General features: G+C 51.4%; 37 protein-coding genes and 1 non-coding gene across 38 annotated transcripts; 16 read left to right on the top strand and 22 right to left on the bottom strand.

Annotated features, from left to right (window-relative positions):
* Positions 1-184: 184 nt before the first annotated feature.
* On the bottom strand, positions 185-2,357 carry BCR38DRAFT_357463 (SacI homology domain-containing protein; the record flags this gene model as incomplete). Its single annotated transcript, XM_040857107.1, has 2 exons — positions 185-355; positions 420-2,357. The coding sequence occupies 2 exons, from the start codon at positions 2,355-2,357 to the stop codon at positions 185-187; spliced, it is 2,109 nt and encodes a 702-aa protein (XP_040709363.1).
* A 3,942-nt stretch (positions 2,358-6,299) lies between these two features.
* BCR38DRAFT_462168 (putative sorbitol dehydrogenase) lies at positions 6,300-8,934 on the top strand (the record flags this gene model as incomplete). Its single annotated transcript, XM_040862609.1, has 6 exons — positions 6,300-6,469; positions 6,523-7,442; positions 8,006-8,425; positions 8,525-8,609; positions 8,664-8,705; positions 8,766-8,934. The coding sequence occupies 6 exons, from the start codon at positions 6,300-6,302 to the stop codon at positions 8,932-8,934; spliced, it is 1,806 nt and encodes a 601-aa protein (XP_040709362.1).
* A 2,479-nt stretch (positions 8,935-11,413) lies between these two features.
* BCR38DRAFT_146224 (uncharacterized protein) lies at positions 11,414-12,164 on the bottom strand. Its single transcript, XM_040853672.1, has one exon. It carries the CDS (start codon positions 11,987-11,989, stop codon positions 11,501-11,503), a length of 489 nt encoding a protein of 162 aa, XP_040709361.1. The 5' UTR covers positions 11,990-12,164; the 3' UTR covers positions 11,414-11,500.
* A 365-nt stretch (positions 12,165-12,529) lies between these two features.
* BCR38DRAFT_146222 (methyltransferase LaeA) lies at positions 12,530-14,233 on the bottom strand. The gene is made up of 7 exons (XM_040853671.1): positions 13,865-14,233; positions 13,676-13,793; positions 13,454-13,614; positions 13,340-13,402; positions 13,147-13,290; positions 12,668-13,090; positions 12,530-12,605 (listed from the first exon to the last, which is right to left on the bottom strand). Exons 1-7 carry the CDS (start codon positions 13,891-13,893, stop codon positions 12,563-12,565), a joined length of 981 nt encoding a protein of 326 aa, XP_040709360.1. The 5' UTR covers positions 13,894-14,233; the 3' UTR covers positions 12,530-12,562.
* A 6,660-nt stretch (positions 14,234-20,893) lies between these two features.
* On the bottom strand, positions 20,894-22,392 carry BCR38DRAFT_146191 (transcription factor IIA, alpha/beta subunit). Its single transcript, XM_040853670.1, has 2 exons — positions 21,186-22,392; positions 20,894-21,120 (listed from the first exon to the last, which is right to left on the bottom strand). The coding sequence occupies exons 1-2, from the start codon at positions 22,124-22,126 to the stop codon at positions 21,036-21,038; spliced, it is 1,026 nt and encodes a 341-aa protein (XP_040709359.1). The 5' UTR covers positions 22,127-22,392; the 3' UTR covers positions 20,894-21,035.
* Positions 22,393-24,124: 1,732 nt separating this feature from the next.
* Positions 24,125-25,985, bottom strand: BCR38DRAFT_357551 (WD40-repeat-containing domain protein; the record flags this gene model as incomplete). Its single annotated transcript, XM_040857117.1, has 2 exons — positions 24,125-24,246; positions 24,308-25,985. The coding sequence occupies 2 exons, from the start codon at positions 25,983-25,985 to the stop codon at positions 24,125-24,127; spliced, it is 1,800 nt and encodes a 599-aa protein (XP_040709358.1).
* Positions 25,986-26,905: 920 nt separating this feature from the next.
* BCR38DRAFT_491364 (uncharacterized protein) lies at positions 26,906-29,231 on the top strand (the record flags this gene model as incomplete). The annotated part of the gene is made up of 2 exons (XM_040864649.1): positions 26,906-27,341; positions 27,394-29,231. 2 exons carry the CDS (start codon positions 26,906-26,908, stop codon positions 29,229-29,231), a joined length of 2,274 nt encoding a protein of 757 aa, XP_040709357.1.
* A 2,495-nt stretch (positions 29,232-31,726) lies between these two features.
* Positions 31,727-34,009, bottom strand: BCR38DRAFT_415168 (uncharacterized protein; the record flags this gene model as incomplete). Its single annotated transcript, XM_040859006.1, has 4 exons — positions 31,727-31,867; positions 31,919-32,099; positions 32,164-33,333; positions 33,375-34,009. 4 exons carry the CDS (start codon positions 34,007-34,009, stop codon positions 31,727-31,729), a joined length of 2,127 nt encoding a protein of 708 aa, XP_040709356.1.
* A 6,713-nt stretch (positions 34,010-40,722) lies between these two features.
* On the top strand, positions 40,723-41,412 carry BCR38DRAFT_357511 (mitochondrial hypoxia responsive domain-containing protein; the record flags this gene model as incomplete). The annotated part of the gene is made up of 1 exon (XM_040857113.1): positions 40,723-41,412. The coding sequence occupies one exon, from the start codon at positions 40,723-40,725 to the stop codon at positions 41,410-41,412; it is 690 nt and encodes a 229-aa protein (XP_040709355.1).
* A 392-nt stretch (positions 41,413-41,804) lies between these two features.
* Positions 41,805-43,947, bottom strand: BCR38DRAFT_453188 (uncharacterized protein). Its single transcript, XM_040861575.1, has one exon. It carries the CDS (start codon positions 43,542-43,544, stop codon positions 41,964-41,966), a length of 1,581 nt encoding a protein of 526 aa, XP_040709354.1. The 5' UTR covers positions 43,545-43,947; the 3' UTR covers positions 41,805-41,963.
* Positions 43,948-44,686: 739 nt separating this feature from the next.
* Positions 44,687-47,516, top strand: BCR38DRAFT_453186 (uncharacterized protein). Its single transcript, XM_040861574.1, has 4 exons — positions 44,687-45,124; positions 45,175-47,076; positions 47,130-47,279; positions 47,331-47,516. Exons 1-3 carry the CDS (start codon positions 44,901-44,903, stop codon positions 47,215-47,217), a joined length of 2,214 nt encoding a protein of 737 aa, XP_040709353.1. The 5' UTR covers positions 44,687-44,900; the 3' UTR covers positions 47,218-47,279; positions 47,331-47,516.
* Positions 47,325-47,667, bottom strand: BCR38DRAFT_146052 (uncharacterized protein). Its single transcript, XM_040853669.1, has one exon. The coding sequence runs from the start codon at positions 47,620-47,622 to the stop codon at positions 47,431-47,433; it is 192 nt and encodes a 63-aa protein (XP_040709352.1). The 5' UTR covers positions 47,623-47,667; the 3' UTR covers positions 47,325-47,430.
* An 812-nt stretch (positions 47,668-48,479) lies between these two features.
* BCR38DRAFT_491359 (uncharacterized protein) lies at positions 48,480-49,380 on the top strand (the record flags this gene model as incomplete). The annotated part of the gene is made up of 4 exons (XM_040864648.1): positions 48,480-48,733; positions 49,030-49,107; positions 49,163-49,242; positions 49,298-49,380. 4 exons carry the CDS (start codon positions 48,480-48,482, stop codon positions 49,378-49,380), a joined length of 495 nt encoding a protein of 164 aa, XP_040709351.1.
* Positions 49,381-49,803: 423 nt separating this feature from the next.
* On the bottom strand, positions 49,804-51,679 carry BCR38DRAFT_453185 (uncharacterized protein). The gene has a single exon (XM_040861573.1). The coding sequence runs from the start codon at positions 51,521-51,523 to the stop codon at positions 49,958-49,960; it is 1,566 nt and encodes a 521-aa protein (XP_040709350.1). The 5' UTR covers positions 51,524-51,679; the 3' UTR covers positions 49,804-49,957.
* Positions 51,680-52,252: 573 nt separating this feature from the next.
* Positions 52,253-53,550, top strand: BCR38DRAFT_357514 (mitochondrial carrier domain-containing protein; the record flags this gene model as incomplete). Its single annotated transcript, XM_040857115.1, has 2 exons — positions 52,253-52,319; positions 52,403-53,550. 2 exons carry the CDS (start codon positions 52,253-52,255, stop codon positions 53,548-53,550), a joined length of 1,215 nt encoding a protein of 404 aa, XP_040709349.1.
* Positions 53,551-54,333: 783 nt separating this feature from the next.
* Positions 54,334-55,672, top strand: BCR38DRAFT_357562 (uracil-DNA glycosylase-like protein; the record flags this gene model as incomplete). Its single annotated transcript, XM_040857118.1, has 2 exons — positions 54,334-54,719; positions 54,853-55,672. 2 exons carry the CDS (start codon positions 54,334-54,336, stop codon positions 55,670-55,672), a joined length of 1,206 nt encoding a protein of 401 aa, XP_040709348.1.
* Positions 55,673-60,988: 5,316 nt separating this feature from the next.
* On the top strand, positions 60,989-64,383 carry BCR38DRAFT_462156 (uncharacterized protein; the record flags this gene model as incomplete). Its single annotated transcript, XM_040862608.1, has 6 exons — positions 60,989-61,184; positions 61,273-61,418; positions 61,499-61,821; positions 61,898-63,755; positions 63,786-64,221; positions 64,271-64,383. 6 exons carry the CDS (start codon positions 60,989-60,991, stop codon positions 64,381-64,383), a joined length of 3,072 nt encoding a protein of 1,023 aa, XP_040709347.1.
* Positions 64,384-66,692: 2,309 nt separating this feature from the next.
* On the bottom strand, positions 66,693-69,204 carry BCR38DRAFT_145925 (uncharacterized protein). The gene is made up of 3 exons (XM_040853667.1): positions 68,881-69,204; positions 68,660-68,816; positions 66,693-68,592 (listed from the first exon to the last, which is right to left on the bottom strand). Exons 1-3 carry the CDS (start codon positions 68,934-68,936, stop codon positions 66,841-66,843), a joined length of 1,965 nt encoding a protein of 654 aa, XP_040709346.1. The 5' UTR covers positions 68,937-69,204; the 3' UTR covers positions 66,693-66,840.
* A 3,247-nt stretch (positions 69,205-72,451) lies between these two features.
* On the top strand, positions 72,452-73,184 carry BCR38DRAFT_145929 (uncharacterized protein). The gene has a single exon (XM_040853668.1). It carries the CDS (start codon positions 72,504-72,506, stop codon positions 73,035-73,037), a length of 534 nt encoding a protein of 177 aa, XP_040709345.1. The 5' UTR covers positions 72,452-72,503; the 3' UTR covers positions 73,038-73,184.
* Positions 73,185-73,841: 657 nt separating this feature from the next.
* BCR38DRAFT_453158 (uncharacterized protein) lies at positions 73,842-77,417 on the bottom strand. The gene has a single exon (XM_040861572.1). It carries the CDS (start codon positions 77,143-77,145, stop codon positions 74,050-74,052), a length of 3,096 nt encoding a protein of 1,031 aa, XP_040709344.1. The 5' UTR covers positions 77,146-77,417; the 3' UTR covers positions 73,842-74,049.
* Positions 77,418-78,694: 1,277 nt separating this feature from the next.
* Positions 78,695-80,235, top strand: BCR38DRAFT_357569 (putative serine dehydratase domain-containing protein; the record flags this gene model as incomplete). The annotated part of the gene is made up of 3 exons (XM_040857119.1): positions 78,695-78,874; positions 78,953-79,087; positions 79,141-80,235. The coding sequence occupies 3 exons, from the start codon at positions 78,695-78,697 to the stop codon at positions 80,233-80,235; spliced, it is 1,410 nt and encodes a 469-aa protein (XP_040709343.1).
* Positions 80,236-80,359: 124 nt separating this feature from the next.
* BCR38DRAFT_380704 (actin family) lies at positions 80,360-82,319 on the bottom strand. Its single transcript, XM_040857403.1, has 2 exons — positions 82,142-82,319; positions 80,360-82,073 (listed from the first exon to the last, which is right to left on the bottom strand). Exons 1-2 carry the CDS (start codon positions 82,194-82,196, stop codon positions 80,710-80,712), a joined length of 1,419 nt encoding a protein of 472 aa, XP_040709342.1. The 5' UTR covers positions 82,197-82,319; the 3' UTR covers positions 80,360-80,709.
* A 155-nt stretch (positions 82,320-82,474) lies between these two features.
* On the top strand, positions 82,475-83,979 carry BCR38DRAFT_453154 (PIG-P-domain-containing protein). Its single transcript, XM_040861571.1, has one exon. It carries the CDS (start codon positions 82,918-82,920, stop codon positions 83,665-83,667), a length of 750 nt encoding a protein of 249 aa, XP_040709341.1. The 5' UTR covers positions 82,475-82,917; the 3' UTR covers positions 83,668-83,979.
* An 836-nt stretch (positions 83,980-84,815) lies between these two features.
* On the bottom strand, positions 84,816-86,212 carry BCR38DRAFT_508917 (uncharacterized protein; the record flags this gene model as incomplete). The annotated part of the gene is made up of 3 exons (XM_040864983.1): positions 85,675-86,212; positions 85,055-85,645; positions 84,816-84,941 (listed from the first exon to the last, which is right to left on the bottom strand). The coding sequence occupies exons 1-3, from the start codon at positions 85,921-85,923 to the stop codon at positions 84,816-84,818; spliced, it is 966 nt and encodes a 321-aa protein (XP_040709340.1). The 5' UTR covers positions 85,924-86,212.
* BCR38DRAFT_453153 (DUF339 domain-containing protein) lies at positions 85,862-88,550 on the bottom strand. Its single transcript, XM_040861570.1, has 3 exons — positions 88,333-88,550; positions 86,410-88,269; positions 85,862-86,342 (listed from the first exon to the last, which is right to left on the bottom strand). Exons 1-3 carry the CDS (start codon positions 88,432-88,434, stop codon positions 86,298-86,300), a joined length of 2,007 nt encoding a protein of 668 aa, XP_040709339.1. The 5' UTR covers positions 88,435-88,550; the 3' UTR covers positions 85,862-86,297.
* Positions 88,551-88,888: 338 nt separating this feature from the next.
* Positions 88,889-90,600, bottom strand: BCR38DRAFT_453151 (rab5-like GTPase). Its single transcript, XM_040861569.1, has 4 exons — positions 90,052-90,600; positions 89,963-89,982; positions 89,685-89,903; positions 88,889-89,628 (listed from the first exon to the last, which is right to left on the bottom strand). Exons 1-4 carry the CDS (start codon positions 90,125-90,127, stop codon positions 89,275-89,277), a joined length of 669 nt encoding a protein of 222 aa, XP_040709338.1. The 5' UTR covers positions 90,128-90,600; the 3' UTR covers positions 88,889-89,274.
* Positions 90,601-90,941: 341 nt separating this feature from the next.
* On the bottom strand, positions 90,942-92,401 carry BCR38DRAFT_479302 (uncharacterized protein; the record flags this gene model as incomplete). Its single annotated transcript, XM_040863143.1, has 4 exons — positions 92,298-92,401; positions 92,115-92,233; positions 91,848-91,966; positions 90,942-91,218 (listed from the first exon to the last, which is right to left on the bottom strand). Exons 1-4 carry the CDS (start codon positions 92,320-92,322, stop codon positions 90,942-90,944), a joined length of 540 nt encoding a protein of 179 aa, XP_040709337.1. The 5' UTR covers positions 92,323-92,401.
* Positions 92,402-93,048: 647 nt separating this feature from the next.
* On the top strand, positions 93,049-93,151 carry BCR38DRAFT_t382. Its single transcript has one exon. It is a non-coding gene; the product is annotated as a tRNA-Thr (tRNA).
* Positions 93,152-97,086: 3,935 nt separating this feature from the next.
* On the bottom strand, positions 97,087-98,520 carry BCR38DRAFT_403736 (B-cell receptor-associated protein 31-like-domain-containing protein). Its single transcript, XM_040857801.1, has 3 exons — positions 98,300-98,520; positions 98,138-98,223; positions 97,087-98,060 (listed from the first exon to the last, which is right to left on the bottom strand). The coding sequence occupies exons 1-3, from the start codon at positions 98,318-98,320 to the stop codon at positions 97,532-97,534; spliced, it is 636 nt and encodes a 211-aa protein (XP_040709336.1). The 5' UTR covers positions 98,321-98,520; the 3' UTR covers positions 97,087-97,531.
* Positions 98,521-100,194: 1,674 nt separating this feature from the next.
* On the top strand, positions 100,195-101,125 carry BCR38DRAFT_453145 (uncharacterized protein). Its single transcript, XM_040861568.1, has one exon. The coding sequence runs from the start codon at positions 100,271-100,273 to the stop codon at positions 100,685-100,687; it is 417 nt and encodes a 138-aa protein (XP_040709335.1). The 5' UTR covers positions 100,195-100,270; the 3' UTR covers positions 100,688-101,125.
* A 648-nt stretch (positions 101,126-101,773) lies between these two features.
* BCR38DRAFT_453144 (putative glycerol: H+ symporter) lies at positions 101,774-104,173 on the top strand. The gene is made up of 5 exons (XM_040861567.1): positions 101,774-102,199; positions 102,257-102,324; positions 102,387-102,968; positions 103,026-103,884; positions 103,988-104,173. The coding sequence occupies exons 1-5, from the start codon at positions 101,944-101,946 to the stop codon at positions 104,092-104,094; spliced, it is 1,872 nt and encodes a 623-aa protein (XP_040709334.1). The 5' UTR covers positions 101,774-101,943; the 3' UTR covers positions 104,095-104,173.
* Positions 104,174-104,406: 233 nt separating this feature from the next.
* On the bottom strand, positions 104,407-105,331 carry BCR38DRAFT_357541 (uncharacterized protein; the record flags this gene model as incomplete). The annotated part of the gene is made up of 2 exons (XM_040857116.1): positions 104,407-105,147; positions 105,224-105,331. The coding sequence occupies 2 exons, from the start codon at positions 105,329-105,331 to the stop codon at positions 104,407-104,409; spliced, it is 849 nt and encodes a 282-aa protein (XP_040709333.1).
* A 5,773-nt stretch (positions 105,332-111,104) lies between these two features.
* On the top strand, positions 111,105-113,402 carry BCR38DRAFT_357486 (uncharacterized protein; the record flags this gene model as incomplete). Its single annotated transcript, XM_040857110.1, has 2 exons — positions 111,105-112,498; positions 112,727-113,402. 2 exons carry the CDS (start codon positions 111,105-111,107, stop codon positions 113,400-113,402), a joined length of 2,070 nt encoding a protein of 689 aa, XP_040709332.1.
* A 3,761-nt stretch (positions 113,403-117,163) lies between these two features.
* On the bottom strand, positions 117,164-117,862 carry BCR38DRAFT_317349 (uncharacterized protein; the record flags this gene model as incomplete). Its single annotated transcript, XM_040854723.1, has 1 exon — positions 117,164-117,862. A coding segment is annotated over one exon (699 nt), but the record flags the coding sequence as incomplete, so codon positions are not given.
* A 4,545-nt stretch (positions 117,863-122,407) lies between these two features.
* On the bottom strand, positions 122,408-125,434 carry BCR38DRAFT_415140 (uncharacterized protein; the record flags this gene model as incomplete). The annotated part of the gene is made up of 3 exons (XM_040859005.1): positions 122,408-124,650; positions 124,709-124,948; positions 124,996-125,434. 3 exons carry the CDS (start codon positions 125,432-125,434, stop codon positions 122,408-122,410), a joined length of 2,922 nt encoding a protein of 973 aa, XP_040709330.1.
* Positions 125,435-125,556: 122 nt separating this feature from the next.
* Positions 125,557-126,122, bottom strand: BCR38DRAFT_145710 (uncharacterized protein). The gene has a single exon (XM_040853665.1). It carries the CDS (start codon positions 125,965-125,967, stop codon positions 125,680-125,682), a length of 288 nt encoding a protein of 95 aa, XP_040709329.1. The 5' UTR covers positions 125,968-126,122; the 3' UTR covers positions 125,557-125,679.
* Positions 126,071-129,053, bottom strand: BCR38DRAFT_145735 (uncharacterized protein). The gene is made up of 2 exons (XM_040853666.1): positions 127,963-129,053; positions 126,071-127,766 (listed from the first exon to the last, which is right to left on the bottom strand). Exons 1-2 carry the CDS (start codon positions 128,935-128,937, stop codon positions 126,279-126,281), a joined length of 2,463 nt encoding a protein of 820 aa, XP_040709328.1. The 5' UTR covers positions 128,938-129,053; the 3' UTR covers positions 126,071-126,278.
* A 702-nt stretch (positions 129,054-129,755) lies between these two features.
* On the top strand, positions 129,756-130,335 carry BCR38DRAFT_462143 (dynein light chain type 1; the record flags this gene model as incomplete). The annotated part of the gene is made up of 6 exons (XM_040862607.1): positions 129,756-129,807; positions 129,868-129,890; positions 129,942-129,975; positions 130,028-130,089; positions 130,145-130,214; positions 130,271-130,335. 6 exons carry the CDS (start codon positions 129,756-129,758, stop codon positions 130,333-130,335), a joined length of 306 nt encoding a protein of 101 aa, XP_040709327.1.
* Between the last annotated feature and the right edge of the window lie 2,531 nt (positions 130,336-132,866).

The following is a 132,866-nucleotide window of genomic DNA, read 5'->3' as shown; positions in this document are numbered from 1 at the left end:
GCGTTTTCTCTGCATGCCACTGATGGTTTGAACGACCAAGTCGTCTTGCAAGTTTTATTCTACCGCAGGATTAAAATAGTATACAAGGGGCGTAGGACGTTCCACATCTGGATTGTTCTAAAATAACGCAATCGAATATTAAAAGCGGCAAGTCTTGCACAGCAGCTCTTCCCAACAGCACGGTCTACTCGATTCTCTTCTTCCCCTCCTCAGCATTGAGGTACCTCGCCGTGCTGAGCCCACGCTCGTGCTTAACCACAAATGGGCCGAGCAGCTTATCTTTCCTAACCTTGCTGATCGTTTCCTGGTAGCCCTCTATGGCCCACGGTCGTGGGTTAAGCTTCGGCCAATTGACCTGTGGTTTTTCATTAGATTCTGTAGCTTGTAGAAAGGGCGCTCGAGGGCGTGGGCAGACTTACGAAGAGCATCCCGTTCTTGAGGACGAATTGCAAGCACCATGCCGCAACAATTGTCCAAAACAGGATGAATAATCGCACGGGCAGTAGCGATGCCGTATCCGGCATGCGAGGCGTGAAGAGACCGACGAGGACGAAGAACACGCTTAGAGCGAGGGTATACGGAATGCTCTGAATGAGGACGGGTCTCCGATCCGCAAAGACGAGCGATGAGCCAAGGCTTCCGGAGCTTGGCTCATATGCGCCGAGGAAGAGATCGAAGGCGTCCTGCCGCGGCCCATCGCGGAAGTTGTTGAGATAGAATCTCGTGATAGCCACGTTCAAATCCCGCAGCTTTCCTGCGTTGGTGCGTGTGCCCATACGTGTGATGTCTGTCTTCATTGCACCGGTTCCGGCGTAGGCGCGCGATACTGTGTCAGCATTATCGGCCCACAGGTTGCGGAAGAGGTAGTAGAAGTCGTGGTCAACAGCAGCGAACGTCTCGCCACGCTGAAGAAGGCCTAGGTCCACGAACATGCGATCCAAGGTCCAGCGCGCCAGCATGCTTTGCACAACATTTGTACGGTCGAGCGAGTCCATGCAATTGGTACGCACAACGCTAGTTTGGAAGTTGCGTGTTTCCAGGCCGCCTTGAGCGGGCATATCCACGCCGCGGAAGTATTGTTGTGCTAAGAGAGCATCTTGGAGCTGGTCCACCAGCATCATGGCGCGATGCATCTGCATGCCCCTGGTCTCGTGGTGGTAGTCGAAATAGACATAGTGCAGACGGTCGTATTCATGTTTCGAAGAACTCGGCTCAATGACATGAAACTTTTCACTTGTGTTCGCGTCACCACTGACACCCTCCTTTGGCGATGATACCAGCTTTTGCACCATTTGCTCATAGGTTTCTTTCATGCGCTGCTCACGGCCCTTCTGATTGACAAGATTCACCAAATAGTTGTCTCCGTAAATACGGATTTGTTCGTCGAAGTGCTTCTTCGCGGCAGGCAAACCTGCCTCAATGGTCTTCACTTGAAGGGTCGGGGTGTACTTGAGCGCGTTAACCTCAGCCCAGTAGGCAGGTATGCTGCCTCGAGTTTGGACGTAAGACAATATCTGCATCTCCCGTCCCTCAGAACCGCCCAGTTTCCCGCTCTGCATATCAGTGCTTCCTGCGAAGCCGCCCAAACCACTACCCGTATCGTTGAGCATCACGATCTGTTCCGTCTCATTGTAGTTGGCTGCATGTCCATTCTCGTCGAGGCCTCTTGTGAAGTATCTGGTGCCGGCTCGATACCTGGATTTCCTTGTGATGAGGGCAATTGTCAGCGGCTGACCCTTCAGCGTGGTCGGTCGGATCTCGAGAGTCCCCCACATGATGGGCAGGATATAGGGGTCAGCGGCTGGCTGGGGGCCGTGTTGCGATCGATTGCCCATCTTGCGAAAGTCGATGAGGTCTGACTGAACGAATCTGTTCCAGAAGAAGCGGTCGTCAGCGCGCATCCACAGCGGGCTCGACGAGTCCATGGAGGCCTGTCGCTGAAAGCTGTTGGTGAGGTCGATCGAGTACGAGAAGTACATGGGACCTTTCATGACAAAGGTCTTGAGGAGATACAGGAACTGGTCCTCGTCTGGGTCTCGGATCTGCCGCTCGCGCATAGGAAGGAAATCAGTGGATATGACCTTGTAGACCATATGGCCCTTGAGGCGGCCCATCGGTTGGGCTTTGGTGACAACGATGACATATTTGTCGAGTCTCAAGCTGATGATGCCCAGGATGCCGGCGATGCTAGAAACACGCGAGACGCGCTTGTTGGGGTAGGCACTGCCCTCACTCAGTCGCAAGTCCCCGCTGGGACGGTCAAGGACGAGAGTCGGAGCATCTGGAGACGAAGGCGAGGTGAAGGTGTAGGTGTCGGGCGCCACCTGGACGTTGATATCGCGAAAAGGGAGACTCATGACGGGCAGATTCCAATATCAGGACACAGCAATACGGGCCAGGTCAGATTTGGGTGTCCGTTGACAATATAAATCGCCAGACAAAAAGGCCAGGAGAAATCTCAGGGAGGCCGAGTAGAAGTTAACAAAACAAACAAGAATGTGCAAAAGAGGGGACAGCTTGGTGATGCCAATAATTAGTAGAGACTGAACTGTTTAAAGATGCATTCCAGAGGAATCCTTGTAGGGGTCCGCAGTATCCGTACGAAGAACCTTGATCGTGGTATCAGCAGAGCTCAATAGCAATGCTGATGTAGAAGAGGACTGCGAAAGGCTGACGCTTCTGAGTCTCGCATTGCTGTCACCGACTAGTTGGAACTGTGGCCACTTGCGCATTGAATTTCAGGGTACAGTTGGGGGAACGTGAGAACCTGCCCAAAGAACGAATCAGGAGTCCGTTGGGTCTTCATTGTCTCTCTACTGGGATTCTGTCCTCTCTGAGGTCCGAGCAGTCCCTCCAGCAGCTTGAAGCGAGATCCCAAAGCCGCTGTGGCTACCCTGTGGCGTACACATGACTAACTCCTGCGAGCCGTTTTCCCACAATGTGTTTTAAGGATACATACCTGAGCAAGCCGCTTTGAACCCGAGCCTGGCCAGAAGTGTCCTTTGGTCGGCTTTGCATAATGGCTTGTAGGACTCGTTCATAACGTTTGCAGCCATAAAACACGAATACATACGGACTGAGTTACAACGGTTTCCTTAAATCTTCAAAAAGATGCTCCACTAACTTACTTCGTGCACTAGACTCGAGGAATCAGGCAGCACTGTGCAAAGACTGTTCGAAGTAAGTTCTACACTGTCCATTAGCACTGTAGTACTCATGTACTGTTTCACTATTATTCAATCCCATTGGTCTGGACTCGTACTAGTACAGATACGTACCGGTTCGAGTGTCTTGGTCTTGCTGGTCTGAGTGCTGCTCTAGTCAGCAGCTTATCTCGTACCGCTACGCTTTCATACTGGTCTAAAGCCTTACTAGTAAGTATACCGTACTGGTTAGTAATCTCCATCCGTAGCGGTATGAAGAGTACTAGTCTAACCTTAGGTTGTACCAATTTAGGCTGTGCTAGCTCGTGCCTATACTGGTGTGACACTCATAATTAACTATACTGGTAAGTGTCTGATTCCAATCACCGGGGCTGTACTGGTACTACAAAGATGCGTGAGGCTCCGATCCTAAGTCAGCTCCGAGGGGTTCCTAAGTACTACAATCCGTGCCTGCCTGCCTCGTACCCCTCCATACTGACGACGGGCAGTAAATGCCCACAGGTTTAAGGTGAAGATGATGGAGACGGACAACCAAATCCTCAACAAGATCTGCCGTCCGGGAGGGTTACAGAGAGGAAGATCGAGAGCCTTGTCGCTCTGATCGGATCACAAAAAAAAAGTACCTCAGCACGTACGAACAATCGATTGAGCCTCAACAGGTCCTCGAACAGAATCATCCCAACAGGTGGACAACAAATAAAGCCTCAACAGGCAAAGGGACCTAACTTTGAATTCTTCTCTACTTGTCGCTTCTGCTTGCGGGCCCAGAGAATTTCAACCTAGATTATCCAGGTCCTTTTATATCCTTGAGAAGGTACTCATTGCATGAATCACCCGAAAACCGAAAACAAAGGCCCAACAACCCTGTCCCTAAGTCAATACCCTCGGCCACAGCTTCCCACAACCCCTCTTGGCCAAGGTTCTGTAGCCTTTTATCACTCTAGATATCCTGCTTCCGCTATTTCCGGTCTCTTTCCCATTGATCCATGTGTATTATTGATATTGTGGCCGCTTTTGCGCTCGAGGAATCCGTTGACCGCTAGCCCTCCTTGCCGGAGACGCCCTGGCCCAATTGTAAGCAATTCTTCTATAGATCTAATATTACAAAAGGTCGGGGCGTAGCCTTAGGACACCTATCATACGATATATAAGGCTAGGGTGGTCTTATCATAATTTGATAGTCGCTAGCTAGCAGGCCTCACTTCGTAGTAGGGGATATGCTTGTTATTTATACGCGCACAGGATGGATAGTAAGATTCTATACTTCTCAAGAGTCTTATGTATGGCCATGCTATTATCTGTAGCTTGGAGTTAAGCATATTCTCTCCCTTGTCGTCGTTAACCGGTGCCATCTTAAAGCGCTGATAGTAGAATAGAAGGAAGAAGGGAAGTTACAGCCTTCAGGGGCTGCCTGCCAAGGTATCATTTTTCGGGAGCAGTTTTCTGCTGCGCAGAGTAGCCGGAACCGTGTAGAAATCGGAGAAAGAGAATTCCTAGAATTTTCTATGTGACTATACAATTTGTTTGTAAATAGCTCTAAAAATGGTGACGATTTGCGTAAGTGAAGTTGAGGTTTTGGTGGGGTCCCAAGCTAATTGCTGTGCAGAATTGGGGTGGCCTCTGGTACTTTCTGCTTTTGTCTGCTTCCGTAGGCCCAAATATGCGACAGAAGACAATTAGAAGAATGTTTTTCTCACACCGGAACTGAAGACGCCATCGAACAAACCCTCTTCTTTTACCTATGGGTATAAAATTCTATCAAGACAACTCCAGCAGGCCTTATAAGAGTTTCTTCAACCCGACGACTGCCCCTTCCGGCCAGCCCTACCCGCGCGGGATTGAGGTCTTCCAGAATGATTCAACTCATGCAGATAAGAAGGTCAGTGTTTATCTTGCACAAAACTACCATACCTTATTGAACTTTAAGTGGAATCGCCAACTCGCACCCGTTACGAATGCGAAACTTCCGTATTCATGCAAAGACTCGTGGCCATCTAAGGCTGAACTCGATGAATGGAGTCACTACCACCATTTCGACTTCATTTTCGCAGCGCGCACCAATTTCGTCTACAATGCGCCCACGCCGTTCTACTGCGGGAAAAAGTGCTCTAGATGATGTGACTTACGACCAGTGCTGAAATTGGGAAGTCACACTGCCTTCTCAGCACCCAACCAAACTGTTTATGTTGCATAACTCTTATGTGCGCTTGCATACGTACGATCTCAGTCTCCTGACTGTTAGCGGGATGAGGCGAGCCTGAGGACTCGAAATGGGATACCTAGAACCTAGAACCCCATGTCGTACTAAGTAGAGAGACTTTTAATGTGAACAAGTTCAACTGCCACCCATGTCAATTTCGCCTGAAGCGGAAAGGTTAAGCACGTCGCAGTATCCGCTTTCAAGTCACAATAACTTCAAATAGTATGCTAGCTTGAGCACTGCTGGAGTGAAGAATCTCACGGCCAAAGGCTTCACAGGCCATGCATCAAGCATAGCAAGTGAAGGGCCACGTTATGTCTCTGGCGCCTTTTCATGAGAATTGAGTCAATTTTGGACGAGTAGCACTATTCTCACAATTGATATGCTCCAGCGCAAACCTATAATGCGGTAAATCTCTCTCAAAAGGACATCTTAGCTCCCGACTCCGGGGTTTAATTCAGGTGGTTTGATTGGTGCGCAAAATATTCAACTTTGAATCGGGCGGAGAGCCACCGAACGTCATCCCCCCAAACTGACAGGAAACAATACCCCACATGACCATCACCAACCAGTTTCGGCACAACGGACGACGTTGCTGGCCAGTGGCGCTACTCGGTAGCACACAACGCGCAGAGCCATGGCCCCGTTGGACAACGATACTTGGCTGTTCTACGCTCGTGATATCCCTAGGCGGCCACGAAAACCCGAAAGCCGCCCGAAGTCGCGTTGGAGGGTCCTTCAGAATTGGAGAAATAATGGTGAAAATTCTGGGCCCCCATTTGATAAGGGAGACAGCTCATAGCATAATGCCAGAGCCCCTCATTTAAGCTACATCTTCTGATGGGGGAGCAGATCCCTTTCTCTGATCGCTCTGTTCTTCTGACTCTTCTGTTTGAGCACAATTTACAACGAAAAGTGCCGTTGTTGTCTTCAAGATGAGTCCACTCGAAGTCGAGCCTACCAAGGCCAACATTGGCGTCTTTACGAACCCAGCCCATGACCTTTGGATCCGCGAAACCGAGCCGACGGTAGAAAGCGTCAAGAAGGCCGAGGGCTTGAATAAAGGGGAGGTCACGATTGCCATCAAGAGCACTGGTATCTGCGGGTAGGTGCCCTCTGGCAGCATGTCAGCTTATAAGCAATTGCTCACCAATGTAGATCCGACGTTCACTTCTGGCACCATGGCTGTATTGGACCTATGATTGTGGAAGGCGAACACGTCCTGGGACACGAATCTGCCGGCCAAGTCGTCGCAGTACATCCATCTGTGACACACCTTCAGGTTGGGGATCGCGTCGCAATCGAGCCCAACGTCATTTGCAACGAATGTGAACCGTGCTTGACCGGTCGATACAATGGTTGCGAGAAGGTCCAATTTCTGTCCACACCACCTGTGCCCGGACTGCTGAGGCGCTATGTGAACCACCCAGCCATATGGTGTCACAAGATCGGGAACATGACGTATGAGAACGGGTCAATGCTGGAGCCACTGAGCGTTGCCTTAGCTGGCTTGCAAAGAGCCAAAGTCGAGCTCGGAGACCCGGTTTTGGTGTGCGGTGCAGGTCCCATTGGACTAATCACCCTGCTCTGCGCCAAAGCTGCTGGCGCCTGTCCCTTGGTCATTACCGACATCGATGAAGGACGACTGAAATTTGCAAAGGATATCTGCCCGTCAGTGATAACACACAAGGTGGAGCGCATAAGCGCAGAAGACTCAGCCAAGGCGCTCGTGGCTTCTTTCGGCGGCATAGAGCCAACCGTGGCTATCGAGTGCACTGGGGTCGAGAGCAGTATAGCGGCTGCCATTTGGGCCGTCAAATTCGGCGGAAAGGTGTTTGTGGTCGGAGTAGGAAAGAATGAGATGAACTTCCCCTTCATGCGGTGCAGCACGCGAGAGGTTGATCTGCAATTCCAATACCGATACTGCAATACCTGGCCCCGAGCCATTCGCCTTGTGGAGAATGGTGTAATCGATCTTACGAAGCTTGTTACCCATCGCTTCAAGCTAGAAGACGCATTGGACGCATTCAAAACCGCGGCCGACCCAAAGACAGGAGCAATCAAGGTGCAAATCCAGAGTTTTGATTAGGTGGGTGATTCAGCCTGGATCAGCCTAAACAGCGAAAGAATTTGGTGTAGTTTCGAGGCGAACAGTCATCTGAGAACCATTTGCGAAAGCCGTACAGAAATATACGAGTCGTGAAGGCGAGACGGTTGCAGTGCGAAGTGTTGTCCCAATACGGTAGCAGGTAGAACTAGAGCGATCTTCAATGCATGACGAGGGTATATCGTATGAACAACTGCTAAGCTAGTTGCTTCATCTATTCAGAAGCATTTGCAGTTTAAGCTGGATGAGTGTGACGAAACTGATAAGTCTGCTTTCTAGGCTGAATTCCGAGTTCAAGCTCTGCACGACTTCTTCAAGGCATCTATTTGCCCGACGCTTGTGACTGGTCAATGCTCGGCAGTAAGTCTCCACTAGTAAAAGAGCACAGGCCATCACCACCGGGATTGCAGCTGTCAGCATTTGGCTTGAAGCGAGAATTTCCGGTCCAACTGTAGTTTTTTCACTCAATCTCAAATCCACGCCCAAGCCGACGACGTCCGATTTCGCGCCCCTGATTCCCTAATTGCTCGGCAGACACCTCCTCACGACTGCCTGTGAGCTCCTTCATCCACCATACTCAGCCCAATATGTCCTTGATGGCAGTCACCCGCCCGGTGCTCCGGCAGTCTGGAGCTCTGAGCCGCATGGCCGCCCGCAGGTTCGAATCGAGTGTCACGGCAAAGGGTGCCGAAGCCGCGAAGGAGACTGCTTCAAAGGCTGCCTCCAAGACCTCGTCAACGGCTTCGAATGCTACGGCAAAGGCTACTGAGGCCGCAAAAGAGACTATCACCAAGACCTCGTCGACCGCTGCCGAATACACAGCCAAGGCATCCCAAGGTCTGTCTCGAGTCACCTCAGCTGCGGGACCGGCCATCTCGGGCGCCGCCAAGGGTCTTGCGAACTCCCTGGGCAAGGTCGGTGGCCGCACAGGAAGACTGGTTGGCTTCGTTGAGAGTACGTGGAAACTGTTCGAAAGAAACAACGCTACGTGCAGAATTGCATGCGGGTGGTATCATTGTGTATTGGAGCAGTGACTAACTTGAGGCCGCGCAGGACAAGTTCCCCACGTTATCTACTACTCCAAGGTCGGAGCAGAAATGTCCAAGATTGTTTTCCACGGCCAAAAGATGTCCCCGCCGTAAGCACTGGGATTTGGGGTTGAAGGAGGCAAAGTGCTGACCTGTCTTTACAGATCCGTTCAGACTGTTCAGAGCTACTGGCAACGTGCCCTGAAGTCGGCGCAGAATCCCAGCTCCCTTATCCAGGCCGCATCCGAGACTGCTTCCAAGGCGAGCCAACAGCCGGCTTCCATCATCCAACAAGCCAGGAACGTGAGCCGCGCCCAGCTGATTGCGGGTGGTGTTGTCGTTGCCGAGTGCCTGGGCTTCTTCACTGTTGGTGAAATGCTCGGTCGATTCAAGATCATTGGATACCACGGCGAGGGCACCGCCGCTCATCACTAAATGGCGAGACTCAGAATATTTGCAGCGAGCGAAACACCCGAGCTAGACGTCTCTTTGTGCCGCATATCTCGACATGGACATGGATGATGAGAACGGCACATTGGCGTGGACAGTGGACAGTGGACGACACCAGAGACTTGCTTTTGGTGGCTGTTAGATAAGCAAAGTTGCTATCGAATCATCAAACACTGGTAGCGTGCGCCAGGGGTGGATGGGGGAAGTGCAGGGATGGGCCACGTTGCACCATTCCCTACCTTGTATAGTAGTCATTTGCCCTCATGGACTCGCACACCAGTCTCCTTTGTTAAGCTTGTACAATAACATGAGTAGCATGAGGCGGGCAAGGTATAGAGTAATCGCGAAAGTCATTACTTTCCATAAGGCCGGTTCCGGTACGCCAGTTCCGGTGCGCCACAGTGGTTTCTGCCATGCTCTCTGCATTGCCTGTCTTTGCTCTGTCCAAGATTGGTCGTATTACACATTGCTTAACAAATCACACAATCGAGTCAGGTTTTCCTGAAATGGTTTTGCTTCGATAGAATTCTTGAATCCCCATTCGTGGACTCCAAGTAAGGAGGGGCCACGGTTAAGCAGGCCAGTGGCACAGTCCTGAAAGGAGAAATGAGGCTTCAACGCAAGGGCAGCCCTACAGGTAATGTGAAATGGCACTTTCAGGTTTGTGTAACACACGCCTTAGTGGCTAATAATAGACCGTCTCCATGGCTAATTCGTCTCCTAACGTTCTACCAGGCCCGATATCTGTAATGTTGGCGGAGAGGATAGCGAGGTATACATGCCCTAAGCCGGGTTTTTCTGTGGCAATTATTCATCGTCTTTCGTTTTCCGTGGTATGACGAAACATATATCTCTCCCCCGGGAATGGAAAATACCGGTCCCCGGGTGGCCACCAAAGCCAGTCACTCGGGTGCTGTGCTCAGTATGTAGGTTCATGGTTAGATGCATTTCCAGGTGCGGCAAACCAAGCCGTGTGGAATTTTTGAGAAGCCGTACCGTCCTGCATCTGCATCTGCATCTGAATGGCAGTAAGAGTAGTACCAATGTACTGGTCCTATCTTGCTTCTTGATTTTGTGTGTATCTGCTACCCCAGCAAGCAACGCACCCAACTGAGGTATGTGGAGCGAGCAATATACCATCCCTTGACCGGTCGGCACGCCCGAACACCAGTTTCTCATTGAAAATGAAATGGAGGTGTGGTAGGGATGGAATTCCATCTCGCCCTTGTTCTGCGACAAGGCCGATACGAATATGCTGCCTCCCATTAACGCATGTCATCTCGATGGCTGACTCGACGTGGAGACAAGGGAAGCCAAGTCAACGCGAAGACTCAAGTTTGTAAGGAGGCAACATCGTCTAATGCAGCAGCCTCCTTCTAGCCCAGCCGGCTAGTCAGTCAGTCAGGCCGCCCACCCTCCTCCTTCGCGAACTATCTACCTACTTACCTACCTCCTCTGCACGCAGCAGCAGGCCACCGCTCGCTTTCGACAGGTCACCGGCTGCAAGACGAGATAGGACGAGACGAGACACACGTGCATGCATGTATGGCCATATGACCAGCTCATTCATTCATTTATTGCACAGCACGGCATAGCCCAACACTATCACGCGCACACACATAGACACATGGAAACACACGCAGAGAGTCCGACCCTTCCGTTCTATCGTGCCCAGCAAGGACAAACAGGGCCAGTGTTGATATATGTATGACAGTTGTTCTTGCAGCTCGCATGCAGAAAATCCAAACGACTTGCAGCAACATTACATCCACCAACCTGCCTAAGTGGCCAACCCCCGGGCCGGATGAGACCCAGGACTCTGGGTAGGATGCGGGTGGAGTATCTATGGTTGGTTGGAGGAAGGTACCCAACCCAGCATTGGGTTCTTTGCTGGGAAAATGAAAAGGGGAGAGGGAGGAGGAGGATGGGCAGCGTAGGTTGCACTGGATTAAAACATCTACTTTACTCGGGTCTGTATCGGGATTTGGGGGAATGTTTTGATTGCTTGTTCGATTCCATGTTCATTATGGCGATGGGATGGATGATGATGGTCTAGGTTGACAATACCTAGGGAATTGGCATTCGGGATTTGCCAAAAATGCAAGGACCTTGTACTGAGAATGGATGCCTCAGATAAGTGGCATGATAACTACCTAATACATGTTATAGCGAGGTGCAGTAGCCGGAGAAAACAACGTGGACAGACACGACTACGGCATGAGGGGTGTTTTTTTCCCTTAATTTCTTATCTTTTTTGTTTTTGTTTTTCTTTTGTTTTTTTCTTTTCAATTTTACGTCTTTCACCCATCTGACCTCGGAGGATCCGACCCGGCCAAGTTGCATCAGGCCAAGTCGTATTCTACTAGGTCTAGTAGCATCCTCACCTGGATTAAGTGACCACAACAGGAAAACTTATCGAGAATCTTTCATGAGCCACCACACAGTGAATATTAGTTCAGCAAAGGGGAGAGTTTATTCATGTAAAGATTATCCTCACATTAGATCCAAACACACTTTCGTGACCATAACGTTAGGTCGTGTTCCATGGCCTTTATATAGGCCGATGACTGGCCTGCCATCCAGCAACCCTCTTAAGACTCACATATAGCCGGCCTACACTATGCATGCAGCAGATAAAACGCCGCAACCAAAAAAAGAAAAGAAAAAAAATCCAACGTAAACGCCCCAGATCTATGCAACCGAGCAATAAAACTGGAGACAGCCGTCTATGTCCCGTTTTTGGGTCCAGAATACCCGCCTTTGCGCCAAAGACAGGCCGATAAAACAATAACCCAACGTTGATGACTGCGCAGGCCGAGGTTATAAGGAGAATGATAAGGTGCGGAGATGCAGCGTCCAGGGTTACCAATAAATACCCCCCACAAAGAATCATCTCGTCAATGGCTGACGCCAACCACACTGTCACTACTTTGAGCAACGTGCAGCCCACAACTGTAGTGAGGACCAAGTACTGTATATGGTCGTCTTTCCAAGCTAGCCAAGCCTGGGCAACCATTGAATGTCCGGGAAAAGAAAACATCTACCCATTGTGTGCTTCCATGTATTCGGGTCAGGTGTGCATCTGCTCCGGATTGATAGATAAACCTTCCCTGGCAGATTGGGAACGTCTCCAGGTGAACCAGATTCAGCCTTTGGCGCAACAGTCGCAAGAACTCCGTCAAGGGCAACTTTGACAACTCGTAAGCGCAAAGCAATGACGATGAGGCGAGTTCTGGGCCGTATGGCTAGTGGGATGGGGGATATGAATAATGGAGTAGTCGGAAGGCTATAGGCAGATGGATCTAATCCGTGATGGTGCACTGCGTGTGCAAGGATTGACCACGCCACAAAGTTCAGATTGCTGTTTCCACTGCGGAAGGTGGAACTGGAAATGGGCACTCCCGCTGTTACGTGCAGACGGGTGGGTAAAGTCGAGTGTTTGGCGACATCGATGTCTTACGTCATGTCACATTGTACTGTGTGCTGTCGATTAGGCGGTCGCCCGCAGGGCCAACAGATGAGTTGGCGCAACCTCGCATTGGCCTAAAAATGGACTGTTTCGAAGCGAGAGCAGGTCGCCACTAAGGGCCTCAGGGGTGTCGTGGTTTTGGCGCTAGTACCTGGTGGGAAGTGGTCTTTTTGCAGTCCAAATATGCCTGATTTGATTTTGCGATTAGCATTCATGACGGCATGTTGCAGGCGCTTGCCAGACACTCACATTGTACACGAGACCCTGAAAGACCTTGTGCCAATCTCCTTCCGCACATCCTGTGCGAGGGTCAGGACTTGCTCCCTGGTGAACCCTCTCATCCTCGTTAGTGGTGCCATGGTCAGGGCCTCGATTCCCTGCGTCATGCCAAGGTTGAACCACCGTCCTATATCTTTCTTGTGCTCATCCTCGGGCCATGGGTGAAATGGCACATCTTTGATTAAGTGTTCCACGTCCACAAAGCCGGCCTGCTTCAATAAGTGCTCCGGATCGGGGGTCACCAGGAGGGGTTTCCCGAACCGGTCGAAAGCTGCGTGTAGCTCTCTGGCCCATTGAGCAAGTCTGGAATTTTGAGGGGCGCTACCATCAACATTGTGGGGACGAAAGTCGATCTCGACATGCTCAAAGACGCCTGACCCAGGTTTTAGACGGCTTCATCGTTCCGTTAGCTGAAGTCCTTCCGAAAGAGCTGCATGCTTCTTGCTGACCTGAAAACATTACGATACAGTGTTTGCCAGTCCTTGACGCTGCCTGCCAGCATGCGCATGAAGACAAGGTCAAACGAGTCGGGCTCGACATCCCAGTTGGGATCTGTCATATCCCGCTGAAAGAATTGAGTGTTGGGAGGGATCCTTGACGGGTGTTAACGGTGCACTAGAAATGAGCAGAATATATACTGACGCGGATGGTTGCGATAGGGACAGGTCCCATCCGATGACGTGGGGCTCTTGGTTGTAGTACTTCCTAGGTAGGCTAGTCAGCGAGCAATCTAAATGGTTCGGAGGTTTGCCATACTCTGCCATGTCAATGGCCCAGATCCCCGTGCCACAACCAAGATCAAGGATTCGAGGCTTCACTCCAGGTGGCAGTGGCCGCTGATGAAGACCAGCGACGGAGTCGTATTGACGACTGACTAGAAAGAACTTGTGGAATATATCCATCCTGTCTAATTCTTCCTACATACAGGCGTATACGTTTAGCGGCCAGTTCATGGGCCTTGAGCTGGGATGTGCATACCTCGTCACAAGGGAATAGATAATGGCCTGCCTTGAACGTGCCATAGAACCTGCCGTTCTCCTGGAAATGGGGATGTCCATTTGTTGCAGGTTCCGGTTGAGAGACGGGCGGTGGCCCGCTGGAAAACGTGTTAGCCTGATATGTGTCTGTCCACAGCGCAGATTGGCCGATGGGATTCCAACCACGAACCCATTGTAGCTGTACCCGTTGAAAGCCATCGTGGCAACAGCCCAGTACGCGCTGGCGGTTGACGACAGGTGAAAATGGATGGTATTACAAAATGGAACCGACTCGACGTTCAGTCGGGAGGGGGGTGGAGAACAGAAGAGCAGTTGGAGGCACGATGACAATGGCTCCTGCTGCGTGTAGTGCTGGGCAGGCAGTCTCGAGCTGAGAGGAGCGCGAACAAAGAGGTTGAGGATGCGAAACGAAGCGCGTCCTGAAAGGAGACGGAGGGGTCGTAGGTTGGATTGGGGATCAAGGTTTAGGATGTAGTGGGGGGGTCGGCGCCAATTTGAAGGTGGGAAGGGCAAAACTTTCCGGCATTCAGATGATTTAAGTACATGCGTGTAAAAGACATGGATGTAGAGCAGAGGACTGAAGGACCTTCGAAAAGATCCCCTTGATAGATCGATAATTAGGGTTCAAGGATTAAGATCTCTGGGGTGGGACCTCTGCGTCCAGAAGGTCATCATGGCACGACTTGTGTTTTGGCGGCACCACGCTGTGCTCCAATACCGTTTTTTTTTGGCCCTCGTCGTTGTTGGGTACTTCGCGGCCGACTTAATAGGCCAACCGTTATAGCCAGCTCAACCCAGGCTAGGAGGTATTTAGTCTCGTTTCTCTTGTGGATTTGCTGTGGAGTACGGAGCAGAGGGAGGGTGTTATTACCTAGGTACCAGGTAGCACCCGTCATCAACAGGGCTAAAAGTAAGGGGGCTTCTCTAATCCCTGAAGACGCAAAACGTGGATTATGGAACCGGGAGGTACATGCCTTTACATGGAAGGAAACGCTGCAAGTGCCGTAGGGCACGGTGTGGAGCAATAAACAAGTTAAAGCGTGAGTTAAGTATGGTACACAAGTACTTTCCAGTAGTCGAGCCGTTGCTTACTAGGTACCCATCCATGTAGTGCTGTTGCCCAGCTGGAGGTGTCGCTGGCACCAACATCACGCTTCGTCATTGAGGCCAAGACTCGATTGTCCTTTCAAGGTCGCGTCGCGCCAACACCTAGGTTAGGACCTACCTACCTGGACTCTCTCGCGTACGATGGAGCGAGTCTGTGGGCGCTTGACGTTGACGTTGAACATCAGTCGGGCGGTTACACATCTGAATACCCAAAGATACCTTTGTTCAGCACATGTAGGTACTTATGTTTTCTTGCAGGCTGAAGGGCTCAATTCCCGCTCACTGCTGCTGCCAGTTGTGCTCTTCCGCCATTGGAGCTGGGGGTGGATGTTCCCTTGAGCCCCGCTAACTGCTGGACCCAGCAGGCTGGCAAGGTGGGATGGAGACCCTGGAAGCAGCCAATTCAGCCCGCGCCTACCCGCAAATGTTATTCAAAAGACCTGACAAACCCTTGATGAATCATGAGGAGGAGCGGAATCGCAAAACACCCTGTTCAAGCAATATTCTGGCACCGCATGACTGACCGGGCAATCCATATCTGCCATTTCTCAGCAGGATGTTCGGAAGAACGCAGGCATCGTCGTCTCGGGTGATGCAAGCAGCACTTCGTACGCCTGCAGCACTGATGACACTGACAGGTGCTGCCGCCGCGGGCTAGTGGTTTTCTCCCAGACGCAGGTTTTGTGTGTTAATCGTCAACCTCGACTGCCTGGATGCACACTCCAACTTGACGAGAGAGACCCACTGTGTCATGCCAGATCGGCGACGGTCGATACGATCATCGTCCAACAGTGGTTTACTCTGTCGACAAGAGGTTCGCGCGTTGGCAAGTTCGTTGCCCAAGGTCCCGCAAAAAGAGGACGCCCAAGTACGGAGTACCTGCTTCTCAATTTCTTCAGCATTAGCGGGGCTTGCGACCTCATTGCCCAATGGCCGTCGGTACCATGCCGTCTTTCACTGGCCTCTGTATCTGTTTGGAATTCGTCATTGGGCAGCACAGCACCGAACTTGCGGCACAGGCGAGCCGCGTCCCTGTCGCCTGGGTCGGTCCAATGTCCGACTTTGCCTGCCGGGATTTGGCTCCAGTGATCTGTTTTGACCGGCAATCATTTACAAGGACCACACAACCAGCCATACGGCAAGCTCGAGAACTAGATTTGGCCCATACAATTGCACCGCGACTCATGAAGGGCTCCAGAAGAACTGCAAGGAGAGTCGGAGAGTCGGAGAGTCCCATACATAATCCTTGTTGTCGTCTGGTTCGCTGCGCTGCCGTGCCGTGCTGCAGCAAGTAATCGAGCCTATCCCTTTGACCCAGTGAGCCGGAACACCAGTAGCCAGTCACGGCTAACCCCAAGGCGGCTTGTAGCGTTTTTGGTCCCGAGTTGTTTGGCATATCCCCGAGGTCGGTGCTTACAAGACCCTGGTCCTACCGAAATCCCTGTCGCGCGAACTACATGAACCAAGTACGGATACAGCCAGGAGCCTGAGGCAAGTATCCGAAATTGGTACTTTTGACGCCACAATCTATCCTTTGCCAAGTTCACCAGAGGTGGGTTGAAAATGTACCGAGATTTTGAAGCTAACAACTTGCTCAGCACCTTCGGTCAGTAAGCCAATGCCAAGTTATGCAGCCAATACTCCTCTTCTGTTGCGACCATGTGCCAGGATGAGGCGCTAGAATTCCCCGAAGCAAATGCTGCATCATATCTCTCGGTAGGCTCGATCCGACCCCTTTGTTGGTCTTATGTCAAGATGGGTTGCCAAGTTGTCAAGGTTGCCTTTGGTCAAGCGCTGAGTTGTTACCGCCTTTGCAAATGGCATTGTTTCAAATATTCATGCTTTCTTGCTCCCCAACAGAACCCGCCAGTTTGGTTTCTGACCCAAGTTTTCGGGTCGACAAATCTTCGTCTGGTACGTACTATTTCCATGTCTGCCCGGACCCCCTGATGTACTGTACCTTAGCTGTTCTGCAGTGTATTGAGACATCTCGGGTTGTACACTTCAGCACGGCCGTTCATGCACCATAGACATGACGGGCCAAGCAGACATGGCACGGTGGGAATGCCGTTATCGAGTTGTGGAAAGGCATTGGATGAAGACTTCCGCCCTGGGAATGCGTCCTGGTGTGCGGACTTCAGGCATGTCTCCCATTTGGGTGTACAACAGTCGGAACAAACAATCATCCAACCCCAAGCTTATGAGGGAACGGCATTGCTTTTCAACAATCATCATGGCGTGCAACAATGGTTCTTTCGATACCGTGCGAGCATTTGGCCGGCCTAAGGGAAGAATTTGTGAACCGATTTGGGATTAGTTCGGACCCGACTGTCTGGCACTCGGTGGAGAAGCTTTTAATTGAACACCCAATCAAGCACAGCTACGTTTCGTCCAATTCGCTTGGCAAGCTCGAAACTCCGACCCGCATCTTGGACAACTTGAGACAAAAAGTCATATGCTCAACACGCTGGTCCATTTTCTATGGGCATGCAAAAGTTGCTGATAGGAAATAATCCGCATTCAATGGGTAATTAGGCACTGTCACCAAGTTCTATGGAATCTGCAGTTCTCAGGGCCACAGCTACGGTCAGTCACCAACCAGGGTCGTCCGGCAGTTTGTTCTTGCAAGCCAAAGCTGGGGTTCTTTGGATCAACCAGCAGTTCTTTGACCAATTCTCAGTGTCACCCAAGGCCAATTACCGATGTCATCAGCCGGTCTGTCCTTGGTTTCATTGTCGACTATGGAATGTCGAGCTTCTTTTATCAGCAACCACGAAGCGAACTTGCGGTGTACAACAAGCTAGTTCGACCTACTGTTCGCTTGTGCGCTCTCGCGTTTCCAGCCGTGTCCAGATCGCTAGGCGTTTGTCGCTGCCGGCAACCGCGAATCTCCATCAGACTCGGCCATTTACAACTTACAACGGCTTATCGCAGAATCGTACAAGATCTTGTTTGTGTCTTGGCTCGGATCTAGCGATTCCTGCATACAGGAAAACATGTCCAAATGTGAAGTTATGCTAATCCTTCAAAAGGCCAAAAGGCGATCCCGGTTCCACAGCTCAGCGTCCTGCTCGGTGCGCCTTCGTTCATAACAGATCCAGGTGTTTCTCGTTTCCACCGCTGGAGGAACACGGCGCAAAGTATATGTTTCCATTGTTCGATGCTGTGAACGGCATACCCCGTCCACTATACATGTCAAGTCTCAAATTATGACTTATCAAGTCGCTTTTGCGGCATGACCTGTCATTTGTTCCCCAGCGCTGTCCTTCACATACCGACTCGTGACGGTACTGGTCATGTCCGGACTTTTGAACACAGTCTCTCCAGGTAATTGTCTCCGCCGAGTCCCGGGGTCCTGCTCCATATTCCAAGCGGTGATGCTGATCAATTGGCAACCTGTCAAGCCCTGCATACGAATCCGTCTACCTGTCGGTTACTGGTTAATTCCTTGGCTGACTAGTGAAGAAGCATGTCATACAGGAGCAACTAATATAACTGTGTGGAGCGCCCACTCGCGATTCATGATTTGCCTCCGGCTTCCGTAACAGGCAGTTGAACCGAGAATAGCCTGAGGTGCAACTTATTGTTGAACCTCGCTGAACCACAACGTCGGGTCCGACCCGGAAGTTAGCAAGCCCATCATCCGCGAGCGTTCATATACCCAGTACCAAATTACTTTGTAGGGCGAGTCTTTATGCCTGGCACACCCACGCTGGTTTTTCTACGGGAAAAGGTGACGATTCGTATTTACTGACATTTCTCCGAGCCTGTTCAAAATAAGGGGGGAGGGGGACGGGGCTACGCAGTGGTACAGTATACCCAGAAAGCTGGGAGCTGAATGAACTTTGGGTTGCATGAAAGCAGCTTGTAGCGAATCCCAATTGCGGCCTGGCAGACGTTGTAACAAGGGTAATCCGTCTCTATTACGCATCACGCTTCTCGTGAGTGCCTAATGGAATAATTCCAACGATTTCAGCTTGCCAGTAGGTGCAATGGTGATATTACGACGCTAGCCTCCAGGGTAGACATTCCCACCACCATCACGCCCACCACCAACCAACGCCAAGATTAAATAATTGACAGTCAGCCATCACAACGCCACAGCCCTACCGTTGGGCTACGGATGTCCTCTTGATATCCTTACGTGGCGTCCACAATGACTTCCCGTCCAAATACGAATAGACGCCACCAGTACCGAACTGCGTAGCTCCCTCCCCTCCATTCCGTGTCTTGGGAGAACGCACAAATCTGACTAACCGTAAGCGGTCTTCGGACTCGCACTGAGATGCTCGGAGTCCATCATCTACATCATCTCGTCGGAAGTTGACAGCAGTTTCAGGAGCCGTAAAAGGCGGTGGGACAGCCATGAGACAGAACTCAGTCCGCACTTCATGGGGAGGGGCTGGCATTACTAAGCCAGAGATATGTGACGGATTATTTTGATGCAGCCCAGCGCCATTGCTACCTTATCATCATTGCAACTATTGATTCATCTCTACGCGAGACACAAATTCACCAGTGAATATCTTCCCTGCTCGGTTGGCACATGCGCACATGCCCCAGCCAACATGAAAGTACTTTGGCCCCAGAGTGTCGGTAATGCTTGTCTATCGGGTATGCAGCGCCCTTTTCCTAGCTTGCGCTACCGGCCCCTCGCCCCGGTTTCTCGTCTGGGCGCCCTTGTGGTCGAAAATAGAGACATTGGTTTCATGGGTAAGTAGTTCAAAAGGTTGAAGTATTTTGCTCCCTTTTCTGTCGCCAAGTCCAGTCCCGGTGGATCACCTGCTTCCTTTACCTAATTAGCCCAGCACACTCCGCTGCGTCCCAGATTCTTGGGAATTACAGTTCAAGCAGCATCCCCCCAACCCATTGATCCTCAGGAGTGTCAATTTGAGGCCAAATTTTCCAAAGCGAGGCGCCTGGTTAGGGTTGGTTCATGTTGGTGATGCCAATCCGAATAGTGGTTGGTGAGAGAGGGCCTCGGTGCCGGTTCGGATGTCGAGTTCCTGCGCGGAATGGTTTCCTTCACGCTTCCCAACGAAACAGACACGGCAGCATTTGCAGCATTGGGCAGAAACCTGTCCGTCTGCCATTAAAATTACCATTGCTGTGCATGTTCATTCCTTGACGCAAAAACTCTCAGCTCCCGGCACTGCGGCCGTCGCCTCGTCCAGGAGCCAACTGCTTCTCCTCCACCTTGCCCCACCTCTCCGGAGCATCTTGTCGCTCTCACAAGGCCAATAAATGATGTCAACAGTATGAACGTATGATATATGATCTCGTCTCGCCCCTGCCCTTTCCTCGCCGTTCCCTTCCTTTGCTGCTTGCATGGACCTGATACCTCGGGTTTCCAGGGATATTTTGATAATCGAGCCCGGCCTGCCCAGCCTGCTCATATCCATCCCTTCGCTTGGACACACCAATTCCCAACAAGCCGGTTCGTGGTAACGCCAGGGCAGACATGCATTGAAACTCAAACTAAACCAACTCTCCTGCCGCCGAAATTCGGTTCCGTTGCCTTGGATCCATCTAACACTGCGACGGCGCACGCGTCGCATGTGCTGGTGCCAAACTGAGACAAAAGCAGAACCATTCATAAACGCAAGGGCGACTCAAGTGTTTCTCCCCGAGACCCAACGTGATGTTCTAATATGACGGTTTCACTAGACGATATTGACTGTCTGACATCATGAGAGGAGAAGCCGCATGTGCTCCATCATTATCAGACCGATGAGAAGTCAGGCGCGAGTCAGTTTATTGATACAAGCTATGCTCTGTTTGCCCAACTACCTGTACCCTTGGGGCTGTCATCGCAAAAATGAGCTCCAGTTCCAGTTCCCTACTAATCTAGCCCCTGGACAGATTAGGCTACGACATGCGGGATACCAACGCAAATATCCATGGACCAGGGTAGGTCTGCAGACAACGCGCCGAGGCCACCCGTCATGAACGTAGGTTGAAAACACCATCAAACGCATCACCCTTGGCCTCAATCTGCTACCATCTTGGGCGAAACCACAAAAGGTCTTATGTGTGACCTAGTATCTATGGAGACAACTGTCCCCAACCAATGCTCATTTTGTTACACTTTTTCCACTCCTATGGGAGTGCGTTGTGACCCCACCAATCAGACATCACGTATTCGTCCTGTTTTGGCCGAAACACAGAGGCGTTGCAACTCCTACTTGCCAATCTTCGCGACAGAGGCCTCTCGCGGTTTCGTGAGGTAACGCCTACCACTCGTACTCTCCTGTTGCCTTGTGGAAGACGTAGTCTTTGCCATTAACGCTAAGCACGCCATCCTTCAGGACACACTTCCTGCAACAGTGTCAGTGCTGAAGATTGCATTACAAACGGGAAACCATCATAAATCGAAAACTCACCACTTGTTCTTGACGCGCTGCACCTTGTCGTACATGCACAGCATGATCTGGCCGCCGTCCTCATCTTCATCGTCATCTTCAAGGTTGTCGTCCGAGTCATCAAGATCTGAGTTGATAGCTTCGTCATCCACCTCGGATTTGACATCGTCATCACCTCCATCAAAGCGAGCGGGACCGGCATCGTCGGCAGGTGTTCGATAACACGAGATGGGGTTCGCGCGATCACGCTTCGTAATACGCTTCAGAGGTAGCATCATTCCACCCCCCTCCATGCTCCTGGCTCTGGCCTCTATGTGAGCACGCAGCATGCCATCAATCTCCACGCGTCCCAACTCGGTGGTCTGACCAACCGCATTTTTTTGCAGCAGGACACCCGTAGGACCATCATCACCGGCACCATCCATCTGCGATGGATTCGGTCTTTGGCTATTTTGCATACCCTGCATTTGGGCTTGTGCGTGGTGTGCCTGTGCCTGAGCCTGGGCATGCACACGCTGTGCTTGGCTTGCTTGACCAGCCGTCATTTGTTGGCGGTACTGCTGCTGCGCATTGCCTGGATACTGACCAGGATGAACTTGCGGCACAGACTGACCAGCGGGCCTCTGTTGGCCATTATACTGGGGATGAGAACCGTTGGGTACCTGTCCCATGCCGCTTTGCAGCTTGCTGATGGACGCAGTGGCTCTCTCGCCATACACGTTCTGCAAGTTACTGATGACACGCTGTTGCACGTCTGTGCTTCCAGGGTGAGCATTTGGTATCTGGTTCTCCAGACCAGGTTCGACTTTCACTCCTGGCTCAGTCTTGATGCGACCATCGCCAGCGGGCTGACCTGGGAACGACAAACCAATTTGGGCATGCTGGGGCGGCGCCTGTGGGTGCTGTTGCACGTATCCTGATCCATTGGAGGGAGCAGAGCTAGTGGGAGGCGGTCCTTGCATCGGCTGTGACACAGGAACTGGAGCCGGAGCAGCGGCCGGAGCGGGCGGGTCCGGCTTGGGATCCCATGGGAAGACAGCAAGCTGCTGCTGAGAAAGCTTCTTCTGCCAACCCTATTTATCGGGTTAGTTGTCACATTGATTGGTTGCAATGGTTTCTCATGGAAAGCAATGTTAGAAGAAGAAAAGCGACGTCGTGTAGTAGAATGTACCTCCAATCCCCAGTTGAGGTCTGACTTCGCAAATGCAAGTGTGACTCTGAATAAGTTACACGCAGCGGGAAATGGGGATGAGACGAGGGAAGGCACGTGATGTTATGTAAAGGCACCAATCGGAAGAATGTCATGCAAGAAAGGAACAACTTTTAGCGGGGAGGCAGCAAGGGGCATAAAAGCCCCAAATAGCGCCAGATCGCCCCCTCTCCGGACTGGTTGCTCTCAACCACCCCAGGTTAACACCGAGCCAAAGAGATACTGCCGCAAACGACGCAGCCGCCTCCAAACCCAGACAAGCGAAGACGCCATACCAGCTAGGATCAAAACCATAGGAATACATAGAGAGTGAAATGGGAAAGAGATGGATTGTGAGATTTGCGGGCGAGTAGCGATGACGAAATGCATGGTGGCCGATGCGAGGCAGACGTAGGAAAACACGAGGCACTCACCTGCTTCAGTTGTTCCAAAATGCTCTCATCCACGCCATTCTCCTCGAGGTCGACTCTCGATGACTCGATGACCTCTTGGATGATCTGCTGATAAACAGCGCCGACTGCCGCGTTTGACATGATGAAGAGTACACGGTCAGCGGAGTGTTTCGCAACTGATGGCTTGCTGGAGCAATGGACAAGAGAAAGCTGCGCGCTGGCACCACGATGCAGGACTTCAGATGATCCTGTCCCCAACACGGCTGCAAGGCGCAACGATCTCGTCTATCAAAATGATGCGACTTGAGTGATTACGGTAGGTGAAGGGACTCGTAGATGCGATGAGGCGATGGCGGAGGGTGAAGGTTGTGGAGCAGCCTGGAGCTGTTCTTGCGTCGATTCCGCTCGCACGCAGACCGTCGCCTCCTCAAAAACCGGTACCTTCGATGCGTAATTATTGTCTCTTTCTACGTCCCAAGTTCCACGCTTCGTGATTGCGTTGCGACGTGGTCGTTTTGCTGAGTTCCTAATACTGCATTCGGATCTAGATGTTGTAGAATGCTAAGTTCGCTTGGTCATCCTGGTTCTGATCTACTTGATTCCGGCGGATCATGTGATACGTTCTGATTAGATAAGGACAGTACAACCCTCAATTACGCACTGTATATCGCTAGATAGTAGCTGGGAGTAGTAAGTAACTATACTTTGGGAAACATATAACAGCAATGTTGAAGTTTTAAAAGACCAATGGGGATATACAACCAACTCAGGCAGTTTTCTTCTTTAAAATCATAGTTTTTCCGTGTCGAGTCGGAGTCTTTCCCGAAGCAGCAGGATACCGTGCTGTTCTTCAGCCGGTATCCAGCTCTGGAAGTTGTCGCAATACCTAAACCTGATGACACAATCCTCCATCCTACACCGTGCGTCGGATACATCCTCATAACGAACTTAGAATAGCGAAACCAGACCAATATGGTAGTCACGACTTCTTGGAGTAGCAAAGCACAAATCTTGCCCGCCTAACATCAATCTGTGTTGACTATCTACTGGTTCTTGTTTTCTCTGCAACGACATCGAGGTTCGATGCGTGTATGCAATGACTGCGGTCTCCAATATTATATACAGGTAATCTCACAAACTCCTTCTTGGTATCCTCCAAGACGTGCACCGTACCTCATGACCAAGTCAAAACCGGGTGAGGCCGTTTCGGGGGGCGGGGCAAGGTAGCATAGACACCCAAACTCCTCGCTAAAGCGCAAGACCTCGAACCGCAGAACCGTGGATGCCAGAATGAAACCGTAAATACCTACTTGTTGTTGTCGATAATGATTCTGACATTCACCATTCAGACTGTCCATTTATCGGATCGTCATCTGCTTGGCCATTTCCGCCTTGCCTGAGGAACCACTGGCACCAACACCGGCAGCAGAACCTGCCTTCTTCTCGAAGACCTTCCAAAACTTCAAGCTTTCGTCGGCAGCTAATGGTCCACATTAGTTATATGTCCCGAAGAGACGTCGCTGTATCAAGAAGTAACTTACCAGCAGTTGCAAGCATTTGTCCGTCGGGGCTGAGGCAGCTGTGCAGCACTCTGCTCTCGTGCGCCGGAATCTCCACATTGCGAACCAGGGTGGGATAGCTCCAGATGCTGAGAGAGTTATCAGGGAAGCCGCTGGAGCTGACAATCTCCTTGTATGCGGTGCTCCAGCGCAAGCTGGTGACCTGCGAACCAGTGTCGATGCTATTGACACGAGCACCCGAGGTGGTGTTCCAGAAGTGGATATGACGATCGTATGAGCCTCCACCGGTAGCAAGCAGGTTGGCGTTCCACGGACACCAAGCTAGAGCCTTGACGGCAGCCTTGTGGTTGGTCTTGGTGAACTTGGGCACGGCCAGGGACCGAGCATCCCAGATGGAGACCAAGTTGTCATTGCCACCAGTGGCAAGCTGAGCGCCGTCCGAACGCCACTCGAGGCCGCAAACCTCGGAAGTGTGGGAGACCAGCTCAGCGACCTTGTGCTCGGCAATGCGAACATCGTGGTTGTACACGAGGCCACTGCGGGCACCAGTGGACAGGAGATGCTTGTTCCAGCCCATGACACCGACGCGCGTATCATGGCCGAACATGCTGCGGACCTTCTGGCCCTCGGCAACATCCCAGATCTGGACCTCGCCCGTGCCAAGGCCGACACCAACATATGCACCGTCGCCAGACCACTTAACGCTGCTGACGTACGTGTCTGGGCTCGTCTCCAACAAGCAGCTGACAGAGCCCTCGTCGGCAGACCAGACATAGACGTTTCTCTCGAGACCAATGGCGACTTGGTTGCCGGAACTCCAGTCAAGAAGGTTCAGGTAATAGTCATCAATGAGGCCGGGCGCGTCCAGGACGCGCTCGGGAGCAGTCGCTACACGACGTCTGAACTGGGCCGAACTAGTGTTGGCAGATTTCAGAGGACGGTTGTACTGCTGTCGGAGATCAATAGGCTTAGAAGACTCCGGGGGCGCGGGCTTGAACTGGAGGATGCGGGTGTTCAGGTTGACTCCGCAGGCATTGGCCAGCGAGTCTTGGTATGCGATAGTATTGGGGGATGGGCGAGAGTATGTGGCACCTTCCTCGTCGTTGATGTTGAGGCCCTCCAGGGCCGCAATGGCATCATCCGTGGCAGAAGACAAGACGGCGGAGCCTTCAGTGTTGCTGGTCTTGGCACGTTGCTTGTCCGTGACATCGAGCTTGCCGGATCCGGCGTTAGAAATGGCGGAGCTGTTGCTGCGGTTGGGGATGAAGCGATCAGCGCCGTAGGTAACAGTCGTCTTGCTTGTCTTCTGTCTCAGGGACGTCTTCTTGGATGATGAGCTCTTGGTATTTCCGGTGCCAACGAGTGTGAAGTCGGAGACGCCGAGCTCGAGGGCCTTGCGGGGAGTGCAGACACCGCGGGCGATATTAGACTTGGGAGAGTCACGGTGTGATGATCTGGAGCTGGCCTTGGCGAAGTGCGAAGACAGGTTTCCTCCGTAGACTGACTTGCTGGACGGACGGCTTATGTCGGCTGACTTTCTCTCGGGTGTGAATGGAGACGAATCCAGGTTCTGGGACACCGGCGCTGTGGCTTGGCGTTGGCGTGGAGAAGGGGTCAAGGGCATGCGACCGCCAGCGGTTCGGGAGGAGAATAGTCCCGCATGGGACTTGAGGGGGGTAGATACAGCAGCTGAAGCCATGTCGTCTAATGTATGACAGCCGACGGTATCTGTGGGTGAGTGAACTCTAGCGAGTTGCAATCCAATGCCTCGAAAGAGATATGAAGCTTCGAAAATCGAGCGAGCTCCAAGAGACTCAAGCTAATGGTTCCTGGATGGTTTGTGTTGGTTAGTTTTCCTGTCGTTGTGTTCGATAGATCGAAGTGTGCCTTCACGAAGGACGGAAGTCGGAAGCGATCAAATAGCTGGTATCCCGTGGAATATGCAGCAATGAGATCTAGTAGACTCGAGTGTGCTTGTGCAAGGCGTATATAGCGTAAAGCTAGGTAGCAGTGAGAGAAGTGGGAGGGTTTCGGTTTGATAGAGAACCAAAAGGACTTCTCGAAATCCAGCCGCAATGGACTTCAAGATATACGCCTTTGTTTGTATGGGGCGCTGTCAAGGGCAACGGTGGGGGAGCAACGAGCTGCCTCAACGTGGGGTCGGGCACTTCGGGCACTCAGAATTTCCGATGCGACTGACCAAGACTTGGCGGCTCCTTCCGGGAACAAACGTCCGTGCTTCGGGGGATGCAGACGCCACGCAAAAGGTCGGGCGCCAGCCGACGCTCGCCATCGCTTCGTTACCTCGAAGAACTTCGCAACCTCGCCCGTGTTGTTCAAAGTCAAATTCGACAACAACTTCCCCACGTTGACTGATGACACGTCGAGTCGAGCGAGTCCTGCGTTTTGCAGACTTGATGTCAAGTGCGACTACGTTCAACGGCTCTTTGTTCCATGATCCTTGATCTTTTGCACCCTGACTGAGCCGGCACTGTACCTTTCCTCCCCAGTACGAGGTTTCTCCCTCTCAAGACGGACTCCATTGGACGGTCTTGGGGGATTCCGATATAAGAATCGCCATAATCAACTGCAAGTCTACAACAACGCGACCATTTCAAAATGGCTCAGCCTTCGACCCCGTCATCATTTAGCCAGTCCCTCTTCGGTGGCCCGTCAGCGCCGTCCTCTGTCGCCCTCCTTGCGCAAGCACCTCAGCCGCCTCAAGCAGACTCATACACCCCGACAGTTTCGAATGCACTGACGCCCGCCTCCACTGCGTCCTCCAACAACACCTTCGTCATGCCGAACTCGCCAATGAAGAACAGAGCTACGATAGACGGCAGCTACCGCCCCAAAGTTACGAGAACACTAGGCCAACGACCAGCATGTCTGGTCAATGCCTCGGTGACCTACTGCGGGAACAACCACATCTATGCCTTTGGGGGGTTTGACCAATATACGGACGAAGTGTACAACCATGTGCTCAAGTTGGATCTGATAAGCCATCAGTGGAGTCTGGTCGACAACTATGGGGATATTCCGGGCGTGAGAATGGGTAAGTAAGTTCGGGAGAGTGGGATATATTGTGTAACTGACACCTGCTTCAGGTCACACTGCGACCTTGTATCAAGGCGACAAACTTCTAGTGTTTGGCGGTGAAAACGAGCACAGGACATATCTGTCAGATCTCATCGTCTTCAACCTCAAGACGGCACATTGGACCCAACCGCAAGTTAGTGGGCCGGTTCCCAAAGGCCGTGCAAGGCATGCCGCCGTGCTCCACGAGGACAAGCTTTTTATCGTTGGCGGCATTACGGGACATGATAACTATGTCCTGGATGATATTTGCTACCTGGATCTCAAGACTTATACATGGTCCAAGTCTTGGCGGTTTGTAGGCAGGTTTGACCATTCTGCGTATATCTGGGGTGATCGAGTATGGGTGTTCGGAGGCCTCAGTGAGGACATGGACAAAATTGGCGATCTGTGGTGGCTCGACTTAAAGGGAAGTCCGGCCTTTGAATCCCCGCCTCATATGGGCACATCAGACCGTCACCCTACCACGAACCGTGCCAGCGATTCTCCACGTCAGCCGTATTCGATGGGCGGAACAGGGGTAATTGGGGCATCGGGGTATGCCGCAAACTCACGTACAGCGCAGGTCAACACCCCCTCTTTCCAGTTGAAGACATACGCGCCAATGGCACCGGGGGCCATATCAGCACTCAAGTTCGTTTCAGGCCCCAATGTTCCTTCGCAAGGCTCGGGCTACCATTTCCACTTGTACTCGTCGGGAACTCTTCTCGATTTTGTGACACCAGCGGCTACCATCACCTCGAAAGAATGCTCATTATCGGCGCTGGACCTCGCAAATTTGCGATGGCAAAAGCTTGCGGAAGGACGCGAGATCTTCAAGCATGGATATCGTTGGCATTATTGCACTATGAACGAGGATGGCACCAAAGCCTGGCTGCTAGGTTGCCCAAAAGAGGGAAACGAGGGGCCCAATGACTACGAAGAGTACTTGAGTGACATTATGGAGGTTGATCTTCGTCGTTTCGGATTCCTTGGAAACAACGCTGTGGAAGCTCGACCTGAGTCTTCAAGGCCGTCGTTCCACCGAATTCAAGAGCAGCCGTCCAAAGGGTTGGGACTTGACCTTGCCAAGTTATTTAACCAGCCTCCGGAATCGGGCAGCGGAACAGACTTTGTCATCACCGCGCTTGTCGGTGATTACGAAGACGAGGATATGATGAGCTCTGGTGTCATTCGTGCGGGCGGCGAACTTGCCCCAGATCAAAACTGGCTTGCCCCTGATGCGCCCACTTCTTCGCCCATCCACGTCCACAAGCTCATTTTGCAGGCTCGATGGCCGCATTTCGCTCGACTATACAATGCCCAGATGGCGGAGTTCCATACCAAGAAGATGCACATACCAGAGCCATACAGCGTCGTAAAGGCGTTTCTCTATTACCTCTACACAGACAGTATACACGCAGACGACGGGGTGACGGATCTGTCGGACGTTGCGGGCCTGCTCGTTATGTCCAACATCTACAACATCCCTCACCTGCGTCTCCTCTGCGTAAATCGGCTTTCAAAAGAGCTCGATGTCGTCCATGCATGCATCATCTGGTACTGTGCCGGACTTGCGAACGAGGAATGGCTAAGGAAGCGGGCAGCTTCTTTCTGCCTCACTAACTGGGGTCGCATTGTGCGCACTCCTGGCTTCCTACGATTACCAAGAAGTGCGCTCGTGGAGTTATCCCAAGAGATTGATACAGAAGGTCGCGTGATTGGTGGAGAGGAACTTGAATACGTCGATGGCATGCATGGCAACCGCTATGATAACTGCAGCATATCTCGAAAGGATAGCATCAGTAGTGACCGCACACAAGCGCTTCCATCAGACATGGACGACTCCGAAGGCATGGACCTTGCTTGAACCAGATGGACCAGAAAACTAGATGTGGGGGATAAGGCACGGCGTATGTGATGAATTTGAGCGATGAGACCCAACCTTGCAGGATTCCCAAGATGAGGGATGGGGTTATTCTGCGTAATGGCATTCTGGTGGCGTTGGATTGGCACACAGGAAAACGGAGCATGGCACCTGGATGTGTGGGCGGTACCGGGGGGCAGGCTGCATTCATCTTGCTTACAATTTCAGAGCTTGCAGTCATCTAACGAAAGGGAGAGCTTGGAGAAAGGGACCATGGCTGTGGGGTTTTGGAGAAAAGAGACTCTTTCTCACGGCCGAACTATTTGACAATCCAGCCGAGAGATAACTTGGCGGGGCTTGTTCACATCCGACTGTATGCCATAGACGTAGCTCGTAACACTATTACCTGAAACTCCTCGATGGCGAAAAGACGCGCAGCACGAGGCAGCTAGCGGTCAGAAAGAAGAGGAGGCTCATTTCAGGCACCAATGCAGGCAGGACGCACCAGTTCCGTACATTTTAAGCAGCCCTGGCGGTTCCTCGGCGCGAGAAACGTAATAGACTGGGAGCGGCGGGTGGACAACGCCCCTTGCCTCGGGCGGGTCTCCAAACGCAGCCGGGTGCGGGCTCGGAGAGGGGGTCCCCACCTGGCCACGTGCCAGTATAGATGCGTTTTGGTCCAAGATGTCTCCGCGATCTTCGGCAAGGTGAAAAAGAAGGTGAGGAGCCGAAAAGGAGAAAAAGAGACTGGAAGGAGGGGTAGGAGAGAGTCAGAAGAACCCTGCCCCGGCCGCCACGCAATGATACAATCCTTCCCCACAGGAGTTTTGGCCAAGGTACTTTTTCCATTATTATTTTTATTTTTACAGTAATGGTGGTTTTGTGGCCAACCCATCCATCCGGCCGCGCCGAAGGTCATAGAGTATGGGTGGTGCGGGTTGTGCGGTAAGACTGTTCGTCTTATTTGTCGTGGGCTAATTAAATGCGAGAAGGCACAAAAATAACAGAATGATGGGATGGATATTCGGGACTCCGGATGAGGGGCGAGTTGAGGCGAATTCGAGGTTCGGGAGCTGAACAACCCATCCGACGATAGTGAGTTAATTGGGGCTGGGCTCTATGCGTGGCAATGCTCTGGTCCAGTGGCTTTTTTCCAACGGTGGAAGGCTCATCGTTGCAGACTATTTCCTGGCTTAGCGTGCGTTCGAATTAGTTACCTTATTAGTGAGGCAGTCGCTGGGAAGCTCCCAGACACGTCGTCACCGTCGGCCGTCTACTGTATATGGGGCGGGGCGCTGGATATACTCACACTACCCTGTAACGTGTAGTTTAAGAGGCAGCTTTAGATGTGTGTATGGCATGTAGGTTTAACTACAGTCACAGAAATTTTATATAAGATTGCTCGAGTAAAAATGTATCATCCTTCATTGTTGCAATTCATTGCTGATGCTGCAAGTCTACTTAGGATAGTCGAATAATCAATCCATGCATGTACCGCAGAAATAAAATCAAAGCAATACTTTTGTGTTCCGACCTTGAACTCCATAAATTCAGACATTCAGCCTGTCCAGCAGCAAAAACGCCCATGTTAGGAGTAGGAGATAACCTCCCGGTGAAAGCCACCTCGGCAACCATAAAACATACGTGGAATGTGTTTTTTGTGAACCCAAACAATGTTGACCTCCATGGAAATAGAGATAGGAAGCAGATGAAGCGGAGGGGAGTGATTCGGAGCAGGCTGAGCGAACGTCAATACAAAACCGAAGCAAGTCCTTCGCAGAAAGATAGAAAGAGGGGAGACTCCGTCGCATCTACCAATATCTATATCCACCACCGCTTGGCACGTCTGTTGCCATGAAGTATCGTTAGCAGTGAGGCATTACATTAAGAGAAGGGTATCCGCAGGTGTCGGAGGAGTCAGTGGATTCATCTATTCGTCCATCCAGCTCCAACCTCATTCGCTTGTCGTCTTCCAACTGCGGTGTTGTCTAAAGGTATTTCGGCCTCTATTCGGTAACAGAGGGAGAAACCCGGATGCAGACAAGAATCGAAACGCTTTGGTCCGAGTCGAATGGTCGCCAGGCACGTGGTCGTCCGTTCGAAATCGCCCTGGAGATGAGTATATACGAATACGCTGCAAAGTCTATCGGGGTATAAGCGGCGGGAGCCTATTAGAAAGGAGAACGCCGACCCAATGCAGAAAAATGACAAGTTTTCCGGGCCGTGTCGAAACACCGAGGCTATATGCAACTGTGGCAAAAGCCGCGAGTATCCAGTCTATGTGTGATGTGTCTATGTCGAAAGTCGTAATGCGTAAAGCGGTACTCAAACAACTGATCAGGGGAGGGGAGGATCCAGACAAACAAGAGCTGCGTCGATGGCGCTTCGGCAGGTGTGGCTTTCTGGCCCACGTATACTCGTGCCCAAGCCTGCCGGATCGTCCGTGGGCCTTGCTCGAGCTGGCACTTTGGGGTTCATGTGTGCTTCGACGGGACACACTACATCTGCATGTCTTCGCCGATGCCGGGCAGTCCATTGGCCATGTTCATTGACATTGGGTTGTTAGCGGCGTTGGCAAAGGCACTTCGGAGCCCGGCAGCCTGAGCTGCAAGTTCGCAGGCCGGCGAGTGAGACTTGTGCTTTGAGTTTGTTAGCCTCAGCCCCAGTACACAAGAAGCCGCAGGACTTACGTATTTGAGACCGTTCAGATTCTTATATCGCTTGTTGCAGTATTCGCACTTGTGGGGTTTCTCTTTTTCCATACCTAGTTCACCAGGATACGGCGCAGACGTTTCCGGGTTGACAATGGAGAAGGTGCCGTCCTTATTCTCATGCAACTGCTGGTTCTGGTGTCCGTGCTGTTTGTGGTACCTGGGTGGTTGCTGATTAGCAGGCGAACTCGGGGGGCGGGGGAAACCGCAACGCGACAACTCACTTCAGACCGTTTTGGTTCTTGTAGGCCTTCTCGCATCCAATGACGGGGCACTTGAAGGGTTTGTCCTCCTCTCTGGGTATCATTAGACCGGCTGGGTTTGCGCTGATGGCACGTTGGAGGACGGCAAGTTGGTGGGGATCCGTAATGTCTCCGAATTGAGACTGGTCCAGGCCGAATTGAGCCATCTGCTGTTGAAGATTGCGCTGCTGCGCAGACGCGCCACTCGGATCGTACAGATGCTTGGCGGGATTGTCGATGAAGAACTGCAGATCTTGGCCGAATCCTGAGAAGTCATTGAGGTTCATGTTGGCACTGAGATCGGTGGAGAGGTCATCATCCAGGCCGTGAGCACCAGCACCGGCCCGCCCGCCCAGTGCTTGCTGTGTTGTTAATGTTGGGGTGTTGACAGAGGAGACAGTGGGGTTGTTGGGGAAGCCGAAACCGGTGGCACCGGGTGTTGATGGTTGCGAGGTTCGCAATGCCTGCTGGGACATGCTGGTGCTGTTCATATTCAGCTGGAGTTGCGGGCGCTGCTGTTGACCGAACATTTGGCGCGTCTGTTGGATGGTTCTCTGGTTGTTGTCGTCCATCTCCATGGTGCCAATGGTGTCGTCCATCTCCATGTCCGCAATAGCGTCCAGCTCGTCGTTGGTTTGCACATTAAGCAAATGGGACTGCTTGTGCGCCGAGTGGTTCATGCCCGACTGACCTCCCAATTGCATACCTCCAAATCCCATGCCGGCCATACCGTTATTTATTGCGCCGCCATTTTGTTGGCCCAGACTGAAATGAGCCTGGGTGTGGAACCCTTGCGAACCCTGGCGCCCATTGTCCATTGAAGTATTTGCGATGGAGGGTCTACTGGTAGGTATTCTTTGGCTCATCTGGTTGCCGGCTCTGCTCGGCTGAATTACGCCAGTGTGTTCCGTTTCATAATGACGCAATAGGTCGTGCATCGTTTCCAGCTCTTGGTCGCAGCACGTAAAGTGTCGCAAGAACTCAGCCTCCATCTTAGGGATGTAAGAGGAAGAGTGGAACGAGGGCGACTGATACGCGCCCGCGAATGGCGACGTTCCGGTCATGAGAAGGCTGCAGCGGGAGCCGAAAGCGTCAGTCAAGGCACAACAGATTCGGATTACAGTGAATGATTCACACGTGAGGCCAGAATGTCTCAAGCGTAGTTGGCGGTGGATTAGACGGAGGCAACTTACTCGTCCTTAATGTAACTGCCCACCGAGATGCCCCCCCAGCTCATACCGTTCATCAAACTACCAGCAAGGCTCTCCCGGCGCGCGCGCCCGTGGTCGCGATTGGGATTCATGGAGATGGGTTTGGGGCCAGCGCTCACGAAGGAGTCCTGGCGACTGCGGCCAAAGGCCGAGTCGAGCGCCGGTCCTGTCGTCATTTCTGTATCGTAGTCGTCAATGGTGATTGTGAGATCGAAGTTCAAATCGCGGTCGGGGCCGAGTTCAAAGGCCGAGTCGCAGGCTTGATCGATTCCAGATATGCGGTTCGGCTGTTTGCTTTTGCCAATGTCCAAGTGGGCGGCGACGGGCGATGCAGAATTGGAGGTGCGGATCTTGGGGATGGCGATGTTGATGGGCTTGGTGCGTGTTGGGCTGAGGCCGAGATAATTAATGTGTGACGACGAGTCGACCGGCGTCGCGGGTTGTGGTGAAGGGGAAGGCGACTCAAAAGAATGGGAAGAGGAGGGCGTTGGAGCAACAGCGGAATCGACGGTAGGGGAAGATGCACCGGCGGTTGTGCGGCTGACAGGGCGCTCGGTATTACTAGTCATTGTCCCCGTCCTGCCATTGCCTGTCAACCAACGGTTTAGGCCCTTCATGGCGGCGATGTGGGGGGTTCAGGTCCGGACAGAAACGTGTATCCAAATCAAATAAAACCTGCAGCGGATGGGTAATCGGTAAACGATACTGTCTCAGCGAAATCAAGACAAATAATAAGACCCTTGCAATGAGTTACTGGAGCCTCCGTTTGATTTGCCTGGGGAGGTGTGTGAGAGAAGTGGAATGGGATGATTCATGGGACGTGGTTGGGATAGAGGGATACGGATGCTCAAGTGTATTAGATGTAGACGATCTAATAATGGGAACTTGACGTCTTGCGCCGCCGCCTCTTTTGCAACTGTCAGAAGCCTGGGACGTACTCGAGGTAACGACGGCTTGTGCGACCAAGTTGGTTCAAGGGTCCAGGTTCAGGGAAGGCGCTAAGGGGATAAACGGTATGCAAGCGGGACTTGGGACTGGGTGGTAGATATGTAGTAGCGGTGGGAAAGAACGACCGTCCTTGTTGCCTCTCTTGTGACTGTGGCACCCCAACCAAGCACAGAGGCAGTTGACAAGCTTTTGGTAACGACGTGCGCTTGTTTCCATGTAGATTTGGCGGCTGCAGATGCCACATGCAGTGTGAACTCAAAAACGATACGTCCTTCCCGTCACTTCTGAGTTTGGTGGTCGGCGGCGTGAGGGTATCGTGTAAGTGCACCAGTGTCTTTCCGGCCGGACCGCAACCCAGCACGCGACAGCATGAAAAAGCGCCCGGGGTGATCCCAGACACACCGGGAGAGTCTGGAATCTCGAGGTGGCTCGTCGGCGCTTTCAGCGACTTTCAGTGGAGAATTGCACCGCGCGTTCGAGGATGTCCTGCGAAAGAAGTTCAACCTGGAGACATTCGGACGACGAGGAGGGCTAGCAGCACCGTCACGGCAAATATGTTCCGAAAGTGGAATAGGTGCGGTAGGTAGAAATATACATCAATGCCCGTGATTAATGCCCCCCAAGCCCCATATTACCTTCATCGTGGGACCGGGGTTGAGAAAGCCAAATGCCAACTAGATTTCCAGTCTGCTGGGAATGGGCTGTTGATGGGTTGGTGTTCATTATGGGAAAAGCCAAACCAAGGTACCTCGAACGGCAAATAGGCTAACAGCAAATGGGCTTAAAGCAAGCAACCAAGCCCTTGGTGAGTAACAACTTATGACAACTCGAGCTCGAGGTGACATTTCTACGTATCCGCTTCAGGGTCCGGAAGCAGCCATTACCAGCTGGCGAATTCTCAACTAGTCGTGTGACCGACTGCGGCTGCCGACAGCATCAGTTGCGGTGAGCATTGCATCAGAAATAAGTGAGGAAGAATGATGGTGTGAAGTGCACACGATACACATCCGTCCTGGCCTCGAGGTTAGACCCCACGCTTACAACCCAGCAACTCGATTCAGTACCGATCAGGCAATGCAACGGTGCTGGGATTCGCTGCAGGCAATCTCTCTGGCGGCGGAAACGCTTGCATACTTGACGTACAATATGCCCGTGAGAACTGACATCATTTTTACTCCTTCATGACATTGCACTTATTAGGTTGGTCGATCGCCTACCTCAAGTTTTGACTCCTAGCTTTCTCGTTCAGTCGCTTCTGGGGAACTCCAACCAGCCAGCGTTGCATACCGAGGGAAAATAACCATCCTGGGTAATAGACATACATACTATGATGTTGTCAGAAATCCCACTTGCACCCCGGGCAGAGGCATGCAAGGCTGGCCTTGGGTCACATGTGCCACGTCCTGGGCACGGCCTGACGAAACCCTGCGAGGCTCGTGGGAAAATGTGGGTGGTCCCACCAATGAGGATAGCGAAGCGACAGGCCGAGCAACATAACTCGACGGCCTTGCCCCTGGTTGCCACACCTCGTCAACTCCATACCGGGCCCTATTGGATCCAAACGTCATAAAGGCTACGCTGAGTGGTGACTCTTACATGTTTCCCTTGATGATAATACAGGCACAGAGGTGTATGTATGGTGCTGAGTCTCCGGTGATTGCCCAGTCGTCTGGGCAAAGTCTAAAAGTGCTCGTCATCTTTTCGAAATCGAGGGCCCGAGATGGGCATTGGGAGAGCAGACGACTGGCAAGAGGAGCGTTTTGCTTGACTCATGCCGCCGCCGCCGCCTCGAAGCTAGCCGGCCATGCCCATGTGCGTCTCCCACGCTTATTGGACGGGCTCGCCCAATGCGGCCACCCTCCGCGCAGACCAGCCTTAGCGGGGATTCATCTTGGCATGGGTTGGGACCCATACACGAACCTAACCATATTGACCCGGTTGTGCAACGGACCACAATCTGCAACGAAATACCATGGGTTTTCAAATCGCCATATAGTACTAACGAATAGTAGTCCGAAGTTATAACTTCATATACTAACAGAACTTATTTTCAACAGTACTATAGTAGCAATAAAATAGCTAAAACTAATTAATTAATATAACGCGATCACAAACCAATTAATTATCGAAGCTACTTGTACACTTCTAATATTACCTTTCTCTTCCCGTAACCTTGAATTATTAGCTATATTAAGTACCCCTCTGGCCTACAGTTACTTCTTTTTGGTTAGATAACGCTTACTAAGTAGGTAGTTAGTCTCCTTAAGGTACTCGCTATTTTAGTATAAAAGAGTATTCTCATATATTATTACGGTATATAAATAGTCATTACCTTGTCGCTTTTATATCAATGTTTAAGACTTGTTACGAACCATTAAACCTGGACCAACAAAGAAGGCCTGTTGGCAGGCCAGAGTGGACACGCTCGCTAGGATCACGGGACCCCGCATCGGAAGAACGACGGAACGAAAGGTCACGTGACTAAGTACCTCGGTACCTGGATATATTGGATCGAGATAGATCCAGTTCGAGCCAGGCTCGAGAGGATCATGGATCGATCCAAATGATCCAACAGGATCAGTGAAGGAGAGATGGATATATAATGGACAGGACTCCCAGGCATTTCATAGATAGACAGTCTCTACTTCAGTCATCAATCTAAGCATCAATATAACCCATTGGTGAGGCAAACTGCCTTGACGACTCTATTCCCAGTTACCCTACTTGAATACTTCAGTTACCCAGAGCCCTATACTCCATACGTCAGACCCCGATATTATTGCTAAGGACTCCGCAGCAGGACTTACTTACTAGCACAAACCCTTACAGACTCTTTAGTGGTTTACGCAGCTAGACTATTATAGGTTTCGTTACAAGGGTCTGAACACGTTATCGGTCCTTCGTACGGAGTTGCTGTGTACACTTTTCCTTTGGATGAGGCATCGTTGTAATAGTTCCCGTAGTTCTGTGCAAATAATTGAGATCAAGCTAGGCAGGAAAATGTTGGCTCTTGCTGTCTTTAGAGTAGTAGCGTGCACGGGCCGGCCCCGTCGGTACTTGGCATGGGGGTGGTATTTCGGCCTGACACCATAGTTACACCTGCAAGGAATCAACCATCACAGATGCAAGTGGAGTTTCTTTCGCCAAACATCCAACGACTATTCTGCTTTTTTACTAGTCTATTCGTGGTAATTACCAGTGACCTCAAGCGCTCCACTATGATTATGGTCGCCGGTTTTTTCAATGGGCGAAGGCACAAAAACTTGAATATTGGCTTCCGCGACAATCAACCAGTTGCCACCTAGACTAGCATTCGACCATATTAACTAACCTTGACTTGACATATGTCTCAAATGATTTGGTTTGCATGCTGTGGTACGGTATGTCCAACCAGTGCATGCGCTCCAATAGCGTCGGCCTGATTGAGACGGCCGCAGTTGGTCCACACGCTCGCTCTTGCATAGAATTAGTATGCGAGGAGTGAATTCTCCAAACACTGGTCTTCTACCATGGTCAATTACACCCCACTCGAATCAACATGGCCAATCTCACTCATGTCGTTTCTACTGTATTTATTCACTCATTTGCTCAATTACTGCAACGGTGGACTCGTTCATGCTCAGCTTGTTCATGCATTGATATAAACGAAGCAACACACCCACAGCTGATTATTCGCTAAGAATGGTTGAAGGGTTCTGCGTCTATGAAGATAGATAAGCATAGCTACGACCACCCAACAACCGACACGTCAATCAAATTTGATTCCGTTGCCAGATCTATAGCCTCGTAAACAATCAACCGGAGATCCTGCCCCCCACACTCCCCCCCTCTCTACCGTGCTCTGACCGATGATTTGATATTATTCCTAGGTATCCCGGACTTTCATAGTCTGTCAAGTCGCAACTACTTGCCCAGAATGGACCAACAGCATCGCTCACCGCCTGCACAGTAGGTATATTCAGGAGGACGGCAGACTCTTCTGTTTCACACAGCAGCATCGTGCTGGAGACTAATGTGGTACTCTACTGCATACGCATAAGGTATATTCACGAGTCGCGCCAACGGCGGCTTATTGGACCAGCCGGTTCAGCTGCGTGTTCTAGAAGCCAGATGGATGCATTTTAGACGGGTTCCAAGGGGCTACACTAGAGCCTAAGAATGCCATCTGACGTAGCACCTGGTCTTACCGCAACACGCCGCCCCCCAGAAGTATGCAGCAGGATTGCATTTCTCCGTCGTTGGTTTTGTTTGAACTCCTGGAGAAGGACCGCATCGCGACTTCTGCAACTAGCTTAAAATGTGTTCGATCCAAAGGCAATTATCCCCTCAAATAATGGGACCCAGATCGCCAAGAATTTGAAACACCGCCGGCGGCTGTCGTTACCACATTCAAACAATGGAGATTGTCTTCGATTCCTTTCCCCTCCGAATTGCCCCTTCCAGCCTTCTAGGACGCTACATAACCCGGTACACAACCCGGTACAGTGGGTACCAACTCCCCAACGTTGGAGTTGCGACTTGTTACGCAAGCTCTTCATTTCTTAGCCAGCCACCATAGAACCGTGGCAAACGTAGGAACCCGATGCTCGGTCTGAGCGAATTTCGCCGTTTAACTCGGCACCGATAATCGAGAATTTAAGTAAGCAAGGTAAGGGAACGGAAGCGCTTCCATGGAAACTGCCAAACTGCTGGTAGCGATCTCACGTCGAACTTGAGTCCGCCGCCAATCTTATTGGTTTGTTGTGGTAGGGATGGCATTCCCGCCTTATACTACGAGTGCGCCATAACGGAATAAGAGCCGTGCGCCGAAACCAAATGTATGAAGGCCATTGATGTGGCGCCAGCCTAGGTCGTATCTCCGATCTTCTTTTCTTCGAAGCCCGGTTTATTTGGAATGAATCGGACATCCCGCATCTGAAAGCCCACAAGGTTAGGGTGAGTTTAATATATGAATATATCATGAAAGTTTCCCAAGCTCAAGGGGTTGTTTACCCGTGGTGAGCATCCTCCGGCTCCGGAATGACTTAGCCGAGATTAACCGAGATCCAGGGATTCGGAACTTTTTTCTACAAGGTTACACAACTGCCACTAACAACCATTACCAATAGCGAGAGAGATAATCTCTGCAGAGCTCATCGCCTTTTCCAACCAGACACGAATTCTCAAATCTCCCATTTCGTATCAACACGCGCCTTAGATTACAGGTTAGAGAACGAAACTTTCCAGCTGCATCTGGATGCACAAAGCCGTTCCGGCGCTCCCGGTGCTCCCGTTATCATGGTTGGCGGCACACTTGCAAGGGTTATATCGTCCTATTTGTACTCTGAGTCTACGTATATGTCGTTACGGAAGAGCGAACAAGATGTGAAATTGACGAACTGCTAAAGACGGGTGCACGACGGGGTGAGCCGTGCGGAGGAGCATCCCCAGTAGCTGCAGGACGAAAACTTTCGACTGACATGAAGCCCAACTTTATTTGATTAAAGTAGACGAGTTTTGGTTTCCTTGGTATAACCTCTAAGGTGGATGCGAATGCGAGGGAAAGAGTGAAACTATCTGACATTTGCCGTTCTTTTGCTAATAACTCTAGAATGCTGGAGAAGTTACCAATTCAGCGGGACGCGCTACAGGTCGAAGTCGCCGAGCTTCAACCTCGCCTGCATGGTTGCACTTGATGAGAAGAGGACGCCGACAAATCCCGAACCAGTAGGGTTGTTGAGACGTTGCAGCATGGGAACACCAGCTGGACGCCAACCAAACGGTTAGGATAGGACATTGTGGCGGGAGAGCATAATCGTGCAACACTTACCACATTGCGGCAACGAATAACGGCCGTCAGTGGGATAATTTCGTGGCTTGAAGGGATTCAGCAAACCTGGCAGTCGGGATTCGCTCGGGGTCTGGAAATGGGTCAATTCGGCCTTCGAAAATCATCATCGTCCCATACACGCATGATATCATGGATAGTTTTCGGAGCTTTCCTGGCAAATTGGCTGGAAAGTGATGTTTCTTTTAACCGCCTGCTTACGTCCATTTTTCGTTTGTAAACACGATGTTTTTCATATAAGACCAATATAGGCACTCACACGGTCAAATCGTGCGTTTTGTTTCGACAATCAGATCACAGCGGAGCAATTCGGATATCTTGCACCGAGCTCCCCCGCCTCCCCACCCATTCTAATCCGTACAACATACAACCTTATACGCCAAGTCCCTCTTGAAGACAACATCACACGCACGTCATCATTCCAGAATAGAGACTGCGATTTTCTCAACGCCACAAAAGCAATTGAATTCACGGCATCACCTATCATCCGATTAACCAGATCAATTTTGCCCTTCGGCCGCTGTACTACCTCCCACATCTGATCAAGCCGCCAACATGAAGGTCGTGTCGAAAGAAGAAGAGAAGGCACACTACAATGTCGTGCTCAAGGGTGGCTTCATCGGCGGCTCCCTAGGCGTTGGCCTGGGTGTGTTGGGCGTCATCGGCGCTTCGAAACGGTATCCAGCCTTCCGGGGCCTAACTTTACCCTTCCGATCGTTCTTGGTGACGTCCACAGCGACATTCGGCGCCATCGTCAACGCAGAGCGCTGGAGCAATGATTTTCAAAAGCGTAATAATCCGATGAGCTTCTACAAAGACGAAGCGACGCGGGTCATGGAGCTAGCACGCGAGCAAGAGACCACTATGGAGCGCCTCCAGCAATGGGGCAAGACGAACCGGTACAGCATCGTCTTCGTGTCGTGGCTGGCGGCCATGGGCTTATCCCTGGGTCTCGTCGGCCGCAACAAGTACCTGTCGACGTCGCAGAAGCTCGTGCAGGCCCGTGTGTACGCCCAGGGCCTGACGCTCGCGGTGCTGGTGGCCACGGCCGCCTTCGAGACGCACGACGCGCGCAGCGGGCAGGGCCGCTGGGAGACGGTCAAGGTTCTCGACCCGAACGACCCCGAGCACAAGCACCTCATTGAGAAGCGCATCCATAAGGAAGAGTACGAGGGACAGGATCTGTGGAAGGACATGGTTGCTGCTGAGGAGAAGAGGATAGCCGAGCGCAAGAGCCAGCAGTAGCAGACGCCCGAATTCGAAGCTGCCCAATCCCAATAACGAGCGAATGGTGGTGGAAATTCATGTTGTTTCCTGATTTGAGCAAGACAGCCGAGCAGCGAGCCGCTGGCTTGGTGGGTGGGGGTGGCTTTGCATCTCGACTTGTAGAGGCCGGAGTTTGGCGTCATTTCCTGGCGTTTCAATTGGGTAGTGTTCATCACTATCCTGTAGAGGATACCCATCGAATAAACTGGGAGGCATTGGTCCATAAAATGGGTGAGGTCCTGAAAAGTATTCGGGTTGACGGAAAGCATGCTGGGCCCTACGTGTACACTGACGGTCGATAATGGATAAGGCGTCAAACCGATACAGATACAGATACAAATACAAACAGACCTGGTGTATCTTCAAAGCAAACTGCGCTCCCATTGTGAATCATAGCTCAAAACAATCCCCTTTCCAAGTACCGGGGTGTTCCCACGTACGCCTATTCATTGGATAGATATCCGGGGCTGCCACCCAGGCCTCGATATCCCGCAGCAGATGGCGCTAGCTTACATAGCTTTCTCGTTTACTCAGACTTCGATCGTGAAGTGGCTGATTTGCGAATAGTACGCATGGACGGCTAGCTCCAATATCCACACGTCACTGAACACTTCCCCTCCGTCAAACCCCCCTATTACCACGAGCCGGCTATCATATAGTATCGAGCCGTGATAACCCCGGCCACTCGGTGGCAGACCGTACACTTTCCTCTTATCCCAGGTCATCGTCACTAGGTTGAGCAGGAGCACATCATTCGAGTACTCATTTCCATCGTGGCCGCCCACGACGAACAAATAAGACCCTACTATCGTCGCTGTATGAGATAACCGCCGAAACGTAATAGGTATACTCACGGCCTTCCAGATGTGCGCATCGACGTCGTACACCCATACGTCGTTGAAGCACTCTCCACCATCTGACCCACCGTAGATGATGAGCTTGCTTCCGACCATGTTTGCCGTATGATACCCCCTCGCCTTGGGTTTGTTGTCAGTCGAAGGCATGCCGCCGCTCGGGGACCCAGACGTCGGCCCCGATACCAACTTCCAGCTCATCTTGTGTATATCGGATACATCCAGCCTCCAGATGTCATTGAGTGCCCTGACGCCGTCACCGCCGCCAAAGACGTAGATTCCGTTCTTGTATAAGCAAGCCGTATGTGCCCGCCGCGCGCTGGGGGCCCGATCGCCCACGATCCGCGGCCGATGCCAGCGGAAGTTGACAGTGTCCAGCACATAGACATCATTGTAGTATGCCGGGCCGTCGCCGCCGCCGAAAATGATAAGTTTCTTCCCCACGGCGGTGCATGTCATGGCCCGAAGTGGAACAGGCATGTCACCGACTACGTGTGGACTGCTCCAGTGGAACGAGTCCGCATCCAGCACGTACAGCTCGTTGAAGCAGGCGCGCGAGTCGCAGCCCCCGAAGACGAAGACGTTGCTACCAACCAGCGTCGTCGTATGTGCGCGGAGGGGCGTGTGAGAGACGCCCGACACGGGGGCGCGCGACCAGTACATGCCCGACGACGGGGCAGCGGGCACGTCGAGAGCCATCTTCGAGTCTTGGAGTGGGGGGAAGGCAGTGTACGGGCCTCTCAACCGCGTCGAGGCGGTGGTTTTGCGAGGGGCGGCGGCTGTCGTCGTCGTCGAAGTGCCGCCTACGCTGGTCTGTTGTTGCTTGCTGGCGATGGCGGACGTTGACCGCAGGCCCATCGGCCGTTTCGAGTCGCTATCTATACCGTCGGTGGACGTGTCTATTGGGGGCACTGGGGAATTAGCAGCAGAGGCGGAGGCGCCATTGCCATTGGGTTTGAGGGCGGGCGTCGGTGTCGGGTGTGGCGGCGGGGGCGAGGCGATAGGAGCTTTGGCTGTGAACGATTGCGAGCGCTGCCGGATCGACGTCTCTGAGGCCTTGCGGCGGCCGTGACTCTGGCTCTTGGACGATAGGTGACCCGGCGTATGACTGCGTACCGGTAGGTTGGGTGCGCGGTCGAGAGCCTCCTCGTGCTCCTGTTGGGACTCCCAGTCGGAGCCGGGAGCCGTCAGTTGGATCTTCTGTGACCTCACCGTCCGGTGTTTGTTGGACGATGGCGGGCGGGGATTATCGGCCATGGCAGCGGTTGTCGTGATTGACTGTCATTGCCCCTCCTGCCCTTATGTTGCTGTATTTTGCAGTATCTCGAAAAGTCGATCGGCAGTCGTGGCAAAGGCAACAATCTGGGGCGGTGGACTTGGCTGGCACGCAGCTTATGTTGATGTTGGTCGGTAACTTGTTTGGAGTAATTTGGTTGCAAGTCTCAGCATTGCAGGTGCAAATGCAGATGCGGCTTTCGGTATCGCAATGAGTGCCCAGGTGATACTGCAGGAGGTAGGCCAACACACAAAACATAAGGTACGGAAGATCGCGTCGGATTAAGTTGCAGGATGATAGACGATAATTAATACGTCGCATGTTATGATTATTATGCGTTCACAGCCGCATCGTGTTTGGCCGGGGATCCCCCTTCAATCTTCTTTTTAGTACATAGTAAAGCTACTTTACTTCGCAGTATCCAATGTATCTGCGCAGACGGCAGAAGACAGACCTGAAAGCCAGCAGGCTGGCAGGCTGTAATAAGGCCCCTGCATTAGGAAGCTGCAGCTGGCCATCATCAATCAAGAGCGAGCTGAGCGCCGCCGCCTGTGGCCTGGCCTAGCTCTATGCCGTTCCGGAGAGTTCCAATTCGGCTATCATGACCTAGACAAGGTTGCATTGCAGTGCAGAGACACCACGAAGCCTGTGATGATCCACTGTCTGCAATTGGCCCGTTTGGAAGTTTCAGAAAAATCTTGTTGGTTGTCAACATTTGACCCCTTGTGCTGCCTTGTCACCTGATTGATAATTATTAGGATATCTGGTCTATCTGGTGCATGACGATGATGCACTGCTGCGTTCATCTATTTGGAGCACATACCTGACACAACGCGTTCAGTCACAGCGAACGCAGGTGAAGTCCAATAGCACCCAGTAGTCTGTAGAGACTGGCACTCTTGGATCCATGCGGCATGCCATGTCAATGCAAATTGTATGGCATTCTTAATTTTATTTGTTGTTCTACCGTTGGGTTTAGCTGATCACGAGCAGCAGCTACCACCTAACCTTACTTGGGACACTAAAGAGCCCGAACAAGCGGGTAGTTTACAAGACTTTCCATACTCGTTCAGTTCTTGACCTCCAAAAACATGTTTAAGAGAATATTCAAAGTGCCACCTTGTTGTTGACGTTGACCAATGGTCGAGGCACTCTGGACCCACTATACTCAATACACAATTGGTGGGGCAAGCCGCTCGTCTAGATCGAGGTCTGAAAATTCCATGTCCAATTGATACTGTACGGCCAATAAAATTCATGCATCGACATCTCATCTCAAGAGGCCAACTAGTCGCTTAACGGTCGAGGTTGGGTGATTGATTCATCAAGAATTCGAAATGACTGCGAACGGGCCTGCCGAGGCGGCGGCTGTTTCAGCTACTGCCTCTGGGTCTGATGGAGCTGTCAAGCGGCTAAGCGACAGCGATGGATTAAGTGGCCGACCCATCGATACGGTCGATGGCCCAGCATTGAAAAGACTCAAGACAGAACATACAGATGAAGACAGCATTCAACCGCCGTCGACAGATAGAAGAAAGGGAACCGCGCCTGTCAAGGCGGAGTGAGTTTCTTCATTGAGAACCCACGGGGCATCTGCTTACAGCTCTCCAGGTATCTCATCCCTACCTCCGACTTGAACGCTCAGGTCCAGGTAGACGACGATGCAGCCGAAGCCTCTTCGCATAGAGATGACCCCGCCAATGGCAACCCAGATGCACGGGGAGACCGCAAGGGCAAAGACAAGAAGGGGAAAGGTCGTGCCAAACAGAACGGCCAGAACAAGGAGCGGACGTACGGCCACTTCTCGGATGAAATCAAAATCTGCAACAGCATCAACTTCTCCAACGAGTTCTCGCCGCGCGAGTGCAAGTTTGCGGGGCGGTGCAACATGTGCCACGATCTACGCAAGTACTTGAGCGAAGGCCGACGGGGCGACGTTGAGAGCTTTGGTGGTAAATGCCCCGTCTTCGAGAAACATGGCCGGTGTCCAGCTGGATGGAGATGTCGTTTTATCAAAAGTCATTCCAAAGAGCTTGAGAGAGAGGATGGCCGCAAAGAGATGGTTCTCGAAGGGGCTGCCGATGACGACGATCAGAGACCTGGGGTCGTCAATGTCGCAACCAACGATCAGAAGTGGACTTTGGCCAAAAAGAAGGCTAAGCTTGAGAAATCGGATGAGTACATCAAGTGGCTCAATGCCGATATGGACCTCACCCGAGAGTTCTACAACCGCAAGAAAGCATCCGGCAACGACAACCCGTCCGAAGCTGAACAGACTGCTCGAGAGGAAATGCGAGCTCAATTCGTCGACCCGCCATTCAAGGCGTCAGAGAAGAGACGACTCTACTTTGGCAGGGAGACTCCGGTATTGGCACCGCTTACAACACAGGGTAATATGCCTTTCCGCAGACTGTGTGTAGAACTTGGTGCCCAGGTCACTTACTCCGAGATGGCAATGAGCATGCCTCTTATACAGGGCCAAAAGGGGGAATGGGCATTGATGAAGGCTCACGAAACGGAGATAAGTCCTCCTCGGTTCACCCCTTCGTCAACTTCCATTGTTAAAGACTACGACAACTCTAGAGATCTCAAGTACGGTGCGCAAATATCTGGCAATCTGCCGTGGGTGGTTATCAAGGCGACTGAGGCTCTAACACAATATCTTCCCCACCTCCGCGTTGTCGATCTCAACTGTGGCTGTCCCATCGATATGGTTTTCAAGGAAGGTTCTGGCTCCGCGCTGCTCGATACGCCGCCGAAGCTGGAGAGGATGATTAGAGGAATGAATGCCGTCTCTGGCGAGGTACCCATCACCGCAAAGCTGCGGACTGGCGTCAAAGATGGACGACCGAATGCAACCAAGCTTATCGAGAGGCTAGCTTTCGGCAGTGATGACCAACGAGACAGACTCGGAGCCGCTGGTTGTGCTGCGGTCACTCTCCACGGACGAAGCCGACAACAACGATACACAAAGAGTGCAAATTGGTCATACATCGCAGAATGTGCAGCATTGATCAAGACGTACAACGAGCAGAAGAGCGAGCTAGCGGACACAATACGAGAACCGGACGCCAACACACAGGCCAACAATAACGATGGCAAGATGTACTTCGTTGGCAACGGTGACTGCTACTCCCATGTCGAATACTTCGACCACATCGACAATGCCAAAGTCGACAGCGTTATGATTGCCAGGGGTGCGATGATTAAGCCATGGATCTTTGAAGAGATTGAGAAGGGACAATACTTAGATAAGTCAGCCACCGAGCGACTTGGTTATATCGAGAAGTTTGTTCGTTTCGGTCTGGAGAACTGGGGCTCAGACGAGCTGGGCATTGGCTTCACTCGACGATTCCTGCTTGAGTGGCTGAGCTTTACTTGCCGATACGTTCCGGTCGGCCTTCTAGAGTACCTCCCGCCGAATTTGAACGACCGCCCGCCCGCCTACAGAGGGCGCAACGAGCTTGAAACTCTTCTTGCCAGCAGCAATTACAAGGACTGGATCAAGATCAGGTAAGCCTCCCAAACATTGCCGGTCTTGGGGTTTGTACTAATTACGTTTGCAGTGAGATGTTCCTTGGACCTGCTCATCCGGGCTTCAAGTTCCAGCCAAAGCACAAGTCTAATAGCCATGATATGGAGGCAGAAGGATAGAAAAGCAGGATTTGACAGTACTGCAATACCGAAGATCGACGTTATGCAGGCTAGCTACTTAAGTAGGTCATGGTTTGTTTCTATTGACCTCAATAGCTCAGCTTATGATGTAGCTAGCTACCTACGGAGCTACCCAACGTCCGCTGTGAGACTATAGATAGATAGACATCACAGCTTGTAGCGCGTTCTTAAGCCATCAAATGAAAACACGAATCACTGCAAACATGGTACTGAACTTGGCTTGACAACCCGTAAAAAGTCTTCACAGCTACGGTGTCGCAGGTACTTGATTTGGCCATGACAGTTTTCCTGAAAAAGAAGATGGCCATCATGGCGGAGTCGGAAGTAAGGCAATGCTGCGTTCGACTTTCGCAGTTGTTTCACTTCTGCATTGGGATACAGCATGACAAAAGGAATGAAAACCGTCCCCACCCCGCCCCGGCTATAGAGGTTGTGTTGGAGATCAACTTCTTCTACCTGGCATCAGTATGCAATTTTGCTCGAAAGGTCTGAATCTTTCCATATGCTCATCGTAGTTTATACATATATAATGCATGGCCTGAATTCCCTCCTAGGGTATCTGTGACTGTTCTTCCCAATAACTCACCTTATGTCGGAGGCAGGTACAAGGCGAGTCCCGAAAGGTTGACTAGCCGAGGCAGCGTTGTTTCCCGCCATGAGAAATTACATCCAGCTCGTGAGGCGACTTTGTAGTTGACAGTAGGATGAAGCTTGTTGCATTAAGTCGTGGTTCAGATGCGTACTTCTACAACCCGCTGAACTGAACTTGCTATTGCATCTGAGGTGACGTGTTGGGTTGTGATCGGCACGTGCTGTCCTGTGATGTGACATAGAAAAGCGAACTTGGTCCTACAAACGGACATACACTTGGATTTACCTACATGAGTACGATCTTATGCGGTTCGAAGGTATGAGTTCCCTATATGTTTTAACCCTTGGCCTCCTGCTGCCCTACTTGAGAAAGTACAGTGGGATACCTAGAAGTACTCCGAATTGAGGTCGCACCTGCTGTATCCTGCGGTTCAAATGCCATGTCACTCACTCTCTGGGAAGGAGCACCTAAGTCCACACTCCCAATACTTCAGTGAACCAATTTGGAGTTCAAGGAAGCAGCGTGGCCAAACCGCCTTTTCGGGTGCCTGCTTCGTCCTCGTCATTCATGCAATGCCCCAGTAACACTGGCTTGAATCTGTGTCGCCGCTATATTTTGACTGCACGGCGTGCCTCCTACCTGCTTCAAGATGGAACGCGCCGGTCGCAACAAAATCATAGAGCTGGAAAAGAAGCTCAGTTACGTCAAAGCCGACCAGAAGAAGTTCGACACCGCCCTTGACCTCATTCGTGAGACCGCCACCCGCCTGAAGTTGACGTGGGCCAATATTGACGCAGAAGCTGAGGAAGAGATGAAGCAGAGAACTAGAAAGATCAAGGCACATGGACAGGTCTCACAGCAGGGTATGGATGACATGATCAAGGATAACATCGCTCGGGATCTGTTCCAGGCTAGGCTTACCAGAACAAGATCCCAATAGACTTGAACGCCCCCATGAGGCTTCCTACTCAAAGGTTATCGGACCTGGCGTCCCGAGGCTCTTCAGCAGTGCTTCTCCTTACGTCTCCCAGCTCAGATACTGGAGTAAGCCAACCTGACCAAGATGTGCTAGGGGTAACACGGCTCACGGAAAATTGCCTCTTCAATGACCATTAGACTCATGTTATATCTAATCAATACCAAATTATCAAGTCGCGTCTCTCGTTTGCAAGATCTGGCCGTTACTCATCCTTCGCCAGATGGGACCGTGCTCCCTTCAGAGCAGCGAACTACATCTCTCCCATCAGACCAAAACATGTCTATGTCGACAATTTGAGGTACCCATCTAGTTCATCCTGAGCCAGACAGGTATATCCTCTAACCTTTACATAGCATTGAGGGTCCTTTACTTGTCATGGTTTGGATGCTTCACGCAACACGAAGCGTGGTCGCCAGAGCGAAGAAGGCTCTGAGTATGCCTCCTCAGACGGAGATTCCGAACAAGCTCCTGCGAACTCAAGACATTAGCTCAAACCGAAACCATGGCTCAACTTCGCCAGTACAGCCAGACTCTAGCTCATCTGCTCGACCACCATGCCGCTACCAAGTAATCAAGTCATTCAAGGCAGCCAGCGTCCATTCAAAGCTACCGCAATGCATATCGGCACGTACGACACCAAATAATACCACAGATGAACAGGTATGGGCTGGACCAAGAAGTAGAAGTAGAAGAGCTACACGTCAAATTAGCAAGAATAGTGGTAAGGCCGATAGTGGGCAATGGAGTTTAAACCGGGCATTACTTCGTCGATGGAGTCGAATGGAGCAGATCAATTCTTGTGTTCGCCTTTCTATGTCAAAAGATGGGACATAGCTTCTAGTCATTATTAGGGTCCGATGTTGAATACTAACTGGCTCCTACTCATGTCTACTTGAATGCCTACTCTATGGCGTATTCAGTTCAGCACACTGGCAAGGTAGAATGAGAACCAGGATATGGGTTCAAAGTAAAGAAAAACAAATCCAGCTAATGACTGGGAACTTGATCCATATTGTTGCTACCAGGATGGAAACTTGCGGAAGTAGATCAAAAGAACATACCTAATATGGTGAGAAGAATATATGTAGCCATTTCCAACGTCGCCCTGCTAATAACTAATACATACTGCGACGTACCGAGCGCAAAGCTCACTGCCCCCGGAATCCATAGCTTTTCACTCTGCTAAAGTAGAACGCCTTGTCATTTTTTAGCGTGAACTCACCCCAGTCATCCGTCAACTTATTGTAGCTCCAGAAGCCTTTCCACATGAGCTTATTGTTCTTGGCTGCCTTGCCGGCGCTCTTCAGCGATAGCTCCATTCTATACATATATTTAGGACCGACGCCATTCGTCTCGACGAAGAGATCACCCTCGACATCAGCCAAATCCCCATCTGGGTTGTCGATGGTCGATGAGAGGCGCCAGCGCCCTTTCAGGGCGCCGCTAATTACGGCGGAAGGCAAATGAGGCGCGCCGTTGTTCTGGTGTTGCATCAGGTTGTCCTTTGTGAGATGATGTACCACGTCTTTGGGCTCGTCGGTTGTGAGTAAGCTTATGACAGCACCATCACGGAAAAAGCGGAGATAGCGATAATAGGTGACAATGTGGACTGGGCTGTTCCAGGTGATGTGATGACCTGATGCTTGGCCGGCACGAATGTAGTTCACCGTACTGATGTAACATCCATTGAACCGAATTCTGGGACGTTGGCGAAACATCTTCAGCCAAGACGAAGCGTAGAGCGTGTGGATTAAGGCGTGCGTGGTGGCCTCGCTCTCATCAGCCCGTCGTTGCTGAAGTTCTTCTACGCCGCAGAGATTCTCACCAAGCTGAAGTTCAGGGTCGAGTGTCTCCCAGGTTATTTCCTTCTGCCAGTGATACACCATGCTGCCGAACCCGAATTCGGAGCCGAGGCAGACGCGCCGCCATATTTGGTCTTCTGTGGCGATCAAGTAAGCGAACCGCTTACAGACCTGAGAAAGCCGGACGAAGTCGCCGACATCCAAGATAGCTACATCTCGAAGGATGTGGAGGAGGATCTCATCAGGCAAATCTGAAATGGGACATGGCGGCGTGGGCATTCCCTCAACTTCTGCTGTTGACCCTTGCACGCTCATACCAGCGAAGCTTGCGATCAGGTCTGGCAGAGACAGCGTGGGACCGTCCAGGGAATGTTGTGCAACATTGGGCACCGTGATGGGGGCGTTCGATGGGTTGATTTGAGCTGGCTTCCACCGTCCAGGGAAATGCTTGTTCTTGTAATCTTGGTCGACCCGGCTGTCCATCCGAAAGGCCTTGCGGTACAAGCGCAAGCTATCGCCGAGCTTGCCGGTGGTCTCCCTGTCCACGGCCTTTTCGTAGAATTCCAGCGCTGTCTCTGGCTCCTTGTTATCAACTTCCGACGATTCAACTCTCACTGGTTCCCCGGCTGCCCCATGCGTGCTCAGCTCATCGAAGGCATGTCCTTGAACATACTCATCGTCGTCCTCGAGCTGTGCAGCACCTTTGGGTACTGCTGTCCTCTTTTGTGATGCATCTGGCTTTCGGGGCGGCTTGGAGGCAGATGAGGAGGGCCCTGCCTGGCTTGACGGCTGCGAAGCCTCAGGCTTCTTGGACCGGGCTGTTACTTCGGCCCGCCACTGTGCTCGAAAGGTTTCTAGTTCCGATTGTATCTTCTCTGGTGTTTGCTCGATGTTGTGTGGTTCTGATGACATTGAGAGCAGGTTATAAATCTAAAAGGTGTATCATGTGGTAACCGTCAAGACCTTGGATAAGATTTGTGGATTCTAGGGAGATATCAGGTTGATAATTCACAGATACCGTTGGGAAATGCATTGTGAGATTAAAGCACGTTGACACATATGGAGGTGAGATGGTTTTTTATCTTATCGTTAATTTGCTGCTAGCCTTTTGAATGGACAAAGAGCTGCAGCGACTTGCAGGGGTTAGAGATCTCGCCGTTACATTGGCGGTGACATCATAAAAAGAGCTTGGCCCCGTCAGCCCGAAGGGCGTGAGTGCCACTTTCCCCGTTATTTCCAGAAGCTCGGATCCGGTAAGGTACGGGTCTAGACCGAGGTTCCGAGCTCGATAACTCAGATAAAATTGATACCTTTTCCACATTTACCTAAGTATTTATGACGCGCAGAATACTCTAGAGCTCGATTCCGTGATCGCAGCTAGGTTTTTGCCGTCGCCTCAATCACGCCCCCTCATCATCTCAACCACAATCATCCCTCACCTATTTTAAATTGCACGACGTCCTTCAGGCTACATCGAGCTTACACCAAGGGCCTTTCCCGGATATCCGGGGATTGCCCACGATGAGTGCTCCTTGTAACCATAGCGACAGTGGCCAAACATACGGTAGACACTCTGCTCCTGAGGACGCTTTTGCGGGACGAACAATGCTATCATCCCAAGACAATGGCGGAGGCGCCGACATGGACATTTCGGCGCGCCAGAAAATGCTGTCAGCCATCTCGGGCAGCTTGTTGACTTCTTTACTCGGTGCGTCATGCTCTCTCTTATTCTTTTTTTTGTGCTGGCGCTGGCGGATTCAGAACGGTCGCATGCTAACTATGGACACACAGTGACACCTCTCGATGTGGTGCGCGTTCGACTGCAGTCACAAGGCGCACCTCAAGTATACACGGCAGATCTTTCAAAACTTGTCGCATCGACGCCGAATGCATTTCGACCATCGAGTCTTGGAGTTACCGCCTGCTGTCGCGAAGTTTTCTTCATGAACAATAACGCTGAAGCCTGTGTTGTTGGGCCACGAATAGAAGGTTTAGGCGGATCAGCTGCGCCTGGCGACTGCGCCATAGAACAGACCCAGAAAAAAGCTTTCAACTCGACACTCGACGGAATGCGGAAAATTGCCCGCAACGAAGGACTCACAACACTGTGGCGAGGCCTTTCTCCGACACTCGTCATGGCCGTGCCAGCCAACATCATTTACTTCACGGGCTACGACTGGCTGCGGTTCAACAAATCAAGCCCCATAAATAAAGTGTCTTCGGACGGCTATGCACCACTTATTGCTGGAGCCGCAGCCCGAGTTGTTGCTGCGGGGGCCGTGGGCCCCATCGAGCTGTTCCGAACTCGGCTTCAGGCATCCTCGGGCGATTCGACGACAAATCATCTCGCAAACACCTTCAAGGGCATTAAAGAAATGGTTGTCGCCAATGGGTACAGGTCTCTGTGGCGTGGCCTCACCCTCACTTTGTGGCGGGACGTACCATTTTCCGGCATGTACTGGTGGGGGTACGAAACAATCCGGGGCAAACTCACCGATATTCGAGCAGAGCGTCGGGGTCGGCCCTTGGTGCGGGAGGACGGTTCACGAACCCGAGCGCGTAGTCGATCGCAAAGTAGGGAGAATCACACCGCAACCTTCATGGATAGCTTTACCGCAGGGGCTTTGTCGGGCGCTTTCGCTTCCATCATGACGATGCCATTTGATGTTGGCAAGACTCGCACACAAATATTCCGAGACCCTGCCAAGATCCCTTATGCAAATGCAGAGAAGACGACAGCACCAGAGCAGCGGTCACTGGTACAATTACTCTGGCACATTGTCCGCACCGAGGGTGTGGCTGGGCTTTGGAAAGGTTGGGTGCCTCGAACCCTGAGGGTGGCCCCATCGTGCGCCATCATGATTAGCAGCTACGAGATAGGAAAAAGAACCTTCAGGAGCATGAACGAGAGGGCGGCAAGGAAACAGCACGAAAGCTGAGGAAAGCCTGACGGAAACCGCATTCCCACCTGTTGATTATTTGTTGCACTGACCGGCGTTCTCCATGTTTATGATACCTACACATATTGCCCAAAAGCTTTTCTCCATAGAATTTGGTGGTGCATCATGAGATGATTTCAAGAGCAGAACCGGCGTTTCTGGGTGTAAGATGCGTTGTACACTAGCAAGACTTGGAGAGGCTCTAAAAGCCATCATTGTAATTAAAAAAAGCCGTGATCTTGTTAAGCGCTAATTTGGGATGATTTCCGCGTGATGAGGGCTACGAGGCAAAATCCATTTACACGTACATGCCGCTCCAACGCGAGCATTTCGCGACTGCTTTGACTCCGCAACGCGGTCAATACGCGTCTTGACGCGTTATCTTGTTTAATAGGGTTTAATTCGTGCCATCCTTGCTATTACGTGCCCTACTGATGACTTGAGGCTGCGCTTGCAATTTTCTGCCCTGCAACAATCCTACTGACCCTCCCGATTGACTATTGAGCTTCACCGAATTCAATTGTACCGTATCCACCGCCCCAACTGAGTTCCATCATCAATAGTGGAGAGTTGATGTTTAGCTCTTCCGTTCTATCTCGACTCGTCACGATTTCGTCCCCACGCATCTTGAAGTGTTTCCTCATTCAACCTCGCAGAGTAGTAGTACTTTTTTCTTCGCCGCAGAAACTTACAACTGCAATTGCATTACAGCATATTTCTGCAACATTTCATAACTACTCCTCTTTTCTCTTTCACACCATATTCACCCTCACCGCCTGCACAATGTCATCGACAAAACGCAAGGCCCTCACCACGGATGAGGGCAACAAGAAGGCCAGGACGGGTGGCAACGCAAGCATCACGTCCTTCTTTGGCGTCCCGAAGCCGGTTGCTGCTGTTACTAATGGCACTGCGAAGGGATTAGCTGCCGCTACCGCACCCGAGGCAACATCAGTCCTCAAGTTCGACAAGACGAAATGGGTAGAAGGCCTGACGGAAGAGCAGAAGCAGCTTCTGAAGCTGGAGATCGAGACACTGGACGACAGCTGGCTGGCTCATCTTAAGGACGACGTCAAAAGCAAAGATTTCTTGGAGCTTAAGAAATTTCTGGCCCGCGAAGAAAAGGCGGGAAAGAAGGTGTTCCCGCCAAAGGAGGATGTCTATTCTTGGTATGTTTTTCTACATGGACAAACTGCCCACCTGTCTGTCTACCACGATTGGCTGGAATTTGACCGAGCCTTACCTGCAAACGAATCTACGTCCAATCTAGAAGTCCAGTTGCTAACTTTGCCTGGCACATAGGTCACGACACACCCCATTCCACACAGTAAAAGTCGTCATCGTCGGCCAAGACCCCTACCACAACCACAACCAAGCCCACGGCCTCGCTTTCTCGGTCCGCCCACCGACGCCCGCGCCTCCCTCCCTTCGCAACATGTACATTGCCCTGAAAAAAGACTACCCTACCTTCACACCGCCGGCTAAGAATGGTGGCTTGCTCACACCGTGGGCCGACCGCGGCGTCCTCATGCTCAACACGTGCCTGACGGTGCGTGCACACGAGGCCAACAGCCACTCGAACCGCGGCTGGGAGAAGTTCACGCAGCGCGTCATTGACCTCGTGGCTTCCAAGCGCACCAGAGGTGTCGTCTTCATGGCGTGGGGCACGCCCGCAGGGAAGAGGGTTATCAAAGTTGACTCAAAGAGGCACTTGGTACTTAAGGCAGTGCATCCCAGTCCGTTGAGCGCAGCCAGGGGTTTCTTTGACTGTGGTCACTTCAAGAAAGCGAATGAGTGGTTGGTTACAAGGTATGGGGAGGGGAGCGAGATTGAGTGGGATTTGAACCCAGCGGCGACACCACCGTCTATGAAAAAGGAGGTAGAGAAAGAGGTAGAGAAGGAGAAGGAGAAGAAGACGAAGGATGACGTCCCGCCCGCGACTGTTGCGATAAGCAAGGATGGCGTCGAGGAGAAGAGCGTAATACTGGAGAAGGAGAGAGAGGCGGGCAAAGCTGGTGTCGCTGTCGAGGATAAGAACGCTACCGATTCAGAGGAAGAAGATGAGGAGGACTCGACGGAAAATGACAAGCTTTTCCAGTCGTTTGTCTCGGAAAACTACTAGTCCTCGAGCGGGAACGCATGGATTACGTGCGTACGGGGGGACTATTTGCTATGTAGGTATTGGATTGGCTGGAGTTTGTGTATAAAAGTACGATATAACGTACAACCCCACCTTTCTGGCCACCTAATCTACCAACTACAACAACTTTCGGCATAACAGATTATCGTCGGTATTGGCTATTATTATATAATGCCTCGATATTCAGAAAATTAGATTCAAGGCGCTCTCAACGATATCAATCAAGGGATATCCCAGCGCCAGGCTTCCCTCCGATGGGGCATTCCACGCTCTACCCTCTAATTATGACTCGGCGATGGCCTCAGCCATTCTGACGCGTCAATCGCGTCGATGAAGCTATCTAGGGATCAGGAAAACGCGCTGATTGGATGGATCCTCGAAATGGATCGCGAGGGTCGTAGCCCGTCGGCGCTATTCATCGCTAAGATGGCGTTGATTCTGTTACCTCAGGATCGTCGATCAGAGGGCCTCGGTCGCCATTGGGTTCATCGCTTTATTCAACGCCATCCAGAGGTCGGAAGTATCCAATCTCGACGCCTCGACCGTCAGCGATTTGATGGCCCATCGACGCAGAATATCGACGATTTCTTCGAGACGTACGAAGCCTTGATGTCAGCTCACGACTACTTTCCACATAACGTCTGGAATATGGACGAAACAGGCATCGCGATTGGCGAAGGGATCGAGGGTATAGTGTATGGATCGTCAGAGAAACATACAACATTCGTTCGGAGTGACGAAAGCCGCGAATGGGTCACTATAGTACATGCTATATCGGCGATGGGTAACTCGTTGACCCCAGCAGTAATATATACTGGCAAGAGCCTCCAAGCCCAATGGTTGAACGATTGCGATGATATACCTGATTGGCAATATACTTATTCGTCTAACGGTTGGATCAGTACAGATATCGCCGTTCGATGGCTTCGTGATATCTTTATACCTCGTACACAGTCAGTTGATCCCGACGAGCAGCGGCTCTTGATATTAGATGGTCATATCGCTCACGACAACGTTGAGTTTATGTGGTTAGCCTATTGTAACAAGATCTCGTATCGCTCGTTAGCGACCTCTCTCTCGATCGAGTACTGTTCTATTCCATTTAAAAAGTCGACGTTCCTCTCGCTATACATCGAGGCATATACGTAGTCGTTCACGATCAGTACTATACAATCAGGCTTCTCTGCAACTGGAATATACCCATTAGATCCATCGCGACCTCAGCCGACGATAGCCCCCCTATCAGAACGACCAACTACACCACCAACAGTTGGTAATTGGCTTGATCCGACAATAATAGCGACGCCAGTGACTAGCTTAGTAACTAGTGAGAGCCTGGCAGCGATTACGCCATTGCGATCGTCGCAACAGCTATTGTTTCGGAAGCTGACTCGTCGGCTAGATGTACAGAGCGTCGAGGTCGCTACTTTGACCCAACGTGTACACGCATTAGAAGCCGAGATAACTTCGCTACGCCCCAAACCACGTAAGAAGGTACGATTAGGGCCTAATGAACGATTTGGTAACATTGTACAGATTAAGGAAGCGATGGATCGAGCCCTTGAAGTAGAACGGCAACGAGACCAGGTACAACGTCGGAATCAGGTAATACTGGACCTAGCTAAGGCGTCAGAATCTATCAGATCTATACCTCAGGAAGCCCTAGAGCACAGCTTTCTATTAGAGCTGGTTGTACCTGAATAGCTATAATAGTACGTTGAATACACTGTTTCGAATACCTTCAATTGGATTACAGTATGTGGCCAGAAAAATATATAGCCAGAAAGATATATGGCCGGAAAGGTAAAGTTATACGTTGGATACGCTGTCCCAGGTGATTACCTCATTATCAGCTACATTGCACGGCCCCAAAATATAATCAACATTGCTTAGTCAACAACAGCTACATAGATGGCTAGTATGACGGTTTCATCACATTGTTTGGATGACTTCAATTCGTATACTGCCAATATACTGCCGAATAGGTAGTAACCACAGTACCTCTATATCCGCAATTGTGAAAATCATATTTAGCCCGTCCAGCTCATTAGCGGTAAAGATGGTCAAATGAGAAAACGTTTGCTTACGTGGTCTGACCTCGGTAACACAATACTTTATGCTGGTGCTCCTTATCGGAGATTCCAATGTCGCAAGATTAATTCATATGTTCCGGCATTTAATTATGAGACACCCTCTGAGATGGTTGCACGTCTTCAAACTCCACATTTTACCACGCCCTTGGGTCTTCGAAATTCGCATGTGAGAGGGAAAAAGAGGGACTATGGGGGGATTACAAAGGACTATCGGACGGAAACATTCCCCACGGCGTTACTACCGTTAAAATCTGGCCATGCCTACAGTTTCCTTGGCTTGATCTTCTCGCTGGCGTCTGCTATGAAAAGTTGCGGTAGCAGTGAACGTATAGCGAATGTGATTGGGCTGTTTCAACGCGCAAAAGCGCTTCAAGGGTTGGACTACACCATCGTGTGGTGTACCACGGGGCCGGCTTTTTGAGGGTATCGCGAAAACGTTCACTAGCATGTACAGGGTATCATGCAGAGATTCGGAAAGTGGATGACGTAGTAATTTCAAATCATGAGACGCTGTTAAAACAAAACCTGGCCTATGGGAAGCTCATGATTGCGAGCACTACACGGCATTGCGCATTACTTTTAAGTAGTTTTGCGAGAACATGCTTTGTCGTCGTTGGCATAAACTTGAGCGTGGCATCCGATGTCCGATTAGCACAAGCTCAGTGGCGGGGCCAATCAGGATAGCCCTACAGGGCATCCCGTGTTCTGACTTCATGCCCGCGGATCGATAAATTGGAGTCCGTAGCAATCAACGATCAGTCTGACTGAAGGTGATTCGAGTTGACAAACTTTTTGCCACTGGTTGACGGACAGATTGGAGGTCGGGCAATGACGTCCTGTTTGCAACAAGGCCTAATACTCGAGTATCACGGCCACGGCTTTGAAACTTCAATACATGACCTCATGCATGCAGGGACCATTAGTCGCGTTCATTATGCATAGCATTCTCCAAGTTGAATAGTGGTTCGTGTTAGTTGGAACGAAACGGCTTGGAGGCTCGAGCTCGGCAGTCGTTCTGAATGTCTTGTCGTCTCTTTAACGCCAGGCCGGGCAACTGAACCATAGTGTATACGGCGTGGAACCCCGGGTTATGCCCGATTAATGACTGAGTTATGACTGGGTTACTATACTATAATACCGAGGTATCCCATATTGTTATATTCTGCCACCTTTTTGGGCCAGTCACGCCATTGAACGTATATGGGCCAAGAGTTGGCAGTCAATACATGCCTGGGACTGCAGATCGATGGGAGTCCACGAACGGGTAACGCGGTTTGTTTGGCCAATTGGCCACTTGGCTTCATGTGGCTCGTCGTCAAGTCCCGTCAGATCCTCTTGGTTGACAGCTCATCAAAATCAATGCGATGGTAGCCAATCGATAATGCCGGGTGCCAGGTCAGTCAGGTCATGAACTCTCGAGTTTGATGAATGAGTTGTTCTATGCAACGGCGCGTTGGCAACGTTTGGGAATAGGGGTGGAGTGGAGCCAGTTGTAGGTGGCGTTGTGCTATTTAACAGCGCTTCGTGCTTTCAGTAGCTTGGCAAGCTCGCCGACGATCAGCGGTACGATATTGTTGCTTTTAGAATAGGCGTAGCAGCATGAAATTTCGTGATCTTCTCTCTGTACTCAGGTGAGTTGTCGGGTGGCGTACAAGCCTGCAGGATCTCCACATATGGTCCCGGACGGGAAAGGGGGATGCGTAATACAAGCCCCGAATGATAGGTGTGAAGGGTTTGGGGGTTATGAAGGTGACACCTGATCGCAGATACAACTGATATGCCCGTGTCGTCCACCATCGCTACTGCTGGTGGTGCAGTAGCTGGTGCAGTAGCTGGTGCCGTGAGGTCGCTTCGGGATTTATGAATCGTGTAGGAAATGAGGGTTCCTGCGGCTCAGCTAGCAAAGAAGCGGCTCCGACACTATGGTCAGTTCTGCATTTTGACGTTCCCAGTTGAGGTTAGTAAACAGAACGAGGTACCTTGGGTAGGATAGACTTTAGCCAGATCAATCATAAATCGGAATGAAGTGTCGACCATTGCGTAGATGGAGATAAGGAATATTTTATTTTTGCCGAGACAAACGAGCCTGGATATGAGAGAGGTTCTGACGTTGTAATAATAATCGGAGTTTTGGCCCACCCGCAACCTGGAAGCGGCCAAATTGAGTTTGGGGCAAATGGCTTGTGCTACAAATATCAAGTCAAGGTCCTTCATTTCCTAGGGATCTTCTCTAATTCGTACTTGGACCCTGGTAAGTACTTCAGCCTGGCCAAGAGGTGCAAGTCAACAAAACAAAATAAATGGCATGGCGATGCTAGGACGGCACAGCACGGCCAACATTAACATCCCACTCTCCCGCTGGATCTTTCATATGCATGAACAGCTTCAGATTCATATGACCCGACCGGCATCTTTGGAAGGATGGATAAGTACGGGATCAAATGTAACTATAACTGCCAATATAATATCCCAGGTTCGTTCATTGCTGTGCCTCCCAATCTATCACCGTGACCAGCCAGCCCTGGAGAGCGGGCTGGGAACATGGGACGAATGCTCGTGCAAGGTGACGCAGATTGCTTGAAGTTGACGCCTTGCCAATCTGGGCACTAGATTTAACTGCTGATGCGCCCCGGCTCGTTGGCCATCACACATTGCGCCCATGCTTGCGCTGCAGGTAGGAAAGCCTGCTCTCCACATCTGGAAATGCAGGTGGTTATTGCTTTCTTTCCTCGTGGTCCGACCGACCCCTGAGTTGAAAACAGAAAATTGATTTTCGGAGCGGTTTCTCCCCATCTTCTTGTCGTCCACACGTTTCTGGTCTTTGCTTTCTGTTCGGGTTGTCAGTTTTTTTTTTCCTCATACCCCAGGTTGCGCAAGAGATCTGCGATTGGGCCAATTCACATGTACCCCCAGCTGCTCCAGCTGCCAGCGAAACCAGTTGCATTGACTTCGTTCAACCCATCCAATTATTCCATCACTTTAAAGCACCTAAAGACCAGAGACCCCCACCACACCACCCGTCGTGTCGACTCAAGGTTCCTTACTGCTTCTGCATTTTTACGACGACCTTAGACGCCGTTCTGCACCGCGACTGCATCTCGCAAACACTATCGGCACTTTCCCATCCATCGGCCTGCCACCTTGACATTCATGTCGCACCAGGAACTTGGGATTTAGACCGCGACATCAGACGAGTCGGGCCACGATGCCGAGCCTCTTCTCCCGAATAAGGGGCAAAGATAGTCAGGCCAAAAAGTCCAAGAAAGGCGCCAATCTCGAAAGTCTGGTCCAACAATTGCCCCCACAACCGCGATGGGAAGACGCCTACAACCGTACTTCAGTCGAACCCGAGGAAGTCCAGGAACTGATCAGACGTTGCACTGGCGAGCTCAAGGCGAGGGGTATGACATCAATCCCTAAATCTCGCTTTGATTTCTGCACGAATTCCTGTACGGTAGCAATGTGGCTGACCTTGTGTGAACCCGCCAGCTCTCGACCTCCCTTTTCTGCTCCTGCCATTCCGACCGACCTCTAACCCGAGCGCTGTGCGCACATTTATCCGCCACTTCTTCGATGGCAATCAGACCATCCAGGGCGAGGCCCTGGCTCAGGAGTTGCGCCTGACGGAGCCCATGGTACGGCCTCTCTCTGTCTCTCTCTCTCTCTCTCTCTTTCTCTCAATTGGCATCATGGACGAGACTAACGCGAAAACTAGGTCATATCGGGTGTCTTGAAATGGTGTTGGAGCCGACTCCAGGGCGGTATTGTGGGATGGGACGCTTACGAGTTGTTCAAGGTCGGAGAGCAAGACTCGCGCATGGCCCGCAACTCCTTCACCACTTTCATACCCCTCAGCGTGGACAGCGATGCGCGTGCAAAGATCATTCACGACTATTTCGATCTGCTCTCAGCCGTAGCTGCACACGGCAAGATGAACGGTTTCGGTGGGCGCAAACTCTCACGCATGGCGTCATGGTGGGCTTTCGAGCACAAGGACACCGGCGAGGGTTTTGAGGGCGGCTACAAATTCTGGCTGAGGTATGTCGAGTTCCATGCCGGACGACGAACTCGAAAGAAACCTGTCACGTTCGGCGGAGGGCTAATGTTCATGCAGTGCTGCCGATGCCACAAGCCACCTGTTCTTTGCCTTCCTGAGGTCGCTGGCGCCACAGCCTACTGCCCGCGGCGGAATCTCAATGCTCCCCATGTCTTTGCAGAAGTTGCTGCAGGAAACCGAATACCCCCCACAAAAGCCGTCCTTGATGCAGACGACGACAAATAAGGTAGTAATGATTGTCGACACCGTGTCACCTACGCCATTTGCGCTCTTGCGGCGCGCCAATCACTTTGAATATCGCGACGATGACAGGGCGTTACACGAGTTCTCCGAGTACGAGGATCCGCTCAAGGCTCTGACGGAAGAATGTCGGAGAGTCCTGAAGGCTATCTCGCTTGCCAATCAGTCGCAAGTTTCTAACTCGAAGCATTCCACCAGCTTACGGGATGCATCTTGGTCACGTTTTGAAGATATCGGCTTTGCAGGCACATTGGACGAAGAATTCGATGAGGTGGATTCTTCTAAGGCTAACCATCAACAGCAAAATCCTCGAGGTTTGAGGACGACACCAGCGTCTGGTGGCCAGGGCACCGGCCGGCCGACGACGCCATCATGGGCTGACTTTTTATCTTCGGGGTTCGTAGATGATGCACCCAACAGTCCTTCACACCTACTTCCTCCCGACAAGGTTCTGCCGCCGATCGATGCCAACGTTCGTCAGCGCAGCGCTCAGTCTCATCGCCCTCGCCTAGAGAACACCCCACAGCTGGAACCCGGCGAATTGGCGAGTATTAGTCGCTTCGATCTTGATGATGCGTTTTGGTGGGTGTGGATGAGCAGTCTCGCCCCGGAAGAAACTGCTGAACGCAAATCTGCCTTCGGTCGATGCGCGGTTATAGAGACGGTGATTCGCACCGGCAGATGGCTCGTTATGGAGGAAATGGTCAAGGGTGCTGCCCCTGAACCTGAGGCTGGAGCATATATTGCCGAGAAGAAGGGCTTTTTCAGCTGGACGAGACGCAACAAGGGTATATCTCGCTCTAAGTCGACGGCGGGGAAGAATGGTCTGGTCAAGAGCGATCGCCTCAAGCCCAGCGACGCCATGGGCGCCGGTCTAAGCAAGACGAGCATTGGCCCGGACCAGCAGGCTCGTATACAAGCCGCGGCCCAACAGCTCCAGGCCAAAAGTGAGCACGAAAGACTTCGAAACAACCCCCCGGCACGACGCGGACGAACGGACGAGCAGGTTATGAAAGAGAAGACAAGCAGTATCCTTACCTTGCAGCCGGTCATCATGAGCGAGGCCTCGCCAGCGATGAAATGGGCAAACAAGTACGACAAGGAGGCCATTCGTGATCTATATCTTGCCAACACAAACACGGGTCGCGGGTTGGGGCAGGCGAGCATGCAGACAAATGGACACGGAGAGAGCAACGGGTCCTCGCCCAACGGTACCCATGGACCTGAAGTTCCTGCTAAGTCGCTGTCTATACGTTCGCCAACCTTCCATTCTCAACCACCTATCGCGTCGGGACCCCCAACACCAGTCAAGGTGCCCCAAGAACCATCTCCAGAGCCTGCTCCCGTCTTGGAAAAGACAGTCGAAGCCCCGGCAAATCTTCAACCTGCTAACAGAATCGAAGCCAGCGGGCGCAACTCTCCCCTACCCCCGCCCGCCCAGCAGAACAGCTTGGATCTGGCGCGGGAAAACATGCTGTCGCCAGAACCGCAGACCAGCCACGACGGTAAAAAGCCTAAGAAGCTCCACAAGGATGAGAAGAAGACGGGAGGCTTCCGAAAGCTGTTTGGCCGCAACAAGAATCGAGCATCGAAGCTCCCGGAAAATGCGGCCAATGATGTCAATGGCATGCTTGCGCAAGCACCGGCTCCTGTCCCTGAGCAACGACCTCAACCTGTTACAATGCTATCTGATGCCCCAAGCGAGTTCGCGACGCCCATGGAGCACGCCGGAGACGTCACTCCAACGCAGCCGCCCCAGACGCCTACTGCGCCCGAGCGTACGTACGAAGCGTCCATCAACGAAAACGATTCGCGTATTGACACGGCCGATGCCAACGAGGCCAAGCATGAATTTTCCCGCTTCGACCAAGGTCCCCTCGACGACCAGCCAGCATTCGTCCCCACCGATGATCAGAGCTATGATGATGCCACTCCGCCCCCCATCGCTCGACATGCAAGCAACAACCCAACAGTTGAAACAGTAGAGGAAGAAGGAGCACCTTCGCCCGCGGTACCTTTGCAGGATCGCTGGGCTCAGATCAGGAAGAACGCGGCGGACCGTGCGCGCCAAAGTGAAGAACAAAGCCGGGGTGGGATGAGCAAGACGACTGATGGTGACGATGACACCAGTGGCGAAGAGAGTAAGTTTTACCCGATCGGTGTCTAGTGTATCGTGCTAACGATAAGCAGCTATTGAGTCCCGCGTAGCTCGCATCAAGGCCCGCGTCGCAGAGTTGACTGGCAATATGGAGGGCACACAATCGCCGGGGAACCGCACGCCGGTGCGCAAACCCCTTCCCTAGACGCCCTACGCTAATGAACATACCGGGATGACGACATTTGATGCCCCTTAACGTCGGCTTCCATGAGACTTCAAGCACCCGGTGCGGTGCGGCGACGCACCGAAACATTTCCTTTGGCGACCAGGCAAGCAACTTCTAGTACGCCTGGCATTAAATTTTCCATACCTACGATGATACCACTAGAAAAAAGCCGGCACTTAATCGGCAATCAGCACCGCAATTTGTTTCGTCCTCTTTACTTTCGACCAGTTGATTGTATCATCCTTTAGCGTTAAAATTATTGGTGACGATGACATTTTCGCGATTTCTACTATGCACACAGAGCCAGCCTTTGGCTCTGGAGGCGAAGGAAAACCCCGACTGGAGCACTGATACCCCCTATCGATACCTATACCCCTGGCCTTTTTGGGTTCTCGGCCACCACCAACAAATATAAGCTAATTTGAAGGCGAATTCTTTTTTTTCAGCCAGGGCCACAAGACGGATCCAAAAGGTGAGCAGGAGGACGAGGATGAAGATGAGGAGATACCACATGGTTGAGCAGGGTTTTGGACGGCGGGATTGGAGCAACCAAGTTTGAGATACCTCAGAGTTTTTCTGTACTTCTGTTTTAACCATTCTTTTCTTCAACTTAGCAAGCGCTCTGATTTGCAAATATGAGGGGACAAGAGCGCTAATGGAAGAAAGTCTGATGATCTGTCTGATCCGGGCGACGACATTTCACAACAGTGTTGGACTTTCGACCTGGGTTCTTGTCCCTATTCAATTCCGCAAACAAATTCTCAATCGTACCCTTCTATACAATGAAACTTGAATGTTGCTAAATGTCACTGTTGTCTGTATGTGGTGAAGACAAACAAGTATGCAGAGTATGTACCTTCATACTTGGGTATTTACAAGCTTATTTACCTGATGGGGTGTATCAGATGACTGGCATCCAACGGAGTCATTCGTGTCATTGTGACAACAAACCCTCTTCAACCGGTCATCGCGATATGAGGGAGGACATTTAAGTAGCGTTTGCTAGAATGAGAAGGGAGGACCGAGGGCGTCTGTATGTAAAGGACTTATCGAGGTCAAGTGATCAACGCTCAACTACGAGAGAAGGCATGGTTCGCTTATTAACTTGGGCTGAAAGTCGTAGCTTCGATTCTTTGCCTTACGCTATGAGATACTCCTTTGATTTGTCGTCTTACCTCCTGTGACATACATATCCACTTGGCCGTGGATCGTACTTCATAGCCAGCCACCCAGCCATCTTCTGGTGATTCGACAAGTTCACCCCCTTAGCATCCACTTCTAGAACACGCATGCATACGTACCTCTCACACACGCTCCTTCTTATTCTCATCCCGCCCGCCCCTCGGGCTGGATGAAACCACCAAGTGCTCCCATCAATTCCGTCCAGCTCCCACCCGCGCGTCTAGGATCCGCATCGTGGCATAGTCCCAACTCGAAACCCGGAGATACAGCGGCGACGACTCGAAGGATTGACGGACTGATTAGTTCAATCTAACCTAACCTTGTTGTCTGCTTCAATGTCGTCCATGTCTTGTGGCGCTACTATATCATGTGAGCAGGCCGAAACACATGTACATCTGCCATGTGTCAGATTCCTACTTACTCTAGCTTGTTTCGACCAGAAGTAAAGGCAGGAACGTGAATAGAGGACGAATGGATGTAGGACGGATTGTCGAGGAAACAAAAGGCGCTAGAAGACGTTGGCCCGAGGTCAGCAACTCATCTTCCTAGTTTACGCTCTGGCAGACGATGGTTTGTTGCACGCGTATGTGCCGTCTGTGGGAATGAAGGCTTGTCCAACGGAGGTACGGTATTGGCAGTGTTGGCTTATCTTGCTCTGCACACAATCGCGGTTGCTCGTACGGCGAGCAGGGGAATCGGAAGAGAAATATATAGATCAATCAAATGTTCAATTCACTTCTGAGATGCATGCTCAGACCAAACAGATCAAGTCCGTCGTAATATACAACGCCAGAAACGCCCGCAATATAGCACAAGTAAGAGCCGCCTCTCCACTTTTCCGTAACATACAACATAAAAACATCCTTCTTGAAACCGAAACCAGTAGCTCATGCTTCATGTCCATCTCTCTCTCTCTCTCTCTAGAGAACAAAAGCAGGTTGTAGATACAACAAGCCATACGATCATATGCAGAACCAAACTGAATCCCCAACGCCGTGCCATGCTCGTGTCGATGCGACGTAGAGACCTCCTGAAGAGAACAGGCCTAGAAGAGAAAAGGGTAGGGTAACGTGGCCACTTTGGATATCTTTGAAAGGGAGAAGTAGATCCGGCCCAAGAACGACGACCCCTGAAAGCCACGACTAGCAGAGAGTTTGACGACGCCAAAATAGGATATTATACACTTGCAACCACAAGATGCGAACATATGAAGTCAAGTCGGCTAATTGAAGATGTGGGCCATGGGCCAGTCGCCTAAGAATCAACCTTGACTCTCTTTGCGTCCATGCCCTCCGACCCGTCCGAAGATGGCCCACCGTTGCTCGTCTCGGGACTCTTCCGCTTGTTCGGGTTCTCATCCCTCAGAAAGGAAGGGCCCGTACCAACGACCGGTGTTGCGAAATTGAGGGGGCTAGGGAGAGTGTTGCTGTCGTTGCCCCGAAAGTTCCACTCGGGGTAAAAGCTGCTGGGACTTGGCAGAAACTCGTTGTTGAGGAAGCGCGATGGTAGTGCGGACACTGGTGTATCGATGTGCATGTTGTTATTATTGTTGTTAGACTGAGACTGAGGGTGTGGTCTCGCGAAGGGGTTGGGCGGTCCAGTGGCACCAGCGGACAAGAGGGAGGTGGCCGACGGGGACGGGGGAGGTAGAACCACAGAGGAGTGAGACTCATTGCGTCGGGTGCTCTGAGACGTCGTGTCGGAAGCGCGGGGAGACGTGGCAGATTCGGCCGTGTTGCTACCGGCATCAGACTGTTCGTCCGGTATTTGCACCTTGAGCTTCGGCCGTGGGCCGCCACCAACGCGCAAACTGTTGGAGCGCGAGGGTGGGGTGAAGGTCGTCTCGGGAATGGAGACGGAGTTCCGTGTTTTGGCATTTCTTGACGTGTTTGACCTCTGCGGGAGCGGTGGAGACACGCTTGCATTGTTCCGAGAGACAGCCCCAACATCGACAGATTGCGACCGGTTGGCTGCCGTGTCCGCCTCCGCTTTTAACGTCCGAGGCTCGGCAACAAATGACGCCAAATGTTGGGATAGAATAGACCGGTTTTCATCAATGGGGGTGAATATGCTGTGCTGCTTGCGCTGCGGCAGTTTCTTGATAGCAGATGCAGTGTCGAGCAGCGGCTGGCTCGGTCTCTCACTCAGAGGCTCGGGCTTTGGCTCCATGGGTGCTGGTGGCCGAGGTTCCTGCTGTTCCTGCTGTTGCTGTTGGCCCTGTTGCGGTTGCTGCTGCTGCATTTGTTGAGGCGGTGGGTGGTGTTGAATCTGCGGCGGCTGTAGATGTTGGCTGTGATGCTGCGGGGGAGACATGTGCGGGGGAGATTGTTGCGGTCGTTGCTGGTTCTGCGGTGGTCCTTGATGAGGATAGCTAGGAGGCGGGACTGATGAGCGGCGCTGGTCTTCCATGTATTGTTGCATCTGGGGGTGTTGTTGAGGGTGTTGTTGATGCTGAGGATGCTGAGGATGCGGTTGCTGCTGCTGCTGCTGCTGCTGCTGTTGCTGGTGTTGATGCGGGTGTTGATGCGGGTGTTGCGGTGGTGGCGGGTACGGATATGAGCCTGGTGGCGGCGGCTGCTGCTGCTGTTGCGGCATGCCATGTTGCTGCATACTAGGCTGGTTCTGAGGGTTGTAGATAGCAGGATGAGGCATAAACGCATATCCGTTCGCAACGGGCTGCGGCGGACCTGGAGGGCCCGGCTGCTGCATGCTTGATCCGCGACGGAAATCGTTTCTGGATGAAGGTCGCGATCCCATCTGAGGCTGGGGTGTATGTCCTCGCGGGAAAGGCGCGCCATTGATGGGCGGTGAAGCCGAGGGAGTGTGGCCTCTCAGGTGTGGCGGAAACGATGCTTGATGGACTCCTTGATAGTGCGGAGGGATCATCTGAGGCTCGACAGAGCCTTCGTGGCCGTGTGGGGGAGTGCCGTCGCCATCTTCGTCATCTTCGTCGTCGGCGCCGCCGTTGAAGTCCGCGGGTCCTTTGTGTTCATTCGGACCACCGTGCTGCGGCGCCACACAAGTCAGTACTGGCTTCATCGTGGAGTGCTTGCCCGAGGCTGCATGTACGCACAAATGTGTATCTTGCGATGAGGTCTTGCATATTCCCCGAGGAGTACTCGTAGAGCTTCTTGTTGCTACTGAATATGAAGACGGCGACATCAACGGAGCAGAGCACCGAGAGCTCGTGCGCCTTCTTGAACAAGCCGCCCTTTCGCTTCAAAAAGGTGCTGTACAAGCGTGCAGTCAGCATATCGCATTCCGGGGCGCGGACGTGGTGCTGGGGAAGCTTACACAGAGCGGTTTCTTTCATCCTTGATGGCTTTGATCTCAATCTTTCTCCGGCCCATTGTGAATTAGACTGCCGTGCGGCAATGTACAGAGAGGAAAAGGTGACAACGGCGCCAAAGCTACGGATAATATATGCGAATCCGGGAATGCGGCCAGGCAGGAGCGTGGTCGAGCCTCGCCTCAGTTGCCACGGGTCTCGTCGCTTCCGGTCGGCAGTAGCAGCTAGGAAACGAAACGGCCTTGGGATTCCGTTGCGCAGACGCAGGCGCAGGCGCAGGCGCAGGCGCAGGTGGTGGGCGGACGGGCGGACAGGCTGGCTATCAAGCTACGCGATGAAAGTTCAGGCTAGCAGATTAATATCCAGCGTGATGGCTTGAGGAATCGACAGAAGAGAGACGTGAGAAGAAAGCAAATATATAAAGAGCGAAAGGCTCGAGTGCGATGATGTGGAACTCGAGACAGAGGGAGGAGAATTGGCGGGTCAAAATATGAAACGCTGCTGTCGATGAATGGGACTTGGGCTTGATAGCGGGCGACCTGGATACGATATTTGAACGGGGTTTCTCGAGCTCTTGAACAACAAATTATCGACTTTTCAGGATGCGGTCGTCTTCTGGTGATACCGAGATACAATGATACAATACGTCGGTGCTTGCAGACCGATGGGGCTGAGGGCTGGTTCTAATAATAGACAAGATCGTTCACCTTCTTGTGATTTTTGGGGAGCGGGAGAAGTAGACGACAGAGATTTTGGGTGCGAGTGGGTGGGCAGCAAGCATGGCAGAATGTGGGCAAGGGCCGGCAACCGTTCGACGGTGTCCCGCTTCTTTCTGCGCAGGTGCCACAGAGCGACTTGACCGTTTGGGGGAAAGGCTGCTTGGCTGCTTGGCTGCTTCTGTCTCCCTGGCCCCTGGGAACCCTGGGAAAACTGGGAACGGCCGAGCATGGGACACATTGACCTTGTTCGAGGCCACCCGCCTGTTCTGCGTTGGGGTTGGACACTGTGTCGAGGACAGGGCAGAGGACAGGACAGAGGACAGGACAGATGAGAGGCCATGGTTATAAGTGAGCGACAGCACCAAGGCGCATCCTTTGTCTGATCAGTAAAACGCACAGAACGCTACGTAATCGAGGCAACAAGGAGACCATGCTCGGTCTCGACATATCTGGGAAAGCGCATCGCGTTTTTTTCTCTTTCGCCTGTCGACTGCCCGCCCTCTCGGTCTCGAGTAATGCGCCTGAAGCCGTGAAACCGCGGCAGTTTAAGACCGTCGGAGCCTCACCGTCGACCTTGATTGGCCCACGGCACCAATTGCCCCCTCGTGGATCTCCGTACTCTGCACTGTGTATCTGGTATGCCACGGCCCCGAGGATGCCCTCACCACCAGCCGCTCCAACACCAACCACAAAGTGCAATGTCGTTGCCGGACCTGCAGCAACAAAGTGCCATTGCAGAAGATGCATTCCATTGTCTCGTCTCCGTTCCTCTCCCTTTCGGTACGTACATTCGACTCGAAACGCACATCCCAATCCTTCAGGTACCTCTTAGAGCTTGTGCTGTGGCATGTTATTTAAAGACATGAACACCTGGGTGGTTTTCTCGAACGACGTCGACGTCGCACAATGGCGTCAGTCTTTGCCCTGCGCGTTCGCATCGACCGTCAAGCAGGCCCGTCTCGATATAGGTACGGCAATCTGGCTTGCGTAGGGGTCTTTCCACATAGAGCCATACCCTTGCGGATATGTGGGAGGGGAGGGACACCAGGGGAAATGCCATCTCGACGTTCCCGATGCCGGGTAGTCTAAACCATCCAATCTTGTATTCAAGTTTAGACTGTCAACTCATTTCTTGGCCTGGCCAGTGACGCTGAGTATTCATCCTATCAGTGGTGGTTGCCCATTCTTGTGGGTGCAACAGGGCCATCTTCCCCAAGCACCCTGGCCACCACTCACGTGTCTGCATGGCCTGCCTCATCGAACCTCGACGACGTGCTAGCGAGGCCTGCCGATATCACAGTTTCGACAGCGGGGAGGCTGCAGGCCAGATCCGCGACCAAGCTTCGCAGAACTTCGCGCATGACTCTCCGCAAGCCTGCAAGGGAACCCACCGCGACCGTGACCTCGACGTCGACACTGAATTGTTGGAGAGTCTGACGGCAGCACAAGATGGGCCATCACACCCATCATCCCACGTAATCATCCATGGTCGGTCATCATCACTCATCGCACAGAGAACGACCGGACAATTCCAAAATCTTCAACCCACCCTTACCCGCTAAGCGCCGAGCAAGACTGCTTGGTGTATCCTCGGCGCCCGCTGATTGGCAAGCATCACGCTGCAAGCAATCTGGCAAGGCTGCCAAACCTGCAAGGTTCTCTTTCTTTCTCGCTCTCCCTTGTCAGTTATCAACTGCGGGAGACCCCAGGGCGTGCGTGCCAAGCCAGCACGCATGCCGAGCCGAACTGGGAAGGGGGAGGGGGAAGATTCTAAAAATAGCTACTTATAGCACCTTTCGAATGCATGCAGCCTTTTGGCACTCCAATAATTAGCCCACCTACATTATTAGTCAATGTGGGTAAATTATCCCTCTCTCAACGAATGGAACGAGGGCAAAAACCGTCATCCTCGTCCTGGCTGCATCGACTTGCGTCGAGAATGGTCCCCAAGCTTTCCTGTTGGAGTGATTGATGAATAAGATCACTTCGCAATATTAGCGAACAAATCATCTGGGCCTTCGACTGGTCGGACAGACCGCTCGAAGGATTCCGACAATGAACTCAATATTGTTTCGACTTGACGGTGCTGACATGAGGCTAATTTGCCAAACAACAAACAAGAAAAGTCCGGTAGACGGAGAAGACCAACGAGATGGCTAGCATGGACCTCCTGAACCGAGTTCACATTCCTGGCGGAATCGAATCCGAACAGCCAGACAAAGAGTTCATCGTCGACAGGATGAGGTCCCGACCACAAGGTCAACAAGATCTCCCAAGATCTCCCAAGTCGGTGTGGTAAACCACAGCCTGCCCATCTGCCTTGTCCTGTACCACCACACCTCGATGTAAATGCTCCGACCCAAAGGGCGGGCAGGCAGGTGGGCAGGCAGGCAGGTAGCTGCTGCCCGCCTTTCTAGACGCGAGATAGCCGCCAACTGGGCAATATACAACCCTACCGTACCATGCATGCAAGGGCGGGGGAGGGGGTTAAAGGCAGATAGATAGCTCATCACCGGGCTTTACCCAGCACCCAGCAAACCCAGCATTCCGATAGGAGGGCTTCGACTCGGCAACGGGGTTTGTTTGGTAGCATCAATGATCTGCTTCCAAATCCTCAACTGGACGGTTCACGACGCTTGTTGACGTATGCAGCACAACCCACCTGCTTTTTTTGTTTCTTTCTCCAACGACTGCAAACCAGAGCAGGACGAAGAGGTAAGCAAGCTTGTCGCTTGTCAACCACTTGGTGTGACCCTTTTCCCCTCTCCCCTCCCCTGCAAAGACAGGGGACTGTACCATTTTTGTCACGCTGCACCCAAAGTGCCGGTTCTTGTCACTGCGTGCATACGTTGCCAGGTACTTCATAGTGCGGCTCTTCGGCTTCTATGTTTAGCAAAAAATCTATGTAGATGAGCTCTGAGTGTCATACAAGCGCTGCTGCAATCTCGTCTGCAGAAGAGTCCCAGAAAGAGACAGAATGGGGACCGGGAGAGCAAATTCTAGACTTCCTTGAGGTATGCAAGTGCGTACTCCTTCCTCCGTCCCTGCCTAACCGCTCAACCATGGCCTGCCATACCACATTTCCGGCCGAAGTGCCCTCCAACCATATGCATCATGAGTCAACGTCCATGTTGTGGTCGTTCATGGTCAATAATTTTCAGATGCTGCCGCGCCTGCTGCCAATCCGCCCCTATAATGCCCCACGCATACGTGCTTCCAATTTGGGCCATGAGCACGGCCGTGAGCATGCAAGTCGAATCCCCGAGAGCCTCGATACTGCCGTCGCCTTGACGCCGGCTCAAATGAACTACCCTTATTCCAGACACGTATATGCAATCCAAACAGATCCCTGGTTCTCGGCGTTGCCGGTTGCTCGTGGAGCCAGGATCAACGGTACTTCCGCCGTTCTTGGTTCCCAGTATCAAAGTTATAATTTCACGTAATGCTAAAGAGTCAGAAATAACTAAACTTAGGACATCGGAGAGTGATATGATCCTTAAGAGTGGACGAGGGAAATTAGTGTGCGGGTGGGGTGGAATGTCGTGAATCAAAATCAAATGTTAAGTTGGCGCTGTTTGGCATGACGTTTGCGCGATGAGGTCCAAGTAGCGGTTTTCGAACCCTAGCCGGTCTCGTTGGCTGGACCTCCGGGCGTGGGAGCGCTGAATGAACCAAAGCCTCCTTGGTCGGCGCCCACGTTGGGGTTTGCCATTGTACCATTGAGTAGAGGACATTTGCTAGCGTGTCTTCACGTCAGTTCTCCTCTTCCAGAAAAATCTGATAGAACTTAAAAGAAGGGGGTTTGGTTGAAGCTGGAGGAGCCCCCGAGTCGAGAGGAACCACGAGATGCGGACTCCATCCGATTCGAGGCCTCCTGACCCATCCTGCTCAAGAGGTCTTCCAAACTCCGAGCCAGAAGGTGCAGACAGTAAACGAGAGAGGCAGGAATGCCAGTACCTTTTGTTCGTCTTGATATGTCCCACTTGCCCACAGTTCGCGCATTTCCGAGTCGTGCCTCCTGCCGCCTTATCGGCAGAACCAGACGGATCTGGAGAACCCGCGTCGGCATTGACGGTCTTTCTCTTGCCTTTGCCCTGCTTCTCTCGCACTTGACGTCGATCAGCATTTTTGAGTAGACGTGCAAGCTCCTGTTCGATCCTGTGAGTACATTAGCGAGTGTAATCAAGCCATGGTGTCGTCGGCAATAACGTACAGCTTGTTTCGTTCCCTGTCGGCATCGGCATCCCCTGATGGCTTGAGCGAGTAGACACTAGAAAAGACCATGGAGTTAGTCACGTTGCACTCAAGTCGAACGATTTCACAGGGTAGGTAGTTGGTTCAGATGATGAATGAAAACAATGGCGGGCCGTAGAGCCGAGCATTTGGGGAAGAGTAGTGACAGTCCCGATAAGCCAATCACAAAACAGCCGTATCACCAGCACAGAATTTCGATACTTACTTAACTGCGGCCTCTTCAATATCCTTACGCTGCTTCATGTAGCTGCGGATGACCAAGGGATCCTCAATGACTAGCGTCTTGGTCTCGATTTGTCCATCGTCACCTTTGACTTTGCGAGTGATCTTGAGCTTTCGCCTCCCTAGTCGGCTGCCTGTACTCAACCGACTAAGCTGGCTTCTTCCATCGTCCATCGGGGCAGCAGGAGTGAAACTGGTCTGCTTGCGAGGGTTGAACCTGTCGTCCTCGTTGGCCGTGTCTAACACATCCGAGTCCTCGTGGGTAGTCGTGTCGGAAAGTGTCGCCTGTTGACGTCCCCAAATGTCATGAATGGCAGCGAAATACATGTCTGATTGTTTCTTGACGTTATATGAATGGCCGCCATTGGCCTTCCGCTCACGTTCCATGGCGTCCGCACTGGTGGCGAGGGGCCCCTGAACCGAGTTGATATAACCACCTTTCATCGATGTCCTGATGAAGCTGAATCCCAAACCGTGGCCAGTGGGATCACCTTCGCCGTGGAGCGCCACCATTGCTTTGCCTGCGCTAGCGTCAATGAAGTTTTTGGTCATCTCCCACGGAGCCATTTTGGCGATCAAAGTTTCTTCGGTACTTGGCTCCTCTTCGTCGAGTTGGGCGGCCGCAACCTTCGAGTCTTTGGGGTCCAAGCCCGCATTGTGCAACTGGGCAACACCAATTTGCATCGCCTCAATCAAGCAGACGTCCTCGGGTTTAATCATGGCTCGTATACCAGACTCATCCATAAGAGTCTGGCCTTCGGGCATGACCCAGGTTTTGCTGTCACGGTCATAGTGGAGGAACTCCTTCAGCTTCTGCCGGTTTTGCGCATCATCCTTTTCGAAGACGTGCGGCGTGATTTGCTTCAGGCCCACATCATGCGTCGGACGTTTCCTCATCATTCGGTATGAGATCATCTTGAGACGGTTCTTCTGTGTGTTTGTTACTCTTCTGGCGTGTGGCCCGGGCACATCCATAGACGGGAACGTCTGGCCGACAACGTAGAGATGGTCGATCGCTTTCAAGTACCACCTCGGGCCATCAGCCGCGTTGGTGCTGTAGCCTAGCAAGAAGTCGTTCCTTCTCGGGGTGTGCTTGAAAATTGGTGCACGATACATCTCGTTGTGAAGCGTGGGGACAGTCTCCCCGGGTTCCACGGTGCCGAAGATGGAGAAGGGCGACCTGTCTTCAGGCAGCAAGACATGGGGCTCGCCAACTTCGGCCTTTGGTGGCTTTTCTTCATCATTACGATCCTTGCGTCGATAGTAGTTGATGACTCGACTGCCCATGCCAAAATTGGACATCATTATGGGGGCTTGCTCGCAGTACTCAAAAAGCACCGCGCTGGAGTTGTCGTTTAGACTGAGATCCTTTGACGTCTTGAATATGTCTCGCACACTCCGGCCCTTAGTCTCGCGACGCTTCGTTCTACCAGGTTTGCGGAAGTTGATGGCGTGCCGCAGGACCTTGTCCACCTCAAACTTCTTTCGATGGTGTTCCCAAAAGTGCCCCGCAACCTTAGTGCGGTAGAAAGGGAACGTCAACTTCAGAGCCGGCATGCTGTGCTCCACCGCGAGGTTGGAGAGAGTAGCTCTGACTTTGCTCTTGTTGTTCGCCTTCAGTGCACTGTAGGCATCGTCGTTCGAAATGTTGAATCGCTGACGCACGTCTCTGCCTAACTGACCGTTGGCCATGCGCTTGGTCTTCTCTTCGAGACGTGGGCGCTTGTTTGGTCGCTCGGACTGCATATCATCCACCAGAAGGTAAGGATCATTCATATTCAGTTCCACACGCCGGGCAGAGCGCTTTGTCGCCTCTACAAAGTTCTCGATTCCCCATGCGTCAAAAGATGAGATATCGGGCAAACCTGGCTCGTATTTCCGCTTCTTCTTGGGCTGCGAATCTTTGGGCTGCAGAAATTCCCTGGTCCACTCGTCATCATCCTCGTCGTCTGAAAGGGATATCAAGCCGTTCTGCTGATGTACCGAGCTGGGCTCATGGATATTGTCCCAGTCATCGCACACGGTTGCAATCTCGGTCAATGTGTAGCCTCCGACCCGCTCGTCTTCGTCATCGGAATCCGACATGGCATCATCCACACCAAAAGCTGGGGGAGCCATGGGCAGACTCCAGTCATCTTCGTCGCCGTGATACTGTTGTGACTTCTTCTGAGTCGTAGCCAGAACACTGTCTGGGATTCTGAACAGCTTGGACGTGTCGCCATCGAGTTCTAGCTCCAGCTTGGTCGGAACAAGCTCAGGAGGACTCTTGGGCGGTTCCTTGTACATATATTCAGCCGGCCACTCGGCAAATACCTCCCGAAAATTGAGAACTTTGTTCTTGGCAAAGCTCGGAAATGTATGATCCAGGAGTTGCTCAATGTTCTCTGGAGGTGCCGGGTGGTCTTGATGGCTAGACTGCTCCGTGACCCACAAATGGGTGATGTCTGGTTGCACGATATTGAAGTTGATCTTGCGCATCTCATCCAAGCTCATCATGTTTGTGTCTTCATCGGACACCTCTCCGGTTGCTTCGGCAGCCGTCGGGGTTGCTAGTGGCGGCGAGGAGGGAAGTTGGGTCGTAGCTAGAGGCGACGAAGGTGGAAGGTTGTGGTCGCCCTCCCCGAACAAATCACCGTCATCATAAACACCATCGTCACCAAATATGTCCTTCTCGGCTTCGTTGCTTGTCCCCTCATCTTCGGTGAGTGCGGGGACCTGGGACGCAGGCATCGGTCCATCTGGGGAATCTTCATCCAAAGGGAGATCGTCGTCGCTGATATCCTCGTAATCCACTGCATCGTCCGCCTTCTCGGTCTGGTCAAGCTGCTTCTCGGCAAAGCCATCAAGGTTGAGCTGCATGCCCGTTCCGCCACCTGCACCGGCAATCACCCTGTTGATAGCATCGTCGTCCTGGTTCTCGCGGTCCTTCCAGTCGATGTCTGTGAGCTGCGAAGTGCGCGTTGCGACAGATCCAATGCCGTCTCCGTTCAGGCTGTTTGCATGGTCGACATCGTCCGCGGCATTGGCGGCACTGAGCCCTTCGGCCATGAGGGCGTCCAAGTCGTCGTCGGCCATGATGTCGATTGGTCGGTGCACTGTCGGCTCCCACAGGTCCTTCACGGGTGGGCGTTGTCTCGTTCTACGCGCGCGAACACTTGGAGAAGCGGTGTCATTTATCGCATGCCGAGAAAATGATGTGATATCGCTGCGGCCGGCATCGAAGTTGTAGGACTTCAGGCGACTGCGATTGCGACCACGGGAGGGCGAGAGGTAGGTAGATCGCAAGCACGAGGTGGCAGACAAGATGGTCTGGCGTCAATTGTTCACTGCTGGATCTCGAAGTGGAGGTCCCTGCCTGCTGTGTTACCTACCAATCAACGCTTGCCTAGCGCTTTTTCAGATGGTACAAATGCTGGCCTTGGCGCAGACTGCTTGATTTTAGCCACGACCCCACGCGCAGTGATACTATGTAGTGTGGCGGCAAGTGTCAGGCTCGAGCCAGTTCAGACTTAGATGGACACGCTGCAAGGTTGGTGCAGGGATGGTTTGGGCAGGTACGAAGTACAGCAGTTTAAGAGGTCCAGCAAGATGCTCGAAGGGGTGCCAGGATTGATTCTTTTGGTTTTGATTTCTTTGCCTGGATAGACACCATCGTTTGCAGTGATGAGTTTGCCCACCTTTCAGAGACTACGTTGTGGTTTGCAGCTGCTGAAGGGCTAACCATAAATTAGGTACTTATATACAAGAAGAGGAAGCTCGGGCCAATTGATGCCTGCTGGCAAGTGTTGGAAATTCACTAGGGGATGGAGAGGATGGCGATCGAAGATCCTATCACAATGCATGTTACAGCCGTTAATGCTTAAAAGGTGTCCTTGCAACTTCCCGAACGACTTGGGGAGTTTACGCATGCAATGAAATTCTGCCGTATGATTGAGAATTATGGCAACCCAAGCATGGCTTAATACGTTTGGCCTCCTTACCCATGCCGGTGCTTCATGCCGTACATATATATGAGCGCCACATTGTCGACAGCAGCCAGGCGCTTGTGACTAAAGTAAAGAAGCAACATGCAGCTCTGCAGGGAGCTATCTCGGCGGCTTGGTTCCTGCCGAGCGATCATGCAGCCTTGTCCAGGCCTTGAAGGATTAGGCTTCTAGCTTGGTTAGTTTGGTTAGCTTGGAAAGACACGGTGTCCGTGAACCTCAATGTTGCCGCTGGATGAGACTGCGATTCAATTGTTGTTTTCTCCGCATGCTGCAGCTTATATGCGCGATACGACAACCAGCTGGTGACAACGACTCGAAATTACCACTTTGGCAAACAATGTCTCCTTCCTGAGTCGGGCCCGCCGCCGATCACGCCGCATCCGGAGGGGTATATCGATAGTAGACACATACGAAAGTGCAATTGTGGGACCCGACCTCGGTATCATCGCAAGATGTTGCGGAGCTGTATGAGACAGTATGCTTGACTCACTAAAAGGCCTCAAGTGAGAGACGAGGAGCATCATACAAACTTCAGTCAAGTCTGTTACTTGGCTATTAGGTCAACAACATTCGTTTTCGTGCCGATTTTCGGGCTCGGGTACTATCGTTGTCTTGTTCGTCAACCGGCGCGTCGTGCAATGGCCGTCCATATATCCAAGGACCTGCTCAAAGCACAATATGTAGGGAAGAGCCTCTACCAGGTGCCGACGCCGGCCTGCGTGTTGGATCTGGCCAAGTTAGAGGCGAATTGCAACCTGATGCTGGAGGCGTCACAAAGACTCGATCTAAGTTGGCGAGCACACATCAAGACTCACAAGGTATGGATACATGGGCAGTGGCATGGGTAGCCTGCCGAAGGAGCTGCTTTACGTACAGTCTACTGACACATTGCCAAGACTGCTGAACTGACGAGGCTACAAGTGGGGGATGACAGCTCGTCAGCGGTCAACATTATTGTTTCTACCTTGACTGAGGCAGAGAATGTTGTGCCCCTGCTTCAAGAATTCCGGCAAAATAGCAGGAAAGTCAATGTCGGTTTTCTCCTTACATCCCAGATCTCATATACATACTAACAAACCCCTAGGTTCTCTACTGTCTCCCCATCTACACGTCATGTGTAGATCGTCTAGCTCAAGTCTCCGCCCAACTAGGGCCTAATGGTCTGACAGTGATGGTCGACCATCCCGACCAACTAAAGTACCTCACTCTGCTAGCCTCCAAGTCGGGCAACCCGCCCCTAGTCTTCCTCAAGATCAACGTGGGCAGCAACCGCGCCGGCGTCTTCCCAGGTTCAGCCATGTGCAACTTCCTAGTGGACAAGCTGTTAGTTTCGGAAGCAGTGGGATCATGTGTCTTCCTAGGCGTCTACACCCACGCAAGCAAATCCTACGAAACCCGCGACGACTGGCAGGCGCTCGACTTCCTGGGCCTCGAGTTCAACGAGCTATACGATGTAGCCCGCGTGGTCCGCAAGGAGCGGCCGAACCACCCCCTAGTCCTGTCCGTCGGCGCAACGCCTACCGCAACATCGTTACAACACCCTGATTTCGACGATCCCGCCGCCGCGACAACAAATGGCCCCAATGCGCAAACAAGCAAACTAGCTAGCCTGATCCAAACCCTGAAACAAGACGGCTTCACGCTCGAGGTTCACGCGGGAGTGTACCCCACGCTGGACATCCAACAGCTCGCCGCACACAGCCGCGACTCCAAGTTCCTCAACAGCAACGCCATTGCCATTTCGGTACTCGTCGAGGTCGCTTCGCTGTACCCAGGGCGCGGACCCCACGGCACCACCGAGGCGCTCGTCAACGCGGGCACCCTTGCTATCGGCCGTGAGCCCTGCAAGGACATGGGTTCGCCCGCGGGGATACACTACAGCAATTGGGGCATCGTGTCGCCGTGGAACGCCGAGAAGCAACCGTCGCCGGGGAAGAACTTCCCTGCCGAGCATGGCGGCTGGCAGATTGGGCAGATAACGCAGGAGCATGGCATCTTGACTTGGGTCGGGGAGAAGGAGGATGAGGTGCCGCTATATGTTGGGCAGAGACTGAGGGTTTGGCCTAATCATGCTTGTATCACGAGCGCGGGACATGCGTGGTATCTTATTGTGGACAGTCGGAACCAGGGGCGCAAGGACGAAATCGTTGATGTCTGGGTCCGGTGGAATGGATGGTAACTAGGACCGGCTTGGGGACAGGGCAAGGGAACTTGATATCCAGAATCGGGACGGCCGAATAGGGGGCGGGAGGGGAGTTAGACTCAACTGATAGTCGAGGATTATAGACTTTTTAAACAAAGATACCACATAGAGCGAATTGGTTAGCCTCTACCTCTACTTCGCCATCGATTACTGCCGATGAGCTGCTCATGCAGAACCAGAACAAGTTTTGGAACGGCCGTCTAATTCCTTGCCATTCCTGACAAGTGTATTGCTGTTATGTATAACGAGCCAGCCAGCCAAGCTCTCAGCCATACCCAAGCTTTTACTACGCCGTACAGTTTTGGTCTGCTCAACCGGTGCATGAAGCTACCAGAGCCGACCGAGAAAACTCCTAACGCCCTACCAATCTCGCAATGAAGGCAAACGCAGAGGACCACAAGGACCTTGAGGGTTTGACAAAGTCTCGCTCACAGGAGCCTCGGTGCACCACTACTTACACCGCTTCTCTACAATGCCCGCTCCATTCTCCTCGTACTCCTTCTTGGAGATCCACATCTGGTGGAATGTTCCCAAGCTGGCCAGGATGCTGCCGCCGATCCAGGCTCCAAATCTTCGCTCTGTCGTGAGGCCAGCAGCGTGTAGCTTGATCCTCATGCCTGGGTACATGGCCATCAGCTCGTTGTTCAGGCGGTCGTTAAATCCATTGACAAGACTAGCACCACCCGTGACAACAATATTGGCGAGCAGTTGAGGCCGCAAGTCAACGTCGACGCTGTTGAGACACGACTTAATTAGCTCGGGGATCGTCTGCGCCTTAGTGATGGTGTCTGCCTCGTTTGTCGGCAGAGCCGCCGTCTCGTCCCACATGCCCTCGGACACACGATACCGCTGCTCTCGCCACATCTGGTTGGAGCCATCGGGCATCTCGAACACGCGGCCGGGCTGGGTCTTGACCAGCTCCTCATTGCCGGGGTTCGAGTATCTGCCCGGGCCTCTCCACACCTCGACGACCGATTCCTTGAATTCCGTCAACAGCCGCTCATCCTCGTAAGCGCGGAAGCTAGGTGAGATGTCGAAGTCGAATTTGCGGACTCGGGCCTGGGCTGGTGCACCCGCATCGACTGGCGTCTTGCTCTCGACCATGAACGTAGGCATGGGGTCTAGCTTCGGCTCACTGCTATTCCACATACTTCGGATCTGCGCCGACAACCATAGTCCGCCCACGGGTGACTTTTGAACCGATCGCTTGAGAATCAGGCCGTCATGTACAGCAGTGATACTGGTGCAAGCACCGCCCACATCGACAACCAATGCGCTGGCCTTGCCGGCCGCGAAAGCGGCGCATACGGGTGTTCTGGTCAGCCAAAAGGCCGGGACGTCCCAGCTCTCCATGGCGATTTCGATAGCCTTCTCTCTCGCCTTGCCTGCGTTCCAAGGCGCTTCGGTCATTAACAAGGGGCTCTCTGCCAGCGGCTTCTCCTGATTCTCCTGGTTCTCCACGTCCTCCATGTTGACATCCCCGTTTTCATCCGCAGGGTCGTTCAGGCCGTTCTTGGACGGGTGTGTCTCCTTCTCGGGTTGCAGACGCTTAATCAACATGTGTTCCCACATCTTGGAGGCGGCATCCCAGTCCTCGACTACAGAATCAGCCCGCGACATGTAATTCTTGACCTCGAAATCGGCGTGGGGTAACAAGCACTCGTCGCCGAAGATGTCGCGAGCGCCCTGAAGTTGCGAGGCGTCCTTGAGCGATCCGTAGAAAGACGGTAAGATGGACTTGGGCACATCTTCGCCTGCGAAACCGGCGCGAGTGTGGCAGTAGCCTGCGTCGAGTACGAGGGCTGATACTTCATCTGGGGTACGTGTTAGTACAGGCAGCTTGATGCTGTCGCGATTCGCGGCAAGGCTGAGATTGGCATACCTCCGCCATAGATATCCGTCGGGGCACTTGCCGTCGTGAGCTGTTGAGCGGCCATTTTGGAAGGGTTTCGGGCCAATTGACCAGACGGTAATGTCTTGCGACGAGTGTTAGGAAACCTGAAGAGTTTGGGGTAAAGATGCCCGCAAAATTCAAGCTTCACCGACCGCGAAAAGAGCTTGGAATCGCATGGCTAGAATTCAGCCCTGGATGCCTGGACAGAGGGACCTGCATCTAATGGGTCTGTGCGTCCGCCACTTTGAAAAGGGACTCTAGAGGTACTTGACCTACAAGTGCCTGTCGGTTCTAGGATCTCCCTACCGTGTGAATTGTTCCAGAAGTATGGCTGTTCTCTACCAAAACAACTCTTGAAGAAATTCCAGGAATGGAGCGCATTTTATGTTATCTCACTGTGCAGACTTATCAATATTGTCCTCGTGGAATATCTGTCGGTACCGTTCTTCCGGGTACTAATCGTTGGGACGTCCAGTAAAGTTACCCAAAATACTGGACAAGTCTCCAGCTGGGTCTCGACGCGACTGAAGCTACCCCAGAGCTTTTAATAACGAAGCTCCTCGAGATCCAATGCTGCTGAAGGCTTATTAACAAGAATGGAGTTGCGGTTTGAGACCTTTGCTCCCATACATCTCGGCCCAACCAGACATCACTATTATTCAACGCCTTAACAATTGCATAAGTTCAAATCGAAGACATTCAACTGCTGTCGGTGCTGGTATAGACCCCATGTTCATACCGGCAACGTCCCACCCACAGACAAGATGTCGGACTACTCAGATGAAGAAGCAGACGTCCTATCCGACCACCTTGAGTCATCTAGCTCCGAGGACGAAGGTGTCCCCCCTCCACCCCTCCACCAAAACTTCTTCGCACCTCCTTTCTACGGGCGTCCCCCCACACCTCTCCCACCCTCACCCTCCTTAACTTCTCTCCTTCGCCCCTCGCGCCCAACCACCCCGGATGCCTCAGACGACGAACTGGAGCCCGTCCCGCGCGCCAGCCCCAAGGTGCCCACATACGAATACTACGGCTTCGTTCTATACGTCTTCTCTACGCTGGTCTTCCTCGTCTACCTGCTATGGGCGTACCTCCCGTCGCCCTTCCTGCACGCCATGGGCATCTACTATTACCCGAACCGGTGGTGGGCGCTGGCGGTCCCGGCCTTCATCACCATGCTTATTGTGTACATCTACATTGCGCTCGCGGCATACAACACCGAGTACCTGACGTTGCCGCTGTCGTCCATCGAGACTATTGTTGACGAGGCGGCGAATATCGCTACTATCGACTCCAAGGGCCGAATTAGGCCAATTGCGGGCCATGGTAGTGGGGAGGGGACCGGGCGGGTGAGGCAGCAGATGCACTTCTTGACTGAGGCGAAGGGCCGTGAATTGCGTTGGAGGGACATTTGGAACGAGGGTACTGATGCCGTGATGGATATCCCACTTGCCGGCGTCAATGAGGTGCTTTATGGTCTTGGTAGGGACGTAGAGAGCGAAGATGGTTACTGAGTGATATACCATGCCTCGCACTGGTATGGCATTTTGGCTGGTCACTTCCCCAAGGATGTAAGTAAGTATACTGCGAGGATGAGAAAGGCTGTTACAAATTTGTATACCAAGTTGGTTTCAGACACTGATAATATAGGAGTAAGATTGTTACTTGGACGGCGTTTCTAGAATGACCGCAGAAGATTAAATGTACTATGTAATATATGAGAAATGTATAAGAATAGATTATAGAAGATAAGATTGTGGAACTACAATGCCTTCTTTTGTTCGTTTCTTTGTATAATTATAGGAGAAAGGAGTGCGTTATTCAGGTATAGTTTTTCTCGTTCAATTCAACCAGCATCTTGTGCTATGTAATTTGATTTGGCCTAACCTAAGCCATAGTCCACTTGTATATGTATTGTTATGGTTCCTCCATGCGATGTTCACGAGCATATGCTGTCTGTTGTTCGCCATGGGCTGAAGTCCCCATGGACCCTCATGCAAGTTATTACTGCCCTGTGGATTCCTCTCCTGGGGGTCCCAATCTTGCTTCACAGAACAAGCCACGTTTCTGCCATCATAATGAAGAAAATAAACCAATCCAGCCAGGCAGAAGATCCAGCCTGTGCTATCGCGAGCTTAACGAGTTACAAATGGCAAATATGAGCACACCACTGGGTTCCGAACGAATAACGCCGCATATAACCATATAAGCATCAGAACGAGGATAGCTGACGAGATATGAAGCAATCAGCTGCTGACTTCCACATATCTCATCGTCCCTATTGCCCACGTATAGTATCTTGGTGACTCTCGAGGCGGCTGGATCTTCAGCAACTCTGATCGAGGTTATCGTGGTAACCCATGTTATAACGCATCCCAACGAGAGTGCTAATTCCCGTAGCCTTGTCCTTTGTACCAAGAACATGGTCAGTAGCTACTTGTGCCGAGAAGATAATCGCCCGCATATGACAAGCCGAGAGCCTTGCACACTAGGGTGAAGGTTGCTGTGAACGTACTTAGTCAGGAAGGTCTAGAGAATGTTACCCTGACCGATACGGGGGCTGTTACTTTGGGGTTTCCAGGTTCAGCTCGCACACTTTATAGGCCTGGGTAGACTAACTACAAAGGAACTCTTGCAAAAACTTGACGGTCACTTTCTTGAACTAGGAGGCGAGCCCCAGTAGATCAATCACCATTCCTGTCCAGTTGACCGACTGACCGAATCGTAGGACGAAAGTAACTGAATCTCCTTGTGCCCACAACCCAGCACTTCTAGGGTTACCTGACGACTAAAAGAGGAGTCTTAAAGAGCTTGAAGCAGTGATACAAGAGGAAACAGAACGGTGCTCGCGGCTCCAGTCTTGGCAATGGCGCATCGTCCGTTCGCGGTCACACGTCCTACCAAGTCAACAGTCAGCGTCTCCTTCATCCTCAAGACGATGATCAAGATGAAAGGGGACCAGCCATAAACTGTTGGTGAATAGCGACGTCCCCGGATGGCTACGGCCATATCTGAATAGATTGCACTTGCCGGGCGACTCCAAAGTCCCTCAGGAAAGAGAACGAGATGGACATCGTCGGTCCCAAGACGAAGAAGCGAATACCTTCCTGGCTTCCCGTGACCACCGAACAGAGCGAGGAGCACCCCAGCGGGCCCCCTTGATCGGCAAAAACGTATATCATAGAATACTTTGCTCGTCATATGCCAACCATAGAATTCCACCGCCGGATAGTTCGTCAGCTCATCCTGCCTCTCGGCGGCCTCGCAACCGTGGCCACGGTAAACATTGCGCCAGGCGAAAATAAGAGTACCTAGCAATGCCGCTTGCAGTCCCCTCTGGTAAACCCACTGAGCACACACTAAGACCCGATAGCTTGTCCCGAACCAACGACGCAGTTCCTTGACGACCACCAGGCATTCCTCAAGAGTTGCGTCAACGTCCTGACATGTCCAAATACAACCGTCTACGCCTCGGCCGTTGTCATCTATAGCCTAGCGGTGCTTATCCAGGTGATACAAACCCGGGCGGGTTGCGGATCAGCGGCGATGCTTTGTTCGACTCCTGTTGGGTTGCCGGTTGGATTGACGTTTGGATTGAGCAGTATGCTCGATTGTTCCATCAGGGAGTATGCAGTCCAGCTGTCTGGCTTGAACGGGGTCCAAGCAATGTGACGTTTCCTGTTGTCAACTGCTGAAACGCAAGTGATGGCCTGTGAATGGGTTGAGATTGGGGTTATCAAGAAGGAAGGGAGGAAGTGGTTGGCAAACATGTAGCCTTAGTATGTTCTCCCAGTTATACGCCTTGATTAGCTTATATCGTTTTGTTGTTCGAGGATAAACCTGACCGTGCCATTGAGCATCACCTTGCGAAACCCAACACTGCGGTGATCTTGGCACATGACTTGCCATATGCGCTTTCGTCGAAAGTAGTATTACATATGCCAATTGGAAGCAGCCCAGGGAATACTGTAGCATGAGCTTTTCCGTAAAACAGGCTATAGTTAGGCATTGCCTTTATTGCAACTAATCTCGTAGTCTAGTACACAGGGTTCTTCCACCCTCCCGTTTTCTCTAGAGACGCTCATTGCTTTAGGGGACAAATGTACAAGACACAGAAAACCTTAACCGAAGCGTTGATGTCTAATTACTCCACCTTAAGGCTCTGCAGTCTAGCCTCAGTAGAAATAACCTATCAAGTATGTTAGAACAAATATCCCCATCGCATATGTTGCTCAAGTGATCAGGGGATCGCTTACCTCAAGTGCCTGCTGCACCTCGAGAACCTTCCTCACCTCACCAAGCCAGTCCCGGCTTAGAGTCTTGGCCCAGCCCTGCAGTCCATTCATCTCCCGCGCCGCCTTGTCAAGGTCACCCTCCTCTAAGTACGTCTGTGTCCTGGTCAAGATGCTCTCAACGTCGTCGCCAGCGGCGAGTCCCTCTTTCTTAAACATGATCTTGCTGAGCACCCAGCTGCTAGCGTGGCTGGCCACGCCAGCGTCCTCGGGTAGCAGGCTGGCCTTGCGAACTTCGGAAGCCACACGACGGAAACGGTCGATGAGATTCGAGGGCGTAGAGATGCCACGCTGGTAGGCAGACGGGTTGATGGATGAAATTGCCGCGTTGATAACAGTATCATCAGAGGAAATCTCCCGGAGAGCAACGAGCTCTCGTACAAAAGGCCGCGGGTGCTCAGTGTCGGAAAGACTGGCGCGGACGGCCTCGACAGCAACATGCAGTTGCTGCGTCTTGAGGTTCATGTCAACAACATCGTTCCACCCGGTGGTGAGCATCTCGAGCTCCTTTACTGCCGAGCTAAGTTGATCCAGCTTGCCCAGGCGACCATTGCGCTCCGCCTCGACCGTGTTCTTGATGTCCTTCATGAATTGGCGTTTTAGCTCGATAGCCTGCTCAAGTAGCAAGTTGTTCAGTTTCTGCTCATTAACGAGCTTCTCGCGTTCCATCTCATTCTTGATGCGTGAGTCATAAACTTCCTTGATGCGCCTCATCTCAGTCTCGAACTCTTCACGCCACGTACGTTCTTGGGAGGCCATGGCGCCTTCAACGCGGGTGACGAGCTCATTTGCAGCGACTTCAAACTCATTCACCTTGGCAGATACTTGAGAGGCAGCATCCTTCTCGACCTTGGCCTTGAGATCGCGAATCTTGGACCCGACCTTGTTGAGCTCGTTCTTGGCCTTGCCAATAGTGGCGGAGAAGCGATCATTAGCGTTGTCAGCGTTCACTACCGTGATGATGTCGTTTAGCATTTTGACCAGGTCCTGGACCACGGGTTCGTCGGCATCTTTGACATTGAGCGGGTCAATTGGCCCAGCAGGAGGGAAGCGAGAGGGCTCGTCAACTTCGGGCGCCTTGAACACAGGTTTATCTCCTTTGGCCTTCTTGGTCATGTCGGCAGAAGTCGCGGCAGAAGGGATAGCTGCAGCCTTTGGTGGCTCCTCAGACTTCGCAACGACAGTCGCTTTCTTTGCGGTGGCCTCAGACTTGGGCTTTGCCTGTTTAGTTGCAGGGGTGTTGCTATTACCGTCACGAACGGCACTTTTGGACCGGCCGCCGGACTCTCCACTGTCTGCAACCCGCCAGGAGGCACCACTCTGGGGAGCAATCTTCACCTGAGCACCGGTGTCCTGAGTCCTGGAACTAGTGGTCATGGCACGGGGAAAGCGCTTCCTCAGCTCCTTTTCCTCGAAGTACAAGACTGCTTGCTCGCCGTAGGGTATGTACTCGGTGAAGAAGTCATGGAAGTTGTCGTTGACGCGCGAATACCACACTCCACCACCGAAAGTGACAGCGCCCAAGATCATCAGAGTAAGAACATAGTTGCGTAGACGACGGAAGAAGCCCTTCTTCTTGACCGGGACTGGAGCACCAGCCGGGGGTGCATGTCGAGTGATGGTACCTGTCGATGAGAGGGTAGCTTCTTTCGGAGCTGGGGGCGTCAGAGGGACAGCTTTCGCATCTATAGTGGAGGCTGTGACCTTGGCTTCCGTCTTCAGAGCGGGCGCATCTACGGCCGGCGATGTGTTGGTCTCAGAAGCGGGTAGTTTTGGCGGGTTCGCATCTTGTATCGAAGCCTTTTTGTTTTCAGCGTAGTATCTCTATTTACCTGCCAGTCAGCATAAATTCCTATGCGGACGCATGGCATCGAGGTGATCTCATACCCTGGCAGCTGCGCTAGCGGAGGGCTGCCATTGGCGGCCAGTGGGAGCAGCAATGGGCTTGGTGCCCACCGCTCTCACGGATCGCAACGTCGTGCGCAACATGAGGGCATTGAGTAGCCGTCAGGCTGCGATGGCGGATGCGTTGTCGGGCTTTGGGGTGTGGACGTGGGAGAGGGAAAATGCTCGGCTAGCTGCCAACGTTGGCAGCTCAACTTTTGCTGCTAGCAAATGGATAATCCCGGCCCGCCGGTCAGGAACGCGCTATGCAAGGCTACAAAACAACGCCGAGCCGACAATAGACTCCGAACATTGCACCACACAAACATCTTATCAACACTGATATAGAGAATATATTCGAGGTGGTCCCATTTTAAGTAAAGGGCTTTTATCTAACATTTAATCATCCTTGACACAGTTTGTGCTCCATTTCCCAAAGCGCATGCAACTAGTGTGCAAGATTGGAGCTTCGTTCTGATGACATAAAGCAGTAGGACGCACAAGTATTCCCACCATAGTACAGATAGCGCTCATCAAAAGCATATTTTTATGAAGATTTCATTCCAAAAGCTGAGGGATAAGTTCTATGACAACTAGGGTGAGAACACTGTACAACTCAAGACCGACGGACAATCTCCATGTCTCCGCTGTATCCCACCATCGCGCAGCCATTCGTTGGCCCTAGTTTGCGTTGCAGGAAAGACCAAAGTCAAGTTATTAAAAAACGTATGCCACCTTTCCGAGACTCCAAATGAATATATTCTGCCATGTGCCTCAGTGAACGCGTTGTCGAATAAGCCCACTTGCCTAGCTCCGTTGCTTACTGTAGTACTGGAGGAGATCCGCCGACCCATGCAAGTAGAGCAGGTACGCATCAATGACGAGGATCAGGTATAAGTACCGTGGTAGCCTGGTTTCCCCTTTCAACCAGCACCCCACACGCTTCTAGCAGCTGCATGGCCCTCCAGACTGAGTATTGGCACCCTCGGTCGGTCCCAAGCTTACTCCGCCTGCGCGCTGACCTGGGCGAGTATGACGCGGACCCACTTGGTCCAACGGGAGCTTCTTCGCGATGGCAGTGAACAGCTCCCGCACATTCTCGGCTGTCTTGGCTGATGTCTCAAAGAAGAGCAGACCTGCTTCGTTCGCATATGCTTCGGCGTCAGCCGTCGACACTGCCCTCTTATCGGGCTGCTCGTTCACCAAATCCAGCTTGTTGCCTGCAAGAGCGATGATGATGTTCTCATTGGCTTGTCGCTGAAGCTCCTTGACCCAAGCCTTTGCCTTATCCAGCGAAGCCTGTATCATCGTATTAGTTTGGGCATCCGAGGACATCCACGTTGGGGGAACCTTACGGATTGGGTAATATCGTAGACGACTACAGCGCAGTTCGCATTCCTATAATACATGGGTGCAAGCGACTTGTATCGTTCCTGGCCTGCTGTATCCCATATCTCGAACTTTACCGTTGTGTTTTCATCGAGTGAGATGGTCTGGGTGAGGAAGGCGGCGCCAATGGTGGATTCCCTATAGGAGTCGAATTGATCCTTCACGAATCGTAGAACTATCGAGCTCTGTTGAGTGTTGATTAGCGAGAGCAATACGAGGCGTCGGATTCGTATGTATGCGATACCTTTCCCACTGCCGACTCTCCTATAATGAATGAGGTTAGCATTCGTTTATGTCGATGCCAGCGGATTCGCTGGCGTGGCGATATCATACCTAATAGCACCAACTTGAACTGCGCAAAGCGTGTGTTCATTCCACGGGCACCTGCGGGAGCTCCTCTAGAAGCCATAATGCTGGCAGTGTTGGCGGGGTGGTGCAGTGATTCGGGGTTGATGTAATGAATGAGGTAACTTTCGGAAACTGGCGATGTCGCTCGGCGCTGCACAAAGAATAGTCGAGATGACGACCAGAGGGTCCGGAACGGGCGCAAAGGACAAACGGTTAGCAACTAAGGCCGACAGCGACGAGACTTGGGCGAGGGTTGCAAACGACTCGTCATAAATGGCTTTGGTGGTTCGGCGGAAGAGTTGAATGGGTGATGTTGGGTGACTTGCAGGTGGTCATTCGTTTCTTGGACAGTGATTGCCTGGAACTTGCAGTAGAATCGAGGCGGCTGAGGGCGTCGATTGCAAGTGCCTCGTGCACCTGACGCTCACATCAAGGTACAGTGTATTTTACACAGTGTGAGAGGTAGGGCCGTCCACTTGCAGCTCTTTATCTTGTCAGCTGCGACCAGCCGCAGCAGATAGCACCTCTACCTCGTAAATACCGATGAAGTCTTGGCGTTCACATGAACAACTAAAACTGCTTGATGTCAGTGCTCTGGCCTAAGCCAGGTTTCTCCATTGCAAGTGGCGCACGACAAATCAGGCTTAGCGTCCTCGCCGCCCTTGCTCAAGCTCACTCAGTCGATCAGGAATTATGCAATTGTATGCACGAAAAGAGGTAAACTTGCCCCGTAAGCAGATCTGGATGCCATAAACTGAAGCTTACGGTGCTTTGTAACCATTTTGTTTCCGTGTTTGCTCGCTCGTGCTACTTGGTCATAGTTACCGCTCTAGCAACTTATTCTACTTCCTAACGACGAGCTTATACTCCATAATCTAAGAATTTCCATTGAAAGCTTTTACAAACCCGGCGATTTTGTCCATTAATTGGTTTCCACATCCGATAAGCGGAGATAGGGCGAGCCTTATATCAAGTTCGTAAGTAGGGTGCTTGACATTATCAGCTTCGAAGTCGGATTCCGTCAAAGGCACTTGGCCCCGGCCGTGAGATTCCGTAGTATGTTCAACTTCGTCCTCAACTTCGTCCTCAACTTCGTCGTCGCCGTCAACGGCTTCGATGCAGTTTTCTACGGCTCTTTGTACAAAGCTAGACCTTTACATCGATTATTGCAAGCTTGATGAAGTTTCTCGAACAAGCCTCGTAGCTGAAGTGAAAGCATATATGCACAGCGCGTTGGTCCTGCCACAATGTGACCCAATAAAACGGTTTCCTAGGAAGCCACTTGGCTAACCTTTTTTGGCGGGATGAACTCCTGGAAAGCTCTTCATCTACTCCGCTCACCTGAGCCACAATTTACCCTGGGTTGCCGCTATCTAGCACGCCCTCTCTACGCTTGTCCGATGATTGTGGATGTCTTGCGCAGACTCATCACAGGGTAGAAAATGAGGACTGCCAAATCTGGAGATGCGGGGCCATACATGGCATCAGCATTAATCGCAAAATATCTAAAATAGGCCAACCTTGGCGCATGGCCCAAACTGCCTTGTATCTAGTGTAATACAATGGAGGACTTAGCTGCGAATGACGTTTTGGCACAGCGTTCGGGCTGGTTGTAAGGGGGCGGATGGCCGTGTGCGGGATGGTCATGTGATACTCTACGCCAAACTATTTAGGATCCGTCTCGTCACTCGAGTTCATACGCCAGACTCTTTACATTCATCCCCTTAAACTCGTGACAGCCTATCACAATACGCGGCTTTGGCCCCAAAAGCCTCACTTACAAAACTTGATCTAGCGTGGTAATAATGATATTACGGCATCTCACACTCAAGCCTGGATTACGTCGATAAAAGGTCTGTGGTTGGAAGATGTTCACCGAACTGCTGCCCAAAGCACACAACTTCGAAAGTTGATAGTTTACGAAGTAAGGACAATCTATGACACCAGCAAGCCACTATTCACAATCGATGCGGTACGAAAGTTGGGCGCGGAACTTGAAATTCTCCGGAAGGGACTACCAGCACCTCGCAAAATCATATCATACATACTGGTATCAATGGCGAGGTCGTTGAACTTTTTTCCGATCCTGCGAACCTATTATATGATGGCCCATCTATCTCGGCGCCTAGATGGTGAACTGAATTTCCTACCTTCATATCTTTGTCACCTGTGTGAATCTAGCTTGGCCAATTCATTAGGATCATTAATTACTTCCCCATAGAGAATCTTACCGCCGGCCAGAGAATCGAAAGACATAGCTTTTTTCAATCCTCAAACTGCATTCCTTCCCGTACAAATTACGTATTACATCACGGAACTAGAGGGCAGCCCAGACCGTACCTGGCAGAATTCGCCTCCTCCACAGAGGGTTTATATAATTCATTTCAGGATGCGGTGCGCCAATGGAGGACACGACAGTGTCACGAAGGTATCCCAATGAATCCTAGCAACAGGACCGGTCATATTAGATAAGTTCGTTGCCTTTGGTGCGGACCTCTGACGTTGACCTCTGACGTTGAACTCCGAACTAGATAACCGCCCTATGATTGCGCACGCATTACTTTTAACGATCTAAGCATGTATACCTCATTGCAGGTGTTACATATAGGATCCTTTATACGAAAAAGTGGATCAACATGTTTTAGAATCATTTGGGTTTCATGTCCTGAACGACCGGAGGCATTTTTGGTAATAGATCAGGCCAGTATCCTAGTGTTAATTCGCGCCAACATTCCAGTGAAGCAGATTGTGGTAAGCGACTTTCGGCGCCATTTCCAATCCTTTCTATTCCCTCTTTGAGCGTCGAGACGTGTTTCATGCAGTGTTTTGAAGCCAATGCTCCTGAAGCTTGTCTCTAAACTCTGTATCTTTCTCTTTGGGCAACCACTAAGTACGAGGCTTGCAAGCCGATACTTGCAATCCTGGTATTGTTATCTGGGATAATGACATATCAATATTTCCATGGTAAGTATATATATTGTTGTCGGCTGGTGTAGTTGGTCACTTCGCTGGTAGATAAGTCCCGATTTGAGCCTCGCCCACTTGGGTCGGTGACGAGTCGCGGGTTCGAATCCCGCAGCTGACACACAAGGGGGTTTAGTCAACCCTTACGGCGCGCTGCCCACCTTGTTGACTTCGCCTACCTAGCGATAATAGGGAGATTGGTGCAGTTTAGGATTACGAGCATCCTAGCCAGTCGACCGTCAAGCACTACGTCGGCGGAATATAACTCGACAGCCGGTCCAGAATTCGAATCGTTAATCCGACCCCTTATCGGACCTCGCCTTTCCGATAACGCTCGTCGGCGAACCCGTCCCCTCACGATAGAAGGCGCGCAGCACGCCCTCTCGCCGCGATTCTTGCGAGCGTCTGACCACGTTACGGTCTATCCACTTGAGCGTATGGTTGAGATGTATACGCTCGACGAGAACCCCAATTAGCAGATACTACGACTTGTCGCGACAAAAAAATAGTCGAGCATCTTCTGCACATCAGCAGCATCCCACCCCTGAGGACGAATTTAAGTGCCACATTACCACACTTATCGGTAGTTCAGGCAGGGGTTGTAGCACAGACTTAGGGAGGGACAGGAGGTTTAGTAGTCATTTGGCTACAAGTTTACCTGTATAACCGCCCGACGCGGCTTAAGGGCCCGCTATATCATCTATAGCCCCTTAAGGGAGTACTTGTAGAGGTACCGAGGGTTAACACCTACGGCGTATTTAATATTATTTTTATATATTGTTGTCTTTCTAATGAATAATATTTGACCTTATACAGTTTGATAAAATAATCAAGAAAGAATATGTTGAGTTATCATGTGGTCAGGTATCAATGTACCTTAGAAGATCTAATAACGTAGTATAAGGTATTGAAAAGAATGAGGCCTGTTTGAACCGGTTGTTTGATCCAAGGAGCGGATGTTTACACTAAGTACTGATCTTCCAAACTGGAAATCACTAGCAATGATCCTACTCCCTGTGGGATTGAACGCCAGAGTTAATGCCTTACGCGGAGGGCGGTGTAGTGGCAAGTGTAGCTAGTGGGCCCGACCCTTCCTTCCTCCCTGATAGATAGCAATAGCGCTTCTAGCAAGCAACACAGCACAACGCGTGCGTAGAGCAGACACAGTAATCGACACGAGATCGACAGAGTCATCAACAGAGGAATAAATCCCTCTCTCCTAAAATAAACGCCATAATACTCATTGGAAACTTGTAGCCAAATGCAAAAGACCGATACATAATCTCAATACTAAAACGAATGACATAGCTCAATACCTGAGCAATCCCTGAATACCAACTGCAAATAGCTGAAAAGGAGGATCAGGTTCGATACACTTGTCTCCATAATAATGATGGAGGCCACAATTGTAGTCGATTCTGTAATGATAACAAATGTTTGCCTACGCTAATTAATATCCAAGGGTTTACAACAGCTGTATCTGTGGGATCGCACTAGTACTGGCATTCCGGCTACATGCGAAGGTGAAGAGGGAAAGTACAGGTGGGGGGTCCAAGCCACACAAGGGCACTAAAGTATCTCGCGTGTGTCTCACGTGACCGTAGGCCACCAATTCCACAGTATCAAGTGGAAACTATACGGCAAAGAAGAGAAAAAGCAAATATATATGAACGTACCAATAATTTTACTAAAGTAGGATGATATAGAAGATAGTAATAGTTATGTGGTCTGAAACAGTGTAAAGCTGTGAGAAGCTGTTAGGCAACCTTGATGGGCTTTGCCAAGACCATCAAGGTTACCACGTGACTTAGCCCTTCGGGACTAAGTCCAACCTTCGTGCTCCATAGGACTAGATAGAATGTCATGCTTTTACAACCTCACAAATCTTTGACCGCCTTAGCGTGTAACAGAAGCTATGTGATACTGATGAGAATGAAGCAAATTTGAACTAGACCACCTTTTATATTTTTATTTCACTTTGGCCATATGCATTCTGAGGGATTCAACCCTCAGATGATGACTCTGTACAGATCCTGTATTGGTTACGATGCTCGATGCGCAGTGTGATGTGTGTATTGACTGCTCGGAGTGCTCTGTAAGAAGTTACATCTAAGGTAGGTAGGCAGGTGCCGACCTTTTTATCTACACAAGCGATTTCACTGCCTTAGGCACCACCTCAGGCACCACCTCAGGCACACGTATGGCGCTCAATCCCACACATTCCACCTAATATAACGTGTTTAGGTTACTCATACGTTTGAAAGATAATCTGTTTGATATCCTGCTTGTTAGCTCTTTTCCGGAACCTTTTTTTGTTTGCCTAGTAATTCGTCAGATCACCAGGGCATTTTCCAGTGGCCACAACATCCTGTTAATTCGATCCCAATATCACGTACAATTTGCCTCAATCCATCAGGGCATTTTTTTTTCCTTTTGATTATTCTCTGGTATCCTCATCATTTTCAAGGTTACTAGGGGAATTCTTTGTGATGTTGGCTATTCAACATGCCTTACTGTAAGGTGACAGCAAGCCTAGACTATCACGTCACATAGACCAAAAGATCTAGTAATTCTGTCACTTAGTGACAGAATTGAGGCTTAACCCTGCTTATAGCTCTGTATTCCCTTACACTTACAAATACCATCGAACACAACTCATTTTGCACGAAAGATTCTCACCCAGAACCCTTGGGAAGCACTGGTACCGGATTTTCTGCCACCGCGATCCCTCTGAAAGGTCCATCAAAGGCACCTCAATTTTATTATAAGCGTATAATTGGCGCCACTGTCGAGAATATCAACATCTTGTTCGATCGTCTGGATGATCCGGCGGTCAAGCGTATGCCTAAAAGGTTCTGGTACAACGATGATGAGGTTGGCTTATTCCAGGGCGGAGAGACAACAGCTTGAGGGCTGGGGAAGCCTATCGTCAGTCCATCTTGGTCAGGGAGTACCATAATGTGGTTTGGATCACGATTCTCAAGTGTAGCTGCGCTGACGGTACCGCTGTTCTCCCCTAATCGTCTTTGCTGGCAAAAACGTGTAACTGCAGCGGTTTCCCGATGACGGTCGTTGGAACGACTGGGACTCCACTAATTCTCCTAACGACTGGACGAACACTGATATCGCCGTCAAAAGGCTGAAAGCGGTCTTCATCCCTCACTCCCAACCATAAAACCCCGAGCAGTGGCGGCTACTGATTCCATATGGTCACAACAGCCATACCACTAAAGAATTCATGGAATTGTATGTTTTATACAGTATCTTGATTGCCTTTTGCTGAATTACGTCGTTATCTCGTCCGTCCGGCCTGCCCAAGACACTCTTCTCTCATTGGTTTGACTATAACATGCGGCCAAGCGGATCATTTCAACGGACGAAGATACGAAGTAGCGGCTATATTTTACGAAGAAACACTCATCTCCGGCTATAATAAAGAAGCTGATATCCAACCTCTGCTTGGGCGAATATGCGGTCTAGAATCATCCGTTAAATCCAGACCAGTACGTTATTCGGGCGCTCCTAAACGCTATTGGGAGGACATTACCGATCGCCGCGCTTAGATCAAGCCTCGGTTTTCTATAATAGTCTAGGGAATAGTCTGGTTAAGAGATAGAGAAGCCAAACAATTAAAAATAATATCTTACAAGATCCGGGTACACCGTGCGGAGGAGTGTCTTTCCTATGCTACTAATAGGTCCTAGTTGAAGGCCGACATCCATTCTACGAGGCTGGGAACCTCCTTATATACGTCCTGGAAGGCCTAGACGGAAGACCATAGGATTTAGACTATCGAACACCCGCCCTATTAAGCACGTTTGGAAGGCTGCTAGTAATAAATTTCAACATATACTTTTACCAAATGAAAGTGCGAAGAACGTCAACGACAGAGCGTACGCGCGTTTGATCGAGTTAGTGTGAGCAAAGATCAATTCAGGCCTCGTACAGAAGTTGATGGATCCATCCCTGACCGGTTGAAGGGGTGTGAAAAGCACGAGGCTGATACAAGCACTATCAAAGCAGAAATTAATTGCACGTGGTCACGTGTGACTGGTTTGCGAAATGTACGAAAAATGGTATTGCTAGTGATGTAAGTTGGTTGTGTGGGGGTCGAAATGGCTCAGAATGGTCATAAAATAACACTCGTCGTAGGAACTCCTAAGATATAGTTTTTGTCCTACCAGGGCCGCCAATGATGTATGCTATCAAGGACCCCGGTCCGCGAAATTATCCCCTTCAGAGTCAAGAATGACAACGAACCGTTCCGTTATTTCCGGTACGCCCTGTTTTTCCTTGCCATTAGGCACATCACTGCCTGCTACCCCGTCTGGACAGCAAACTCCGTCATACGCTGCCATGAGTGACATGCGACCATGTCCTTTTGTGTCGACCAGCCTAGTCAACGTTCTGACTTGACCAAGTCATCGGAGAGACGGTCCCAGCTGGACGTGTCCGACCCCTCATCTGTCCCGTCCATTTGGACGTTGCCCGAGGGACTACCCTATCTGTCCTTGCGAGTGCCAGCAGGGGGTTGCGTCTCGCCGTACTTCTCACAGAGATCGTGGTATTCTCTCTGGAGACTCTCGGACTGCTTCTTCAGCGTCTCAATGTCGACATCCCTGCGCTTGATCTCCTTCTTGAGGCGCGAAATTTCACCCGCGTCACCAGCGACAGCCAGCTTTTCGGAGTCCTTGGTTCTCTTGTCGGTACCCTCATACTGCTTGACCTTGTCCTCCAGACGCAACACCTCAAGGATCATGGAGTAGGTGCGGTTGAGGATCAGCGACAGGAACAGGGTGAAGCCACACAGGTACATGTTGCGTTGTGAGTAGAACTTGCGGGCCTGCACCTCGAGGCGCTCGTGACCCATGATAGACGCGTTGCCCTTGGAGCCCTCGGTGGCGGCCGCTAGCTCGACTTGCACACGATAGACGCGATTGACGCTATCGACGAAGAGGATAAGGATGAATATGAAGGTGATTTTGAGGCCGTATTGTAGCTTTGCTATAATAGGGTTCTCCGAAATGAAGCTGCGTAGAGGTTAGATGTTGGCCAGGTTATTTGTCATGGCCCCGCTGGCAGGGAGGGGTTTTTCTGTAAAACGTACTTGAACATCTTGCGTCGGATGGTGAAGGGCAGGGGGAGAACAAGCAGCATGAAGAGTGCCATCTCCGCCACGAGGAGCAGGAATACCTGGTTCGAGAGTGTCAGTAGGTTTCGTTCATAGCCGATCCATGCCACCTCACACGGAATACAAAATAGAACTTACGAGAGTGTAGTAGAGCGTCATCTTGAGGATGTTTCTCAGCTGCCGAGATACTGCGGTAAAGTGGGAAATTAAATAGAGTGCAGAACTCTCGCGTGATGCAGAGACGAAGAAGGTTGGCGGGTTGCGGTTCGCGAGGTTTTGTAGTTGGTTTTCTTGTGGAAGATCAAAGGTGGCCAGTTGTCGTGGAGCTACGTAATTGTTGCGAATTTCAGGTGTGGTCGGGTCAGAGTGGGCTGCAGCTTCCAAGCTCAAGCCTCTTGTTGCACTTGAAATCAACGTCATAAGTGGCTGAAGAGAATCCCTGCAATTATGGCTGATTCCGCTCATTAGAAACCACACATCTCTGATGCAATTTGAAGATCGACCAAGACATAAAACCAAGCAAGATCAACCAGTGAATCTCTGCAAGTCCCGAGGTATTCATAAGCTGAGTTCACCCAGCGGCCGACTAGCTGATTCAGCTCACCAACGGGTCAGATAAATCACCATCGGTCTGAAGCTTCCAAAATTGGGACTCACGCCTTCTGGTTCTGGCCCCTGTGATTAAATACCGAAGGGACAGGGTTAGTAGAAGCCCCCAATACCACAATCTGCAGCCCAATTAGTTAGTGTCGAATAGGCATAAATAAACAATCATTTCCAGACGAGAGTTTCAGGGTGTTTAGGATATATGCTCTCGGTGCTTGGGACCAATGGCAATGATATTAAGGATTGTCCGAAAGTCTACTCAAGGAGGCAGTCTATGTCAGAAAGAAAGATCGGTCGAAATAGCAACATCGGCCGTGTCACCTTGCTACTTAAATCCCAAGTGCGAACCCGAAAGAAATACACTGCTCTACGGAAATAGAGGGTGTGTGTAGTTCTGTGCCTTTTACCATCTCGAAAATATTCATATAGATTCATTGTTATCGACTGAACGCTTTTAGGCTGAAGACGAGCTTCATGCCCGTAACAGGTGTGCCTGGAGGATATTCTTCATGACCAAGGCAAAGACATCGCTAGAAGGACACACAAGATAACCGTGCTTGCAAGTTCTTAGTTTATTAATATTCCAGGCTGTTCACATCTTGAAGAACACTCTCTAGAAGAACAGTATGCACCGCCATATGGTGCTGTGTTAACTGATGGCCAGGTCTCTTGTTCATTTGAGACTTCTTGGTATGCAATCAAAGTTATTGGACAGGTGGTTGTCAGCGACGAAACCCTCATTTTGTTCGTAGCTGGCTACCCTACAACCGATGACTTTTGAAGGGAAGCAAAAAAGGTGGCTATACAGTCTTCACTAACATAATCTAGTGGGTTAAAAGGCATGTTCAGGGTGAGAAAGTACACTAAAGGTTTACCAAGTAGGTTCGTAGCAGGATGATACGCCTCATTATGACATCAAGAAAAGCTCCTTGCCTAGTTGTCAGTCTGTTCTCGGGTTCCTTATCCCACTTAACTACCGGATAATCTGGCAAATTAAATTATGGTTAGAAGACCGAATATGTTAGTACATCAAGGACTAACAAAGATGTTTGTCATATCTTCTAGGGGTATAATTGCCTTACTCAGCAGTTACTTCAATCACACACCATCACAACTTTATCACCAATAGTCTGGTTGGACTTGTGTGATAACATTAGCGCTACCCAAAGGCAGAGGGGATGTTATTGGACAGTAACGACAAATGGGTTCAATGAATAAAAGCCACTAGACTGGAATAATTACATGATACTATTAGCGCCACCCAAAGGCGAAGGAGATGTTATTGGACAGTAACAACAAATGGGTTCGATGAACAGAAGCCACTGTAATATGAATATGCTCAAGACGTCATGTCTACTGACCACCCTTCCTCACTATGCTGAGTTCGAGTCGGGATTTAAGTAGCTCGTCCCACAATGGAAGAACATATAAACCAAGCTTGACAGTTAGATAATAGTCATCAAACCTGTCACACACAACACACAAGCACTTACAACTTGGAAAATGCATGGTTCCGAGCTCCTCCACACCGCTTTGGCAGTGATAAACGCCTACAACGCCTGGGATGTGGACGCCATTATGGCCCTGCGAGCACCAGACTGCATCCACCGCGTCCTCCCCGAATCGCTCGGGCAGCCAGCGATGAATAACACCGAGTACCGTGCGTATTTCGAGTCGATCCAACCCCTATTCGAGAACTGGACCATTACTATTACCAACACGATTGAGGATCAGGGCGCGCACAAGGTCGGCTTCCACGCCAACAGCACAGGGACTATGTGTGCTGGACCATATGCCAACGAATATGCCCTGTTCTTCCACATGACGGACGATGATGCCTTGGTGTTGGAGATTGACGAGTTTGTGGACAGCGATCATACGAAGGATTATTTTGTGAGGTTGGGGGAGTGTGGAGTGTGAATCGGAGGAAAGGGGTATTTAATTCCGAGATGGTGTTGGGAGGCTGCCGCAAGTACAATGGTCATGAGTACTTGGACAGTATCCCCGGTCTTCGTAGGATCAGCAAGCAGTTCACTGATTTTACGTGATAAAGATGGTGGAAGTGTGATTGACGTATATTCCCAAATGGGAACGCCGCTCGTTAACAGTTTTACTTAAGATTAATTGGGTGCGCAATGGATGCAGGGAAACAGCGTACGGTCATTATGCTGAACTCAGGATCAACGATCACGTCGCTACTCTTATACTTTCGTCCGAATAATTAAACGTGACGTCTGGGTTATGGAACAACTCATTCATCAAGCGCAAGCACTACTGCTTAGCCAACATGTAGTAGCACCAAGTGACGATTTCGAAAAGGTGAAAAGAAAGATTGGGGAATGAATGACAAACTCTGTGATCAAAATGAGGATAGTAAATTACCTACTGTTCGCATGGTCAACTTAGCGGCTCCAACTCACTTGTGGTGAAGCTTGTGGAAAGAAGCAATCCGTTTGCGACTCATGTCACGCATCGTTGTTGGCATGACTCGTCCACATAGCGAAATCGTTTGCGCTCGTGTGACTATATGATTGAGTAATGGTGAGTGGAGTTGGGGGATCATGTCGAGAAGCAATTAATACCAACTTTGGGTCGGAGAAATGCTGGGGCATGCACTATTAAATGGATAAGACGCGGATACTTCAGTGCCCAGGGAGAGCATATACCTACTTGAGCACTTGCAAGACCAGGCCAGGGTTAGGATTGCGAGTACGGTTGAGGTAGAATCGTACTTGTAATAATGTTGGTATTCCATATTAGCACCCACCTTAATTCTGTGTGGAGTTTCCTTAACCACTCTGAGTAAAGGTAATTGGGATTTTGAATCAATGCTGATTCGGAACGCGGCCTCAAGGGGTGTCTGATGCCAAGTTGATCGTCTGCTGAGGCTGAGCTGACCCGACCCCTGTCCGAGCTCCGAGAATGCCAAGACATCAAGGGTCTCGCAGGGTACGGTACCCCACAATTGGAACGCCTGGAAAATGATTGACAGCGGCCAGCCTTGCGCCTCGTTTCCAGCACTTCGTATTTCCAACAGCAAGATGTATTCATTGTCTTTTAACTTCTTCATACCTAGGTGACAATTTTCTAAAGGGAAAGAGACGAAATTTGATGCTGCAGATGTCATGAGATGACTTACATTCGCTTCAATTGACCCGCATAACCCCACGGCCACCATGGGCGTCTTCTCCCTTTTCAGGGGCCTCTACGACCTCGACACCCTCGACACTCGCTTTACCAACTCGTCCACGACGCCATACAAGACGGTGATTGAATCCCGCGATGATCCGAATGCGATCAAGGAGCGGGCAGCCAAGTTCAGCGGCAGGACGAAACCGTCGAAATGGAACACGCCCGAGTTCTATCTCTACTATGTCTTCCTCGCCTGGGTCATACCTAGTATGTTCTGGATAGCGTATGATGCGTCAAAATGTATGGTACCTGCCGCGGAAATGAATGGAATCTAGTCAAGACTAACTAGTTTCGCAGCTTCGAATCCGCAATACAAGCATTACGAGCGCTACCTGTCTCCAGGCTGGATACCTGGACGCAAGATCGTAGGCAACATCTGCCTCCAAGCTTCACTTTAGGAACGCGCAACTCTAATACAATGTTGTAGGATATTTCCGATGATCAGTACTATACATTCCGAAAAAATCTGCCTTATATGGGGGCGCTGCTCGTCCTGCACCCCCTTTGCCGCCGGCTATACAATTCGATCTTATACCGGGTAGCGACCCATGCCCACACCACTCGACCGACGTTGGAGGAGGCCGATGAGAGACTGAACCAGCGGGCGTCTTTTGATTTTGGCTTTGCCTTGATATTCCTTGTCGCTCTTCATGGTGTTTCGGCAATCAAGATCCTGGCCATTTTATATGTGAACTACCATATAGCAACTACGGTACCGCGGAAGTCGGTGCCTGTCGCAACTTGGGTCTTCAACATTGGCGTGTTATTTGCCAATGAAATGTTCGACGGCTACAAATTTGCGTCTCTTGGGGCTATACTTTCTGGTCCATCCGAGCAGTCCCTGGTGGCTTCAGATCCGGCCTTGCTGGCATGGTGCAAGTGGCTAGATACCTACGGCGGTATAATGCGCCGGTGGGAAATTCTCTTCAACATCACCGTACTTCGGCTCATCAGCTTCAACATGGACTACTACTGGAGCTTGGACCGCCGAAGCCATAGCCCACTCGAAGTGAGCACAACTCCTGCGTTGCGCGCGCAGTTTTGACAGTGCTGACACTCCAATAAGAAACAATTAGATCCGGCTGCTCTCAGCGAGCGTGACCGCGTCACTATCCCAGCGCAAGCCAGGGACTTCACCCTCCGCAACTACATTGCCTACACCATTTACGCGCCCCTTTACCTCACGGGCCCCATCATCACTTTTAATGACTATATATCACAACTGCGTTACAAGTCCGCCACCATCGAAACCCCACGCCTCATTCGCTACGGCATCCGCTTTGCCCTGACCCTTCTAGCCATGGAAGTGATTCTACACTTCGACTACGTGCAGGCCATCTCCAAAGCGCACCCCGTTTGGGACGAGTACACAGCCTCACAGCTGAGCCTGCTCAGCTACTTCAACCTGCATTTGATCTGGCTGAAGCTGCTTCTCCCCTGGCGGTTATTCCGACTTTGGGCCCTGGTAGATGGCATCGACCCGCCGGAGAACATGCTCCGCTGTGTCAGTGACAACTACTCGACACTCTCCTTCTGGCGCTCCTGGCACCGCAGCTACAACCGCTGGCTGACGCGGTACATCTACATCCCGCTGGGCGGCTCGTCCTTCCGCGACGGCAAATCAGCCATCCGCTCCATTTTCAACTACGTGCTCACCTTTACCTTCGTCGCTCTGTGGCACGACATTAAACTGCGCCTGCTCATCTGGGGCTGGCTTGTCGTCTTCTTCATGCTGCCCGAGATGGTGGCCCGCATCGTATTCCCAGCACGGAAGTGGGAGAGCCATCCCACGGCATACCGTATGATCAGCTGTGTTGGAGCCGTCGCTAATGTGTTGATGATGATGATGGCTAATCTTGTGGGGTATGCTGTTGGTTTAGACGGGCTGCAAAACATTTTGGCGGGGATTTTTAGGGATTTCACTGGTGAGTCAATACCCCTCTCAAACCAGTACAAACTGTCCAGGAAGGACTTCCCTCTCCTACTATCTGGCGTCTATGGTTGCAATACTGACTTTTATTTGTTTAGGCATGACGTTCCTTGTAACAGCTTGTCTAGCACTGTTTGTCGGTGTACAAGTCATGTTTGAGATCCGCGAGGCAGAACTGAGGAAAGGCATATGGCTCAAGTGCTGATCCCTGGCTCTAGTTATTCCATCGAATTGAAATTGTCGTTGATAGAATGTAAATAAAACACTTGCACATAATCCAGTAGTATTAAGTCTTACATGGGACTACGTCATCAGTGCCGTGATACTTGATGCGCTGTACTGCTCCTCGTTCGAACGTGCTGGACTTGTGAAGTTTGCAGGGCGAACTCGCCATGGGTATCCTATTATTAACCGTACCAACGCAACGCTAATGTGTAAACACGCACCGTAGCGCAATGCTCCATTTATTACATGTTCCCGTCACTCTCAAGCTCCTCCTCCTCCAACAACTCTTCACTCACTTGTGAGCAAACGCAGTCGGACTGCCCATCTCATACCTCTCATTCTCGCCCCCCCACGTGGGATGCGCGCCGCGGGCAAACTTACCATCCATACCTAGCTTCTTCTCCGTCGCCCACCTGCGCGTCCAGATGAGACCCCACACAAGAGCGAAGATCATGATGATAGCGATGGCGATGCCAAACACGTAGGCGGCCACCAGTGAGTGCTGCTTGCCTGGGTCGAGGAAGCTGTACGTGTAGAAGCCCTTGGTGTGGTACGTCAAATACGCCAAGGACAAGTACAGAGCCAGAAGGACGATGAGGAAGGCGATATGTAGCCAGGGGGCCGGGTTCGTGCGCGGGATTATGATTTCGAACAGGGCGAACATACTGTTCATGGCATGTTGAGAAATGTTACTCCATGCGCGATACTGCGTCGGGAACCATTCGGGTCCGTATAGTAAACCCCAGTAGACGATGGTGACGAGGAATGGGAACGTGGTAATGGTCGTGTAGAACAGGGAGTGCAGGGCTTGTAGGGGCCGCGGCCACGAGTCGAGAGGGGCCGACTGCCAGCGGGCATACGAGAAGGTGTGGATCGAGGAGAAGAGGAAATAGAAGGCGATGCCCCAGTATGTCAGCGTCGTGAAGTAAGAGAAGTTTGCGGCGGCATCCTCGCAGGCGTACGAGGACCCTTCGGCGGGATGGGTGCACGACCAGCCGATAACGAAGAAAAGGGTTGTGAAGGCATAGAGGGACTGCGCGCCAGGCAAACAATGTCAGCGGGCTGGTTGACTGATGTGGACAGGACTCTAGCCAAAACGGAAAACTTACGAACACCGATCTACAGAAGAAGAGCACGTAGGGTGGTAACAGCCATGAGGTCTCGAACCGGTGGGACGGATCCCAAAGTTCGCTGCCGAACTTGAAAGGGCGAACCATTGTTGGCGATCAACTGGCGTCACGCAGCACAATTGACTTGAATATCTTCGACTGTGACTGTTCGTCCCAAGTATTCAAGTCCTACTTGTAAAGTAGCCTGGGCTGAGGTCATCCGCGGCGCTCAGCAGATGTTGTGATTGGCTTGGCGGAAAGGACAGACGTGGAGATTCGCGTGTGAAATGCGAATGGGGGGAAAACCTTTGACGTCGAGGCAAGGTGTCCGGCTGACAATCCTTTTGCACTAGCCCAGGACCCTATATCGAACCAGGCTATGCAATTCGAAATCGCGAGAGAAGCCTTTCATTTTCGACGCCGTCCAGGATCGAAACGAAGTTGCAAGGAATGCTTCATAGATATCCGCTTGTTCTCCGTGAATGGCGCGGACTTTGCTAAATTCGGACGTCTGTATGTGAAAATTGGGCCTGCGCGATGTGGGACCTCGTAGCTACGAACCGCAGCCTTGATGCTATCGGAGCCGGCTGAGGGTACCCAATTCGTGACTGCAATGTACAAAAGTGGAATTTGGTCCATGAGCACACCTCTCTTCATGACTCGGAACGCCATTGCCGTTACGAGATCAAATATTTTTCCAGCAAGGCGTTTCCGTCTCGGGTGCGACCTCGATGTCGAACACTCCAGCATTCGCATTCTGATGGTGATATCGAAAGCGGTAGCAAGGGTCGCAGGGATCAAAGGTATAAATAGGTCTGGCTTCAGAAAAAGCCGATCTTACCTTGTTTAGTATGGTGCTAGGTGCTAGTTCTTGATACGCCCCACGGGCACTCGACAGTGGAGCCTTTTATTCGGTCTTCCACCAAGTATATAGATACCTCGGCATTAGCTACGGAAATAGAAGAATCTTAACCGCATTAGCTCCCTATTTAAACACACCCCTATTTGCAACAGGAAGGTCCTGATCGGCAGCGTTTTCAGCGGCTCCTTGAAGGGTCGATTCGGTGTATCGTTTTTACTTATTTATTAACTGCTAATATGCTACTCATCCTGTTTGGGCACTGGTTCTAGCTATATTTGTAGTAGTCCGGCGCAATAGTAACTTCTCGTACCTACTAATAGGAGGGACGCGATTAATCCACGATTTAAGTCTCGCTTCTAGGACGTTTGCGGGCTCCTATATAGTACTCGAGGATCGATTCTACCTAGGCGACGGCCGGTTTACTTAGCGACGAGGGTGATGCGTATGTATATAGAGGATAAAGTATATGCATTGCGAAAGCTTAGTAAACTAGCACTCTCGCAGCTCTAATTATATTTTATCTTCTCTTCTCTACAGAGTAGCGTGACTGTTAGGCAACCTTGGTGGGCTTTGCTAAGACCACCAAGGTTGCCTAACAAGCTGAGTCGGGAGGGTTTCGCCCCTGATCCGGTAGAACTCTGGAACCGCCCACCTTAAGAGGAGAACTCGAGACGCTCCTACCTAACTTGTGAAGGTCAACCCTCGCAGACTCACTACAACCAGGTGACTTACAGCTGGAACACCTGCCGTGGCAGTGTCAGATGGGAAGCCAATCATAACCCTTGTAGGAGCCCCGCCAAGCGTGGATGACTTAGTCGCGCTCCCTCAAACCTAAGTTGTCATCTTCTTTCCTTCGCTCCTTAGAGTAGAATCTTCGTCGATAGCACCTAATCGAGGTCTCTACCAATGCGATGCAACCCAGGTCGTGACATAACTTAGATTCCTCAAGAATAAGTCTTGTAATATACGCACCCATACACTGGCCCATCCTAGTTGCTCTTTGTACTACCTGACTGTTATATTGTGAGACATGTGGTATCCCCGTGACAATGACCTTGGGCTACTAGTTCCACTGTAACTTACTGTTAACGCTCTTAAGACGCGATTATAAAGACATTTGAAAGCTAGAGTCCTAGCGTATGAATAAAGAATGTCTTAATATTAACAGTAGTCTCTAATAGAGTAGATACTATACAAATAAGCCTTCGGGCGGGTCCTATCGAAGCACGTTACTACTATGTTCGCCTAAGAAATACTTCGGATCGGCAGAGGTAATCGTTTCTTAGGTGTATTGATTATCGGCTTTATTTAACACTGTAAGGCCATCCGTACTAAATCTAGGCGCTCGGTACTTTGTAAGAGACTATACACTGTAAGTAAACGATTGTTAGCAACTGTTTGAGTTTGTTACGTACTGAAATTATAGTATAGTAAAAAGCACGCGACTCGGTGTTAAGCCACGTTTTAGATAACAAGTAAAAAGGGAAGCGTATAGCGACTGATTTAGTCGAAAATAGTGGCTCTTCAAAGCGGGCCGCGACGACATCACGGCGGTGTGGAAACTGTGGCCAAACCGGCCATAATGCGCAGACTTGTGAAAAGGATATAGAATCGACTAGTGAACTAGAATACGATTAATTTTAATTAATTTAAGCTGTTGTGATTGAATTAACTTATATAGAAATTAGATTTGTGGAAAAAGTGCGCGGCTCAATGGTAAACCACGTCATAGATGAGTAAATATTTATTAATAGTATTTTTTTAAAATTTTGTTTTACACAAAAAAACCACCCTCAAAACCTGCCAAGCGCACGAAAAGCTAGATAGAATAAATAAAAATGATTGAAAGTAGTATTGTGATGCTGCTTTAATTAATGGAGTGACAGTGTTCACGATTTCGCTAGGGTGCGTTTCATTGAGGGGTCAATGCGGTTACTGAAGGAAGGGTTTTCAAAATGGTTCGTGACGCAACAGGGCGCTTTGCTAATTGTTTGCACCCGGCCGAGCGCTACATGTGCCTAAGGACGGACATGAAGGAAATACCTATTTAGATATGTAATGCCTTGGGTAAGCTGGATATATACCTCGGATATGCTAGACTCAGCTGCATGTTTGGAGCGACTACTTAGTGCTTAGCCGCTGTCAATCAAAGCATAATTCGGCCAAGTTTTCCTGCAACAAGTCGTGGATGTCCTGACTTGAGTGCTCGGGGTCGCTGGGACTGGTGAACAAGTCAAATTGGATGTTGCACTAGGGCAGCGCATTATTAGTGAGTTGCAAGAGTTTCCAAATATCGGTGAGTTTGCGCCGCGCGAGACGATTCTCTCATCAATTGCGGCAACATTGGCTGTGATCCTCGTGTGGAACACATTCAGGGTCTTCTACGAAGAGCCAGCCGACCTTTCTTGATGGCGTACGCTGAAGAATACATTGAGAGATCGTTGTTCAGCATAAAATGTAACCTGCAGAAGCCGTCTTCGAACACATCAAACTATGACCGGACTGGTCTCGGGCCGTAGCTGGATGAGACTTGGGGTTGCGAATGCTGGCCCTTCGTGTTCGGGCCGGTTGAAGTCGTCGTCTGCTATATAACAGAGGACTGGTGGCACACAGTCCACTGGCGGAGCCCTAGTTACTCCGTGGTAATGTACACTGGTTAGATAAGTAGCATTCTGCCGCTGCACCTGACGTAACTTAATTTAGCTCAATCAACATCGCAATCCTCCATGACTATACAATGCGGATGCTGATTCGCGCAGATTCAAGACGCTTGTCAGCTGCGTTCGATATTGTGCAGTCCAGATTATTGACTGCGACCTGCAGGCATGTCAGCTCAATATTTTCTCTGATAGGTGCCACCTGTGTGAGCCGTACGGGCATTTCCTAGATGAGGATGACTACGGTGACTTGGCCCGACCTGGAAATCGCCTCCCTGAAGAGGCCAAGAGCTAAGAGGCCTTAGCGGCTTTCTAGCACGCAGAGACATTTTATGATTTGTCTCTGCGAACCGAGATGTCCCACTTATGTCTCATTTTATTAGAGCCTCAAGATCTGCTGGTTCTAGAATGCAAAGAATTGCGCCCATCATTTTGCCATGCAGGAGTCAGGAGAGTCTTATTGTCGATGACAGTTGGCGTAATGCATGGCGCATTTTCGCGTGGGAAAACAAGGCTAGGGACCTTGACGAGATGGGGTTGGTGTCACGCAGCCCTTGTTGGTTAGCCCGATAAGGGCTGGTTGGTTGGTTGGCCTTGAAATCCCATTTCAGCAAACCGGCTGAAAAGAATAATGGCGGTCAGCTGTGCAGAGACAGGACGTGGGGATGACGTGATAATGCTCGAGGTTATCACGCTTCGTACCTCAACCCTATTGAATCAGAGAGACTGCTACGCCGGTGAAATTGAAAGCCATAGATAATGGAGACTGACTACGGTAAGTGGTTCGTCCAGAGTGAGCGCAGCAACGGGAAACGCGGGAAGATGGATGATTGATAGTGCGTGCACACCCTGCTCAGGAACCTGTGGAACCGCCCGGGCGACGGACATTGGCCTAGATGCAGACAGTTCGCGTGGGGCATCGTCCAACGGTAAAACTTGGGTAGGTAACAGTATACTGGAGATGCTCAACCTCAGTTGGGCGGTGTTCTATCCGCTTGAACTTGTGTCCCTGACAGTGTGAAAAAGACTGTTGGGACCTTTGTTAATTGAGGGATTTTGCAATGATGCTGGCGGTATAATGAGGAAACAATTGATTAAGTCGAGTATCAAGGGGTGTATTCCTACACTGCACCATAGAGGCTAGGGCGCTGCAAGCTCTTCCCCCAAATGCAAGCTCGCGCAAGACCACACAGGTGGTACCATTGAATATAGCAGGGTTGCACGTTTGTCTCAAGCCCCAAGAGCCACTCTGACGAGCTAGCGGCTCTGAAGTAACTAGCATGGGGCAGAATCGGGAATGGTCTCTTTCTTGTTGGCCAAGCGCGGTCCAGGGGCGTTTATCGAAGACTTTCCATTTCAGAGCTCGAGCCTCGTTGAAAAGGGTCGAGACCTCTCAAGTCAAGCTGCTGCTAGCGACTTGTCGTCGTCTTCCAATGCCAAGTTGAATTGCCCGGTGATTCGAAAATCGCCACAAATTGACTGCCTCTTGCTGTCACCGGGCCAAGAGTCGCAACCAACAATTGACTGTAGTCTCGTTCCTGGCGCATCGACCACGACTTTCTTTCTTCAGCCACTCTGTAACATCCTCGGATCATCAAACCTACTGGCTGACTCGCCATAGCTGTCGCCATCGCCGTCGCCATCGCTGTCGCCCGAGACGTTGCTCTATTTGGCCTTTAGCTGCCGAATACCGTCGCTCGTTCACTGCCTCACAACCTCACAACCACCATTTACCTCACTCTCGTCACAGTCACTCGTTCGCCGCCTAAACCAGTATTATCTAGCTACACTTCTTTCTCGTACTACACTGCTACACCACTCTCGCTATCTTATTGTTCTGTCACCACCGTGCTCCTACGTTCCGCGCCCCTGTTGTCAGCCCCGACCGTCAGCGATGTCGTTCCGCTTATTAGCTCTGTGGTGAAGAGAACCTGTGCATCCGGGATTAACCCAAGTCGATCCAACACGACCAATATTTGAACACGGCATTTTTGACGAGACTCTTATGATCCTACTTCGATCGATAAAGTATACGATAGCCCCGACAAACTCCCAATTGTTCGGCTGCCTGCAGACTGCAGGCTGCACATCTGGGTTACACGCGGTATCACGCATTACCGTACCGGTCCATACTATTTTCAGCGACGCCACGAGTCAGCTTCAATAACCTGGCTGGCCTGGTGGCCTCTCGACCTTTGCCTGGAAGTGGTATTGTTCTGACATTGATTGAACTGGACGGGTGGGCTGCCGCCCAGAGAAACGTCGTTGGGCCTCACGAGCGCTTCCTGCTTGATAGCAGCAACTGCTGTGCATTATGGCGGCCACGGCTGGTTTCCCGTTGTCGCTTCACCAGGACGAGGACATGCCAACCCTCTTTCTTTCCGACTCAGAGGACGACGATGCGCCCCCGACGCCTCGCCATCACACCGAGCCAGCTCAGTCCCAGGCCCATGCAAAGCCACAACAAGAAGCAGAACCTGCGCGGAAGAGAATGGAGGATGCGGCTGCCAATGTCCCCCGACACCCGATTCCCGCCATGCAGTCGGCCTTTGCCGAGTCCTTGATCGAAGCCACGACCAATGCTGCGGCGCAAAAGCCTAAGCTGAGCTTCGGCGACGCTAAAACACGTCACAACCATCTGATTGACGCCGAAAGGGGTGCCGAACTATATGCCGAGCTGTGGCGATACCGCCCAGGCCAGTCATATCATGAGCTGTGGAAGCTCATGGCCCAGGTGTCCTTTGGCGTATACCTGTTGCTGAACGGCATCGCCAATAGCAACATACAGGTTGTCAACATCCTGCAGGGACACATCGACGAGGTGGATGAGTTTCTCGAAGTGGCCATGGAGGATGTCAATTTCGCCATCGAGGATGTCAAAGAGCGAATCGATTTCCTGAAGCTGCCAATGAACAACATGTCGACTTTCGAAAAGATGCTTGAGGATCGCAAGTTCCGCCTGCAGATCGTGACTGGAAACGAGAGAATCGAGCACATTGTCGATCGGACTACCATGGCCCTCGAGGCAACACTGAATGACGTCGAGGAGGGTCTAAAGTCGACCAAGGAATTCGCCGTCTATCTGGGGGATCAGCAGAATCGTCCATGGCGCCAGCAGCGACCCGATGTCGTGGATATTTTCGACGCCATGAAGGGAAACGCCGAGGGGTGGTACAAGGCCTTTGTCGACCTGCAGGAAAACGCCTCCGTCCTGGATTCTCTTCTGACCAAGATCGGCCAGATGGTGGCTGAGATGAATCTAAGAGCTGGCGAAGTCAGCAGAAGGACAAGGGTAAGTCCCAGTGGGTTTGAGCTCAACCTACGAGCCAGTGCATTGATGCCTCTTCAGTTCACTGTCGAGCCATTCTCTGGGTCAGCCACGGACGCCACACACCCGCAACAAGCCTCGTCCAAGGCTTCCCAAAGATCGTCTTCGTCCACGAGTCGACGACCTTCGGATCCCTATTTTGCCTCGCACTCCCCATGCACTTCAACTGGTAGCGCGTGTTTTCGATCTCCGCCTGCCTCTCCTTCGGCGAGGGACACCTTGCCAGATTTTCAGTATAAGCCTCCACAGACGTCGGACACGGCTTTGTGGACAGTGCCCATTTTGGAGATAGATACCGAACCAGAGCCGCAAAGAGAGAGTCTAAGACCTAGCCCTATAGAGGAAGAGGGGCTCTTTATTCTCCAACCGCGTACCTATACGCCTCTACCCCCGGCGCCTTTGCCGTCTCCCATGGTTCAAGATCACCCGTCTTCGCCTACGTGGGAGCCAGAACCTCAGCCGAAGTCTGAGCCGAAGTCCGAGCCAAAACATGAGCCAAGGTACGAGCCAGAATCGGATCTAAGGTATGAACCAAGGACAGAGTTAAAGCAGGAGCCAAGGTCAGGGTCGAGATATGAACCAAAGACGGACTCGAGATATGAGTCAAGGACAGAGTCGGGAGAGGAGCCAAGGTCAGGGTCGAGATATGAATCAAGGATGGACTCGAGATATGAGCCAAGGCCGGAGGATAAACCTGCGAAAAGAACCTCGTTGCGTCAACGATTATCTCAAAGAGGAAACAATCCACCTCAATCGATTCAAGTACCGCCGAGGAACGTCAATCGTGGAAAGTATGAGTCTCCACGCGAGTCTCCACGACCCCCCCATGGTCCGGATTCAGCATATGGCTCGGACGCCGAGGGACGACCGCCGGTGTACCTGGACGCAAGCATGTTTGTCGACTTACCTCCTCCTGCTATGCCCAACACGATCCCTTCTCCACTGAGCGACAAACAATTCTTCCGGCCAGTGCAAGCAAGTCCACACTCACCATTGCAACAACGACCGTGGACAGCTGTGACGGCACCTGCACATATGCACCGTCCTCACACCTCGGCGACGCACCACCAGTACAGCCATCAGCGCAATGCACCTTCGACCATGGGAATGAGCATGCTGAGCAATGTGACCACAGCGAACACAGAGCATAAGAAACTCAAGAAGAAGAAGAGCGCATTTGGATGGCTGAAAAAGGCTTTCTCATTGGACGAGGAGGAGCGTGCAGCTTTTGAGGCCAAGAGGCAGCAACAATCACCCAATCTGTACCAGGACGGACGGAGCCCCAAGTTTCTTGATGGCCGACGTGTGGAGGAGCCTAAACGCTACTATTGATTTGTCGAGAGCCCACCAGCTGGCTTCTATACGTCTGTTGTCGCCACGCTGCTTTTTGTGAGCCAGCTACCGGTTTGAACGTAGGACTGGCTCGCGGGTCCTCACTGTGACGGGCAAATTATCGGTGGCGGGAACGGAACATGACATTGGATTGTAAAGTTGGCAGCGTCATTTCGGAAACTCTCGGACCAGCATGTCAGGACACCATGACCAACTCACCATGGTCAATTTGCTCTTAGTGCATTGCACCAATTTTGATACCCACATAAGCGACATGGATTATTGGCTTTTTAACACTGCTGCGTTATATTGACGCCAAAAAAAAGTACACCTCAAAACAGAGAGGTTAGACCTTTTGTTTAGCTTGGAGAAACTCCAAGTTGAGAGCGAGGAATAGTGGCGTGGAGAGGAGACAAGAGACGTTCAATTTGTGAAGGTGTTCAGAGGAAAGAGGAAGAACTCGAGTCAAACGTCCGAGGATGAAATCTATGCCGAAGCAGCAGAATTGTTATCTCACGTGTAATGTTCTACACGGTTGTTTGGACATAAGAAAATGAAAACATTCTCAGCTTGACTGGGGTGTAGATGGGTGGAAGGAACCAAATACATGCTCAGACGTGAAATATCAAAATTCGACGAGCCATGTCATATATGATACCGCGGTGTTCTGATCTTGTTATTGCCCGTAATGGCATCACGTATATCTGTGTCTCCCTCGCCCGTCAGTTGGCTACGAGAGTTAGAGTACTTGTAGTCTTTCATTACACTAATATTTTGATCTCTTGCTTCTGGTTGCGCTTTTATAGTTGTTATTCCCCCTTCCCAAGCAGACTGTCTTCATCGTGATTCTGCTATACAATGCATAAGAACTCGAAGAGAATATCAGTCAGTGAAAAGAATACCTAGTATAATTTAGATGAGATTACAGGGATAATGAATTTACAATAAGTCAGGCCGACCCAGATTTGTCAATATAGGCACAGTAGCGGATTAAGTCGATATGCACTGGGCGCGCCGATATATGATGCCGGTGTATTCGCAAGTCTATTCTTGATTGACACCAACCGGGCTCTCCTGTACGCATCCGGTCTACGCACCCCAGACCTGGAGCGTAGCCGAGATAGCTTCCCGCGAATCTGGGGAACATAAGGATGCACTGTTAAGACCTTTCAAGAAGGGTTGCCCATGACAGGGCATTTATATTCCACGGTCCTTCCTTGAAGAAGAACTGGTACTTCCCCCGTCTCTCAACGACGCACACTCTGACCATCATAGGGGGTACTACCGTTTTCGCCACCTGTGGGCAATGACCGAGAGCATGCTGAAACGCTCCTGGCCAATCACATAGACAGGCCTCGGTTTGGATCTCTTAAGGACGACACCTATGACAAGGTCGGCGGAGAGTTACAGAGAATGTGTAGAGCACGAACAGAAGGTCAGGCTCGTTACTCGGTATCAGAACTCTAGATCCTCATCCCATCAGCTCTTGTCGTACTTTCCAACGTCCTTTCTAACGATTTCACCGTGCTACCATGGAAATTACGACTGCTGTATCTATATTGACATAACCTGGCGAGTCTCCGTAACGAAAGATTAGGACTGCGCGTTGCGGTGCCAAAGATGGGAACCTTGGCGTGTTGTTGGAATGAGTGACTGATGAAGACAGCTGGTCGAGGCGAGGGGGAGAGGTGCAGAGCCAGGAGGCTGACTGACTGATTGACTGACTGACTCTGACCCTTTGGGCTCGGCATATGGAAGATGCAACGTGTTCAGCATCGATGACAACGAAACAGACCTAACTGGACCAGCCGCATGTGCAATTCAGTACGAACACGGGCTGACGTACTTTGAAGTAGCATCGCAGCTGTTAATAGCTCGGCAAGATAACCGTTAACGTGTCGTCGAGTTGAGTCGGGTCCGGTCAGGTGGGATGTTGAAAGCTTGGGCAGCTTTCGTGATGTGGGATGGATCGGAATCCTTGGCAACAGTGATCCTTGTGCGAGATCTAATTTGGCAGTCCAAGATTTAGGTCAATGTGGTGACGAGCAGGGAGACAGTTCAAAGTTTCTACTCCGTAGTGAGCGCTGTCCTCACGTCCGAGGGGCTTTTGATAGTCACTGCTCTTGAGACCGAGACCGCCACACGCAGTATTATCCTGGTATGATTTACAACTGCTATTCGATTCGCCGACCAGGTCTTCTAGTTCAACCTCGAGTAAGACTCGTGCAAGAAAGTATTGCCAGAGGCGGTGCGGGATCTGATCTCCCGGGACGCATACATACTGCACCTGGCTTGACTAGGTGCGCAGACAGGCGCTTAAGAACAAAATTTGCTCCAAGCCACTTCGACACCCTTGCCAAGCATACCCAAGTGCTTAGAAAGATGCCAAGCGCTAATAAAGAACAAAGATCATGTAGTCCCGCCGAGCTTCTGTAAGGACGACCACCGGGCGTGAATCACGCGAGTAAGTGGATCGGTGTTGATTCTTGTTCTGACGAACATCAACCATCGAGTCTGTTTGTGTTGACTCGGTCGGGCAGCCGTTTCTCTTCTCCTCTCTCTCCAATAGTTCCAAGACGGGCCAGGTGGATATTCATGATGTATTGGGGGTTCAAGTGGAGATTGGACCGTGAGTCCGGGCCGAGCCGGCCACATGCTCCCGGCGCTATAAGAATCAGAAGATTCGTTATGACGCTCAGGGTGTTGAAACTAGATACAAGTAACAGGCTCATGGAAGATGGAAATCGTGTCAGAATCAAATGTATTTGCCCGAGACTAGCTCTGCCGGCAGGAACGCAGAGTGCAGGATGCACCGCAATAACACTATAAACAAGTTCCTTTACTTTTCCCCCCCTCGCCTTGCCTTGGCGTGCCATATATACGCCTTTCCTTTGAAAAAAACAAACAAAACCAACCAGAATCCGGGTATCATTTCCCCCTGTAGAACGCCTTTTCGTCATATATACCGGGAAGTTTCATGCCACCATCTACACGTAAAACCAAAGCCCTTGTGTGGCTTTTCCTCTGCTGATCCAAATCCAGCCAGCCATGCAGAATGGTTGACTTTGGGTTGCCCCAAGTCAAATAAATATGAACAGTAAAGGAAAAAAAGGGTTTATGTATGGGTGGTGGCGGTAAAGATGTGGGCTGAGTTGTGATGCATGCGTGAAAGGTCGTTTGTTCGGTTGATTTTCGCAATTGTTGACAATCGGCAACATTCTCCCGAGGGGACAGAGGAGAGGCATTATGTTGATCCCTTAGATGGGTTCTGCACCGGCAAGGCGTCGAGCTTGACCAGTGGAACGAACCTTCATGAAGCCCGTGATGTTGGTAACGGCGACTTGGCTAGTGCGCGCGGTCGCGGCACCTGTTGACGACGAGACTTTCTTGGTCGTGGTGCCGGCAGGCGAAGAAGCAGCGCCGTTTCCACCAGCGGTAGCGGTAGCGGTAGCGGTGACGGTGACGGTGACAAAGTCGGTCACAGTAGTCGGGGCACCTGTGACGGTGACAGTCGTGATAGCTTTCTTGTGCTCAGCCGACGTAGTAGTCGATCCTACAGTGGAGCCCGCGGACGTCGTATTTGCCGGAGCAGCTGTGGTCTGGGTGGGAAGACCAGTCGGGGCTGCGGGAGAATTGGTACCAATGCCAAGGGAAAGCGCCTCGATGGGGTTGAGAATCTGGGACTTTATAGCCGCATTCGCAACCGGAAGGTCCGCGGCAAACTTGATGTCCGTCTTGGCCGAGCCGTCATCAGAGGCACCAAGCTGGATCTCCGCGCAACTGGTGTAGATCTCAGTCGTGTTGCCAGCCAGACCATTATTCAGAGGCCAGTTCCATATCCAAAACAAGTGGTACTTTCCCGTGGTGGGCAGATCCTCAGGCAATCGGACATCAGATTGGCAAAGAAGCTCTGGCAGCCCGTACTTGTTCTTGCGCTCCACGAAGATGGGGTACTTGGGTCCCTCCGCGCCCCGGTCTTGGTAGCACTGGCCGTCGTCATAGAAGTGGGTTGCCAGAAGCTTCCCCTTCTTATTGCCGCCCGTACCTGCGGCGTTCCAGACATTGAGGATGTCGTTCAGTTTGTTGTCAGGCTTTTGCTTCAGTGTGCCGTAGACGTACACGTTTCCGCCTCTGTACGGTCGGCCAGGGACGAGCTCCGGATCAGTCACATGCCCGTTTTCGGCGTAGAGCATTGCGATACTATCTCCTGGGGCTGCCTTCAGAGGTTGGGCCTGGCCAGAATAGTCACCCTGAGCGAACTGTCTACAAACGACCGGGTCCGACTTCAAATCCAGAATCTTGTTGAGGACCATGTCGTCACTGAAAGCCTGACCGAGGGCAGTGCGATTGACCCAACCCATGGGGTATCCCATGTCTCCAACAAACATGCCCGTGTTGGAGATACGGTACAAAGCCTCAACCCACGAATGAGCGTTGGCGTATTGGGCAGCTGCGATGAGCGCAAGCGCCTTCAGGGACGATTTGTTGACCATATTCGCTGCTGCTGCTGCTGCTGCTGTTGTTATTTCCGTCGTCGTCGCCTGTTCCGTTGTAATAATAGTCGAAAGTTGATCTGGTTCTCGCCCGCGAGATTTTATTATTTGTGGAGGGGAATTTATTTGTTGTTGCGTCTCGAATTGGGTGGGCAGAAAATGAGTGTTGTGTGAAGATGTCCAGCATGAACAAGCAGGCCCTGCTGCAGAAAGAATAAAATTAGGGAGTGAAAGACTTCGTTTCTGACTAGTAGTTCATAGTGAACAAAGTAGAGAAGGACCGCAGGATGCAGATAATGTCTTTATCCGAAGGGCTTAGTTGTGAGGTCGCCGTGATGTTTTGGTGGGGCTTTGGCTTTGTTGTAAGGTCGTCTTGAGTCGAGATCAAAGCAGTACCAATAACGCTGAAATCAAGATGATCGAGGCACAGTGATCATGACTCAAGATTCCGACTAGAACCCAGATGCTCAGTGGTGCACAGTTCAACAAAGAGACCAAACTAGTGGCCCGCTCTTTAACAAATGCCTCGCCGCTCTTTGTGACTGCCGCCCTGTTGGTTATGCTCCCACATAGGATGAGTGACTCGAAGGTGGGTTTATACACCCGCGACCTGATCTACGGATGGATAAGCAGACGAATCATTTTAACGACACTAGGGAATCTCTAACCGAATAGCGGAGCTCACGGCAGCAGGCCAAGCGGGAGAAATCTTGCGGATGAGGTGGACAGGGTCATGGCCATGGCCTTGACAACGAGAGGCTCCTCTCGACGTTGTCTCTGGCCCAGCGAGTCACAGAACTACCATGGATGTGGGACAGGGCTGCAATGCCAGATGGGATAATGTTGGAGATGACTGGCTGGCGTGTTTCTGCTGTTGTACAAGGTCGTTTGCAGACGCTTCATGCGGACGCTGTCGCTCCACGAAGTAAAGATGCACTCTCACCACTCCAGACGTCGTTGGGTGGGTGTCTGCCAAGCCTGTGGAGCATGAGCGCTGCAGGGGCCCGTGCACAGACCATGACGGGCCAGGGTGCGACGGCTGCAGGGCTAAGCGAAAAGGTACCCTTTGCAGTGCAGCTGCAGCCAAATGGTACCTTGCAGAGATCTTCGGCCATGCAGCATTCTGGAACAAGGAGGCTCCCACCCCACCACACTAGCACTTTCCTTATTATTTGCACTTGTCTCTCGTTGCCTCTGGTCCAGTCAATGCCATTGACCAAGGCGCCACCCGTAACGGCCGCGTTGCCGACACGGATATTGGGTGGCTGCAAGGCAGCGAATATGTGGCGGCTAACCTTTCTGCGAACCCTGCAGTTTTGTTTTCCACTTTTGCTTCGTCTTTGGAGATTTCCAGCCATGGCAGCGACTAGCTTGGTGACGAGCCGCCATGAAGACTTACCGAGCGGCTCGTGCTTCCTGGAGATGTGGGCCACGGTTGGCTGCTTTGGCGCTGTCTTGGCAGGCACGAGTGCAATGATTTTTTTCCCTTTGCTATTATCGCCCGCCTATTTTCGGCGCTCAAAACCTGCGGATATAAGCGCCGCTTCTTCCACACGGCTAGTGCTAGTCCATTTGCTTATCTATCTGCTCATGATCCACCATGTCCGTGGGAAGGGTGTGGTCAGGCATCTTCCAGCTTCCTGTTGCAGGGCAACGTCACTCACACTCAAGCCCAACCCAACAATGCCGTTGGGTTCGAGAGTCTGATGCGAAGTACTCCGACAAGGATGGGGCTTGGGCCGACCACACATATATACCGGCTACCGACCCGGGGCACTGTTGGACATCCATGGATCACCTGCAGCGGACTTCAATTTCCACCCTTGCCACAAGGCCACAAGCAAATGGAACCTCACCGGCCTTTGGATCCGCGGTGAAAGAGACAAGCAAAAGTGGCTACTGGCGGAGATGGTCTTCCCAAGATGACGGCGGCGCTACCCAAGTTTGACCGGGTGCGCGATAGCCAACAGCCAGCAATGCCATTCTCTACACAATACCAACAATGAAGTCCAAACAATGTAGATCCAAAGGTATTGTGCATGCGCTCATACCTCTTCGTTCTCTTGTCAAAGACAAGATGAACCGACCGTGCATCCTGTTGTCTATCTTTCTGCCGTTCCCTTCATTGGGCAAGCCCGACTTACAAGTTACGCGCGCCATGTTTGTGACGGTTGAGGTTTCACCAACGTCGTTTCTCGATTCCCTGTCCATAGACGCCCTGGATCCTTGCTATCACCCGCTTTACACACCTCCCCAGAGAGCGATCATGAGAAAAGTCAAGATGGAGGAAAATCGCCGACGTTTGATTGCGTTTTCCTGGCCCTTCGTTCGGACGTTTCCGCACGGCCCCACGAAACAATGAAACGCTTGCCGCCAGTGCGAAGCGAGTCCATCCCTGCTACTCCGCTTTTGATGAGCAGTAGAGTTCCCCTCCGATTGGGAGATCTGATTTGTCTTTTTCGCCGTTTCGGTTTGTCTCTCTGGGCTCCATTGATTGTTTCGCAGATCGTCTGATGAATCTTGAAGGGTGGGTTGGACCTGGATAGTTTGAGCGCACGCACAATGACCGTTGTGTGATCGAGACCCGGTTGACCCAACGCAGGGAGAATAGAACGGTCGGTCGCGGCTAAAAGTAGGTGTTCTTGTGCATCCATATCCCCGTCCTTACACAAAAGAAAAGAGGCACCCCTCGGCTTGCGGCTTCGAGAGTGGGCTTGATTGCTTGTGGCCTTCCACAGGCATCGTCAATCGGACGTTTGTACTGCCGGATCCGACGTCAAACCTCTAAACCGACCATCGCAAACATCTGTCTCCCGCCCCCTCCCCTCCCCCTGGAAAAGGCCCGACGCACAGCGAGACAACCCGGCTTGCGAATCGCGGGATGGCCTGCAGTTTGCTGCAACCGGTCAGGTACAAGAAAAGGCTCTTACAGATCTTACAGAGATAAATCTTTCGACAGCGACACCTTGAGAAACGAAGACAATTTTCCGAAATGCGGTGCATCATCTATCCATCAATCCATCAATTCATCAATCAACGTCTAAGCGCCAAGTCAAGTTGGTTTCTGCAGCGGTAGCATCGTGAAAAGCAAATAAATACTCGACTCACTCACCGTAACGATGTTATTAATAGGAACGGGCCCTCTCGGTTTGCTCTGACTTAAACTGGGGTGAAGAAGCGAAGAAATGTTGTATTTTGGATAGTCACCCAGCCTACCCTGCTCCTCTGGAAAGTGCTGTAGTATACAAACGGTGGCAGGGCGGAACAGTCATCCTGATGGATTAAATTATGCGGTTCGTATTGTTACTCGTGGACTTGTAGTGGTACAAAAGACGTGCAAGGCGGTTGTCATAGTCACCTCTCGATAGGTACACATATTCCTCCGATCTCGTGAGTAGATGGTGGGGAAGAAGCCGCAAACAGGATAAGACAGGTTACACGACGGCGACACAAGCTTCGTTCTACCTCAAAGCCTTGGGTCACATCGGCTAAGGCCAAGACACTGAAAGCGATGATATTTGGTGGTAGGCGGAAAGATATGAAACCAGGCAACTGCAGACCCGCAGCTGGAAAGTAGGCTATGTAAGCCACGAACACTTGGGATCAATGACAGTTACGGCCCCCCTTACTCCACTCCCTAAGCCCCCCCTTAATGGACACATTGTCATATGTATGTAAGCAACCAGGCAACATTGGAATGATGATGATAATGATGATGATACGTTGTAGAGAAGAAAGATATGCAATGCGGAAAAACTACCAATTAAACAATCGGAATTCTCTGATGTCCATTCCTTTTTTCCACATTTTTTCCACATAGGAAAAGACTTGGTTGAACTGATAAAATAAAATAGAAACGATAACTGGAGGCAAACCACCCCTCGTGTGAGTAAGCAGAGCAACAACTCTAGAGTGTAATCAAAACGCCCACCCCCAAAATGTGATATAGCCCCCTAATACTCCACACCTGTGTGACGTTGTGTTATTGAGCCTCGGAAAGGGTGAAACCCGAAGAAGACAAAATGAAGATGAAGATGAAGGATATAGCCAAAAGGGCCAAACCTGAAGTGTGTGGGTGTGTGCATGCCTGAGGGTCCAAGAAAGCAATCAATCAGCCAATCCATGAATCCCATCAATCAAATCCATCCATCGAAATCCAGAAGCCTGGCTCGATCCAAAATGCAATGTCAAACATTCATTTACCAGTCGCCTCGGTTCCGTAAACTCCTAACTGCCACCCACTCAGATGCAACCAGGCCCCCAAACGAGAAAGGGGCGGGGAAAGCCAGCCAGCCAAGTCTCTTCTTTGCGCTTTCGGTTCGAGTTTTGAAACTTCGAAACCTCGGTGTGGGTAGTAAGCAATATAAAGTAATGTTACGGTGCAATCTTCTTTTTCAGAAAAACGACTGCCTATCGTCCATGGCAGCCTGAGGCGCGTTGTGGATAGGCGTATGCAGATGCGGGTGAGTCAGCTTCCGCATCGAATGGGCAGGGTAGGTCAGACTGCTAGTGTCAGCTCCGTCCCCCGTCGTCGTAGTCGTCGCCGCGTGACCGCTTGCGCCCCTGCGGCGGCTGATGGTGCTGTTTCATAGGCGTCAGGGATGATGATGAAGTCGCCGCCGCCGACGACGGTGAGGCGGTCAGGTAGCTGCTGGTATCGACGGAGTTCTCGGGCTGGGCAGCGGATCCCAGATCATCCCACCCGTGGTTCTGGTTGATATTGTTGTTATTTTGGGTGTGGGCGTGGGTTTGGGTCTGGCCTTCTGCAACGACGGCGACGGCTTGCAGCCAGGGTTGAAAGGTGGTCTGCCAATCGCCATGCGTGGTGGTCTTGGCCGTGTTGGGTGTGGTGGTCCATAGTTTATCCTTGCCGTCGCTCCAAGGCGCATTGGTGCCTGCGTTGTGATGAGGGTGGTGTTGTGGTGCGGCGGCGGTGTGCCATTGCGTCTCGGCGATATCGCCCGATGTACCATTGCCGATCTCGACGGCAGTAGGATCAGCAGCCCAGGCGAGGCTCTGCTGGGTGTCAACGTAGCTGGTGGACCATTGCGAGGCATCGAGACCTGAAGATACCACCCAGCCGCGCAAATTGGCGTCGCAATCTGTATCGTCGAAGGAGTTGACAGGCACACCGAGCCCAGAAAGAAAGGGGTCCGGGCCGTGGTCGGTGACCAGGGTGCTCTGGCTGTCGCTGGCCGAGGTGTTGGAGAGGAAGCCCAGGTGGTGGTGCGGCTGGAAGCTGTCGTTGCTAGCAATCGTAGCACTATCGAAGCTGTGGGCGTAGCTAGCACTGGCAGGAAGACAAGCAGTAGGAGGCGGCGTGGCCAGGCCATCAGGGTAGCTATTGAGAATGCCCATGCCCGTGTTGGTCATACTAGCAAGGTGGGCCTGTGTCATATTCGGTGTGTCGTACGCAGCACTGAAGTTGTCGTGCATGGTGGCGCTAAGGTGGTGTGCATAGCCTGGATCTGGCGACATGATGTTGCTGCGCGAGATGTTGGGAGACCCGCTCAGGTAGGCACGCTGCTGGTGGTATTGGGATTGGGGATCGAGCTTGGTCAGGAAGCGCCAATTTGTGCCCGGTGGAACCGTGTGCACTTTGCCCTTGTCGTCAACCTTAGTGTGAACGTTGCAGAAGGTCCACAGGATGACGGCGCGGCGAGTCCATCTGCGCTTCTCTTCGCAGTTGTTACTGCCGTTATTGGGCGTCGACCAGATCTCTTGGTACATGGCCACCTGCTGCAAGAGGTCCTTGGCTGTAGGCGTCTGTGTCCGGCTCGACAAAGGAGGCTCGCAGTCCTCCTCCTTAATGCCCTTCATCTTGTGTGGCCTCTCCTCTTTCGCGCGCTGCCGGTCCGCTGTAACGCAGGGCGCCAACTTCATCAGCATGTCTGCCCAGCTGATGGCAGGGAAGGGCACCTCGATGGTGTCCCTTGCGTTGCCGCGTCCAGACACCTCGCAGTCGGCCGTGCGGTCCCAGAAGCTCAAGTCTGAGTTCTCCGAGTCTAGCTCGGCCGGCTTGCATACACTCGTCCGTGATTTCCAGTTGTGGTTGGCCAGCTCGGGCCGGCAGATGCTCAGGAGCACCACGCCGTTTAGGTGAGTACCCGGTGGGAACTGGCTCGTCGCGTGGAGGTCGAGTACCACCTCGAACTGCAATGTGTCACAGGGTCCAACCACGCAGCGGGACGTGCTCTCATGTGAGGGATCCGTGTTATCCAGCGCTGCCATCAGCTTCTCCCGCAACTCAGGAAACCGCTGGTCCCATTTGGACGAAATGTCCCTGGTCGACCCCGACTCCTTTTGTGACAGCGTGTGCGTGTACTCGTGGAGCAGAATGTTGGACTTATGTGTATCCTTGCTGCTGTTTAGTTCCCTCCTGGTGTCCTTGTTGCTGTTCAGCACCAGGTGTGGGTAGTCGCCCTTGCATTCGAGGCGTTGACCGTCCACCGTGTAGGCATCCGAGTCCAAACAAGCCCCGTCCGCCGCGTACGCCTTCCTGCTGTCGTCGCTCAGCGTTACCTCAGATGATGATATGTAGATCCAGCACGTCTTGGGCCGTACAAACACCTCCGAGTCGCCGTGAAGAAGAAGGGAAAAGTACTCATAATTGGGCCTTTCGTCCGGAAGGCGGCCTTCGGCCAGAGCGATTAGCACACGGTTGTTCTTGAACGATTCCGTCTCTCCTTCCTCTTCCTTGATGCTCCTTCTGTCTTCCTTTTCTTCGTCGGCCTTTCGTGGGAAGAAGAAGTGGACTGTATCGTGTTAGTCAGTACCCTTCATTACCAGAAGGTGACCCGTCCTAGTACTTACACACTGGATGGGAAGAGAAAAAACCTTTCAGCACCTGGATGTGGCTCGATACCTGCTTCCTGGTTCTATACATCTTGTGTTTTTCCCTCGCCTTGCCTGTCGGTACCTTCTCGCTAGGCCCCGCGGGGAAAAGAAGCCAGTGCACTATCCAAAGATACTCGGTAAGGAGCATATTACGCCCATACAACACACCCTTTGAGCTGAACTTCTTTCGGCCCATGAGTGGAATTAAGAGAAGAGCTTCACCAAGTGTCAGCTTGATTTACCTTGACTGTCGAAGCACTCACCATCTAGAAAAGCATCCTCGAGATACAACGGCCACGTTGGCTCCTCGTTCTCTGATTCCTTCTGTGTCATCTTCATACGGTAGTCGGCAAAGTGTTTCCACGAATATATCGGGTTCCTGCCCCCTCTTGGATGACCCATGGGCGACTCCCGCAGTGACAAATCTCTATGGAACGACCGCCCTCTGCCCAGACTGGTCCCGTACGTCGAAGTCACCTGGCCCGGAAGGATAGGCGGCGTCGGGGTCGAATGCAGAGGTGGTGATAGGCCTAGTTGACCGTGGTACAGGGCTAGAGCAGCGACATTGTGTGGTTGAGCGTTACCATTCGATTCGTGCAAAGGTTGACGCGTCGCCTGGATTAGTTCGTTGTGATGGTCGTATGTATAGTCCCCTTCGGGCGAGTATCTCTGGTTCGCCAGGACGCGCCGTGGGTGCTCCATTATGGCCAGCTTTACGTCAGGCACCGCGCGGATGAATAAGAATGCTTCATGAAAAAGTTGAGAATTCTACGAAGGCCATGAAAGAGCTCAAGAACGTTTGAGGCAGCAATGAGAGAAATGTAGAAAGGAATGGCAGTGGCAAACTTGTCACTATTAACTATACAATGGTAAGGTCGCCCGGGCAGAGCCGTTGTTGGTATGGAAGAAGATCACATATCTTATAAGGACCCCGGACGCTCACCTGCTTACTCGGCCTCTCTTGGACTATCCGAAAAAATAGCAATAATCGCTTGTGAACAAACAAACACAGTCTTGAGCCCCACCTTGTAGACTCCAAAGGGCGGCTTGCTGAAGAAACTCCCCAGGGTGCAAACGTTACCAGGAAGATGCGCAACGGGAGATCCGTCGACGAGTTTGGCATGCCAGGATACCAGGATGGAGAATAGAAGACAGCGAAACAACCCAATCCTTACCCTAAGAATGTTCAATTTGCCCATTGTGCTCCATGTTTCCTGCCCATCTCGGGCCAACATGTTCAAAGCCGCGATGCAACTTGGGGGAATGTGACTTGGATTGAGTACACATACAGGTGATCAGGTATATGGGACTTGTAGACATGTAGACTAGTCGAAAGGGAGGGGTATTGGATGAGAGTGTCATGCAGGCGCGCAAAGTACCGATGTATCGGTGCCAGACTCCTGGGCCTGGTAAGCGATCCGATTGTGAGCATCCCTTGTCAGGGAGGGGCATTTGACCCATGTTTGTTCCTAGTCCCAACGTGGCAATGCCCTGTCAACTCAGCCAGTGACATAATTAGCGTCCGGTACAAGTATAGACACCATAATTAAATGCCTCCCTCGTCCTCGTCCTCGCCCAGGTTGACTCTTTTGCGGCCAACCCCTGTGAGTCGCTGCAGGGCTACCTTGTTAACCTGGCCGCCAACTTTCTGTTGCATCGCCTCTATTTCGGCCTCAGCATCCGCAGCGTCCGCCTCTGCGTATTCGAGGACCAGACGCCTGCCCAGCAAGTGAGTGTCACACAACGCATTGAATGCGTTCTCCGCTTCGCGCACCGTAGTGAATTCGATAAACGCGAAGCCTTTGGATCGATTGCTGACGTTCTTGGGGATCCTTATCTTTCGAATCTGACCATACGTGCCAAATAGGGCTCGCAGGTCCGATTTGGTAGCCTCGAATGGCAAATTGCGACATACTATCTTGGTTTTCTGTCCGGCAACCTTCTTCGCATGATCTTCACGTCTACGCTCCTCGGCGACATCATTGCCACGATGTGAGGCTCTGACTTGCAATTTGTGACCATGTAAGACGGTGCCATCCATCGCTTTCAATGCAGCCTCGGCAGCCGCCTTGGTCGAAAACGATACAAAGCCGAACCCCATGGACAAAACTTGACCTGGTTTTTTGGCATCTGATTTTGTTTTGACACGGGCAGACTGGAATCCTTCTAGATGCTGAAAAGCCTCGGCCAGCTGTGTCGTCGTTGTAGCAAAACTCAAGCTCTTCACATAAAGAGAGGTGGACTCAATGTCTCCGTCATTGTCACCACGTTCTAGGAGCTCAGAGGCGGATACTTTCTGCGTGTCAGAGGGCTTAGTGGAAACAGCGACACCTTGTTCTCTTTGGGAAAAGAGGTTTTGTGGTCCAGGTTCCAGGAACAGCATATTGTTGCCGAACCGGCTGTACTTGAGCTTATCAAACGCAGTCCTGCCATCGACCTCATTGGCAAATTGGATGATGGCAATAGTAGCGCTGGGCGGTATTAGCACTCGGGTGACCTGGCCGTGTACTTCGAAAGCACTCCTCAACTCCTCGGCCGTGTTGGTTCCATATGAAAAGTTCTTGCAGAGAATGACGGCGTAACTTCTTGGGCTTGATTTGAAGGCATCCAGGTTGACACCGTTCGCAGTGAAGAAGGCCTTTACATCTTGCAGCGTAGAAGTTTCTGCAATTGCTTGTTTCACGGCAGCATCGGCGCTCGTTGGATCAAGGAGTTCTGACTTCGAGATCCCAAGGCGAGCAGCTACTGAGGAATTCACAGCATCTTGGTTCATAAACAGCGAATTCCAATCAAATTTGGACGTTGCTGCCTTAGCCTTCTTTTTCAAGAGCTGTTGTGTTTTGAGGGGAAGCTTGGAAAGTTCGAACTCATCGACTGTGTCCCGCTTTGTCGACCCCGGGAGTAAATGGAGTATTCGGCCAGATAAACTTGCCTTGTCTGCTTTCTGGAATGCGGCCACTGCGGAATCTGACTCGACAAAGGCAACAAAGGCGAAACCTTTATTTTTGCCGGATCGATCCATCGGCAGGTGAACCTATTTTGTTTCAGCTGGAACGAACAGTGATAGAGTCGAAGCAGATAACATGAAGGGATTGTTCTCAGAGTACAAAGCATCTACTAAAATACATGTCCTGGGTTCTCGTCAAATACCAAAGGTATACGATGTCCCTATCAGGCTTCATCATGGAATCAAATATTGGATGGCAAGAAGAAAACAGGGGTTGGCTCACCTCTTCGAGACTACCGTATTGCTCAAAGAACTTCCTGATGTCCTCTTCAGTTATCTTGTAAGATAGATTACGAATGAAAAGCCTTCTGGTTCTGGATATAGATTGCAGTGGCGTTTCCTCCTCTAATGAATCTGGTTCTGGTTTGTCTCCGTCTGCTTCGTCCGTACGCTCCGGTTCCGCATAGGATTTGGTGGGTACCGGTGTAGGCGGTAAACTTGTAGACGGTTCGGCTCTTGATGGAATGGCAGCGATGTCGTCGTCGTCCATCAAGTCGAGCAACCTGTTTGTTCGTAATCTGAGCCAGTCATCATCCGTGGCAGCCTTGCCAGAGAGAGCACAGGGAGGATCCTGGGCGTCGCTAACGGTATCGCCAGAGGCATCGCCGGGGATAATGGAGTTGGATGCAGCTCCGGACGGCGTAGTCACCTTCTTCGATGTTGTGGGCTCAACGATGGATCGATTTCGACTTGGTATCTTTTCGTATTCATTGTCGGACTCTTCCCCGCTGAGGGCCACTATCTTCCTTGGGTTTGTTTCCTCGTCAACCTCAAGCGCGCTGTTCTCGGGGTTCTTGCCAGGTTGCATGACTCCGAGAAATTCTTGCAATTTCGCATCGTAGGATAGATCGCGTTTTCTCTTCTTCGCGTTGACTTCTTTTGTCTCTGGTGGTTGGACAACTGATCTTGTGGGAGCCGACTGAACAGCTGTGGTCTGCTGCCGCGATTTCAACAGGGAAACGTCTCCAATGGGCTTCGCCAGCTCCACGGATAGCTTTGACATTCGAATAAAGGAGCGATTGAAGTATTTGACAGCTTCGGCAGCCTCTTCGGGGCTTTTATATCCTACGAACGCTATGCCACGCTCAGGTTTGAGCTTGACATCTGTGATGTGCCCGCGGGATGAAAAGTGTTTTCTGAAGTCGGCTTCTTTGATGTTTGGCTGAAGCCCACGCACAAATATCCGGGAAGTCTCCATGGTGATATAGGTTCTTCTGGATGAGTTGCTCGGCTTTTTTACTGTGGATGAGCCAAACCAGAAGGTGGTTATGCAGCTCGCAAAATGATGTTCAAGTCGTGAACGCGATGCCGAAGCTGCATGGTGGATGAAGAAAAAAATCAAATCCGGTTTGTTCTTGAAGGCGTTATCGCCCCACTCTGCTATGATAGACTAGCCCAACATTGAAACTGCACATCCCCTTCCGCTCAAATGTTGTTTCTACCAGATTTGGCACTGATGATATCTCTAAGACTTATCAAAAATCCATATTGAGATACCAGTCATAGATAAATAAGTTTTATCTGAGGATATTTGAAGCGATACTTTGATTCCAATCAAGACCTGAACCCGTTGACTTCTGTACACAGTCAGACCTCAGGCAGACCTTAATCTGGCCCGTGCGTTTATCTAGCTTGAACACTGGGTCTGGTGGACCTCCATTGCCTGATCCCTGGATTGAAGCTCGCAACAACTTTTTGGAAAACAAACCACCAAAACAGACGTTCGCGGGCAGCAAGCCTATCAGCACCTATTTTTGAAAGCCGTTGACCGGTCTAGCCACTCCCAACGTCACAGCGGATACTTCTGGACCACGTATTAGCCCGCAACCCACTTGCGCAGATCGGTATGTTGAGTTTGTCGATGCATCCTCCGCCCTCTTGATGGATGCTACTCCTGGCTTAAGTATCGAGCGCCTTGCTGTTCGCTAATATTTGCAATGCGTGTATAGCTTCCAGTCGGATCGGACTTCGTATAGGTCCACCCCCATTCGTCAATACCCTTCGTCGATTGCAGCCATGGCCGAGTCCACATCCCCCCCGCCTGTCGCAAATCGCGAAAAGCTTGAAGGTCCGTTGATATTTCATGAACTGGACACGGTTAGATGCAATAGCTAACAGGCCACAATAGCCCAGATCAAGTCGGCGGATATGGTGCGTTACACGAAACAAACCTGGGCCTGAACGAAGCTGATGGTGTGACAGACGGACGACATGCAGCAGGAGGCAGTCGATGTTGGTACGTGTGGTTGGCGCCTGCTTGCCACCGGTACTGATTCTCTATCGTGTAGCTCAGGAAGCCATGGGAAACTTTACCATTGAGAAGGATATCGCCCAGCACATCAAGAGAACGGTGAGACGCATGTGCCGGAGAAATGGGAGCTTATCGCTAACCAACTGCCCAACAGTTCGATGAGCGCAAAGGACCAACATGGCACTGCATTGTCGGTAGAAACTTCGGCAGCTTTGTCACTCATGGTGTGTACTCGCTTACCCCTGTACCCACGCGGAACATTTCCACTGATGTTGCTCAGAGACAAAACACTTCATATACTTCTACCTGGGCCACTGTGCCATCCTACTCTTCAAGACGCAGTAGATCTCGTATCGAAGCCCACGGGTCAAGGCACAAGGGAAATATGCATGAATGGCCGTTTGCAAACATGGGTTCTGGGAAAAGTTCGCGGCTTCGAATGTGCAAGGTTCTCGGCCGATGCAGTTTGTTTAAAAAAAAAGTCTGGTTGCGGGCTTTTGGGCCTTGGGACATCTTCCGATGTTGTATAACTAGATGACACATGATGCAATCCATATTTTACCATCTCAATTTAAGCTTCAGCTGAGGAAACCCATGAAAGGCCTTGTGTAAGTGTGTACAAGTGAGGCGAGAAGGCCAAGGCTAGGGCTGGGGCTGGGGCGAGGGCGACACAGGGCAGCAGTTGATGGCACGTTGCCTTTGCTCCTTTTGAAAACTTCTCCCTGGCGTCGCGGATTTATTTAACTACATCATCGTATTACACTTAGGGGTTTGTGTATAGCAGATTCGCCCCAAAACCGGAAGCATATATTTACTCGTGTCTATGAAATCTCCGGCTCAAGGGGAAATTCTATTCTGGGGAGTAGTCCTGCCCGATAAATCAAGAAACAGACCGATATGTTCGGCCAATTCGATGAGATCTTTAAAACATGAGTCCTGTTTCATCAACAGGTACGCGCCAAGGCCAATAGACAGCTTAGTAGACTCGCCTTTAATACAGCTTGCGAAACTAATAACGTTGGCCTCTACAGTTTCCCTAGATGTCTCGCACGTGAGCAGCTAGGATAATCTTGCATTGTCCATCTCGAAGAACTTGGTTAACATATCCGTGATGCCTTTGGTGGTTGTGTTCCGGATGGCCGCCTCGTTAACATGTCCCTTGGTCCCTGGTCGAAGCTGATGCATGCAGGCACTTTACACTCGGGATGATCTGTGGCCAGGAACAGCGAACTTTCCAAATCATTGACCAGACGGGAAGCGGCTGCCCCGCCCTTCAAATCCTATTTTAAGTGCTGCCCCGCTGTCTTCACCCCACCTGGAACTTTACGCTCAAGCACAACCCGCACCGAATAGAGTGAAGATGCTCCAAGCTTGGAATAGTAAGATATAAGGTTCTCTCCATTGCGACTTGTTGCAACACATGAAGAATGCGAAATCACGGGAACGGATCGTAGGCAGGGCAGATTAAAGGATCCAGATCCCACTTTCGTCACCATTGCGGCCCAACTGGCGTACGGGGATTCGGGGTCGGTACGTTGGTCCGTTGGCTTGGAAATCCCTGGGCAAGTTAGGTTCGAGTTCGAAGAAGTATGGGTTCTTACCAAGCTTCCGCCGTGCTCCCGCTAACTTGAACCTCGAACTGCTGTTGGTTAAGGGCTGACTGTGCGAGTGCCACCGTACGCAATATAGCATAAAGCAGCTGCCAACGAAACCCAACTACTCCAAGGCAATGGATCGTTACTACCCGCATCCAGCGATTTTGTACAAGCTATTAGCAACCAAAATTTGCTCTTGCGCTGGCCCTGCGACCTTGGCGGATCGTGTGCTTCCACACCATACGTTCAAGTTGTGACCTTCCGAAGGTTGTATTGCAGACAATCATGCGACCCTGCTGCGGTGACGCCCGCCTTCATGGTGTCGAGCTACAACTCGACAATTCATTTGGCGGCCACCCACGGGCCCGGGCAACCCAGCTGGTTCTTCCGCTCCATGGCGCCTCGATGATATGACGATAAAAGCTATGTTCTATCTGGTTCCGCGCCCGTTCCAATTGGGGCAATTCATCTTCAAATTCGTGACGCGCTGCCACGAGATATACTTCTGCGCCTTGTCAACGTATATACACCCCAGAATTGAGGAGTTGAGTGTAACCCTGAAGTGGGAGGAAACGAAGCCCCCCATTCGGATCTATGAAGATCGCCAAGCACATCGCCTATGGTTGGCTGGCTGAACGGATCGGAGCAGGCCTTGACCGAATTTCGTTGTGGATATAATAACAGCATCAAACCTCACCGAAAGTCAACAGTCCAACGTTCACGGTTGCTGCAAGTATCAGATCTACCTGGCAGATCATAAGTCACCGTGCTAAGGCGGCTACGTAGTCCTTGAGGTAGCAACGGCTCTTCAAATCGCCTTACTACTACAATATATTGTTACCCGTCTGGTCTAGCTTGCCAGAGCTTTTTTCGATGGCCATTTGTTGGCCGCTCGTTCCTTACTTCTCAGCCAACACCTACCACGATGCGTTACAGGTGGATGGGGGAAAGACTGAACACATCATCCCACCTCTATGCACAGCACTCGATTCGTTGATCAACGTTACACGTCCAGCAGTTTCTTGTGGGTCCTGAAGTCAGCCATTCTCGGCTGGCTGCTGACTCTAGTCGTCTTCCATTGCATTGTGAGACTCGTCGAAGAAACGGAAGAACCACCACGGAGGTGAGATGGCCGTGCCGGAAAGAAAACGGAAAGACGGCATCTCCTGGGGCAATACATATAAAGTCTAATAGCTGGGACAGTCGCTCAACCGCGGGGACCGCAATAACTAAATAGCCTGCACTACTCACGCACTGTATTGCCAAAGGCAACGGTTGGGC

The sequence above is a fragment of the Pseudomassariella vexata genome, assembly GCF_002105095.1.
Source record: "Pseudomassariella vexata strain CBS 129021 chromosome Unknown BCR38scaffold_31, whole genome shotgun sequence".
NCBI lineage: Eukaryota > Fungi > Ascomycota > Sordariomycetes > Amphisphaeriales > Pseudomassariaceae > Pseudomassariella > Pseudomassariella vexata.
The sequence above is the reverse complement of the archived record's forward strand: the minus strand, read 5'-3'. Positions and strand labels throughout refer to the sequence as shown.

Coding starts and splice junctions, on each gene's coding strand:
- BCR38DRAFT_403736 (XM_040857801.1), bottom strand. CDS start 98,320: ATGACGCTCTACTACACTCTC. Junction 98,224..98,299: donor TGACGCTCTACTACACTCTC/GTAAGTTCTATT, acceptor CTCTCGAACCAG/GTATTCCTGCTCCTCGTGGC. Junction 98,061..98,137: donor ATCCGACGCAAGATGTTCAA/GTACGTTTTACA, acceptor ACCTCTACGCAG/CTTCATTTCGGAGAACCCTA.
- BCR38DRAFT_146222 (XM_040853671.1), bottom strand. CDS start 13,893: ATGGCTTTCAACGGGTACAGCTACAATGG. Junction 13,403..13,453: donor TGGGCCATTGACATGGCAGA/GTATGGCAAACC, acceptor TAGCCTACCTAG/GAAGTACTACAACCAAGAGC. Junction 13,291..13,339: donor TCCCTATCGCAACCATCCGC/GTCAGTATATAT, acceptor ACACCCGTCAAG/GATCCCTCCCAACACTCAAT.
- BCR38DRAFT_145710 (XM_040853665.1), bottom strand. CDS start 125,967: ATGTTGGCCCGAGATGGGCAGGAAACATGGAGCACAATGGGCAAATTG.
- BCR38DRAFT_146224 (XM_040853672.1), bottom strand. CDS start 11,989: ATGTTTTCTTTTCCCGGACATTCAATGGTTGCCCAGGCTTGGCTAGCT.
- BCR38DRAFT_453154 (XM_040861571.1), top strand. CDS start 82,918: ATGTCGGACTACTCAGATGAAGAAGCAGACGTCCTATCCGACCACCTT.
- BCR38DRAFT_380704 (XM_040857403.1), bottom strand. CDS start 82,196: ATGGCCGCTCAACAGCTCACGACGGCAAGTGCCCCGACGGATATCTAT. Junction 82,074..82,141: donor GACGGATATCTATGGCGGAG/GTATGCCAATCT, acceptor CACGTACCCCAG/ATGAAGTATCAGCCCTCGTA.
- BCR38DRAFT_453145 (XM_040861568.1), top strand. CDS start 100,271: ATGCATGGTTCCGAGCTCCTCCACACCGCTTTGGCAGTGATAAACGCC.
- BCR38DRAFT_453185 (XM_040861573.1), bottom strand. CDS start 51,523: ATGTCATCAGAACCACACAACATCGAGCAAACACCAGAGAAGATACAA.
- BCR38DRAFT_453158 (XM_040861572.1), bottom strand. CDS start 77,145: ATGGCCGACGACGACTTGGACGCCCTCATGGCCGAAGGGCTCAGTGCC.
- BCR38DRAFT_145735 (XM_040853666.1), bottom strand. CDS start 128,937: ATGGAGACTTCCCGGATATTTGTGCGTGGGCTTCAGCCAAACATCAAA. Junction 127,767..127,962: donor AATACGGTAGTCTCGAAGAG/GTGAGCCAACCC, acceptor GAAACAAAATAG/GTTCACCTGCCGATGGATCG.
- BCR38DRAFT_453144 (XM_040861567.1), top strand. CDS start 101,944: ATGGGCGTCTTCTCCCTTTTCAGGGGCCTCTACGACCTCGACACCCTC. Junction 102,325..102,386: donor GGATACCTGGACGCAAGATC/GTAGGCAACATC, acceptor ACAATGTTGTAG/GATATTTCCGATGATCAGTA. Junction 103,885..103,987: donor GATTTTTAGGGATTTCACTG/GTGAGTCAATAC, acceptor TTATTTGTTTAG/GCATGACGTTCCTTGTAACA.
- BCR38DRAFT_453151 (XM_040861569.1), bottom strand. CDS start 90,127: ATGGCTTCTAGAGGAGCTCCCGCAGGTGCCCGTGGAATGAACACACGC. Junction 89,904..89,962: donor GAGAGTCGGCAGTGGGAAAG/GTATCGCATACA, acceptor AACACTCAACAG/AGCTCGATAGTTCTACGATT. Junction 89,629..89,684: donor TCTACGATATTACCCAATCC/GTAAGGTTCCCC, acceptor ACGATGATACAG/GCTTCGCTGGATAAGGCAAA.
- BCR38DRAFT_145925 (XM_040853667.1), bottom strand. CDS start 68,936: ATGGGCCGGAGAAAGATTGAGATCAAAGCCATCAAGGATGAAAGAAAC. Junction 68,817..68,880: donor GATGAAAGAAACCGCTCTGT/GTAAGCTTCCCC, acceptor ACGCTTGTACAG/CACCTTTTTGAAGCGAAAGG. Junction 68,593..68,659: donor TCATCGCAAGATACACATTT/GTGCGTACATGC, acceptor GTGGCGCCGCAG/CACGGTGGTCCGAATGAACA.
- BCR38DRAFT_146191 (XM_040853670.1), bottom strand. CDS start 22,126: ATGCAAGGACCGCCTCCCACTAGCTCTGCTCCCTCCAATGGATCAGGA. Junction 21,121..21,185: donor CAGCGCGTCAAGAACAAGTG/GTGAGTTTTCGA, acceptor ACACTGTTGCAG/GAAGTGTGTCCTGAAGGATG.
- BCR38DRAFT_453188 (XM_040861575.1), bottom strand. CDS start 43,544: ATGGCCGATAATCCCCGCCCGCCATCGTCCAACAAACACCGGACGGTG.
- BCR38DRAFT_453153 (XM_040861570.1), bottom strand. CDS start 88,434: ATGTTGCGCACGACGTTGCGATCCGTGAGAGCGGTGGGCACCAAGCCC. Junction 88,270..88,332: donor CCGCTAGCGCAGCTGCCAGG/GTATGAGATCAC, acceptor GCAGGTAAATAG/AGATACTACGCTGAAAACAA. Junction 86,343..86,409: donor AGGTGCAGCAGGCACTTGAG/GTAAGCGATCCC, acceptor CATACTTGATAG/GTTATTTCTACTGAGGCTAG.
- BCR38DRAFT_146052 (XM_040853669.1), bottom strand. CDS start 47,622: ATGCTGTATCCCAATGCAGAAGTGAAACAACTGCGAAAGTCGAACGCA.
- BCR38DRAFT_145929 (XM_040853668.1), top strand. CDS start 72,504: ATGAGCTCTGAGTGTCATACAAGCGCTGCTGCAATCTCGTCTGCAGAA.
- BCR38DRAFT_453186 (XM_040861574.1), top strand. CDS start 44,901: ATGACTGCGAACGGGCCTGCCGAGGCGGCGGCTGTTTCAGCTACTGCC. Junction 45,125..45,174: donor ACCGCGCCTGTCAAGGCGGA/GTGAGTTTCTTC, acceptor ACAGCTCTCCAG/GTATCTCATCCCTACCTCCG. Junction 47,077..47,129: donor AAGGACTGGATCAAGATCAG/GTAAGCCTCCCA, acceptor TTACGTTTGCAG/TGAGATGTTCCTTGGACCTG.